General features: G+C 45.4%; 1 protein-coding gene across 1 annotated transcript; it reads right to left on the minus strand.

The window, feature by feature from the left end:
* Positions 1–34,868: 34,868 nt before the first annotated feature.
* Positions 34,869–121,191, minus strand: LOC143775026 (zinc metalloproteinase-disintegrin-like MTP4). Its single transcript, XM_077262841.1, has 25 exons — positions 121,113–121,191; positions 104,686–104,768; positions 99,987–100,063; positions 99,378–99,456; positions 98,708–98,784; positions 97,443–97,623; positions 96,345–96,407; positions 96,166–96,237; positions 94,615–94,784; positions 94,115–94,199; positions 84,341–84,468; positions 80,543–80,720; positions 77,473–77,562; positions 75,199–75,394; positions 74,915–74,975; positions 74,686–74,833; positions 68,363–68,443; positions 66,586–66,661; positions 65,096–65,201; positions 64,409–64,505; positions 64,000–64,056; positions 53,305–53,364; positions 51,935–51,997; positions 50,176–50,238; positions 34,869–35,112 (listed from the first exon to the last, which is right to left on the minus strand). The coding sequence occupies exons 1-25, from the start codon at positions 121,162–121,164 to the stop codon at positions 35,086–35,088; spliced, it is 2,370 nt and encodes a 789-aa protein (XP_077118956.1). The 5' UTR covers positions 121,165–121,191; the 3' UTR covers positions 34,869–35,085.
* Positions 121,192–121,896: the final 705 nt, after the last annotated feature.

Consider the following 121,896-nt stretch of genomic DNA (forward strand, 5'->3'; position numbering starts at 1 on the left):
AAACATTGGGTTTCGTTGTCGGGGTCGACGAAAAGCGCGGCTTTGTTTTGTTTTTTAAAGGGAGCTGGTTGGTGGAGGAGTGGCCTCGTGTTTGGTTCGAACATGGTTTAACGGCAAATCTGATTTTGCGTCATATATTTCCTACAGTGATGGCGTTGTCTTTATGGGGGGAGAAGGTTAAAGACAAAAAGATTTGCTTTCCATGTGTACACGCGGAAGTAGTGACAACCTTACATACTTTATCGGCACCGTCGTCAGCGTTAGTGAAAGTCCTGCAACACTTGGGTTTAAAATTTAATCTGTGGATTGTGTCTGAGATGAAGTTACCATCGTTTTTTCCTATTGCTGATGCTCTTTTTTGATTGCAGTGGGAGCGATTTCAGGAATTGGTACCACGAGCGGAGGCATCGGGCTTGGTGTGTCCAGCGGAGTTGTGGAACCTGCCTTGCGGGCTGTGAGGGATTTGTTCTCCAGATCGCTGTCTAATGAATCATGGCTGCAATATGGTCCGGCTTGGAGTTTGTGGGAAACATGGAGGGCTTCTTTAAGAGATGGAATGGATGATGAGTTTGGTTTATTGCTGGTATTAGGACATTATTGGGAGTTAGGTTGGTCGGTTGCGAAGATTAATAAGTTTTTACCGGGCTTGTCTTTTGGCTTCAAGGTCAGAGGTCTTAAGGATGAAACAAAATCATTCTTAGTACGTCAATCGGTAAGGGGTTGGAAAAAAGGGTGGAAGGCAGCTGATGGTAGACGTCCCGTGTCTTTTGAGGTATTGTTGACTATTGGGGGGAAGCTACCGGGGGTGTGTTTTTCTGATTGGGAAGTTGATTTATTTAAAGCGGCTTTTACATTGGCCTTTTTCGGAGCTTGTCTACTGGGTGAACTGATTAGCCCCTCTATGTGCAAGTAGAGCGGTTTGTTAAGGGAAAATGTGGATGTTTATGAGGACAGGGTGGTGGTATTCATTCGTTCTTCCAAGATGGATGTGTTTGGGAAGGGTTGCAAATTGGTATTATTTCGGCTGGAGGCCTCTCCGTTATGCCCGGTGACTTGCGTTAGAACTTTCATGAGCAGGGGTGGAATTTTGAATGAACCGTTATTGGTTCACACAGATGGCTCTTTCTTGCCGCGTTTTCAGTTGCTCACAGTATTTAGATGTTGTTTGGAGGCGGGGGGAATTTCGGCGAAGGATTACAAAGGACACTCTTTCCGGTTTGGGCAGCAATGGAAGCAGCACGATTGGGCTTGGGAGATGAGATGGTGAAGAGGATTGGGCATTGGGAATCGGCAAGGTTTCAGTCATACATACGTACCAATTTGTTGTAATATTTAGTAGCCTGGATTAGGTGGTTGTTTTTTCGATTAAAATAAATGGGTATTGTCGTTTTTCTTTTTCTTCTATTTCAGAGGATGGTCGGAGACTCGTTTGGATAATGGGGCATTCGTTCGTGTTCTGGGCTGAGTTGAGGGCGGCGGGCCACCTGGATGGGCGGCAGCTAGGTTTTTCACGGGAGTCGGTAACTATACATTGGATGGGTAAAAGGGGTATGGTCTGGAAGCAATGGTTACCTGAATTTCATCGCTTTGTTCGCTGGGACCGCGCGCCGGACGTGGTGGTTATACATCTGGGGGGGAATGACTTGGATGAAAGGCCTTGCAGAGAATTGATAAAAGACATTAAATTTGACATGTTGAGGTTATGGGCCATGTTTCCGAAGGTCTTGGTGGTCTGGTCCGTTATTATTCCCCGTAAGGCTTGGAGAGGCGCCCGGTCTGTTGATGGGATTAATAGGGCTAGGATTAAGGTTAAAAGAGCGGTATCTCGTTTCATGGCGCAGAATGGTGCGGTGGTAGTAAGACATGGGGATTTGGAGTCAGGTGAAGGAGGATTTTGGAGAACGGATGGCGTTCACTTAAATGCGGTGGGCATGGATATGTAGTGTCTGGCTATTCGCGACGGCGTAGAAACTGGCCTTAAAGTATGGGAGGACATAAATGTTTAAGGTGTCAGAACATTCATGTTGGTGGTGTGGGGGAGGGTCCTCGAAGTTGGTGGAATGTGGAAATGGCAGATTGGTGGTGGTGGGGGGGATCTTGAAAGGTCCTGGACTCCCTCTGGGGGAATTTAATTGGACGGAGTTTGTTTGGATAATCCCGTGGAGTAGAAACCTAAGGGACTCGTGGACGGGTCTTTTGGTTTGGCCAGGTTAGTCATTATCTGCCTCTGAGCTGGTGCATAGCGGCTGGGGGTAAGACTTAACCAGAAAGGCCAAAAAGTTGGGATTTGGATATTTGAGGCTTACATTGTTGGGGCTTTGAGGACCACCCCCCTTCCCTCAGGAGGTTATTGTTTTGATATGTTTTGTGTTAAATGTTAATAAAGGCCACTGTGGCCATTTAAATCCAATATGTCTAATGTGTTTATTGGGGGGGATTTGGTTTAGTGTTTAGGGATTGGACTTTCTAGTGCCTCTTTAACCCCTTTCTGACCTCAGACGGGATAGTACGTCCGAGGTCAGATGCCCCGCTTTGATGCGGGCTCTGGCGGTGAGCCCGCATCAAAGCCGGGACATGTCAGCTGTTTTGAACAGCTGACATGTGCCCGTAATAGGCGCGGGCAGAATCGCGATCTGCCCGCGCCTATTAACTAGTTAAATGCCGCTGTCAAACACAGACAGCGGCATTTAACCGGCGCTTCCAGCCGGGCGGCCGGAAATGAGCGCATCGCCGACCCCCATCACTTGATCGGAGGTCGGCGATGCTTCTACATTGTAACCATAGAGGTCCTTGAGACCTCTATGGTTACTGATCCCGGATAGCTGTGAGCGCCACCCTGTGGTCGGCGCTCACAGCACACCTGCACGTCACCGCTGTGCTCTGCTTTTACTTTCCGGCCGGCAGTCAGTCAGTGCGGGAAGCAGACGGCTAGGGACCTGACGGACACCGGAATGTGAGTATGTACGGTTTTTTTTTTTTTACATTTACGATGGTAACCAGGGTAAACATCGGGTTACTAAGCGCGGCCCTGCGCTTAGTTACCCGATGTTTACCCTGGTTACAAGCGAACGCATCGCTGGATCGGTGTCACACACACCGATCCAGCGATGACAGCGGGAGATCCAGCGACGAAATAAAGTTCCAAACGATCTGCTACGATGTACGATTCTCAGCGGGGTCCCTGATCGCTGCTGCGTGTCAGACACAGCGATATCGTATGGATATCGTTGGAACGTCACGGATCGTACCGTCGTAGCGACAAAAGTGCCACTGTGAGACGGTACCCTAAGACTTAACCAGAGGGGCCAAAAAGTTGGGATTTGGATATTTGAGGCTTACATTGTTGGGGCTTCGAGGACCACCCCCTTCCCTCGGGAGTTTATTGTTTTGATATGTTTTGCATTAAATGTTAATAAAGGCCGCTGTGGCCATTTAAATCCAATATGTTTAATGTGTTTATTGGGGGGGATTTGGTTTAGTCAGTGTTTAGGGATTGGACTTTTTAGTGCCTCGTTAAGGAGTGGAGGAGCAACGGGTTGTTAGTGAAGCTCACCTGAGTCACGTATAACCTTATGTCATGGTTATTCCAAAAAATATTGATTTCTGAACTCTTCCCGAGTTAAAACATTAGTATTGTTGTTTCTAAATGATTATGAACATGTTTTGTGCAAGCAATGCATTTTTTTGTTATTTTGACCATTTCTCATGTTCAGAAAATAAATACAAAAAGTATTGCTTGGAACTTCGGAGAGATATTCTCAGTAGTTTATAAAATAAAAGAACAATTGACATTTTACTCAAAAATATACCTTATATAAAGAGAAAAATCAGACAAACTGAACATTGTGCATTGGACTCTTAATTTTTGCCAGATGTATGTGTATGTATACTGTGTAAATATATATATATATATATACACTCACCGGCCACTTTATTAGGTACACCATGCTAGTAACGGGTTGGACCCCCTTTTGCCTTCAGAACTGCCTCAATTCTTCATGGCATAGATTCAACAAGGTGCTGGAAGCATTCCTCAGAGATTTTGGTCCATATTGACATGATGGCATCACACAGTTGCCGCAGATTTGTCGGCTGCACATCCCAAAGATGCTCCATACAAGGCAGGATGGATCCATGCTTTCATGTTGTTTACGCCAAATTCTGACCCTACCATCCGAATGTCGCAGCAGAAATCGAGACTCATCAGACCAAGCAACGTTTTTCCAATCTTCTACTGTCCAATTTCGATGAGCTTGTACAAATTGTAGCCTCAGTTTCCTGTTCTTAGCTGAAAGGAGTGGTACCCGGTGTGGTCTTCTGCTGCTGTAGCCCATCTGCCTCAAAGTTCGACGCACTGTGCGTTCAGAGATGCTCTTAGGCCTACCTTGGTTGTAACGGGTGGCGATTTGAGTCACTGTTGCCTTTCTATCAGCTCGAACCAGTCTGCCCATTCTCCTCTGACCTCTGGCATCAACAAGGCATTTCCGCCCACAGAACTGCCGCTCACTGGATTTTTTTTCTTTTTCGGACCATTCTCTGTAAACCCTAGAGATGGTTGTGCGTGAAAATCCCAGTAGATCAGCAGTTTCTGAAATACTCAGACCAGCCCTTCTGGCACCAACAACCATGCCACGTTCAAAGGCACTCAAATCACCTTTCTTCCCCATACTGATGCTCGGTTTGAACTGCAGGAGATTGTCTTGACCATGTCTACATGCCTAAATGCACTGAGTTGCCGCCATGTGATTGGCTGATTAGAAATTAAGTGTTAACAAGAAGTTGGACAGGTGTACCTAATAAAGTGGCCGGTGAGTGTGTATATATATATATATATATATATATATATATATATATGTGGAGTGGAGGGATTGGGAGGCAGAAGAGGTGTTGGGTGGAGAAGAGGGTTGTGCTTGGGGCATGATGGGTGTGGAAGGAGACTGGTGGTAGTGGGCAGGGAGTACAGGTTGGGCAGGGAGTGGAGGCGCAGGTAATTAATATATTTATATTGCATGACCCTGGCTGAAATCCAAAAAAAAGTGTTAGACATTTTTGTAAACATTTTTTATTAAATGGAGTACCGTAAGTAATATTTACCTTTGGCTCACCATTGTTGACCGGAGGAACGACAGGGCGCTTGCATACTTATACTTGCTCCTGCGTCCTCCCCATCCACTCGAGGCCCGCATCTCCTTGTTAGGGTACGTGTCCACGTTCAGGATTGCATCAGGATTTGGTCAGGATTTTTCATCAGTTTTTGTAAGCCAAAACCAGGAGTGGAACAATTAGAGGAAAAGTATAACAGAAACATATGCTCCACTTCTGTATTTATCACCCACTCCTGGTTTTGGCTTACAAATACTGATGAAAAATCCTGACCAAATCCTGATGCAATCCTGAACGTGGACACATACCCTTAAACTCCTTGTTTAAGCGAACCCTGATTGACCGCAACCACTTGACAACTCTTTCGCCTGAAAAGTGCAAGCACAAATTGGTTAGTATACAGCACTTTACATCCAGCAACATAACTGAACTGTGTATACTTACGCGCTTGATTCTGGGCCTGAACATCGAGATCCTCCCAGTTGTCTACAAGCTGTTGGCATACATCCTCCCAGAGCTGACGGGTAACACCAAGATCTGCGTGGCTGCGGTCACCCATGTTCCACAGGGGCTCCCGCTCTCGGATCAGATCGATGAGGAGGTCGATATTTAGCCCGGCCTCCTCACCGTCTGAGTCAGGAGCACGCTGTGAAACCTGTTAAAAAAGACAAAAAACAAAGACATGAGACTCAAAACAACAACATACAGTGGAATAAAAAAAAGTTAATTACTCAACAGCGACCGCCTTGACGCTCACGCCGACGACCCTGGGAGGCACTTTGAGGACCTCTAGACTGAGCCCCAGAATCTGAAGACTAAAAAAAAAAAATTATGTGTTTGGATGTAGGCTTATGTATTGTATGTACGGTGATGTCTGTAATGATCTGTTTTTGTGTTGTGTGTACTGTGATGTCTGTGATGATGTGGTTCTGTGATGCATGTAAGAAACTTACCAATTGCGAGCCCACTCCGGGTATTTCTCCAGCCCGTCCGTCTCCTTCTGGAAGCACCTCTGATGCTTCAGCTTCCTGTTACAAAAAAATGGTATTATAGATAAAATATATATATATATATATATATATATATTATATATATATTACGTGAACATCACCAAAAAGAAAAAAAAAATACATTTATTTACCTCACAGCGCTGACGACGCAGGGGAGGGCTCCCAGAAGAAGACGACATAGCTTGCTACAGCTGGTTGCTGCCTGGCTGTGGCTGTAATTGGCTGGCTGGCTGTGGTTGTAGCTGGCTAGCTGTGGCTCGCCGGCGGCAGGTTCAGCTCTGGTTGGCGGCAGGTTCAGCTCTGGTTGGCGGCAGGTTCAGCTCTGGTTGGCGGCAGGTTCAGCTCTGGTTGGCGGCAGGTTCAGCTCTGGTTGGCGGCAGGTTCAGCTCTGGTTGGCGGCAGGTTCAGCTCTGGTTGGCGGCAGGTTCAGCTCTGGTTGGCGGCAGGTTCAGCTCTGGTTGGCAACTCTGTGTCTTGCTGGCTAGTAAATGGTAAATGGCATGCTTTATATCTGTTTCCTAACTAGGGGCTGGCCAATTGTATCCGAGCATGCTCAGTTTTAAAAAAATGGAATCCGGCGCTGGAATCCGTCATTTGATCCGGCACCCATAGGCTTCCATTCCAGCAAAAAGCCAAAAAACAAATTTTCGCAATCAGGGGCTAATACAAGTCAATGAGAAAAAAATGGATCCGGTTGCATCTTTCGCCGGATCTGTTTTTTTCAAAATGAGCAGGATTTAGCCTGACGGCGAAAACCTGATGTGTGAAAGTAGCCTTAGTGATGCATATCTAGCAATTCTCTGCTGAGCTCTGTATAACTCCGCCCACATCGCTGATTGGCAGCTTTTTTTGCACAAGCAGAAAGCTGCCAATCAGTGCTGGGGTGGGGTTGGACTACATGACAGCAGGTTTACTAGTCCTCTAGTGACAATATCCTGCTGATAAAGCACTGATTTAATCAAAACTACAGCAAGAACTCCAGTAATTGACACATTGCTGGAATCAGGTTCTCTGTCTCTATATCATACTACTCTCAGATTAAGTAGCAAAATCCTGGTGACAGATTCACTTTTAGTCCCAGCATGCACCCTCATGCCCATCATATATGGACTGTAACTGAGGCAGCAGCCCCTGATATAGAGGATGTAATTGGTGGGTATTATTGGCGATAATCATGTTTATACTTGTAGGATATGCATGGCTCAATCATGATGTATAAGCACTGTGTGCTCTTCATGTGCCACTGCTCACCCTTCAGAATCTAAAATCATGTTGAACACTCAGTAAATAGTAATTTGTAAGGATTCCTCTGGAGGGCAGTAGACTCCTATGCCAAGAAAGCTGATAGGCCTAAGCTAATTTCATAGTGTTCATAGATGACTGCAAAAAAGAACCTACTCACCTGCAGAATGAGCTCATATCAGACGCTCTAAACTTCTATTTCTGTTCTGTAGAGGAATTCAACAATTGTATTTTCTTTAAAGAGGTCCGATCACTGGAATTCTTCAACCTTGACAGTGTCCCTGTGCTTCTCTCCCTTGTTCCCCAGTGTGTGTTGGTGTGTGCAACTGTATGTTGCCAGGTCCCCCATCCGTAGTCTGTTAGGTTATTCCCTTATCCTGTGCCCTGAACCCGTATTCCTGGTCCTAGTGTGGCCAGTGCCTGAACTTCGTCTCCCTGTCCGTGTGCGGCAATTGTCAGTACCAGTATCCGTAGACACTCTGCGTAAAACCGGCTAGGCCCAGAGCTGCTACAAGATTTCGCCCATTATCGCACACCACCAGGCTGGGCTTGAGGTTCAGCAGCACCAACCAGTCATCTGTCTGCTCTTTAATCCCCATCCACAGCTCATGTGGGATTTTTCCCACAAACAAATGAATTACAGAACAGCCTGCTGTCATTTTGCCCCTGGCTGTGCTGAAATTAGTGGTGCAGTTGTTACACTGATCAGATGAGGAGACGCTGGCAGAAGTGGAGTAGGAGGAGGAGGCAATATGGACAGATAAGCATCCAGCAATCCTCGGTGGTGGTAGGACATGAACCAAAATAATTTCTGCCTCAGGCCCAGCCACCATAACATATACCCAGTGGGAACTTAGAGAGATATAATGTAACACCCCAGGTAACCGGTTGTTACAGTGATGTTGCCTTTCCTTCGGGGAGGGTAATATCAAACTTGGAAGCAAGGAGGATTTCCTTTACCAGGTAACGTACCTACATGCAACACATTCTGAATCCAGGCCAGAAGGGGTAGCTCTGAATCCGGATTCAGGGGAGCTTCCCCAGCTTTAAGTATTCTGGTCTGGAGGAGAAGTTAGTTAGTTGGTCCAGAGAGACCAAGGCAGACAGTTCAGTGTGGAGAGACAGTGGAAGAGTGAGGAGTGAGAGCAGAGAGTGGGGCTGTGCAGCCACGTGTGAGCTGCAGCTCCAGGAAAGGAAGATAACCTGAAGGGTTGGAATGTAGTGAGCATCTGAGAAACGAAGCACAGGAGCAGGAAAGGGCTTAGAGGGGTACTGTGACTGGACACCCTCTGGCCGAAGCGCAGAAACCGGGCACCGGGAGCCAGAGGCTGTGTTGTACTCCAGGTCACACGGCAGAACCATAGGGTAAGGGACTTTATGTAATTTACCCGCACCCACACCTGAAGGTGCAGCAGTACACAAAGAGCCCAGGTCATGATAGAGACCCTATAAAAAGGCTCACACTGCCCACCATACAGGCAACTGTCCCAGGACAGGAGAGAGAGGACTTTGTCAGCAAGCCACAGGCCGCAAGGACCTCGCATACGAGCGCGAGTAGGAAGGCTTACGGATCTCACCTGGGAGAGGGATCCACCTTTGACTCCAGGCCGGCCGGACCTATCACCACCTGTTGCTGGTACCCTGGACTGTGGCCTGATTCAACCAGTAAACCAGGTAAAGACGTTACAACCCTGTGTCCACCATTTATTTGCTGCCATACACCATCCCTGTCCAGCACACCGGGAGCCCTGGGGACCCCGCTTCACATGTGGGAAGCATCACTATCTTTGCTGCAGTAACATCACCCCAGAGGACCCCTTTAAGCAGCATCGGTCCCCTCTGACCGAGAACCACAGGTGGCGTCACGAACACAAACTTTATTAAAACCCTTAAAAGACCTTCCCCTTTTACTTGAGCGCCCAGGGCCACGGATCGGGTCGCAGCCACCGTGACTTCCCCTTTAATTGTGACCGGACCTGGTACCGAGTACCCCACTGCCCTGTTGGGCGACTCAATAGCATCCCTGCCCGTGCTTACTGGTCCATGTATCTGGTTATGTGGAGCTTTACATTGATGGCGCTGCACAGTGCACACCTGATTTTGTCCACAACATGTTCATGCAGAACAGGGATGCCCGTCTGGAAAAGTGGTGGCTGGGAACCACGTATTGTGGTTCCGTGATCCCAATGTATTGTTAGCCTATTAGAAATCAGTTATGAGGTCATATGTAGAATATGGGATCCATTGTTTGGGAGATGTACAGCTGAATGCTTCAATGGGATGATGTGGAGATGCTCGGTGACATTGCTCAGGAGCTTGGTGGCCCTCTTGCTCAGGAAGGGGAGAAAGAGGCCGAGACCACAGCAGAAGAGAACAGGAGGAGGCTCAGATCTCTCCTGGTTTTCAGGTGTGTACTCTACTGTAGTTCGTGCTTTATATTCAGGTGCCTCACCCTGCAGGCGGTGCACAGGTTAAGAGCATGCAAACCACCTGTGTATTGTCAGGGAGCTCCTTTGAGCTGCCTTTCGTGTGCTCAGTTCGTCAGTGCAGTGGCCAGCAGCAGCCGACGTACTGGCTAGGGGATGACTGCTGTGCTCTTGTACCCTGTTCCTTCTTTTGCTGTGCAGCTGGGGCAGCGTGAACACCACCTCTTCCTCCAAACTGCCCACATCACTCATATGGCCTTGACTCCATGTGGGGTCTAGGATCTCATCATCCCCAATCGCACATCTTTTCCCGTAACTCTGCTGACCTAATAATCTACTTCTGTCCTTGCTACTCCTCCGCTTCTTCCTTCTGCAAATTCCTTCATTTCCTCCCAATTCCACAACGTCTATAATCTACTTCACTAATATATCTCTGAACTAATCTCTCGTTATCTACCACCACCTAATCTCTGGTTCTCCCAAGACCTCCTTCTCTTGTCCACAAAAGTACGTTCCTCATCCAGTCGCCTGCAAGAGTTCTCACAATTATCCCCCATCCTGTAGAATTCAGTAGCCCAACATGTTCAATTTATCCCCTACATCCAGAACTTTCAAGTGGAATTTGAAAACCCATCTCTTCAGAACAGATTATAGAGTGCCCCCAAAGGGCCGTGGGGTACCCGGGCCAGGTCAGACAGTTCTTAAAGGGGATGTGGTCACGGCAACAGTGACCCGGTCCATGGCTCTGGGCGTCCAATAAAAGGAGTTAGAAAGTTTATGGGATAAGTGTTTGTGACACCACCTGTGGTATTCGGCAAATGTGAGATGTTAGCCGACGCTGCTTGAAGAGACCGCTGGGGCTGATGGTGATGCAGCAGAGTTGGTACAGCTCTCCACAGGCAGAGCTTTAGTCCCAGGGCACTTTGGTTGTATTATGGTGGTGATGGGAGTTGTGGTGATTGTAGTGCAGAGTGGATGGCGTAGTGAATAAGTGTGAGGACACAGCGGAGTGCAGTTTTCAATGCTTTAGTCACAGTTCTTAGTTGCCCCAGCCGGGGTGTTGTGTCCTCCAGGTTTGTGGTCCTGCCAGCTCTCAAGCAATTTGGATGCACTTTCCCGAACCCTCTTTCTATGTTCCTTTCTCTGGCCGTCTCTATGCCCTGGCTTCGCCTCTCCTGCCCTGCGCCTGCCACACAGTGTCCCAAGCCAGCAGCTTCGGATCTTGTCGGGCAGTGTGCACTAAATCCCCCTGTATCCTATATGGCTGCCTTTTCAACGAATGTGTGCAGATGTGGCTGTGCTTCTTACAAAAGCCACAGCCTCCGATTAGCTAGCTGAGTCCTTAGTTTCTCCACTAGAATGGAGCCGGTCCCCTTGCCTGCGACCTAGTGCCTCCACCTGACTCTGGTCAGCGTAAATACGAGCCCCACGGGTGGACTTCTCACTACCCGTTCCTCTAGGACCCCTTCTGGGTGCTTCCTTCAATCTCTCTCACTTCTCTCTTCAGGTTGTCAGGAGCTGAAGACCCTCACATCTGCTCAGCTCCACTTCTCTCACAATCTAATTTTTCCTCCTAATTAGCTCTTCCCCTACTCTACCTACCCCACCCACTCCTCCAACACCCTTTCATATCCAGCCTGGGATGAGGCCATCCTCCCTTAGGGTACGCCCAGGTGCCCTGACTGAAGTGTCTAGTGTTGGATGCAGGTGTTAGGGTTCTGTGCCTTGTCCCCTCCTTACCTGAGAGTGGAATACCACACCTCTGGGTGAGGTGCAGTACTCTGTGGTAACTGGACCCTCAGGGGCGCCACATACCCCCACCCCCCTTGGGCTGGAACAGAGCAAACAGATGTTACAGGAAAACATGCAAACATTTTTCTGCATATGCATTTTAACAGGTGAAACAGGTAAAAACTTTCTTCCCTTTATGGGAGGCACTTCAAACTTGAACGTTGCATAACAATTATAACATATAACATTACCCTTAATATAACATTCTCAATAAGACATAACGTTACTCTCCTTCTCAATTAAATTATCTTTTACGGTAAACATTTTCAACTGTTTTTTTTTAAATCAGATTTTTATTAACATTATTCAAATTGACAACTACACACAATTGTGTCAGCAAAGGAGAATAGACATGTTTACAAACATTCTGAAACAAACCCCCAGTTCCTCACCCTGCCTCCCTCCTCCCTTAAAGCCTTTATAAACAAGAATAGGACAATAGCATACATTGCTTACATAATAAAACAACATCCCACTGGAATCAGTTCCTCTCCATCCAAGGTTTCCAAAGTGTTTCAAAAGTTTTCATACTTTTCCTTTTTTCATAAATACCCTTTTCCATATTAATAACCATATCAGACTGTCTATAAAATTCCTGCAGAGTTGGCGGTACCTCACTCAACCAGTGCCTGGCAATTAGCTTTCGCGCAACATACAATAATCTAGCTATGGCCACTTCATGATGATTTGGAACTCGGATCTCTTCCACATATCCCAAAATAAATATCAAAGGATTGCTTGCGATTGTACAGCCATACGATTTCCCAATTGCTTCTCCCACCTCCAACCAATATGAATTCAATCTCGTACATTGCCATAACATGTGTAGAATCCCTGCCCCGTCGGACTGGCACCTAGGACACTCGGAAGTCTGTCTCAGCCCTGCCTTATATAGCCTTGTAACGGGGTCTACCGTGCTGGAGTACCTCTTTCAGTACCACCCCATGTTTCAGGAGGTCCACTCTGCTTTGGCTGGAGTCTGAATGAAGTACGCTGGCTGGAATTGCTTGGTTACATGGGCGCATATAAAAGATCACTGCTTCTCCACGTATTTCCAGTGTGACACTTTACTCACAGGACACAGAATATATCACACAGATACAGAGGGCAGGCCAATTGAAAAGCGGCAGGCCAGACACACATTACAATAGCCGCAGGTGGCCGGAGCCTGCCGATATTTACTGTGGGAATTACAAAGGTGGGGGAGGTCAGAAGGGGGATATCTTATCCCCTCTGCCCAGGGGCGCAGCCTGTGGGCTGATGCATTAGGGACATGCATCTCACATGGAACCTATTATACATACATATACTGTATTTTCTGGTGTATAAGACGACTGGGCGTATAAGACGACCCCCAACTTTTCCATATAAAATATGGAATTTGGGATATGCCCGCTGTATAAGACTGGGGTCATCTTATACGCCCAGTCATCTTATACAGCGTGTGGTTCCCAGGGTCTGAAGAAGAGGAGACTCTCCTTCAGGCCCTGGGATCCATATTCATGTTAAAAATAAAGAAAAAAATAAAAAATATGTATATACTCACCCCTCCGAGAAGCCTGGCTCTCACCGGTGTAAGCGTCTGCCTCCGTTCCTAAGAATTGCAGAGCATGAAGGACCCTCGATGACGTCACGGTCAGGTGACTGGCCTGTGATTGGTCCGTGACCGCTCATGTGACCAGTCACCTGACCGTGACGTCATCGAAGGTCCTTCACGCTCTGCAATTCTTAGGAACGGAGGCAGACGCTTACACCAGTGAGAGCCAGGCTTCTCGGAGGGGTGAGTATATCCATATTTTTTATTTTTTTCTTTATTTTTAACATGAATATGGATCCCAGGGCCTGAAGGAGAGTCTCCTCTTCTTCAGACCCTGGGAACATCCAGGATCGCTCCCTGCACACGCCGTACCCGGCGTATAAGACGACCCCCGACTTTTGGGACAATTTTTAGGGGTTAAAAAGTCATCTTATACGCCGGAAAATACGGTAACTGCACAACATATTCTGGGTGCTGGGGGGTTCCGTAACACGGCTCCCCTTTTCAGCGATGCGATCGGCATACACAGTCTGATCCTTAAAGGGAAGGTGCCGCATTTTATTTTTTGTATTAAAAATGATTGTTTATATAAACAATTATTTTTAATACAAATTTACATTTTTTAACTTTAGCATTTTTTTTATTATTAATTTTTTTTTCAGCCACTGGGCGCCGCCATTTTGCTTTGCAGGAGTGTAAGTGTTGCGGCACGACACTTACACTCTGCAAATATGGCAGCCCTGAGCATAGACATCTGCGGTCGACTGCCGACCGTATAGTTTTCATTGTGCTGCTCCCTGCTGTGATCTGGCCACGCCCCCTGAGCCGTCCACACCACAGCAGAGGCAGGAGATCAGCGCCATCTTCCTGGAGCTCACAGTGCATCTGTGAGCTGCAGTTTCCCAGTATAATCGCAGGAAACCTGCGGTTATAGGAGGAGGAGAAGGAGGAGACCAAGGACAGGAGGGAGAAAGGACTCAGCAGCTGAGCAGTGAAGTAAGTATCAGTGGGGGAGGGGGAGAGGCAATCTAATCCTATCCTTTGTGGTGCTGACTCTGAGCAGTTATCTCCTCCCATGTGTGTTAGAGTACTGTCACACAGTGCAATTTTGATCGCTAGGACGGTACGATTCGTGACGTTCTAGCGATATCGTTACGATATCGCAGTGTCTGACACGCAGCAGCGATCAGGGACCCTGCTGAGAATCGTACGTCGTAGCAGATCGTTTGAAACTTTCTTTCGTCGCTGGATCTCCCGCTGTCATCGCTGGATCGTTGTGTGTGACAGCGATCCAGCGATGCGTTCGCTGGTAACCAGGGTAAACATCGGGTAACTAAGCGCAGGGCCGCGCTTAGTAACCCGATGTTTACCGTGGTTACCAGCGTAAAAGTAAAAAAAAACAAACCGTACATGCTCACCATCTGACGTCCGTCAGGTCCCTTGCCGTCCGCTTCCCGCTCTGACTGTCTGCCGGCCGGAAAGTGAGAGCAGATCACAGCGGTGACGTCACCGCTGCACTCTGCTCTCACTGTACGGCCGGATCTCAGTCAGAGCGGGAAGCGGACGGCAAGGGACCTGACGGACGTCAGATGGTGAGTATGTACGGTTTGTTTTTTTTTACTTTTACGCTGGTAACCACGGTAAACATCGGGTTACTAAGCGCGGCCCTGCGCTTAGTAACCCGATGTTTACCCTGGTTACCCGGGGACTTCGGCATCGCTCCAGCGCCGTGATTGCAACGTGTGACCGCAGTCTACGACGCTGGAGCGATAATCATACGACGCTGCGACGTCACGAATCGTGCCGTCGTAGCGATCAAAATGGTACTGTGTGACAGTACCCTTACTGTGCTGACTGTGTATCTAATCCTCTCCTGTGTGATACTGTCTGCTGAGCCATGTATCTAATCCTATCCTGTGTGATACTTTCCTGAGACGTGTATCTAATCCTCTCCTGTGTGATACTTTGCTGAGCTGTATATCTAATCCTCTCCTGTGTGATACTGTCTGCTGACTGTGTATCTAATCCTCTCCTGTGTGATACTGTCTGCTGAGCCATGTATCTAATCCTATCCTGTGTGATACTTTGCTGAGACGTGTATCTAATCCTCTCCTGTGTGATACTTTGCTGAGCTGTATATCTAATCCTCTCCTGTGTTATACTGTCTGCTGAGTTGTGTATCTAATCCTCTCCTGTGTGATACTGTCTGCTGAGCCATGTATCTAATCCTCTCCTGTGTGATACTTTGCTGAGACGTGTATCTAATCCTCTCCTGTGTGATACTTTGCTGAGCTGTATATCTAATCCTCTCCTGTGTGATACTGTCTGCTGAGTTGTGTATCTAATCCTATCCTGTGTGATACTAACTGAGCTGTGTAGCTAATCATCCTGTGTGATACTTTGCTGAGCTGTGTATCTAATCCTTTCCTGTGTGATACTTTGCTGAGCTGTGTATCTACTCCTCTCCTGTGTGATACTGTCTGCTGAGCCATGCATCTAATCCTATCCTGTGTGATACTGAGCTGTGTATCTAATCCTCTCCTGTGTGATACTTTGCTGAGCTGTGTATCTAATCCTCTCCTGTGTGATACTTTGCCGAGCCGTGTATCTACTCCTCTCCTGTGTGATAGTCTGCTGAGCCATGCATCTAATCCTATCCTGTGTGATACTGACTGAGCTGTGTATCTAATCCTATCCTGTGTGATACTGTCTGCTGAGCCGTGTATCTAATCCTATCCTGTGTGATACTATCTGCTGAGCCATGTACCTAATCCTCCCCTGTGTGATACTGTACTGAGATGTGTATCTAATCCTGTCCTGTGTGATACTGTCTGCTGAGCCATGTATCTAATCCTACACTGTGTGATACTGTGCTGTGACGTGTATCTAATCCTCTCCTGTGTGGTACTGTCTGCTGAGCCATGCATCTAATCCTATCCTGTGTGATACTAACTGAGCTGTGTATCTAATCCTCTCCTGTGTGATACTTTGCTGAGCTGTGTATCTAATCCTCTCCTGTGTGATACTTTGCTGAGCCGTGTATCTACTCCTCTCCTGTGTGATAGTCTGCTGAGCCATGCATCTAATCCTATCCTGTGTGATACTGACTGAGCTGTGTATCTAATCCTATCCTGTTTGATACTGTCTGCTGAGCTGTGTATCTAATCCTATCCTGTGTGATACTGTCTGCTGAGCCGTGTATCTAATCCTACCCTGTGTGATACTATGCTGAGATGTGTATCTAATCCACTCCTGTGGGATACTGTGTGCTGAGCCGTGTATCTAATCCTATTCTGTGTGTTACTGTGCTGAGATGTGTATCTAATCCTCCCCTGTGTGATATGGACTGCTGAGCTGTGTATCTAATGCTATCCTTTGTGATACTGACGGCTGAGCCATGTATCTAATCCTATCCTGTATGATACTGACTGAGCTGTGTATCTAATACTGTCCTGTGTGATACTGACTGCTGAGCTGTGTATCTAATCCTCTCCCCCGTTATGTGTGATCTATATGGCGGTATTATGTGTGATCTATATGGCGGTATTATGTGAGAACACTGGCCGTATTATGTGAGATCTATATGGCGGTATTATGTGTGCTCTATATGGCGGTATTATGTGTGCTCTATATGGCGGTATTATGTGTGCTCTATATAGCGGTATTATGTGAGAACACTGGCGGTATTATGTGAGATCTATATGGTGGTATTATGTGTGCTCTATATGGCGGTATTATGTGAGATCTATATGTCGGTATTATGTGAGAACACTATGGCGTCGTTATTTGCGATCTATATGATGGTATTATGTGAGAACTATAGGACATTATTATGTGTGCTCTACATGGTGGTATTGTGTGCTCTATATGGTGGTATGAGTGATCTATATGGCGATATGTGTGATATATATGGCGGTATTATGTGAGATCTACACTCACCGGCCACTTTATTAGGTACACCATGCTAGTAACGGGTTGGACCCCCTTTTGCCTTCAGAACTGCCTCAATTCTTCGTGGCATAGATTCAACAAGGTGCTGGAAGCATTCCTCAGAGATTTTGGTCCATATTGACATGATGGCATCACACAGTTGCTGCAGATTTGTCGGCTGCACATCCCAAAGATGCTCCATACAAGGCAGGATGGATCCATGCTTTCATGTTGTTTACGCCAAATTCTGACCCTACCATCCGAATGTCGCAGCAGAAATCGAGACTCATCAGACCAAGCAACGTTTTTCCAATCTTCTACTGTCCAATTTCGATGAGCTTGTACAAATTGTAGCCTCAGTTTCCTGTTCTTAGCTGAAAGGAGTGGTACCCGGTGTGGTCTTCTGCTGCTGTAGCCCATCTGCCTCAAAGTTTGACGCACTGTGCGTTCAGAGATGCTCTTAGGCCTACCTTGGTTGTAACGGGTGGCGATTTGAGTCACTGTTGCCTTTCTATCAGCTCGAACCAGTCTGCCCATTCTCCTCTGACCTCTGGCATCAACAAGGCATTTCCGCCCACAGAACTGCCGCTCACTGGATTTTTTTTCTTTTTCGGACCATTCTCTGTAAACCCTAGAGATGGTTGTGCGTGAAAATCCCAGTAGATCAGCAGTTTCTGAAATACTCAGACCAGCCCTTCTGGCACCAACAACCATGCCACGTTCAAAGGCACTCAAATCACCTTTCTTCCCCATACTGATGCTCGGTTTGAACTGCAGGAGATTGTCTTGACCATATCTACATGCCTAAATGCACTGAGTTGCCGCCATGTGATTGGCTGATTAGAAATTAAGTGTTAACAAGAAGTTGGACAGGTGTACCTAATAAAGTGGCCGGTGAGTGTATATGTTGGTATTATGTGAGAACACTATGGCGTCATTATTTGCTATCTGTATGATGGTATTATGTGAGAACTATAGGACAGTTATGTGTGATATATATGGCGGTATTATGTGAGAACACTATGGCAGTATTATCTTCATAAAGGGGACCCATTCTAGGGTTGTTCTGGCTGAGCACCTGCACATGGGTCTGGGGTAATAGAGGGGGCAGCATGACCTCCAGTTAGGTGCAGTCAGGGCTGTGAGGCAGCTGAAGAGAAGGGTCTCATTTTTATCGTTACTGTATGGCTACATTTCCCCCCCCAGCGTCACCCCGTACTTCGCCTGTCGCCTTGCTTTCACACATCGCCAGGACAGGATGGAGAAGACAGGATCTGAGGCGGGGAATGGGGGTCTGCATGCAAAGTCTGGATCAGAACAGGCCATCAATCCACAGAAATGTTTCCTGGATCTCTGTGGAGCAGACGGTCCATCCATGTGTATAAAAGACAGCGCTCTATGTACAATCCCTGGCTGCTCCACGCACTGAACATGGTGCCCCCCATAGACCAGCACACTGCTCTCCTGAAATACTCTGTGCTGCTGTCACCCTGCTCCCTCCACCATATATCTCCCAGAATCCTTGCTGCCTGCCATCCTCAGTGACTGTCTACTTGTCAGTATAACTCTGCAGTCACCAACAAAATGGCTGCACACTGTGTTCCTGAATCCTCTTATCCCTTAGCAAACACCTAGAAGGGGAGGAGAGGAGACATCACACACGTCAGCAGACTCTGCCATAATTACTGCAGTGCAGTAATGTGAGCTAGTTGTACACTAGGTTTTTGTCAAATTTCAGCAGCTGCTCCCCCTAGTTTTTAAAAGTGGAAATGCCACACCTTTTAAAATTATTTTTCATATTTTACTAAATTATAAACAAATGATAATATTTTTTAAGAAAATTTAAACATTAATTCCTTACATTTTTTCAATCGCTGGAAAAAATTTTTTTTATGGCACCTTCCCTTTAACGGATCGGTTTGGGGATGACCGAAGTTTATGGGGTTGGTGCAAGTTCCGTTTGTCGACTTAGTCCATTGGCGTTACCATTTTGTTTGCCGGGTCTGTAGTGGATGGTGAAGTCCAGAGGTTGTAGGGCTAAACTCCACCGCAGTAATCTGGCGTTGTCTCCGGAGACCCAATTAAGCCAGACTAGGGGATTATGGTCCGTTAAGAGGGAAAACTGTCATCCATACAAATATGGTTGCAACTTTTTGAGTGCCCATACTACTGCCAGGCACTCCTTCTCGATGGCCGCATAGCTCACTTCACGGGGCAGTAGTTTCCGACTCAGGTAAGCTACCGGGTGTTCTTGGCCGTCCGCCCGACTTGGCTCAGTACTGCCCCCAATCCAAACATAGAAGCGTCTGTGTGAACAAGGAAACGTTTAGCTGAATTGGGTGCGGCCAATACAGGGGTATTGGTGAGGGTGTCCTTTAGCTGGCGGAAGGCTTCCTCACACTCTGGGGTCCAGGTTACCTGGCGGGGTTGGTTCTTACGGGTCAGATCAGTGAGGGGCTTGGCTACGCTGCTGTAATTGGGAACGAATTTCCTGTAATACCCCGCTGTCCCTAGAAACACCATGACCTGGGTTTTAGTGCGTGGGGTGGGCCATTTGGCTATGGCCTCAATCTTGGCTGGTTCTGGTCGCTCTTTCCCACTTCCCACCCAATGCCCTAAATACTGAACCTCTGCTTTGCCCACGTGACACTTGTTTGGGTTCAGGGTGATTCCGGCCTTGTGGATCCTGTCCAATACTGTCTCTAGGTGATTTAGATGCTCTTCCCATGTCGCGCTGTAGATGGCAATGTCATCCAGGTAGGCACAAGCATAGTCCTGGAGACCATCCAGAAGCCGGTCAGCCAGCCTCTGGAAGGTCGCCGGGGCATTCTTTATACCGAAAGGCATAACTCGAAACTGGAATAAGCCGAACGGGGTGACAAATGCCGACTTGGGAATAGCGTCAGGACTAAGGGGAATCTGCCAGTAGCCTTTGCATAGATCGATGGTGGTCAAATACTTTGCCCCTGCCAGCCGGTCTAACAACTCATCCACACATGGGATACGCATCCGTCACCGTTTTCTCATTGAGCCTGCGATAGTCTACACAAAACCGTGTAGTCCCATCCTTCTTGGGCACTAACACTACGGGGGATGCCCAGGGACTATCTGACTCTTCAATGACCCCTAAACGCAACATCTCTTGTCGCATCCCTTCTCGTACAGATAAAGGGACGCTGAAGGGGGATTTTCGCAGGGGCGGCTGATCCTGGGTCTCAACCTTGTGTTGTGCCAGGTGAGTGTACCCCGGTCTCCCCGAAAACATCCTCTGTCGCTGCCTCAACAACGCCTCCGCCTGCTGTCTCTCCCGGGGACCTAGGTCTTCACCCAATTGTACCTGGTCCCATGTTCTAGACTGAGTCCTTTCCCCTAAGACATCAGGCAAGGGAAATCCGGCTAAATCCTCTGCCTCAGGTGCACAGATGGCCACTACCTCTTCAGGGCGCTACCGGTAGGGCTTCAGCATATTCACATGGAACATGCGGATAACCTTGGGGTCGTCACAATCGGCTACATTATAGGTGGTGTCGGCTATTTTCCCCACTACCTGGAAGGCCCCTGCCATGCAGCTTGGAACTTGTTCTGCCTAGTGGGCTCTAACACCAGGACCTTCTGTCCTATTTCCAAGGTGCGTTCTCTGGCCCGCCGATTGTACCATACGCGCTGGCGCTGCTGGGCCACCTGCATTTTCCCACATACAGCTTGGGTCAGCTCCTGTAGGCGGTCCCGGAATTCCAGCACATAGGGTACAATAGGTACCCCTTCTATGATGCCCTCCCCTTCCCAGTGTTCTAGCACTAAGTCTAGGGGTCCTCTTACCCGCCTCCCGTATACCAGTTCGAACGGGGAGAACCCCGTGGATTCTTGGGGCACCTCCCGATAGGCAAACAGGAGGTGTGGCAAGAATTTCTCCCAGTCCCTGTAGGTCCTGGTAAAAGTCCCAATGAGTTGTTTTAACGTCCCGTTAAAGCGTTCACACAACCCATTGGTTTTCGGGTGGTACGGGGCGCTTCTAATGGACTTTACGCCACACAGCTTCCACAGTTGGTTGGTCACCTCTGCTGTAAACTGGGTACCCTGGTCCGAGATAATCTCCTGGGGAAATCCAACCCGTGAGAAAACCTGGAGCAGGGCAGCTGCCACCGTCTCTGCCAGTATGTTAGGTAATGCAACCGCCTCTGGATACCGTGTGGCATAATCTACCACTGTCAATATATACCTTTTCCCTGACGGACTGGATTTGGCTAACAGCCCTATCAGATCGACCGCTACTCGGCTAAATGGTTCCTCCACAATGGGGAGGGGGCGTAATTTGGCTTTGTATCGATCTCTCCTCTTGCCAATGCGCTGGCAACTGTCACAGGTCTGGCAGTACTGACGAACATCATAGGTTACCCCCGGCCAAAAGAAGTTTTGTGTCAGACGATGCCTGGTGCGACTGACGCCGAAGTGCCCGGCCAAGGGTATGTCATGAGAGATTCCCAGTAACTCCTGCCTATACTTCTTGGGAACTACCAGCTGTCGTTTTATAGTGGGGCTCGTCCCTGTGTGGTGCTGCTCTGTGATCCGGTAGAGGAGTCCCTGCTTCCATACAAACTGTTCCCCTTCCAGTACTCCTCTCCCCTCCTGTGCCTTCCCACGATATCCCTCCAATGAAGGATCCTCAAGTAACTCCCTCTTAAATTCAGCTGGGGTGGCCCAAGAAATGTGTCTGGCTTTGGGAATACGTGTAGGGCTGGGATGTCTTACCTGGGCCTCCTCTGAGTGTGATTCTGCCTCCGCAGCTCGAGCTTGTCTCCGGGTGGTCACAGGATATGTCTCAGCCAGAGGGGCAACCGAGAAGGCAGACAACATAGGCCCCAAGTCATTTCCCAGCAAGACGTCTGCAGGCAAATCCTCCATCAAGCCGACCTCAACAAGGCCATCCCCGACTCCCCAGTTCAGGTGAATCCTGGCAGTGGGCAGTCGATGTATGGCTCCCCCTGCTACACGGACTGCCACTGTCCGGTCCGTCTTCTCTTGGTCCCGGACGAGATGAGGCTTCACAAGGGTCAAAGTTGCCCCGGAATCTTTTAGCCCCTGCATACGTTTCCCATTAACAAACACGACCTGTCGATGCTGTTGTCGATTATCTGCCCGGGCTGCCTGCACGGGGTCTACTTATGCAGCACTTCCTCCATCTCTTCCACCCCCTGGTTAGTCGTAGCCCCCAATGCCGGGTCAGCTTTGCCTTGGTAGCAGTGTACAGCGGCCCGGCTGAAGGTAGCTGTTCCCGCCTTTGGCCACTGGGTATGCTGAGTCCGGTTGGGACATTGTCTTTGCAGGTGGCCCAGCTGATGGCAGGTGTGGCATCGTGCCCCAGGGGGACTGTGGTAGGCCGGGTTTTTAGCTGGTCCCCCTACAATCTTCTGTGGTTTGGGGGCCTCCATGTCCATGGGCGGACCCCTAGTGACCATCCTTGATCCGGACAACTGAGGCCTCCTGGCATCATGATGTTCATGCGCTGGCGTGTACTCCGGAGGACAGAGAATGAACTTCAATCCAATATTGCGGCCAGCATGCAGCCAGCGGGTAAGGAAAGGGTGAATCAAACACCCGAAAACCCCGCCCATATGACCCAAAACTGGTCCCGCCAAATTCAGGTGACAGGTTCCCTTTAAGCCTGCAGTCCTTCTGCTGAGAGAAGTTCCTTCACCAGCAGATTGGGTATCTTCTGCCAGAAATAGTCCTCCCAGCTGAGGGTCTCTAGGTATCCTCCCATTCTGAGACTCCCCAGGGAACCCCATCAGCTCTGTCCCCGAGTGTTCCCAGAGGAAAACCACCTGTTCGCCGTGCACCTCCCGAGATATGCTGTCAGGCTGCAGCGGAGTTGGCTGCTGATCCACCACCCCGCAGGTCTGGTCCCAGGGGATGTTTCTGCACACCCGTCCGGGTGCAGGGGATTGGCGGGGATAGTAGGGGCCCCACAAGGGTTTCGTCGGTCACCGGAGCAGGGTTAATCACAGTACCTGCGTTGGATGCTTCACCCGTGCCGGATTTCTGATTCTCCTCCTCTGTTGCTGGCTGCGTGTCCATCCTCCGTCCGGACATTTTTCCCAGCATGGCCTCCGCTGTCAGCTGCATCTTTAGGAGCTGGCAGCTCAGCTCCTCCACCAACTCGTTTCCGAGGAACTCCGGATCCACCGCAGGCAGCTGGTCTTCCTCTATCCGACCACTGCTCTCCATGGTGTCCTCTGGGTACTTTGCCGCCATGCCTCCTGCATGCTTTTCACTCGTGTTACTTCTCCACCTCCTCCTTTGTGGGCGGTTCTTCCTTCTCCTGCCATACCAGGCCAGGAGGCGGATCTTCCTCCCTGATGGACAAGTTCCTTGCATTGAAGTCTTAAAAGTGGGTGGGTCTGGCTTTTGCGCCATTTCTTGGGCTCTGCCCAAAGCAGCACAACTCCTCTGCTCCTCACCCGCCACGTGGCACAACAATGGCAGGTAAACAGTTCAATAAAGTCTATGGCGCACAGGACCCAGTTTGCTGGGTCGGTCCATCCTGTTCGTGACGCCAAGTTGGAGCGCCCCCAAGGGCCGTGGGGTACCCGAGCCGGGTCGGACAGTTCTTAAAGGGGATATGGTCACGGCAGCAGTGACCCGGTCCACGGCCCTGGGCGTCCAATAACAGGTGTTATAAAGTTTATGGGATGAGTGTTCGTGACGCCACCTGTGGTATTCGGCAAATGTGAGATGTTAGCCGACGCTGCTTGAAGAGACCGATGGGGCTGATGGTGATGCAGCAGAGTTGGTACAGCTCTCCACAGGCAGAGCTTTAGTCCCAGGGCACTTTAGTTGTATTATGGTGGTGATGGGAGTTGTGGTGATTGTAGTGCAGAGTGGATGGCGCAGTAAAGGTACCTTCACACTAAGCGACGCTGCAGCGATACAGACAACGATGCCGATCGCTGCAGCGTCGCTGTGTGGTCGCTGGAGAGCTGTCACACAGACAGCTCTCCAGCGACCAACGATGCCGAGGTCCCCGGGTAACCAGGGTAAACATCGGGTTGCTAAGCGCAGGGCCGCGCTTAGTAACCCGATGTTTACCCTGGTTACCAGTGTAAAATGTAAAAAAACAAACACTACATACTCACCTTCGCGTCCCCCGGCGTCCGCTTCCTTCACTGACTGAGTGCCGGCCCTAACAGCAGAGTGGTGACGTCACCGCTGTGCTGTGCTTTCACTTTACGGCCGGCGCTCAGTCAGTGCAGGAAGCGGACGCCGGGGGACGCGAAGGTGAGTATGTACTGTTTGTTTTTTTACATTTTACACTGGTAACCAGGGTAAACATCGGGTTACTAAGCGCGGCCCTGCGCTTAGTAACCCAATATTTACCCTGGTTACCATTGTAAAACATCGCTGGTATCGCTGCTTTTGCTGTCAAACACAACGATACACGGCGATCTGACGACCAAATAAAGTTCTGAACTTTAACCAACGACCAGCGATATCACAGCAGGATCCTGATCGCTGCTGCGTGTCAAACACAACGATATCGCTAGCCAGGACGCTGCAACGTCACGGATCGCTAGCGATATCGTTTAGTGTGAAGGTACCTTAAATAAGTGTGAGGACACAGCGGAGTGCAGTTTCCAAAGCTTTACTCACAGTTCTTAGTTGCCCCAGCCGGGGTGCTGTGTCCTCCAGGTTTGTGGTCCAGCCAGCTCTCAAGCAATTTGGGTACACTTTCCAGAACCCTCTTTCTATGTTCCGATCTCTGGCCGTCTCTCTGCGCTGGCTTAGCCTCTCCTGCCCTGCGCCTGCCACACAGTGTCCCAAGCCAGCAGCCTCGGATATTGTCGGGCGGTGTGCACTAAATCCCCTTGGATCCTATATGGCTGCCTTTTCAGCGAATGTGGGCAGATGTGGCTGTGCTTCTTACAAAAGCCACAGCCTCCAATTAGCTAGCTGAGTCCTTAGTTTCCAGGGTCCTGGTTGTCACAGTGGCATTGCTTTCCTCATGGGGAGAGTGATGTTACACTTGGAAGCGATGAAGGATTCCTTTTATCAGGTAATCACAATGCACAAAACATGTTCACACTCCAGGCCAGAAGGGGGGGGGGGGGGGGGGGGTCTGATCCAGCTTATGTGTGGCTCCCCTAAGTATAGATTCTGGTTTGGAGGGAAAGTTAGACAGTTAGGGCCAGACAGTAGACTGGAACAGTCTGAGGCAGAAGGACGTGTGAGGGGCCGTGCAGCCAGAGTGCTGCAGCTCCTGGATAGTGATATACAGAAGGAAAGAACATCGTTTTGTGAGCTTGCAAGATAGAGAAGCACAGGCAAGTAACAACAAGGGAGGACAGCTGCAACTGGGCTACCTCCCTGGCAGAGCACAGATACCGGTAGTCAGAAGACCGAGGTTGTGCCGGACTCTAAGTGGCACAGCAGAAACCGGCAGGACAGCAGACTACACATAACCTGTCTGCCATAACACCCAGGAGACACAGTGGCGCATAGAGTCCGGATCGTGATAGAGACCCAATAAAAAGACTCGAGCCACCTGTCATACAGGTTTGTGTCCCACTTCTATGAAGGACAGAGAGAACTGTGAGGACCTTGCCAGAAGCCATAGGCAGTAAGGGACTACAACATCACCGCGTTAAAGGAAGGCTTTCATCTCCACCTGGTAAAGGGGACTCTGAATTTGCTTCCAAGCTGGCCGGACCCTGCCTGTACCTATGATCTGGTGCCCTGGACTGTGGCTGCCTGAAGAATACAGTAAACCAGGTAAAGAGACAGTGTGACGCCCCAGGGTCCTGGTCGACACGGTGACATTGCTTTCCTCACGGGGAGAGTGATGTTACACTTGGAAGCGATGAAGGATATCTCTTCAGGTAATCACAATGCACACAACATGTTCACACTCCAGGCCACAAGGGGGAGCTGTTGATCCTCTTCCTAGGTGACTCCCCTATATATATTGTGGTTTGGAGGGAAAGTCAGTCAGTTCCTGTGAGAGAGAGAGAGGAGAGGGCAGACCGACATAGAATGTCATGAGGTCTGAAGGGGCCCTGTAGTCTGAAGAACTACAACCCCTGGAGAAAGAGACATACAGAAGGAAAGAACATCATTCAGTGAGCGTGCAGGAGAGCGAAGCACAGGAGAGTTATATCAGGGGAGACCAGCTGCCTCCTGCTGAAGCGCAAATAACCGGTAGCTGGAATACCAAGGTTGTAAGGGGCTCTAAGACTTACAGCAGAGACCGGCAGGACAGCTGAACTGCAAGTTACCTCCCTGACGACTGGTCCTGGGGCTCCTACTTAAGCCACTAGCATAGGTGATACAATTGAACCCCAGTCTCACGCGGTAGGAAAGTACTAAATAAGCATGGTAATTTGCTTGTTGGAGCGTGTTAAAAACCATGTGAGGAAAAGTGATGCCGTACCTTAAAGTGCTGACAAACAGTGCAGACAAACTAGACTGATACTGACACCTGTTCTGTGACCACCTACCTAACTGTGGGGGTTGGCGCCCTACTGTGCAGCGGAAGTGGCGCCCCCACTCGACGACGGCTCTCCCTAGCAATAGCCCTAGAACCTCTAGATGTGACTAGTGGTGGTGGAGCCTAATCATATGATAAAATGCAAATAAATATAATTCCAGATAATAACTTAAATATAATAAATGGAGCAATACCACACCACCACAATCTAGCCACAAGGCTTAATTGATATATGCAAAAAAAGGGGGCCACATCAATTATAATAAATGAAGCTAGGATGGTTTAAAGGTTATAATGCAGTATAAATAAAACTGCACACCCAGGATATAATACCAAAGAACAGTGTCAGTTAAAGTCAAATAATACTCATCATAAATGGATGATGTTTTTGAGGACCCATGCCTCACGCCTGGTGCGAATCAGTCTTTAAAAGCACAGTTCGGTGACCTATATGGTGACTACAAAGCACACATTAAATCTTGGTGGGAAATTAAGGCCTTAGAGAACTATATTAAAAACAGGGTGATCCCCAGAGGCCTCAGAATCAACTTAAATCCCTCACCTAGGGCTGCTTCCACAGACTTATTGACTAAGTGGGTGAAAGAATCCATAGATTCCTCTATAAGGTTTATGCAGCTGCTCCTCGAGGAGGAGAAGAAATTATTTGAAGCTTCATCAAAACAGCTGAATAAGTCTATAGAACAAATTCTAAAATTAAAGGCAGACCCGGACTTTAATAGACGGGAGGGCCTGTTGCAAACATCAGTGGAAAAATATCAATCTTATTTAAAAGAAAGGAAGCAGTCACAATTTCAGAGGGATCTGAAGGCCTTTGAGGAGAATCAGGCTTATTCCTTTCATCAAAACAATATCTCTGATATATCTTCCTCAGATATTGAAACATCTGATACGGAAAGATCTCAGCCATCCTCAAATTTTCCCTCAAGAGAAGGGAAACGCTACAGATCAGGATGGCGAAACAGAGGAAGGCAGCACACCAGGGGTTTTTTCAGAGGAGGTCAGAACCAACAGGGAGCAGGGGTATCTACGAGTGGAAGAAATGCTTCATATCCACAACCATCCCCCTCCTCCTCATCTTCATCTTCTTTTTTAGAGAGGGACATCAGAACAGGGTACCATTTGAGACCCAAAGTGTTCTGAATCATGGCCGAATTGTCAATCTGGCAGATATCCCTCTCACACGGGAAGAGTATTGTGTCCTGGGGAAGGGTTTGAATTTTGTCCCTACAAATAAATTTGACAGCTTTGGCTGGACTAAGGACATCCATTTATTTTGTAGAAAATTACGATGGAGAAAATTCTTCACACATAATGACAAAATGGAGTGTGAAAGATTGGGCATAAATGAGGACGAGGTTGAGGGGTTTAGAGCACTGGTGGGTCTCCTGGAAGAGAATGATTCATCAAGTGCAGGGGCCCCATATACCAGTTTGAGAAATAAAAGTACAAAAATGCCCCCTCAAGGTGATATCACAAGTGTGGACATTTTCCTCAGTCTTGTCGAGAGAGATCTAAGAAAAATCCCGTCAGGGCCCACTGACTCTAATCTGACAATGGCAGAACAGGAGTCGTTGGGCCAACTTATCAAAAAGAAGGGTCTGGTTATCAAGCCCTCCGATAAGGGGGGGAATCTGGTAATTATGACTGAAGCTAAGTATATTGATATGTGTCATACAATTTTGAAAGATCGGGACACTTATGAGATCTTCTCTAATGACCCTTCGGCCAATTATAAAGAGGAGCTGAAATGCCTTCTTGAGACAGCACTGGTAGAGAAACTTATCTGTAAAAGTGAATTTGATTTTCTATTACCATCATATCCAATGCTGGCTACCTTTTACACCTTGCCAAAGGTGCATAAGGGTTTAGATCCCCTAAGAGGGCGCCCAATAGTCTCGGGGTCTGATTCGTTAACTCAAAACTGTGGCGTTTACATCGATGAGATACTCCGTCCTTTTGTGTTATCCCTTCCCTCATATATTAGGGACACCTCTGATCTTCTCCTCAAGTTGGAGGGCATCCATGTCATGGAGGGTTCCTTCTTGGCCTCCATCGATGTAGAGAGCCTTTATAGCAACATACCACATAATTTGGGTATAGGCGCGGTAGAACATTATCTGAAATCAAGAGCTGTTCAATGTAGACAACATAGCCTATTCGTGTTGGGTCTTTTACAATTTATTCTGACAAGAAATTTTTTTACTTTCGACAGGAAGTACTTCCACCAGCTCAGGGGCACCGCGATGGGCAGCCCTTGTGCCCCATCGTACGCCAATCTGTTCCTGGGCTGGTGGGAGGAAACCGTAGTCTTTACCGATGATACAAAATGGTGGCATGAACACGTCAATGTCTGGTATAGATATATCGACGACGTGTTCGTCATTTGGCATGGGACACAACAGGAATTTATGGTTTTCATGAGAGAGCTCAATATAAATGAAGTAGGGATGAAGTTCACCTATGAGCTGAATGAGACCACTTTAGCTTTCCTGGATGTTCAAATCACTAAACTGGCCAATGGATCATTAAAATCAAAAATTTTTCGTAAACCCACAAGCACGAATAGTTTATTAAGATGGGAAAGTCACCACCCGAAGGCTCTAAAAAGTGGTATCCCAAAAGGCCAGTTCCTGAGGCTAAGGAGGAACTGCTCTGACATGGATGCCTTTCATAAACAAGCAGTGGACATGAAAAATAGGTTCACTGAAAGGGGTTACCCTAGGGGTATTATTGAAAAAGCCTATAATCATGCCTTGACACAAGAAAGGAATTCTCTCTTGCAGACGCAAACTCGGAACCATGGCAAAAGCTCTACTCCAACCAGGACCAGAATTATTGGGACCTATGACTGTCAAAACAGTAGGGTAATAAAAATTCTTTCCAGACATTGGGATGTACTAACAGCGGATCCAGATTTGGCTGACATAGTGGGCCCTCGACCACAGATAACATATAGAAGAGGTCGCTCACTTAGAGACAATCTGGTACATAGTCATTTTAAAAGGTCATCCCCTACAGGTACCTGGTTGGATCGTAAGATGTGTGGCTTTTTTAGATGCGGAGGTTGTGTAAACTGTAAATATATGCAGCCATGTAGATCAATCAAGAGCGCATTCAATGGTAGAGAATTCTTCTTGCGTGATTTTTCTAACTGCAAAACCAGTGGTGTGGTCTATGTGGCCACGTGTAGCTGCCCCAAAAATTACGTAGGGAAAACTAGAAGAGAGATGAGGAGGAGGGTTGGGGAACATATTGGTGATATCAAACACAAACGTGATACCCCTGTTGCTAGACATGTAAATGAGATACACGGAGGTAATCTAAGTGATATCTCATTCAGTATTTTGGATACGTTCACCCCTAACATTAGGGGCGGGGATTTTGACAGGTTATTATTACAGAAGGAGTGTGCCTGGATTTACCGCTTTAATTGTATCACCCCAAGGGGTTTGAACGAAAATACATCTTATGCCTGTTTTCTTTAGACAAAACATCTAACAGACCTCCTCCCCTCTTCTTTTCTTTTGTGTGTGTATATGGGTATATACGTAAATGAATTTATATGCCTCTGTATATAATGACTGAGTGCCTGAGGCCTGTTTGGGTTACCTCCCCAATAATTGTTGGGGGACTGTCCCTTATATCTATACAATCAGACTGCTGTGCCTTTTCCTTTATCCCATTCAACATGGGATTCACAAATTATTGTGTTATATCGAGCGGATTTGATTATCTATCAAGGCCTTTTCTGTTTCTTGAACACTCATCTTCTTTGGCAAAACTGCCATTTATTGATTGTACATGATTAAAATATGACATCTCCCTCCCCCTTCTCTTTACATACTTGCAGGGTCCAGAATGCTAATATATATCTGATGTGGTATTTATAGATGTGTATATTATAATATATTATATGGGCAAAAAAGACTGCGGCAACATGCATCTAGCATTATAGGATGCATAAAATCCACCTCTGGCGTGTTTGATAGTTTGGGGCATGCGCAGTAAATATGTCCAGCTAAGTAACAGAACCACTGACCGGGGTCATCTGCGGTCATATGCGGCTGGCACTTTAGGGTGTGCAAAATTAAGCGTCCGCTAGATGGTGTCTCTGTTAAGCTGGGGACATTCTCAGTTAAAACGCCCATTGAGGTAATAGATCCAGCGTGCATGAAGAATCTGTATTGTCTGAGACTTCAAGAAAATGGCCGCCAGGGTATTTCCGGTCTTGCGCGGTGATCCGGATGAGGCAGATCTCAGGGAAATAGTTCTAAACAGCTGGCCCGGACATGCGCAGTGTCATCCACACACGATCCGGCGTTCCACGTGGGTTATGGACGCCGGGATCGATTACTAACAGAGCGGTGTGTAGACTTATCACATTACCGGTAGTGTAAGCCTGGCGAGCTACCATATATCTTTGAGAAGAAGGTTTAAATGAATGGGAGAGAAGAATGGGCAGCAATAGACCTGCGGTTATTAAGGTATGGCTGCCTGATTGGCAGGGCCAAGATTATCTATATATACTAGTGATTTGGGTGTTCACCATGCAGCATCATTTATCCGGGCCTCCTGATGATCCAGTTGGTGAAACGCGTGAGGCATGGGTCCTCAAAAACATCATCCATTTATGATGAGTATTATTTGACTTTAACTGACACTGTTCTTTGGTATTATATCCTGGGTGTGCAGTTTTATTTATACTGCATTATAACCTTTAAACCATCCTAGCTTCATTTATTATAATTGATGTGGCCCCCTTTTTTTGCATATATCAATTAAGCCTTGTGGCTAGATTGTGGTGGTGTGGTATTGCTCCATTTATTATATTTAAGTTATTATCTGGAATTATATTTATTTGCATTTTATCATATGATTAGGCTCCACCACCACTAGTCACATCTAGAGGTTCTAGGGCTATTGCTAGGGAGAGCCGTCGTCGAGTGGGGGCGCCACTTCCGCTGCACAGTAGGGCGCCAACCCCCACAGTTAGGTAGGTGGTCACAGAACAGGTGTCAGTATCAGTCTAGTTTGTCTGCACTGTTTGTCAGCACTTTAAGGTACGGCATCACTTTTCCTCACATGGTTTTTAACACGCTCCAACAAGCAAATTACCATGCTTATTTAGTACTTTCCTACCGCGTGAGACTGGGGTTCAATTGTATCACCTATGCTAGTGGCTTAAGTAGGAGCCCCAGGACCAGTCGTCGAGGAGCGGGGGCGCCTCTCTCGTTATCTGATTAGGGTGCCAACCTCCGCTGCATAGGCAGGGTAAGTTAGTGATCACAGCGTGAGGGTCAGTTACAGTGTGCACGGTTGTGTGTATTATTTGTTGTATGGTTAAAGGTTTTAATATATGCTGAATAAAAATTTAAGATTTTATCTAATATCATTCTAGTGCCATAAGGTTTTTGTTAGTCCTTGAATATTCTGACCTTATTTGTTTAATTAAGTTTCTTTGAGTTTGAAGTTACCTCCCTGCCTCAATACCCAGGAGGCACAGTAATGCATAGAGTCTGGGTCATGATAGAGATCCTGTAAAAAGGCTCGGGTCACCTGTCATACGGGTTTGTGTCCTATCCTATATGGAGGACAGAGAAGAAGTGTGAGGACCTTATCAGAAGCCATAGGCAGTAAGGGACTACAACACCACCACGCTCGAAGAAGGCTTTTAACTCCACCTGGTAAAGGGGAACTCTGGATTCGCTTCCAAGCCAGCAGGCCCCTGCCTGTCCTGTGATCTGGTGCCCTGGACTGTGGCTGCCTGAAGTCTTCAGTTAACCAGGTAAAGAGACTGCAAACCTGTGTCCTTGTTCTTTACTGCACTACTCACCATCTTCCATCTACACACCAGGAGCCCTGGGGATACACTTCACCTGTTGGAAGTTATACCATCTAGCTGCCATAACATCACCCCAGAGGAGCACTTAAAGCAGCGTCGGTCCTCACTGACCGAATACCACAGGTGGCGTCATGAACACAAACTTTATTCAATTTCCCTTTTACATGGGCGCCTGGGGCCACGGACTGGGTCGCCACCGTGACTTCCCCCTGTGAACACTGGACCCGATACCGGGTACCCCAAGGCCCTGGCAGGGGACTTAACTGCACACTTGTGTCGTCCGTTCTTTACTGCACCTCTCACCATCCTCATCTATACACCAGGAGCCCTGGGGACATACTTCACCTGTGGGAAGTTATACCATCTCAGCAGTCTTAACATCACCCCAGTGGACCCCTTTAAGCAGCGTTGGTCTCCACTGACTGACTACCACAGGTGGCGTCATGAAAACAAACTTTATCCAAAATCCCTTTAAAGACATTCCCTTTAGCATGGGCTCCCAGGGCCATGGACCGGGTCGCCGCTACCGTGACATCCACCTTTGAGTTTCGGACCCAGTACCGAGTACCTCATGGCCCTGGCGGGCGATTCACCTACTTGCCTCATAGGGTGAGTTGGATGACAGATGCCTATGGGCCACAGGTGCAAAATCTGCGCTTTTAGCAGGGGATCAGGTGGAAAACAAAGTAAAGGAACTAAGGGCCCTTTTGGCCATTCAATCTTAAACCACCTCTACTTGTTCTAGCCTCACCATTCATCCAACGGTACTTGGGCCTATGAAATTACACAGACCCTCCTGTCGCCTGTGTGCACCAGAGGAATGTGTTTCATTTGGGTGCGTAGCAGGCACAGATCGACCACATCCTCTCTGTCCCTGCAGCAGCTTCACCATCACCACCAGCAGCAACATGGCCATGTCCCCTATTTGATGCTCTCCTCATTCTATTCACCCCCAAAAAGTGCTGATTATTACACAGGCTGTACACAACGAGAGTGACCAGCAGATTATTTCACTACCTGTTTTCAGAGTACCCCCTCCCCTTCAAAACCCCCCCAAAAAAGTGTCGGCTACTTCCTCCTCCTATGCCTCTTCCACCTGCACCTCAACTTCCTCCTTCACTTGGACCTCCTGGTTCTAGGTTATTTATTTTTTTAATTCTATGTTCTATTAAGTCAGTTCCCTAACAAAAACAACCTCCCACCAACACCAAACAGTGTTGGATACCTCCTCCCTCTTCCACCTCCTCGAACTCCATAGTCATTTTCTGCAAGACCCCCCATACTGTTTGCCACATACAGATACTGTCCCTTTGGCTGTCAGAACGTGCCATCTCATTGGCCCAGACAGCTTCTGTCAGGAGAGTCAGCTGCTATTGCAGCTACTGCTCCTGTTGTTGCAACTGCTGTTGAAACTGTTGGTGCTGCTGCTGCTGTAATTGCGGCTGCTGCAGTTGGACCAAATGTTTAGCAAGCTGTTCACTGCTTTCAGACTGTGTTTGCAATGCTGTAGCTGCCTTTAGCCAGGACATTCAGTCTTCACACTGCAATCACCTGTGCTCTTTAAGACTTCATGGCTGCATCCAAAACACCAATTGTAGGGATTCATGCTCAGCAGTAGCTAGTGTTCACACAGGCAAAGTGGTTTACTACAAACGTGCAGTTTTGTTGCGTTCATATAACTCCAAGGGATTCAAAAGAAAACAGCCTATTCTGGGCACAAAGGTATAACGGCAAACAAACAGTTCTTTCATCAGGCTCCTATATGTCAGATTAGTCCTCTCCCTCTCAGCTTCTAGCAAAGACCGCCAACACCAGAGGTCTTTTCTTCCTCCCAGATAGAGATCATATTGGCTGGTCCCTCAGTAGCTCAAACACATTCAATTCTGCTCAACATCTCACTGCAGACTGCTACAAAATGAACACCGGATCTGGCTCTAGATATAGCTATAAATAGCAAAAGACTGACCGTCACTTCCAAACAGAACACTGGTCTGAATATATGCCTACTAAGATAAGCTATCTCCATACATAACTAACAAAGTTGCACTCTGTATTTTTTTAAGCTAAAGCATGTAAACATGAAATTTATGAAATTTGAATTGCATTACTGCTCTAGAAAATAGGAAAAGACGAAGATTCTTAGCACATAATTTGGCCAATTCATGTATGCCCAGCAGCCAACGACAAGGTGATCTTCACAGCATCACAAAATATTAGAGTTGGAAGGGACCTCCAGGGTCTTCGTGTCCAATCCCCTGCTCAATGCAGAATTCACTAAACCATCTCGGACAGATGTCGTCTGACCAGTCTCTGTTTGAAGACTTCCATTGAAGGAGAACTCACCCCCTTTTGTGGCAGCCTGTTCCACCCTCACTGTCAAAAAGCTTTTTGTAACATCTGTATCTTCTCCCTTTGTTTCATTCCATTGCTTCTAGTGTTTCCATGTGCAAATGAGAATAAGGATGATCCCTCTACACACATACAAGCGGTCTGCTACAATATTATTTATTAATAAATATATTACAAGTAAATGGTGGTGACAATAGTGATATAATCCCAGAATACAGATCTATAAATAATAACGAGAACGAAGCATATCGTACATGTGCATCAGGATATTAGTAACCCTTCTCTGCAGTAGAGGACTCAGAATTGTATAAAAAATGGTTGTCGCCAATGTCTTCCATCTAGGAGCGGCAGTGTTATCTTCTGTAGTTGGGTTTTCCAGCCTGAAATAGAATCAGTAAAGTCGCGTCATTTGTGGGGATTATGTGACAGTCAAATAATTGAACATAAAATGATAAGATTTAATCTATGTGATAGTTATCCATCAATCCAATATCTATATATTTAAGTATTTGTCTATCTAATTTCTCTCTAACTAGCTACCTATCAAAAAAGAACACAGCAGCATCCGTATGCGCAAAGATTTATGCAAACATTGAATATATGACATTTGGACTCCATTACTGATACATATATATACTGTATATACTCTAGTATAAGCCGACCCGAGTATAAGCCGACCCCCCCTAATTTTGCCACAAAAAACTGGGAAAACTTAATGACTCGAGTATAAGCCTAAGGTGGATAATGCAGCAGCTACCGGTAAATGTCAAAAGTAAAAATAGATACCAATAAAAGTAAAATTAATTGAGACATCAGTAGGTTAAGTGTTTTTGAATATCCATATTGAATCAGGAGCCCCATATAATGCTCCATGCAGTTTATGATGGCCCCATAAGATGTTCCATATTAAAATATGCCCCATATAATCCTGCATAAAGGTTAACCCCTTCCCGACCCATGACGCCACGTAGGCGTCATGAAAACCCGTGCCAATCCGACCCATGACGCCTATGTGGCGTCATGGAATGATCGCGTCGCTGCAGAGCGGGTGAAAGGGTTAACTCCGATTTCACCCGTTCTGCAGGGACAGGGGGAGTGGTACTTCAGCCCAGGGGGGGTGGCTTCACCCCCCCGTGGCTACGATCGCTCTGATTGGCTGTTGAAAGTGAAACTGCCAATCAGAGCGATTTGTAATATTTCACCTAAAAAACTGGTGAAATATTACAATCCAGCCATGGCCGATGCTGCAATATCATCGGCCATGGCTGGAAATACTGAAGTGACCCCCCCCCCACCCCACCGATCGCCCCCCCAAGCCACCGATCTGTCCCGTAGTCCCCTCCGTCCTGTGCTCCGCTCCCCCGTAATCCTGTCCGCTCCCCCCGTGCTCCTATGTCACCCCCCCGTGCTCTGACGCCCCCCCCCGTGCCCCGATCTCCCCCCCCTTATACTTACCGAGGCTCCCGGTGCCCGTCCGCCTCCTCCATGGGCGCCGCCATCTTCCAAAATGGCGGGCGCATGCTCAGTGCGCCCGCCGAATCTGCCGGCCGGCAGATTCATTACAAAGTACATTTTGATCGCTGTGGTAGGTTCTATCACAGCGATCAAAATAAAAAAAATAATAAATAAAACCCCCCCTTTATCACCCCCATAGGTAGGGACAATAATAAAATAAAGAAAATATTTTTTTTTCTTTTTCCACTAGGGTTAGGGTTAGAACTAGGGTTAGAACTAGGGGTAGGGTTAGGGTTAGGGGTAGGGTGTCATGGTTCCCAATGGCAAGGGAACGTAAAAAACACATAAGTAACGAACGAGCTCTCGGGTGATGGAAACTCGAGTTGACCGTGAGCTAAATCTACCACACAACTAACAGTAGCCAGGGAGCATACCTACGGCTTCCTATATGCCACGCGCCAGCCGGAGGACTAACTACGCCTGGTAGAGGAAGAAACAGACCTGGCTTACCTCTAGGGAAATACCCCAAAAGATGATAGCAGCCCCCCACATGTAATAACGGTGAATTAAGAGGAAAAGACATACACAGTATGAAAGGAGATTTAGCAAAGAGAGGTCCACTTTCTAGATAGCAGAAGGATACAAAAGAGGACTTCACGGTCAACTGAAAACCCTTTCAAAAAACCATCCTGAAATTACTTTAAGACTCCTGTGTCAACTCATGACACAGGAGTGGCAATTTCAGCCCGCAAGAGCTTCCAGCTACAGAGAATCACAAAAACTGCAAACTGGACAAAAGGTACAAAACAAAAGGACAAAGTCCACTTAGCTGATCAGCAGACTGGTAGCAGGAACATGCAACCGAAGGCTCTGGTTACAATGATGACCGGCAAGGAAATGACTGGAGAGCAAGGCTAAATAGGAAACTCCCAAACACTGATGGAAGCAGGTGAACAGAAGAAGCAAAGTGCAAACAAGTCACCAGTACCACCAGCAACCACCAGGGGAGCCCAAAAAGCGGATACACAACAGTACCCTCCCCTTAAGGAGGGGGCACCGAACCCTCACAAGAACCGCCAGGGCGATCTGGATGAGCCCTATGAAAGGCACGAACCAAATCCGAGGCATGAACATCCGAGGCAGTCACCCAAGAATTATCTTCCTGACCATAGCCTTTCCATTTAACCAGATATTGAAGTCTCCGTCTGGAAATACGGGAGTCCAAGATCTTCTCCACGACGTACTCCAATTCACCCTCCACCAGCACAGGAGCAGGAGGTTCAGTAGAAGGAACCACCGGTACCTCATATCTCCGCAACAACGACCGATGGAACACATTATGGATAGCGAAAGATGCCGGGAGGTCCAAACGAAAGGAAACAGGGTTAAGAATCTCCAAAATCCTATAAGGACCGATGAACCGAGGCTTAAATTTGGGAGAAGGAACCCTCATAGGGACAAAACGGGAAGACAACCACACCAAGTCCCCAACGTGAAGGTGGGGACCAACACGACGACGACGGTTAGCAAACTGCTGAGTCCTCTCCTGGGACAATTACAAATTATCCACCACTTGTCCCCAAATCCGATGCAACCGATCCACCACCGCATCCACTCCAGGACAATCCGAAGATTCAACCTGACCAGATGAAAAACGCGGATGAAACCCTGAATTGCAAAAGAAAGGAGAAACCAAAGTGGCAGAACTAGCCCGATTATTAAGAGCAAACTCCGCCAACGGCAGAAAGGCAACCCAATCATCCTGATCCGCAGACACAAAACACCTCAAATAAGTCTCCAAAGTTTGATTAGTTCGCTCCGTCTGGCCATTGGTCTGAGGATGGAATGCAGACGAAAAGGACAAATCAATGCCCAACCTGGCACAGACTGCCCGCCAAAATCTAGACACGAACTGGGTACCCCTGTCAGAAACGATGTTTTCCGGAATACCATGCAAGCGAACCACATTTTGAAAAAACAGAGGGACCAACTCAGATGAGGAAGGCAACTTAGGCAATGGCACCAAATGAACCATTTTAGAAAAACGGTCACACACCACCCAGATGACAGACATCTTCTGAGAAACAGGGAGATCCGAGATAAAGTCCATAGAGATGTGCGTCCAAGGCCTCTTCGGAATAGGCAAGGGCAACAACAACCCACTAGCCCTAGAACAACAAGGCTTGGCCCGAGCACACACATCGCAAGACTGCACAAAAACACGCACATCTCGAGACAGGGAAGGCCACCAGAAGGATCTAGCCACCAAATCTCTGGTGCCAAAAATTCCCGGATGACCTGCCAGAGTAGAAGAATGAACTTCCGAGATGACTCTAGTGGTCCATTCGTCAGGAACAAACAGTCTACCAGACAGACAACGATCAGGTCTATCCGCCTGAATTTCTTGCAAAGCACGTCGCAAATCTGGAGAGACAGCAGACAAAACCACTCCATCCTTAAGGACACCAGCAGGTTCAGAATTCCCAGGAGAGTCAGGCTCAAAACTCCTAGAAAGAGCATCTGCCTTCACATTCCTAGAACCCGGTAAGTACGAGACCACAAAATTAAACCGGGAAAAGAACAACGACCAACGTGCCTGTCTAGGATTCAGGCGCCTGGCAGACTCCAAATAAATTAAATTCTTGTGATCAGTCAAAACTACCACCTGATGTCTGGCACCCTCAAGCCAATGACGCCACTCCTCAAATGCCCACTTCATGGCCAAAAGCTCCCGATTACCAACATCATAGTTTCGCTCGGCGGCCGAAAATTTTCGCGAAAAGAACGCACAAGGTCTCATCACTGAGCAGTCGGAACTTTTCTGCGACAAAACCGCCCCCGCTCCGATCTCGGAAGCATCGACCTCAACCTGAAAGGGAAGAGAAACATCAGGCTGGCGCAACACAGGGGCAGACAAAAAGCGGCGCTTAAGCTCCCGAAAGGCCTCCACGGCAGCAGGGGACCAATTGGCAACATCAGCACCCTTTTTAGTCAAATCCGTCAGAGGTTTAGCAACGCCAGAAAAACCAGCTATAAATCGACGATAAAAATTAGCAAAGCCCAAGAATTTCTGGAGACTCTTCAGAGAAGTAGGCTGCGTCCAGTCGTAAATAGCCCGAACCTTGACAGGGTCCATCTCAATAGAAGAAGGGGAAAAAATGTACCCCAAAAAGGAAATTTTTTGAACCCCAAAAACACACTTTGAACCCTTTACACACAAAGAATTCTCCCGCAAAACCTGAAAAACCCTCCTGACCTGCTGAACATGAGACTCCCAGTCATCAGAAAAAATCAAAATATCATCCAAGTACACAATCATAAATTTATCCAAATATTCACGGAAAATATCATGCATTAAGGACTGAAAGACAGAAGGTGCATTAGAAAGGCCGAAAGGCATTACCAAATACTCAAAATGGCCCTCAGGCGTATTAAATGCGGTCTTCCACTCATCCCCCTGCTTAATTCGCACCAAATTATACGCCCCACGAAGATCAATCTTAGAGAACCACTTAGCCCCCCTTATGCGAGCAAACAAATCAGTCAGCAAAGGCAACGGATACTGATATTTGACTGTAATTTTATTCAGGAGACGATAATCAATACAAGGCCTCAGAGAGCCATCCTTTTTAGAGACAAAGAAAAAACCGGCTCCTAAAGGTGATGAAGAAGGACGAATATGTCCCTTTTCCAGGGACTCCTTAATATACTCGCGCATAGCAGCATGTTCAGGTACAGATAGGTTAAACAAACGACCCTTTGGAAATTTACTGCCAGGAATCAGATCTATGGCGCAATCACAATCCCTGTGAGGAGGGAGTGAACCAATCTTAGGCTCTTCAAAAATATCACGATAATCAGACAAAAATGCCGGAATCTCAGATGGAATAGATGACGAAATGGACACCATAGGAGTGTCCCCATGAGCCCCCCGACATCCCCAGCTTAACACAGACATAGCCTTCCAGTCAATGACTGGGTTATGAGACTGTAACCATGGTAATCCAAGCACCAAAACATCATGTAAATTGTACAACACAAGGAAGCAAATCACCTCCTGATGGTCTGGAGTCATACGCATAGTCACTTGCGTCCAGAACTGTGGTTTATTACAAGCCAAAGGTGTAGAATCAATACCCTTCAGAGGTATAGGGACTTCCAGAGGCTCTAAATCAAACCCACAGCGCCTGGCAAAGGACCAGTCCATAAGACTCAGAGCGGCGCCCGAGTCCACATAGGCATCCACGGTAATAACTGATAATGAACAAATCAAGGTTACAGACAAAATAAATTTGGACTGTAAAGTGCCAATTGAAATGGACTTGTCAACCTTCCTAGTACGCTTAGAGCATGCCGATATAACATGAGCAGAATCACCACAATAGAAGCATAACCCATTTTTACGCCTATAATTCTGCCGCTCGCTTCTGGACATAACTCTGTCACATTGCATTTTCTCTGGCGTCTCTTCAGAAGATACCGCCAAATGGTGCACGGGTTTGCGCTCCCGCAAACGCCGATCAATCTGAATTGCCATTGTCATGGACTCATTCAGACCTGTAGGCGCAGGGAACCCGACCATAACATCTTTAACGGCATCAGAAAGGCCCTCTCTGAATTTTGCCGCTAAGGCGCACTCATTCCACTGAGTAAGCACAGACCACCTACGAAATTTTTGGCAGTATATCTCCGCTTCATCTTGCCCTTGAGATAGGGCTATCAAAGCTTTTTCAGCTTGAATCTCCAAATTAGGTTCCTCATAAAGCAACCCTAAAGCCAGGAAAAACGCATCCACATTGAGCAACGCAGGATCCCCTGGTGCCAATGAAAATGCCCAATTTTGAGGGTCACCTCGCAGCAAAGAGATTACAATCTTAACCTGCTGGACAGGATCTCCTGAGGAGTGAGGTCTGAGAGAAAGGAATAATTTACAATTATATTTGAAATTCAAAAACCGAGATCTATCTCCGGAAAACACCTCTGGTGTAGGGATTTTAGGTTCAGAAATAGGAGCATGTATAACAAAATCTTGTAAATTTTGAACCTTCGTAGCAAGATTATTTAAACCTGCAGCCAAACTCTGGACATCCATGTTAAACAGCTAAGGTCAGAGCCATTCAAGGGTTAAGAGGAGGTAAGAAGCAGCTAGACAGCAATTAAGGGCTAGGCAGCAAAACTCTGAGGGAAAGAAAAAAAAAAAAAATTTCCCTTCAACACTTCTTTTTCTCCTGCTTCAGCCCAAACAATTAACACTTTGTTGGCCGGTCATACTGTCATGGTTCCCAATGGCAAGGGAACGTAAAAAACACGTAAGTAACGAACGAGCTCTCGGGTGATGGAAACTCGAGTTGACCGTGAGCTAAATCTACCACACAACTAACAGTAGCCAGGGAGCATACCTACGGCTTCCTATATGCCACGCGCCAGCCGGAGGACTAACTACGCCTGGTAGAGGAAGAAACAGACCTGGCTTACCTCTAGGGAAATACCCCAAAAGATGATAGCAGCCCCCCACATGTAATAACGGTGAATTAAGAGGAAAAGACATACACAGTATGAAAGGAGATTTAGCAAAGAGAGGTCCACTTTCTAGATAGCAGAAGGATACAAAAGAGGACTTCACGGTCAACTGAAAACCCTTTCAAAAAACCATCCTGAAATTACTTTAAGACTCCTGTGTCAACTCATGACACAGGAGTGGCAATTTCAGCCCGCAAGAGCTTCCAGCTACAGAGAATCTCAAAAACTGCAAACTGGACAAAAGGTACAAAACAAAAGGACAAAGTCCACTTAGCTGATCAGCAGACTGGTAGCAGGAACATGCAACCGAAGGCTCTGGTTACAATGATGACCGGCAAGGAAATGACTGGAGAGCAAGGCTAAATAGGAAACTCCCAAACACTGATGGAAGCAGGTGAACAGAAGAAGCAAAGTGCAAACAAGTCACCAGTACCACCAGCAACCACCAGGGGAGCCCAAAAAGCGGATACACAACAGTAGGGTTAGGGTTACGGGTAGGGTTAGGGTTAGGGGTAGGGCTAGGGTTATGGCATGTGCACACAGTGCGGATTTGGCTGCGGATCCGCAGCGGATTGGCCGCGGATCCGCAGCGGATTGGCCGCGGATCCGCAGCGGATTGGCCGCTGCGAATTCGTAGCAGTTTTCCATCAGGTTTACAGTACCATGTACACCTATGGAAAACCAAATCCGCTGTGCCCATGGTGCGGAAAATTCCGTGCAGAAACGCTGCGTTGTATTTTCCGCAGCATGTCAATTCTTTGTGCGGATTCCGCAGCGTTTTACACCTGTTCCTCAATAGGAATCCGCAGGTGAAATCCGCACAAAAAAACACTGGAAATCTGCTGTAAATCCGCAGGTAAAACGCAATGCCTTTTACCTGCAGATTTTTCAAAAATCGTGCGGAAAAATCTCACACGAATCCGCAACGTGGGCACATAGCCTTAGGGTTAGGGTTGGAATTAGGGTTACGGGTGTGTTGTGGTTAGGGTTGTGGTTAGGGGTGTGTTGGGGTTAGGGTTGTGATTAGGGTTATGGCTACAGTTGGGATTAGGATTAGGGGTGTGTTGGGGTTAGTGTTGAAGTTAGAATTGAGGGGTTTCCACTGTTTAGGCACATCAGGGGTCTCCAAACGCAACATGGCGCCACCATTGATTCCAGCCAATCTTGCGTTCAAAAAGTCAAATGGTGCTCCCTCCCTTCCAAGCCCCGACGTGCGCCCAAACAGTGGTTTACCCCCACATTTGGGGTACCAGCGTACTCAGGACAAACTGGGCAACAACTGTTGGGGTCCAATTTCTCCTGTTACCCTTGCAAAAATAAAAAATTACTTGCTAAAACATAATTTTTGAGGAAAGAACAATTATTTTTTATTTTCACGGCTCTGCGTTATAAACTTCTGTGAAGCACTTGGGGGTTGAAAGTGCTCACCACACATCTAGATAAGTTCCTTCGGGGGTCTAGTTTCCAAAATGGGGTCACTTGTGGGGGGTTTCTACTGTTTAGGCACATCAGGGGCTCTGCAAATGCAATGTGACGCCCGCAGACCATTCCATCAAAGTCTGCATTTCAAATGTCACTACTTCCCTTCCGAGCCCTGACGTGTGCCCAAACAGTGGTTTACCCCCACATATGGGGTACCAGCACACTCACAACAAACTGGGCAACAAATATTGGGGCCCAATTTCTCCTGTTACCCTTGTGAAAATAAAAAATTGCTTGCTAAAACATCTTTTTTGAGGAAAGAAAAATGATTTTTTATTTTCACGGCTCTGCGTTGTAAACTTCTGTGAAGCACCTGGGGGTTGAACGTGCTCATCACACATCTAGATAAGTTGCTTGGGGGGGTCTAGTTTCCAAAATGGGGTCACTTGTGGGGTGTTTCTACTGTTTAGGCACATCAGGGGCTCTGCAAATGCAATGTGACGCCCGCAGACCATTCCATCAAAGTCTGCATTTCAAATGTCACTACTTCCCTTCCGAGCCCTGACGTGTGCCCAAACAGTGGTTTACCCCCACATATGGGGTACCAGCACACTCACAACAAACTGGGCAACAAATATTGGGGCCCAATTTCTCCTGTTACCGTTGTGAAAATAAAAAATTTCTTGCTAAAACATCTATTTTGAGGAAAGAAAAATGATTTTTTATTTTCACGGCTCTGCGTTGTAAACTTCTGTGAAGCACTTGGGGGTTGAACGTGCTCACCACACATCTAGATAAGTTCCGTGGGGGGTCTAGTTTCCAAAATGGGGTCACTTGTGGGGGGTTTCTACTGTTTAGGCATATCAGGGGCTCTGCAAACGTAACATGATGCCCGCAGACCATTCCATCAAAGTCTGCATTCCAAAACGTCACTACTTCCCTTCCGAGCCCCGGCATGTGCCCAAACAGTGGTTTACCCCCATATATGGGGTATCAGCATACTCAGGAGAAACTGGACAACAACTTTTGGGTCCAATTTCTCCTGTTACTCTTGCAAAAATAAAAAATTCTGGGCTAAAAAAATATTTTTGAGGAAAGGAAACACATTTATTATTTTCACGGCTCTGCGTTATAAACTTCTGTGAAGCACTTGGGGGTTCAAAGTGCTCACCACACATCTAGATAAGTTCCCTTGGGGGTCTAGCTTCCAAAATGGAGTCAGTTGTGGGGAGTTCCTACTGTTTAGGCATATCAGGGGCTCTGCATAAGCAACCTGACGCCCGCAGAGCATTCCATCAAAGTCTGCATTTCAAAACGTCACTACTTCCCTTCCGAACCCCGACGTGTGCCAAAACAGTGGTTTACCCCCACATATGGGGTATCAGCGTACTCAGGAGAAACTGGACAACAACTTTTGGGGTCCAATTTCTCCTGTTACCCTTGGGAAAATAAAAAATTGTGGGCTAAAAAATCATTTTTGAGAAAAGAAAAATTATTTTTTATTTTCATGGCTCTGCGTTATAAACTTCTGTGAAGCACTTGGGGGTTCAAAGTGCTCACCACACATCTAGGTTAGTTCCTTGGGAGGTCTAGTTTCCAAAATGGGGTCACTTGTGTGGGAGCTCCAATGTTTAGGCACACAGGGGCTCTCCAAATGCGACATGGTGTCCGCTAATGATTGGAGCTAATTTTCCATTCAAAAAGCCAAATGGCGTGCCTTCCCTTCCGAGCCCTGCCGTGCGCCCAAACAGTGGTTTACCCCTACATATGGGGTATTATCGCACTCAGGACAAACTGGACAACAACATTTGGGGTCCAATTTCTCCTATTACCCTTGGGAAAATAAAAAATTCTGGGCTAAAAATCATTTTTGAGGAAAGAAAAATTATTTTTTATTTTCACGGCTCTGCGTTATAAACTTCTGTGAAGCACCTGGGGGTTATAAGTGCTCACTATGCATCTAGATAAGTTCCTTGGGGGGTCTAGTTTCCAAAATGGGGTCACTTGTAGGGGATCTCCAATGTTTAGGCACACAGGGGCTCTCCAAACGCAACATGGTGTCCGCTAACGATTGGAGCTAATTTTCCATTCAAAAAGTCAAATGGCACGCCTCCCCTTCCGAGCCTTGCCGTGCACCCAAACAGTGGTTTACCCCCACATATGAGGTATCGGCGTACTCAGGAGAAATTGCCCAACAAATTTTAGGATCCATTTTATCCTGTTGCCCATGTGAAAATGAAAGAATTGAGGCTAAAAGGAATTTTGTGTGAAAAAAAAGTACTTTTTCATTTTTGCGGATCAATTTGTGAAGCACCTGGGGGTTTAAAGTGCTCACTATGCCTCTAGATAAGTTCCTTGGGGGGTCTAGTTTCCAAAATGGGGTCACTTGTGGAGGAGCTCCAATGTTTAGGCACACAGGGGCATTCCAAAAGCGACATGGTGTCCGCTAACGATGGAGATAATTTTCCATTCAAAAAGTCAAATGGCGCTCCTTCCCTTCCAAGCCTTACCATGTGCCCAAACAGTGGTTTACCCCCACATGTGAGGTATCGGTGTACTCAGGAGAAATTGCCCAACAAAATTTAGGATCCATTTTATCCTGTTGCCCATGTGAAAATGAAAAAATTGAGGCTAAAATAATTTTTTTGGGGGAAAAAAAGTACTTTTTCATTTTTACGGATCAATTTGTGAAGCACCTGGGGGTTTAAAGTGCTCACTATGCTTCTAGATAAGTTCCTTGGGGGGTCTAGTTTCCAAAATGGGGTCACTTGTGGGGGAGCTCCAATGTTTAGGCACACGGGGGCTCTCCAAACGTGACATGGTGTCCGCTAAAGAGTGGAGCCAATTTTTCATTCAAAAAGTCAAATGGCGCTCCTTCCCTTCCAAGCCCTGCCGTGCGCCCAAACAGTGGTTTACCCCCACATATGAGGTATCAGCGTACTCAGGACAAATTGGACAACAACATCCGTGGTCCAGTTTCTCCTTTTACCCTTGGGAAAATAAAAAAATTGTTGCTAAAAGATCATTTTTGTGACTAAAAAGTTAAATGTTCATTTTTTACTTCCATGTTGCTTCTGCTGCTGTGAAACACCTGAAGGGTTAATAAACTTCTTGAATGTGGTTTTGAGCACCTTGAGGGGTGCAGTTTTTAGAATGGTGTCACTTTTGGGTATTTTCAGCCATATAGAACCCTCAAAATGACTTCAAATGTGAGGTGGTCCCTAAAAAAAATGGTTTTGTAAATTTTGTTGTAAAAATGAGAAATCACTGGTCAAATTTTAACCCTTATAACTTCCTAGCAAAAAAAAAATTTGTTTCCAAAATTGTGCTGATGTAAAGTAGACATGTGGGAAACGTTATTTATTAACTATTTTGTGTCACATAACTCTCTGGTTTAACAGAATAAAAATTCAAAATGTGAAAATTGCGAAATTTTCAAAATTTTCGCCAAATTTTCGTTTTTTTCACAAATAAACTCAGAAATTATCGACCTAAATTTACCACTAACATGAAGCCCAATATGTCACGAAAAAAACAATCTCAGAATCGCTAGGATCCGTTGAAGCGTTCCTGAGTTATTACCTCATAAAGGGACACTGGTCAGAATTGCAAAAAACGGCAAGGTCATTAAGGCCAAAATAGGCTGGGTCATGAAGGGGTTAATAAAGGCCCCATAAGATGCTCCATAGACACATTTGCCCAATATAATGCTGCACAAATGCTGATTATGGCCCCATAAGATGCTCTATAAAGATATTTGCCCCATATAGTGCTGCACAAACCTTGATTATGGCCCTATAAGATGCTCCATACAGACACTTGCCCCATATACTGTAGTGCTCTACAAACGTTAATTATGGCCCCATACAGACACTTGCCCCATATAGTGCTGCACAAACGTTATGGCCCCCATATAGTGCTGCACAAACATTATGGCCCCATATAGTGCTGCACAAACATTATGGCCCCATATAGTGCTGCACAAACATTATGGCCCCATATAGTGCTGCACAAACGTTATGGCCCCATATATTGCTGCACAAACGTTATGGCCCCATATAGTGCTGCACAAACATTATAGCCCCATATAGTGCTGCACAAACTTTATGGCCCCATATAGTGGTGCACAAACATTATGGCCCCCATATAGTGCTGCACAAACTTTATGGCCCTATATAGTGCTGCACAAACGTTATGGCCCCATATAGCGCTGCACAAACTTTATGGCCCCATATAGTGCTGCACAAACTTTATGGCCCCATATAGTGCTGCACAAACGTTATTGCCCCATATATTGCTGCACAAACTTTATGGACCCATATAGTGCTGCACAAACATTATAGCCCCATATAGTGCTGCAAAACTTTATGGCCCCATATAGTGCTGCACAAACTTTATGGCCCCATATAGTGCTGCACAAACGTTATGGCCCCATATAGTGCTGCACAAACTTTATGGCCCCATATAGTGCTGCACAAACGTTATGGCCCCATATAGTGCTGCACAAACATTATGGCCCCATATAGTGCTGCACAAACATTATGGCCCCATATAGTGTTGCACAAACGTTATGGCCCCATATAGTGCTGCACAAACATTATGGCCCCATATAGTGCTGCAAAACTTTATGGCCCCATATAGTGCTGCACAAACTTTATGGCCCCATATAGTGCTGCACAAACGTTATGGCCCCATATAGCGCTGCACAAACGTTATGGCCCCATATAGCGGTGCACAAACATTATGGCCCCCATATAGCGCTGCACAAACGTTATGGCCCCATATAGTGCTGCACAAACGTTATGGCCCCATATAGTGCTGCACAAACGTTATGGCCCCATAGATGCCCCATACAGATATTTGCCCCATTTGCTGCGATAAAAAAAAAAATCACATACTCACCTCTCCGTCGGTCAGGCCCCCGGCACTTTCAATAGTCACCCGCACCTCGTTCCGGCGCCACTCCATGTTCAGTACCGACGTTCAGCAGAGGGCGCACACTAACTACGTCACCGCGCCCTCTGAGCTGAGCGTCACTGCTGAAGACAGATCGGCGCCCGGAACGAGGAAAGGTGACTATCGCGCAGCGCTGCGCTCCCCGTATACTCACCTGGTCCTGGCGCTGTGCACTCCCTGCTTCCCCGGCGCCTCAGCTTCTTACTGTACTGAGCGGTCACTGTTACCGCTCAATACAGTAATGAATATGCGGCTCCACCCCTATGGGAGGTGGAGCCGCATATTCATTTACTGTAATGAGCGGTACCATCTGACCGCTCAGTACAGGAAGAAGCTGAAGCTGCTGCTGCCGGCGCCGGGGAAGCCAGGGACCTGCAGGGACCGCGCCTGGACTAGGTGAGTATTCTTAGACAGCCCCCGCTCCCCCTCCCCTGCCGACCCCTGGGTATGACTCTAGTATAAGCAGAGAGGGGGACTTTCAGCCCAAAAAAGTGGGCTGAAAATCTCGGCTTATACTCGAGTATATACGGTACTTATAAAAAACGAAGGCTATTACAAATTGAACAATTCCTGAGAGCCTACAAGACAAGGCGTACCATTCTTTGATGGGAACCTAAACTTAATATTTATCAAACATGACTCTCCCGGGCTAAAAGTCTAAAAATTTAAAAAAGAGATAGGATCCAGATGTAATTAAAAACATCCAAAGATGGATGGGAAGACCTCAGCCAAATATAGAGGAAGTCACCACTTCTAACAAAATGCTACGAAAAAAATCTCCCAACACAATAAAGCATGTGTGAACAGGTGCAAGCTGCTATGACTGCATACTACACAAACAAAAGCATACAGCAGCACTCTGTGAGCTCTAAGGCCGGTTTCACACTTGCGTATGGAGCAAGCTGCGGAGGGCTGCGGACTTCCTCCGTGAAGCCCCGCCCTCCGCCGCTAGCTCCGCCTACTTCTGCATGCGGCCGGCATGCGGCCTGTGTACCTATATTTAACATTATGCAGAAGTAGGCGGAGCTAGCGGCGGAGGTGCGGCGGGGGCGGGGCTTCACGGAGGAAGTCCGCAGCCCGCCGCAGATCAGGTAAACGCTAGTGTGAAACTAGCCTTAGATGTATGCAAATCATCTATCTATACATCCAATATCTATCTATTCTGTCCCCGGGGCCTGTGGCTGCAAATATGGCTCTGTGAGATGCTGGATCCCTTCACCTTACTTACAATTGGCGACGGTCGCAGATAGCTTAACTCAGCTGTAGGCACACATGTTATGAAGAATTCGGAAGAGACTTTGATTTCTTTAAGAATTCTTGTTGAATGCATACAAACAGCAGCAGGTAGAAAAGACTTTCTTCAGACAAGTAGAAAGCACATGTGCCTCTAATGAAGCCAAGATGGAGACTGAGAGGGAGAAGGAGAAGGAAGTGACATGACAACCAGCAGAGGGAGACAGGGAGACAGAAGGGACAAACTTCATGGAAAGGGAGGATTTAAGCTATGCAAAACACAGGAACACATAGCAACAATAAACAATATGAGAACTGCAATACAACATGTAACATGTACAGGACAGACTGTAAAATGTCTCATTCATGGGACATAATACTATCTATTATTGTCTTTATCTACTTACAAAAAAACATAAAATGTAAGCAGCATGCACATGGGAAATAAACTATCGTTTGTTCCTTTGCATCTGAATCATCTGGAGTGCAGCCCACATTTTATGTTTCTTTTTACATTCTGTGAGTTCATTAGGTTGGACTTGCACCATATTCTACATTGCACTTGTATCGGTTTTTCAGTTTTTTTTTCTATCCAATATTTATTTATATATTTATTTGTTTCTATCCCTCTATTTAATATCAATTAATTTATTTGATATCTATTAATCCATCCCATGTCTCTCTAATCATTTACTTATTTATCAATGTCTATCTATACATCTAATATTGATGAAATGTCTGTTTAATTCTTGATTATTAGCCATTATTAATTGTAATCTAAGTCATATTAATAATCATATAATCTAGATTATATCATTTCAGAAAGTAAAGCATGTCAGTACAAGGGTGCACTGTACCTGTGGTGGTACTGGGGGATACATTGGTCTATAAGGAGGAGTAGCAACTGGCTGTGGTATTGCCTAAAATAAAACAAAAACACAATAAAAATCAGAGCAGGGGTAATGTTGGCAGCCTTCCCGAGTTGCTCTTCTAACCAAATAAGTCTATGTCTATCTATAGTACCATACCAATGTGTTGTTTTTTTGTTTTTTTTTTGCATTTATCTCATATCTACACTCCTCAACACTAAAATTGCAACACCAAGAAGAAAAGTCGTAGAATTACAGAAATCACAGGATGCATAGACCGATTAAAGAGGTTGTCCCCACTGCTTTTACATTGTAGTGGCCGCCGCAGGGTACTAAACATCCTCTTCTTATATAAATCAATAGTGCAGTATATAGCCCCGGCCACTACAAGCTGACGACTAGCAAATAAGTACTTCTGGCCTGGTTATAGCAGCTGACCAGCAGGGTTACCAGATGCCAGACCCCGGCCGATCACACATTGATAACATATCCTGGGGATAGGCCATCAATGTAAAAGTAGTGGACAACCTCTTTAATGATTTATAAATGATGAAAAAAAAAAGTTTTCAAAACATGTTAATTTATTCAGTATGGAGTATGAGCGCCAGGCACAGAAATCCCAGCACTTACGTCCTTGGCTACTATCAATGAGGTTATTAATGGTTGTTTGAGGAATGTTCTGCCGCAACTTGAATGCATTTGGGCAAATCATCAAGATCTGTTGCTGGCAGCTGTCTTTGCAATTGCCTAACAATGTTGTTAGTCTACGTTCACATTAGCGTTGTGCGCCGCAGCGTCGGGCGCTGCAGCGTCGCCGCATGCGTCATGCGCCCCTATATTTAACATGGGGACGCATGGACATGCGTTGTGTTGCGTTTTGTGACACATGCGTCTTTTTGGGCGCACGCGTCAGGGCGCAGAGGACGCAGCAAGTTGCATTTTTTTTGCGTCCAAAATCATGCAAAAAAAGGACGCATGCCTCACAAAACAATGCGTTTTGCATGCGTTGTGCGTTGCGTCGCCGATGCGTCGCCGACGCAACACACAACAACGCAAATGTGAACGTAGCCTTAGAAATGTGCTCGATGGGAGACAAGTCTGGAGACTCTGCAGGCCATCGTACCATGTTTACGCCATGCAAGCTGCTCACAATAGTAGGAGCAACATGTGGCCTGGCGTTGTCATTTTGAAAAATGACTTCTGTGGCCCTTTGATTTACATGATACATTGTATGGCCATGTAACCCATGTAATGCCAAGGTGTTAGTGTACCTGGAATAAAGGCCAGAGGGATCCGGATACTGTACATTATGCCAACCCATATTATGCCATCCTACCCGGTAGTGAGGCCGGTGTGACGTTCCTTCATAAAAGCCTCTTCATGAGTTGACCATGTGGTTTCCAGAGGAAAACTGGTGATTATTGCGTCTAAGACCAAAGCAGGACTAATCGCTTCTGTACGTGGTTCTCATATACGCCATACTGAATAAAATAAGATGGTTTAAACTATTTTGCTTCCATTTTTTCATCATTTGTTTCCATTAACATGTCTATCCAACTGATAATTTTCATAATTCCACAACTTTTCCTTCCTGGTGATACAATTTCAATGTAGAATGTATTTACTGATAATTATTACGGTACCCATTATTTTTTTGCAATGTAAATAGTATTAATAATCATATAATATGTACATTATATCTTTTCAGAAAAGTGAAGCATGTCAGTAAGTGAGTGTAGACTGTTACCTGTGGTGGTCTTGGGGGATACATTGGTCGTTGAGGAGCGGCAGCAGCTGGCGGTGGAAATGCCTAAAATGAAACAAAAACACATCTCTAGCTCATCATGACAATGTCATAGTTGAGGGGCACACATTGTTTTTTAGGCATTCCAAGTTTTGCATGTGTTTTTTATTTTCTTCTCCAACTCCTCATACCTGTTTAAAAATGAACATAGCGCCCCCCGACTGTAGATTTGTAAATTGTAAAGCAATTCTGTTCATAGTTGACAATGATGGTAAAATATAACTATACTATAACTCCCAACTATAGCAGATTAATTGGGACATTCGCAGATTTTGAAGCTCTACTGCTGTCACGGGAGGCCGATGTCATACCCCTGTGTATACTGCATCGATGTCCTCAGGGGGCAGATACAGATACATACAATGGTGGAACAGGGAGAGGTCAGCTGTCTGCTCCTCCATCATTCACCCTCTGCGCCAGTCTGAGACTTGGTTCCACAGTCGATAGATTGTGCCTGCTATTCCAAGCACTTACCATGTGTTTGTGGGTGAAAGATTGTGGGGGCATTATAATAGGTGTCAGTGTGGCACCTTGGGATACAGTACTGTCAAGGCCCCATAATATGTTGATGGGCACCTTGGGGCTGGTACCATGTCTGTGGGAGAGATATGTGAAGTATCATACTGTTGGGGAATGTACTGTGAGGGCATCCTACTGTATGTGTGGGGGTATTATAATATGCGTTGGCACCATACTGTGTGTGGGTATGACTTGTTGGGGCATAATAATGTGTGGGGGAACTGTGGGGGCAACTGTGTGGATGAAAGCACTTTGAGGACATCATACCGTGTGTGAGGAGGCAATGGGGGGTATTATACTATGCGGGAAAGCACCGTGAGAGCATCATATTGTGTTTGGGGGCATCATCATTTATGTTTGCATCATATGTTTGTTGAGGGCGCTGTGGGGCATAAGGTGGTGACATTTTTGTGGACTAATGCCCTGTGGGGGAATTTTTGGAGGCATCATACTGTGTGAAGGGGCATTCTGGGGGTCATCGTACTGAATGGGAGCACAAAGATTGGGCAAGGTTAGGGGTCTGGTTTAGCATAAAAAATATACTGCTGCACTAGTTGCACAAAATGTCCCTTTTTACTCTATCCCAAAGGCGCGCAAAACTTGACAATAAACCATTGCTGTATGTGTGTAGATTTTAGCATGTAGAAATGTAGGTGCTCCCACAATATCTGCCCCAAATATCTCTTATCAGTCTATATCAGCGGTAAATGCTAAATAAGTTCAGTTCAAGTTCTGAGTCAGCAATCTCCAATATGCTGTAAGCTGTGGGTGTATATTTCCTGCCTTCTACTTACATGCTGGAACTGAGGTTTGTGAGCCTGGGCAGGGGGGTGAGGCGCTGCCGCATGTGACATCTGTGTGGACATAAAATAGTAAAGCAGTAAGGTATCAGTTTGTATTACGAATTATGTATATTTCTGTATGTAGTAATGTCATTAGAATCCCACAATATTAGCAAAAGGTCAGACAGAGAATATCACACTGCGACCCTATACAAAGGGAATATAATGTCCACATAAATAGTGTCATAAAACACTGCATAACAAACAGGCAATCCCCACGTGTTCAGGCTGTCTAACAGCCGCAAATCATGCAGCCAGATGCACGGATTACACTAAAGCATGATCAGATAAGACGTTATCCGAGCACGTTCACTCATCACTAAAGTATCACATAACATCTAGATAATAAATACTATCCCTCCATTAATTATGCTTTTCGCTGTCCCCCCCTCCTTCACTATGCCCTGTACTGTCCCCCTTTGTAATGTGCCCTGTGCGATCACTTCTGGTACTATGACCTCTATTGTCACTTCCAACACTATACCGTACATTGTCCCTCTCTACACTTTGTCCTGCACTATCCTTTTTTGTACCAAAGCCTTGGCTGTCCCTAGATGCACCATGCCTTGTGTTTTCCCTTCCTGCACTGTGCCCTGAGCAGTCCCTCCTTATTTAGATTGTGAGCCCTCGCGGGCAGGGTCCTCTCTCTCACTGTACCAGTCGTGACTTGTATCGTTTAAGATTATTGTACTTATTTTTATTATGTATACCCCTCCTCACATGTAAAGCGCCATAGAATAAATGGCGCTATAATAAATAATAATAATACTATACCCTACTCTATCCCTCTGCACAGTATGCTGTGCTATCTTTCCCTGCACTATGCCTTACAAAAGGGATGAGCAATTAATTTTCTCGAGGAGCCACATGAGAGATCTTGACTGCTATGGAGGGTCGAACCAATAGGATGAAATAAATGCTGCTCAATATTAAAATTAACATATTAATTATGTTATATTAATATTAATTGTGCAGCACCCCAGAGTCCTGGTTGTTGCAGTGCTGTGGCTCCGCCACTACGGGGAGCTATGGTGCGTCTGATTGCACTAGGGAGTTTCTCTGATCAGGTACACTCACACCAGACTTCACACTCCGGCCACCAGGGGGGGTGGTCCTATCTAGTAGGCCACTCCTCACAACTCTGGTAAAACTGGGGGTTGGACAGGAAGACAGGGAGAAGTAGCTGGGAAGAGCTAGTGAGAGGACCTGTCAGGGATGGGATCCTGGCAGACTCCTCAGAGCAGAACTAACCAGTAAACAACGGGAATACAGAAAAGGAGAAATACCAGAAGGGGTCTTGCTGTTAGACCGAGGCAACCTCCTTCTGAGGCGCAAACAGTCGGTGGCCGGAACGCCGAGCAAGTAAGAGACTTTAAGTACATTGCAAACCACGGCAGGGCAGCTAACTACAGGTTGGCTGTCTCACTTAACACCTAAGCAGACAACGGAGGCAGCTGTGGGAGAGGGGCGACTCTAGGGTCCCGGAAGAACTCCAGGCCTACCCCGTCATACGGGTGCGTCCTACCATATCAACTGGAGGACGGAGAAGGAACAGTAGAGACAGAAAGAAACAGTTGTGAGGACTATCCCGGGAGCTCAGCAGGGAAGAACTACAACACACAGCGCTAGAAGGTAGATACTGATTCCCACCTGTAAAGAGAGCTCCTGATGTGTCGTTGGACCGGCCGGTCTCTGAAAACCCAGTTAACAGCGCTCTGGACTGAGGTCTCCCACATCTTCAGTAAAGAGGTAAAGAGACTGCAACCTGGTGTCCTCGTTATTTACCGCGACCTGCACCCCACAACTGCACCGCTATACCACCGTTAACAGCACCCATTTGCAACGGACGTCCCCCACTGACAGACAGGGCCACGGACCGGGTCTAGCCACCGTGACAACCCCAGGACTGAGATCCCAGAGGCCCGGCTCCGGGTACCCCTCGGCCCTGCGGCGGTGTGGGGGCGCTCCGCAACTTGGCGTCACGAACAGGATCTGCTTAAGCCTGAAGAATCAGGTCATGTGTGCCTAGAGACTGTGATTTGTCGTGCTTGAACTGTACTTTATTGAGAGAACTGTGTGCTACTGCTTGCCGCGGAAAGTTACCGCCAAAATTCGCCATTGCCGCGCGCGGAGGGAGGAGCCTTAGCTACGTGGGCGGGATCGGCCAAAAGAAGCGCGGAACGGAAAGCGCGGTGAGACGCCAATCCCGGAAGAGGAACTCCGACCTCCAGCAGGTTAGTGGGAGGAAGGGACGGCCATGTCCGAGTCGGGAGGAGAGGAGGTGGCGGTCGCAGCCGCGGACGCAGGGGCAGCTCCGGTCCCCGCAGCGGGCGAAGCCGCGGCCCTAATACCGCCACTGGCTGCCGCAGAGCCCGCTGCCCCCATCAGCCAGTCGGACACCGCCGCTAACGCAAAAGCCATAATGCCCTTCTCCATGCCCTACCTGCCCGGAGCGACCTGGCTCCCACGATACTCTGGGGAGGCGCATACATTCACTGACTTTAAAGAAGGGCTCTGCAGCCTACTCGAGTTCTATCCCCTAACCGAGCCTCAGAAGGTCCATATGATAACCGGTCAACTCTTTGGGGCGGCTCTGAGAGAAGTGAAATCCTGGCCCGCTGAGGATAAAGGAACTGCACAACAGATTTTTGCCAAGCTTAAAGCCACCTTTGATACTCGCACTGCCACAGAGATTAAACTGACTTTCTATGGATGCAAACAGAGGTCGCAGGATAGCTTACGGGACTATGCCCTTAATCTCCAGGAAGCGATGCGGGCCATTAAGCAGAGTGACCCCGGCAGCATGCAGGATGAGGATAAAATCCTGAAGGAGCGGTTCATCGAGGGGCTCCTGTGCAGTCACCAGCGGGGCCAATTGCACTTCCTGGCCATGCAAAATCCAGACTTGACTTTTGCGCAGTTTAAAGATAAAGCTATCCAGGCATTGCAGGAGCGGCAGCCCAGCCGCGCAGTGCCACCCAGGCGCCCCGCTCTCACCTACCACCAGGAGGTGGCATTGGATACCCCAGTTGCCGCGGAGGCCGACGCCCAGAGCTTCGAGGACGACTCCCCTGCAGGACTCCGTCTCCAGATGCAAGAGCTAACCAAGAGCGTTGCTGCCCTGGCCCGAACGGTGCAGTCCCTACAGGAGGCCCCCAAAGAGAAGATCCAGTTGGCTTCCAGCCCGGAGGATGTCCCTTGGATGCGACGGAGGAGGACTCCGCCGACCAGGAGCCGGCCCGACGATCGCTTCCACCAGGATGGACGACCCATCTGCCGCCGCTGTCATCAGGTGGGCCATCTTGCAAGGTACTGTCCTTTAAACGAGCAACCCCTGGGGCAAAGAGCCAACCCCCAGGAGTAGGACGGTCAGGCCCGCAGCATTGGAGAACCAAGTATATTGGAGGACGACCAGTTCTCCCTGTAGTGATTGATGGAATCCCCTTGAATGCTTTGCTGGACACCGGTTCTCAGGTGACGACTATACCTTACGTGCTCTACAAACGGTATTGGGAGGACGCTGATATTACTCGTGGCCCTGACGATGATTTCACCATAATCGCCAGTAATGGTCAGCCGTTGCCACAAGTGGGGTATAAGGAGGTCACCATCAAAGTGGGGCGGGTGGAATTGAAAGCCCAAGGGATTGTGATTGTAGATATTGATCGTCGAGAATGTAATCCCATGATGACTCTTGGTACTAATGTTATAGAAAATTGTCTTGCAGAAGTGATTGTTTTGTTGCAACAGGTGGCAGAAAACGCTGGCCACAGTGAGCAACGTGCCCTGCAGAAGGAAATCAGAGCTCTGATGCAGAGACAGCAGGTAGAGCTGACTGGTGGTGAGATTGGTCGTGTCACTGTAAGTGATTCAAACCCCATCGCGATACCTCCCAAGAGTGAAATGTTAATATGGTGTCGAGCAGCCATAGGCCTCAGGGGTAAGGACTACCAGGCCTTGGTGGAACCTGTATATTCAGACAATAGGCCTACTGTTCTGACAGCCCGGGGGGTGGTTGATGTCCGACAGGGGAGAGTGCCCGTACGTGTCCTCAATTGTGGGGAGGAAGAGGTCCACCTAACCAAGTATACCACGCTCGCCAAATTGTTCACTGTCAATAATAGTGTAATACAGACACCTGAACCCTTGGTCCCGTCAAACGTGGCGGAGAACAAAGGTTCTGCAGAGCACTCGAAAGACTGGTGTCGGGAACTGCATGTGGGCACTGACTCCACCCCGTCTCATCAAATACAGGGGGCTTACAGGGTGGTACACGAGTACGAGCAGGTATTCAGCAAACACCCCTCAGATTTTGGGCAGGTGAAAGGGATCCAACATCACATCCCCACGGGAGATCATCGACCCATAAAAGAGAGATATCGCCCTGTACCCCCAGCTCATTACCAGTGTGCCAAGGACATGTTGCGGGAAATGAAGGAGGCTGGGGTGGTGAGAGACAGCTGTAGCCCCTGGGCAGCTCCGTTAGTCCTCGTTAAAAAGAAAGATGGTACAATGAGGATGTGTGTTGATTACAGGCAGTTGAATCGCATTACACATAAGGACGCATACCCACTGCCCAGGATAGAGGAATCTCTGGCTGCTTTAAAATCTGCTAACTACTTCTCTACCTTAGATCTCACCAGTGGGTACTGGCAGGTTCCTGTAGCGGAGGCGGACAAGGAGAAGACGGCCTTCACGACACCAATGGGTCTCTGCGAGTTCAACTACATGCCCTTCGGACTGTGCAATGCTCCAGGAACGTTCCAGAGGATGATGGAGTGCTGCCTAGGACACATGAACTTTGAAACTGTGCTGCTGTATTTGGATGATGTCATTGTCTTCTCTAAGACCTACGAAGACCATCTGAAGCACCTGGCCGAGGTGTTCGAAGCCCTGTCCAAATTCGGCTTAAAGGTGAAACCGTCCAAGTGTCATCTGCTCAAACCTAAAGTGCAGTACCTGGGCCATGTGGTGAGCGCTGAAGGAGTGGCCCCAGACCCCGACAAGGTCACAGTGATCAAGGACTGGCCAAAGCCTAGTGACCTCCACGAAGTCCGGCAGTTCCTCGGGTTGGTAGGTTACTATCGGAGATTCATTAAGGATTTCACCAAGAAGGCCGCACCCTTGCAAAATCTGCTGGTGGGCCAACCAAAGAAGACCAAGGGGAGGAAAACCCCCTTTGATTGGAACGAAGAGCTGGAGGAATCCTTCACCTGTTTGAAGTCGGCACTGACGGGAGAAGAGATACTGGCTTACCCCGAATACGATCAACCGTTTGTGCTGTACACAGATGCCAGTAATGTGGGATTAGGAGCCGTTCTGTCCCAGGTTCAGAACGGCAAAGAAAGGGTGATCGCTTACGCCAGCAGGAAACTCCGTCCCACGGAAAGGAACCCTGACAACTATAGTTCCTTTAAGCTGGAATTCCTGGCCCTCGTCTGGGCAGTGACAGAGAGGTTTAAGCACTACCTGGCCTCCGCGAAATTCACCGTCTTCACGGACAACAATCCGCTAACGCATCTGGGTACTGCCAAACTCGGGGCTTTGGAACAGCGGTGGATGGCCCGGCTGTCCAACTATGATTTCACCATCAAATATCGGGCAGGACACCAGAATGCCAATGCCGATGCTCTGTCCCGAATGCCCAATCTACCAGAAGTGGGAGAAGACCCGGAGGCACTTGAAGAGGTGGAGCTGCCTGCCTTCCATCGCCCCAAAGCCACTCAGAACTCTCACCATGTGAAGAACAGGCACAAGAACCAACCGGATGCCACGCTGAATCCCCTGCCCCACCACGGATGGGCAGAAACCCAGGATAGTGACCCCGCGGTCCGTCAGGTGAAGGAACTCTTGACGCAGGCTGGGTTGCACCCTGGCCCAGATGATCCACAAGAAACTCAACAGCTGTGGAAGGGGAGAAGCAAACTGTTTATCCATGATGGCAAGTTGTGCAGGAGGAGCATCGACCCACGTACTCATGAATTGGTGTGGCAGATAGTGGTGCCAAGGCGAGATGCGCCCATGGTTCTGGGAGCCTACCATGATGGAGCCGGACACTTCGGATGGAGGAAGCTGGAGAAGCTGCTCCGAGGGAGGTTCTATTGGATTGGCATGAAGAGAACCATTGAGAAGTGGTGTCGAGAGTGTGGTCCGTGTAGTCTGCGAAGGAAGGACCGTGACAGTCAACGGGCTCCCCTGCGGCCCATCATCACCAAACGGCCGCTCGAACTGGTCGCGCTGGATCATGTGAAGCTGACGCCTAGCCGGTCGGGCTATATCTACGCCCTTACCATCGTGGACCACTACTCCAGGTTTTTGGTGGTTGTGCCTGTCAAGGATCTAACAGCTAGGACTGCCGCCAGGGCCTTCCAGCAGCACTTTTGTAGACCCCATGGCTACCCAGAGAAAGTACTGACCGATCAGGGGCCTGCATTCGAAGCGGAAGTGTTCCAAGAATTCTGCCAGTTGTACGGGTGTAAGAAGATCAGAACTACACCGTACCACCCCCAAACCAACGGGATGTGCGAGAAGATGAACCAGGTAGTAATCGATTTATTGAAGACCTTGCCTGTGGAGGAACGGAACCTGTGGCCGACAAAGTTGCCTGACTTGGTGGATATGTACAACCACATCCCAGTAAGTTCCACCAACTGTACTCCAGCGTACCTGATGCGAGGAAGGTCTAGTCGGTTACCCGTTGATCTGGACATGGGGGTCCTAGTACCCGAAGATACCTCGCCGGAGGCAGATTGGGATACAGAAAGGCAGCGAAGATACCGCGAAGTACAGGAGTGTGTGGAGAGAAGTCTCGCCCAGGCTAGGCAGAAACAAGAAAGGGACTACAATCAACACGCTCCTGCGATTCCCCTGTCACCTGGTGAGCAAGTGCTTAAACGAAAGAGGAGGTTACACAAGCTTGATGACCAATGGGAAGCGGAACCGTATACCATCTTGCCATCCGACTTCGACAACACTAAGGTCTGTCTCATCAGCAAGGACAGAGGGGAGACCTCGACAGCGGTATCCAGGGATCACCTTAAGGTCTGCCCCGATAAGTTGAAAGAGAGGGGCACGGCCCCAGAAATCTCCCCGCCGGTGGAAAAGGAGAAGATGTTCCATACTGTCCTTGGTGACTTTCCCCAGTCCTGGACTCAGATAAATCAGGCCATCGCGGTACCTGTTCTAACGTTTCCACAGCCGGACCCACCAGAAACAATGGTGGTACCAGATCATCCGGTCCCGCAACCTCAACAAGCCTTGCCTGAAGAAGCCATGCCAACCGTTGAACCGGCAAATCCTCCCTCTGCTATCAGTGAGCCTGCCGTACCCACTGTTGATAGCAGCAGCTCTGAGAGCCTCAACCTGCCAGTGCTACCCAGACTCACTAGAAGTGTAGTTAGAAAACAGCGCACTACACCAGCGGTAGCAAGCATAGCGGGCCCTGTTAGACCAATAGCAACCCCTGCGCTGCGAAGGTCCACACGCAGCACTCAAAATCAAACTCCCCTCCGCTACAAAACTTGGAGGTATTGATAGGGCTGCTATGTAATTGAAAATGTTTGTATGCATATCCTTTTGTTACAGGTTTTTAAATGGACACTAGAGTAATGGACGGTGAATTGCTCAAAAACTTCCACAAGGGGGGCCCCTTTGTTTACCCGGGGTCCCCGCTGTTTCAACCACTGAACTGAGAGTCATAAACTGTGCATGACCAAACTTTCGCAACGTTCAAGAATCCTCACCTCCCGTAAAGGGAAGCTCTGTTATGTTCAATTGTTATGCTATTTCAAAAATTTGTGTGTTTTCTGTTAACATGTATTATTGTTCTTGTTTTCCCAGTCCCGGAGTACTGGATTTAACCGGGGGGGAGTGCAGCACCCCAGAGTCCTGGTTGTTGCAGTGCTGTGGCTCCGCCACTACGGGGAGCTATGGTGCGTCTGATTGCACTAGGGAGTTTCTCTGATCAGGTACACTCACACCACACTTCACACTCCGGCCACCAGGGGGGGTGGTCCTATCTAGTAGGCCACTCCTCACAACTCTGGTAAAACTGGGGGTTGGACAGGAAGACAGGGAGAAGTAGCTGGGAAGAGCTAGTGAGAGGACCTGTCAGGGATGGGATCCTGGCAGACTCCTCAGAGCAGAACTAACCAGTAAACAACGGGAATACAGAAAAGGAGAAATACCAGAAGGGGTCTTGCTGTTAGACCGAGGCAACCTCCTTCTGAGGCGCAAACAGTCGGTGGCCGGAACGCCGAGCAAGTAAGAGACTTTAAGTACATTGCAAACCACGGCAGGGCAGCTAACTACAGGTTGGCTGTCTCACTTAACACCTAAGCAGACAACGGAGGCAGCTGTGGGAGAGGGGCGACTCTAGGGTCCCGGAAGAACTCCAGGCCTACCCCGTCATACGGGTGCGTCCTACCATATCAACTGGAGGACGGAGAAGGAACAGTAGAGACAGAAAGAAACAGTTGTGAGGACTATCCCGGGAGCTCAGCAGGAAGAACTACAACACACAGCGCTAGAAGGTAGATACTGATTCCCACCTGTAAAGAGAGCTCCTGATGTGTCGTTGGACCGGCCGGTCTCTGAAAACCCAGTTAACAGCGCTCTGGACTGAGGTCTCCCACATCTTCAGTAAAGAGGTAAAGAGACTGCAACCTGGTGTCCTCGTTATTTACCGCGACCTGCACCCCACAACTGCACCGCTATACCACCGTTAACAGCACCTATTTGCAACGGACGTCCCCCACTGACAGACAGGGCCACGGACCGGGTCTAGCCACCGTGACAACCCCAGGACTGAGATCCCAGAGGCCCGGCTCCGGGTACCCCTCGGCCCTGCGGCGGTGTGGGGGCGCTCCGCAACTGTATCACTTAATATTGAGCAGAGTATGCTGACATCCCCCTATATAACGAATGAGTCCACACACATCCCTATTCCTGCACTATGTCCCGTGCCATCCCTCCCTGCACTATGCCCTGTGCTGCTCCTACGTGCACTATGCCCTGTGCCGTTCCTTCCTGCACTGTGTCCTGTGCTGTTCCTCCCTGCACTCTGCCCTGTGCTGTCCTTCCTGCACTATGCCCTGTGCTGTTCCTCCCTGCACTGTGTCCTGTGCTGTTCCTCCCTGCACTCTGTCCTGTGCTGTCCTTCCTGCACTATGCCCTGTGCTGTCCCTCCCTGCACTATGCCCTGTGCCGTTCCTCCCTGCACTGTGTCCTGTGCTGTTCCTCCCTGCACTCTGCCCTGTGCTGTCCTTCCTGCACTATGCCCTTTGCTGTTCCTCCCTGCACTATGCCCTGTGCCGTTCCTCCATGCACTGCGTCCTGTGCTGTTTCTCCCTGCACTATGTCCTGTGCTGTCCTTCCTGCACTATGTCCTGTGCTGTCCCTCCCTGCACTGTGCCCTGTGCCGTTCCTCCCTGCACTATGCCCTGTGCTGTCCTTCCTGCACTGCCCTGTGCTGTCCCTCCCTGCACTATGTCCTGTGCTGTCCCTCCCTGCACTGTGCCCTGTGCTGTCCCTCCCTGCACTATGCCCTGTGCTGTCCCTCCCTGCACTATGTCTTGTGCTTTCCCTCCCTGCACTATGCCCTGTGCTGTCCCTCCCTGCACGTCGTGCTGTGCTGTCCCTCCCTGCACTATGCCCTGTGCTGTCCCTCCCTGCACTATGGCCTGCGCTGTCCCTCCCTGCATTATGTCTTGTTCTGTCCTTCCCTGCACTATGTCTTGTGCTGTCCTTCCCTGCACTTTGTCCTGTGCTGTCCTTCCCTGCACTATGTCCTGTGCTGTCCCTCCCTGCATTATGTCCTGTGCTGTCCCTCCCTGCACTATGCCCTGTGCTGTCCTTCCCTGCACTATGCCCTGTGCTGTCCCTCCCTGCACTATGCCCTGTGCTGTCCTTCCCTGCACTATGCCCTGTGCTGTCCTTCCCTGCACTATGCCCTGTGCTGTCCCTCCCTGCACTATGCCCTGTGCTGTCCTTCCCTGCACTATGCCCTGTGCTGTCCCTCCCTGCACTATGCTCTGTGCTGTCCCTCCCTGCACTGTGCCCTGTGCTGTCCCTCCCTGCACTATGCCCTGTGCTGTCCTTCCCTGCACTATGCCCTGTGCTGTCCTTCCCTGCACTATGCCCTGTGCTGTCCCTCCCTGCACTATGCCCTGTGCTGTTCCTCCCTGCACTTTGCCCTGTGCTGTCCCTCCCTGCACTATGCCCTGTGCTGTCTCTCCCTGCACGTCGTCCTGTGCTGTCCCTCCCTGCACTCTGCCCTGTGCTGTCCCTCCCTGCACTATGCCCTGTGCTGTCCCTCCCTGCACTATGCCCTGTGCTGTCCCTCCCTGCACTATGCCCTGTGCTGTCCCTCCCTGCACTGTGTAGAGTTTTTCTTCCTTACACTATCCCATGCTCTGTCCCTCCTTGTTCTATCTCCTGCGCTTTCCGTCCCTTCACTATGTCCTGCAGTGCTCCTTGCGCTATGACCCAGTGCACATATGGTTGAGATTATCTTTCTTGATTTATAGGATATTTCAGCAATGGAGTTTTCCAGTAGCTAAACTCTAACCTTCGATACAATACATAGATGTTTCTAAAATGAATATTCTATATATCACTGCAGAAAAGTAAGGAGATTAATAATGATACCTGAGGCTTCTGAGACTGAGGTGCCTGTGGTGGATACATTGGTCTTCCAGGATATTGCTGCAAATGTAGAAAATGCAATGTCACGTTATATAAGAACTTGTATTAAACAGAGAGATAAGAGAATTCCATCTAGTGGAAACCTTGTATTACAATACAATGCCAGGATGGATTGAGAGGCGTGAGCTGTTTACCACTATAGTGATGTTAAACTATCTCTGGGACAATAAATTGCATTCAGGAACTTTATTTTTTAAAGGTCCTGTATGTCCTCTAACAGTAACAGTTCAGTACTAACCGGATGGCCAATTGGCCTCTTAGAGATTGGCTTATTTCACTGAAAAAGTACCAAGACTACGTTAAAAAGGTGCTAATAGGAAACAATCAAATATGATATAGTTGATCATCTTACTTTTGGGTTGTGAGGATAGGAATCTGGTTGCCGAGCAGTCCGATTTTGGATTCCGAAGGTGGGGTTGGTCACACCTGAGTTGGCTCCAGCAGACCTCCTGAGAATAGAGAGGAGTGAGATGTGTCATGGTCAATAACTACACAGTCCTTTCCAGATCAGGTTATCTTGCTGTCCCCAATTGTTCTATGCACAATTAGAAGATGCATTTGCGATACAGGCAAAATCTAGAGTCCTCTTTACCTTCTACCAACCACGCAGTGATATCACAAGAACATCCATTGACCATCTAAGGGGTCTCTTGGCTCAGAGAGGTGAACCATTTGCACATAGGGATATGTTTTAACCACTCTAACTACTGAGGAGATCTTGGGGGGTCATGCCCAATAAAGCATTTCTTCTAGAACATAATTTAAGGGAAAGGATCCTAATGACAGAAACTAGATGCAGTGGAACCTATAAACAGAGAGAATTGCACATATTGACATCGTGTTAAGCTTTTTTTTTTAATTGAAATCCAATGATATATCCCAGAAGTAGTTAGGAAGCCAGACGAATGGCCCACAACTGGTGCCAATAGCTAATATATTATGGACGTGTCTCTATATTATGGGTCAGATCTTATTTAGATTATTTCGATCCCTCAAATTCTCATTTTTTTTCCCTTTTACCCCTAATGCAGCTTCATACCTCTGCGTCCTCCTCTTACATCTCTTGTAACCCACAAGAACCACAACAACCAACACGAGGACCACAATAGCGATGATGACACCAAGGGCAATGTAGCCGGCATTGCCTAATTGGAAAGTGGGAAAACAGAGTTAAGAAATGGATAATATAAAAATTTCTATTTTAATACTCAATAATCTGCAACCCAATATAAAGGGAACCTAACAGGATATTCATATTGTCCAAACCTCCGAACCACGGGCTGCATCAACCAGAGAACAGCTCCATTATTGCTGCTGTATGAAATAGAAATCACAATAACCCTAGTGTGCGGATGGTTAATAAATCTATAGTCAATCACTGTTTCAGAAGAAAACATACTTTGAAAGGCCGGTTGCGGACTAAGCATCTTGGACGACTTAGTCTATTAAAGGGAACCTGTCACCTGAATTTGGCGGGACCAGTTTTGGGTCATATGGGCGGGGTTTTCGGGTGTTTGATTCACCCTTTCCTTACCCGCTGGCTGCATGCTGGCTGCAATATTGGATTGAAGTTCATTCTCTGCCCTCCGGAGTACACGCCAGCGCAAGGCAATATTACCTTGCGCAGGCGTGTACTCCAGAGGACAGAGAATGAACTTCAATCCAATATTGCGGCCAGCATGCAGCCAGCGGGTAAGGAAAGGGTGAATCAAACACCCGAAAACCCCGCCCCTATGACCCAAAACTGGTCCCGCCAAATTCAGGTGACAGGTTCCCTTTAAATGCAAGGCAACTTTTCCCGGTTCCAATCCCCTAGACCAACAGGTGTGTACCTATATATGTGTGTGTGTATAAGGAGAGACCTGTCAATCATAGGGTCCGGGCCAGGAAGAAGCCTTGAACTTGAGAGAACCAGCGTTTTTTGCACCATCTTTGTTGTCGATGACTTTGCATCTTTCAAAGCCTGAGGAGGCTAAAAGAATCTGAAAAGCCTGAACATACTGTATGTACTGCAATATAAAAATGACTTACTGATAATATGTTCCTTCTTTTTGGCTTTTATTGAATGCTTTTTACGGCGGTCTCAGATTGGACCCTCTTGAAAAAGACTTCATGTGCACAAATTCTTAGACTGGTCATCTATACCTGGCCGAAATTCCGCAGTATTTAAGAGTAAAGCATACAGGGCTGCAATAATAGAGCAGAGTCTGATTCATGCTGCCTGATCCACGGGCAGCATGTATCAGGCCGGGGCTGTATGAGCTCAGCCCGGTATGTGTGACTCTGAAATGCTGCGGCGTTTCAGAGAAAAACATTCTTTAAAAGCCGCTGGAGCCCAAGTCGCATGCTTGGTCTAGTCTCCAGCTTATCTCGGCCCCTCCAGCTATTAAAGTATGTTTTTCTCTGAGACATCACAGAACAAGGGGCCCATATACTGTTCCCCCCATCAGCACAGGGACCCCCTGCTTTCTATGTTCGCCTCTGCCCACAATTCTCCACTTTATGTATAGTTATCAATTGTGTACTGACCATTGTCAGCTCTGGTGTCACAATTAGGGGGTACCCAGCCTTCTTTACAATAACATTTCATGTTCTGGTCACAAACCTGTAAGAGAAGGAAAGTAGGAAATTTCTAATTTTATCGAGATCGGGAATATGCCAGCACCAAGCAAATATTATTATTATTATTTATTTATATAGCAGCATTGATTACATGGTGCTGTACATGAGAAGGGGTTACATACAGATTACATATATCACTTACAGTAAACAAAACTAACAATGACAGACTGATACAGAGGGGCGAGGACCCTGCCCTTGCGGGCTTACATTCTGCAGGATGGTGGGGAAGGAGACAATAGGTTGAGGGTCCGTTAGTGGTGAGGAGGTAGCGGGGTCAGTGCAGGCTGTAGGCTTTCCTGAAGAGGTGGGTTTTCAGGTTCCATCTGAAGGATCCGAATGTGGTTGATAGTCGGACGTGTTGGGGCAAAGAATTCCAGAGGATGGGGGATATTCGGGAGAAGTCTTGGAGGCAGCTGGGTGAGGAGCGAATAAGTGTGGAGGAGAGAAGGATTTCTTGGGAGGACCGGAGATTACGTGAGGGAAGATATCGGGAGATTAGTTCAGAGATATATGGAGGAGACAGGTTATGGATGGCTTTGTAGATCAGTATTAGTAATCTGAACTGGATACGCTGAGGGAATGGGAGCCAGTGAAGAGATTTGCAGAGGGGGAAGCGGAGGAGTAGCGAGGAGAGAGATGAATTAGTCGGGCAGCAGAGTTAAGGATGGACTGGAGAGGTGCAAGGGTGTTAGCAGGGAGGCCACAGAAAAGGATGTTGCAGTAGTCGAGGCGGGAGATGATGAGGGCATGCACAAGCATTTTAGTAGATTGAGGGTTGAGGAAAGGACGGATTCTGGAAATATTTTTGAGCTGGAGGCGACAGGAGATGGAAAGAGCTTGGATGTGCGGTTTGAAGGACAGGGGAGGGTCAAGAGTTACTTCGAGTCAGCGGATTTCCGGTATGGGGGAGAGCATGATGTTGTTAATTGTGATAGATAGGTCAGATAAGGAAGATCTGTGAGATGAAGGAAAGATGATGAGTTCAGATTTGTCCACATCGAGTTTGAGGAAGCGAGAGGAGAAGAAGAAAGAGGAGCCCCAAACATGGGCAGATACCATGGACCACTGGGCTCTTCTATGATGTACACAGGTGGCCCGCTGGTGCTCTCTTACCTAAGGCACCACAATCATTGCAGTCATCATATTATACATACTGTGTACTTACAATTGCTCATTTTGTCTTTCTACCCAGATGATTCTTTTCTCTGCTCTGTGTAGAAACAGGAAGTCTCCTGCATTTATCATTCCCCTCTTCACCTCTTGACCCAACTGCTCTGCTCCTCCCCTTGCTAGGGACTTTTGCAGTGATTTATGACTCATGCAGGGAAAACTGACCTCCTGTTTCTACATAGAGCTTAGAAGGATTCAGCTAGTCGAATATAGACCTAACAGAAAAGAGAAGAATTAACTGGGTAGAAAGGCAAAATGAGCAATTGTAAGTACACAGTGTAATATAATATGATGACTGCAATATATTAAGAGGATAAAAACTTTGATCAGAGGAAGAGGAGGAGGAGGAGTGCTTCTTTATGGATTATGAGATAACCAGACAAATGGTGGCAAAATCAAAAACAAAGCTGATAATACTATCAATGTTTTATAATTTATATTACGGTGATGAGTTCTGTTCCTACACAACTGGGTTAGGTTGAAATAAGAACAAGTGGGTGGAACTAGAACTCACTGAATTTTTACCGCACCCGGCATCGCATTCTGCAGCCTTCAAGGATGGTGGTATCTCAGAGCATCTCTCATTTATACATACCTGGAAAAATGACAAATTATTCAGTGTTGAAGGAGAAAAAAAATCATCTGAACAAACAAAAGGACTTGTTATTTCTATACAAAGAAATCATCCGAACAAACAAAAGGACTTGTTATTTCTATACATTTTACCTGTATATCTACATGGGATCTCAAGTACTTGATGCAGGGATACACATCAAATATTTGTGTTTCTGTACCTTAAAGGAGTCCTCCGAGAAATGTGATAAAATAAAGACATAAAATAAATAAGAAACATTTAAATATTGAACATTTTCCTAAATACCATTATTTAGCAAAAAGGTATACTTTCTCTACTGCACTCTGTCGGGATTCAAAGATGGCAGCTGCCATCACTCACACCCTGCCCTAGATTTCAGGATGGGCTGCATGAAGCACAACACAGAGGACCCGTCAGGGCAGCGTGCGGTCAGGCATCGTGAATGCTCAGTCCTCTGTTCACTGAAACTGACAGAACATGGAGGAGTGGAGGCCGTCCTGAAATCTAGGATGGGGTGTGATTGATGGGAGTTGCCATCTTTGAATCCTGACAGAGTGCAGTAGATAAAGCATACCGTTATGCTAAATGAAGGTATTTAGAAAATTGTTTGAATAGTTACATAGATTGATAAAAAGACCTCGGTCCATCAAATTCAACCTTTGTCCACCAATTGTTCTTTTGTCACTAAATAAAATTAACTATAACCACACAATGTTATGTGTATTGAGGAAATCATCCAGCCCTATAATAAAACCTGTTCTAGTGTCTGCCATTACTACCTCTTGTCTAGTCTGACTGCTCTAACTGTAAAGAACCCTGTCCTATTTAGCTGTCGGAATCGCCTTTCTTCCACCCGTAATGAGCGCTCCCTGGTCCTTAGTATGGTCCTTGGAAGGAATAAGTCATGTGCCAGTCGTTTGTACTGACCACACAAATATACATTTCTCAGAGAACCCCTTTAAAGAGGTTGTCCACTACTTAGGCAATTCCTGAATAAGGAGTCTCCCATGTAAAATCATAACACTTATACTCACCTACGGTGCAGGCGTCATTCCACTGAGCCCCAGGAGAGTAGGCGCTGACATAGCAGGAATGGCGCACACACCGAAGGTGAGTATAGCTGTTATTATTTTACATGGGGGAACAATGGTGATTGAGAAGGTGCTGTCCGAGTAGTGGACAATCCCTTTAAGGGGCTATTCTCAAGTTGTCTGTTGAGTAGCTCTGAGAAACGCAATCCCCTTGCAGTTTTATTACTTCCAGGTTTCGAGCAAGGTGGGCACTCCACCTTGAGAGACAGCTCTAGTGAATAATAATACTGTGGTTTGCTCTGGAGTTTACACTGTTATCCCTGTATTCACACATAGAAATAACAAGGCATTTGGAAAGCACAAAGCTGAGGACAGGGAGAGCAGAGAGCTGTGAGTAGCAGACCAGCTGTGTAGTATATAAATCAATTGGCTGGAGACAGCTGACTGGGATGTTAAGAGTTAACCCCTCTCCTGGAATGTAGCTACTGTGCACTCTTGATGAGGTCGATTTCACACGTCAGTGGCTCCGGTACGTGTGGTGACAGTTTCCTCAGATACCGGAGACACTGACTCACGTAGACACATTAAAATAAATGTGTGTCTACACGTCAGCGTGTTTTCACGGACCGTTTGCAAAACATGGAGACATGTCCGCTTTTCTCCGGCAGCACGGTCCGCAAAGCATCCCACACACGTGCACACGGAGAACAGTGTGCACTCTCCTCCGTTTGCACGTACCGCCGCAGGAGAAACAGCGCTACAGTTAAGCGCTGTCCCCTGCGTGTGGTGCTGAAGCCGGCATTCATCCTTTCTGTCTTGCTCTGCTGAAAGCAACGCTTGCAGGACAGAAGGGATGAAAGATCAAGTTTTTTTTTGTTAAAAATAAAGTTTGGGGTCACCTCCCGCCTCCCACCCCCGTGCGCCCGCCCGCTTGCAGAAGAAATACTCACCCAGCTCCCACAATGCCTCCTCTCAGCGCCGGCAGCTTGTCCTGTGTGAGCGGTCACGTGGTACTGCTCATTACAGTGATGAATATGCGGCTCCACCTCCGGTGCGCATAGTCCAGGGGCAGTTATACTGTTGGTGCAGCTTCTGCAGTGGGCCCAAGAGGTAAGAGGGACCCCTTTTACCCTCAAAGTAGGTGGAATTGTACATTATTCTGAGCTATTGGATGTAATGGGGCCCATATACTGATCTTGCACAGGGGCCCTCTTCTGTCCGTGTCTGCCAGTGGCATAGGCTGTCATTATTCTTGGCAGCACAAGTCACGTTAACACAGAACAATTGTCTGCCCACTGAGAATATGTGCAAAATATAATTTCACCTGGCGAACAAGCATTTGGCTTACTTTTCGGGTGACCGGCTACCTGTTTAGACTGCACGATTATTGTTATTGTTCAAGATAGTCGTGCAGTGTAAATGGACCTTAAAGGGAACCTGCCAGCAAGATTGTGCACGGTAACCTAAAGACAGTGTCAGGTCGGTGCCGTTATACTGATTACAATGATACCTTGGTTGACAAAAATCCGTCTTGTGGTTGTTGTCTGATCTTTATTTTCAGTTTTGAGTTAATGAAATGCCCGTGAACGGGGGCGGCCTGTGGGGGTCTTCATGTGGTGCTCTGATTAGGTGTTCACCAGTATGGCTTCTGTCCGGTCACTGATCCCTCACTGACCTGCCCCCTGTTTTGCATAATGAATATTATACAGTGATCCCTTGCTGATTTTGTAAGTTTGCCCACTGACAAAGATGTGAACAGTCTATAATTTTAGGGGAAGGTTAATTTTAACATTAAGAGATAGAATATAGATTTAGTTTCACGCTTACCCCACAATGGGCCATTTTTAACATTCTAGATGAAGCACATCGCAAACTGCCCAGACACATCAAAGCAACACTCATGATATGGGCTTCCGCAACCAGGAAAAGCATATTGCATCAGTGGTTGAATCCAACAATTCCATCACTCTCTCTTATCCGCACCAAGATTCAGTTCATATTTAGAATGGAGTGGATGGACACACTAACCAATAAGGAAAAGATGTCAGGTAGATTCCTATCTACATGGTCTACCTTCATTCCGTCTCTTCCTCTAGAGACTAGGGAAAAATTGAGAGCGCAATTTGAAAACACCCAATGGTACTTATTACAGCGGATAGGTGGTAATACACCAATTCCATAGCTCATTTCGATGGTGGTGCACATGCAGAGAAAAGATTTTGGGATGGGGAGGGCATGGGGTGGGATATGGGTTATAAAACCATCTTGATATTACTGTTTGTTTGCTTTGTAAAAGATTAAAATCTAATAAACAGATAAAAAAAAAAAAAAAAAGATAGAATATCAAAAATAAAATCCAGAAAAACACATTGTATCAATTATATAAATTTATTTGCGTTTTGCAGTGAGAAATAAGTATCTGATCCCCTACCAACCATTAAGAGTTCTGGCTCCTACAGACCAGTAAGGCTATGTGCACACATCAGGATTTCTTGCAGAAATTTCCTGAACAAAACCAGACATTTTCTGCAAGAAATCCGCATGCATTTTTCTCTCGTTTTTTTCGCATTTTTTTGTGCTTTTTTCCGGGGGTTCTGGGATGCAATAATTATTGTGGGAAATCCGCAAAAAATCCGCAAAATTAATGAACATGCTGCGTTTTTTTCCGCAATGCGTTTTTTTCCCGAAAAAAAAGCAACATATGCACAAAAATTGCGGAATGCATTATAAATGATGGGATGTATATGTATTTTTTATTTTTTATAGCGAAAAACGCAGAAAATCCTGAACGTGTGCACACAGCCTTTGATGCTCCTAATCAACTCATTACCTGCATTAAAGACAGCTGTCTAATGCTACGTTCACATTTGCGTTGTGCGCCGCAGCGTCGGCGCCGCAGCGCACAACGCAAACAAAAACGCCGCAAAACGCATGCACAACGCTGCGTTTTGCGCCGCATGCGTCCTTTTTTTAATTGATTTTGGACGCAGCAAAAATGCAACTTGCTGCGTCCTCTGCGCCCGGACGCGGGCGCCGCAGCGACGCATGCGGCGCAAAATGCAAGTGCGACGCATGTCCATGCGCCCCCATGTTAAATATAGGGGCGCATCACGCATGCGGCGCCCGCCGCTGCGGCGCCCGCCGCTAATGTGAACGTAGGGTAACATAGTCACCTTTATAAAAGACTCCTGTCCACAGACTCAATTAAACAGTCAGACTCTAACCTCTACAACATGGGCAAGACCAAAGAGCTGATAAGGATGTCAGGGACAAGATCATAGACATGCGCAAAGCTGGAATGGGCTACAAAAGCATAAGTAAGACGCTGGGTGAGAAGGAGACAACTGTTGGTGCAATAGTAAGAAAATGGAAGCAATACAAAATGACTGTCAATCGACATCACTCTGCGGCACCATGCAAAATCTCACCTCGTGGGGTATCCTTGATCATGGGGAAGGTGAGAGATCAGCCTAAAACTACACAGAGGGAACTTGTTAATGATCTCAAGGCAGCTGGGACCACAGTCGCCAAGAAAACCATTACACCGTAGAGGTTTAAAATCCTGAAGTGCCCACAAGGTCCCTCTGCTCAAGAAGGCACATGTGCAGGCCCGTCTGAAGTTTGCCAAAGAACACCTGGAGGATTCTGTGAGTGATTGGGAGAAGGTGTTGGTATCAGATGAGACAAAAATTGAGCTCTTTGGCATTAACTCAACCTGCCATATTTGAAGGAAAAGAAATGCTGCCTATGACCCAAAGAACACCGTCCCCACTGTCAAGCATGGAGGTGGAAACATTATGTTTTGGGGGTGTTTCTCTGATAAGGGCACAGGACTACTTCACAGCATCAATGGAAGAATGTATGGTGCCATGTATTGTAAAATCCTGAGTGACAACCTCCTTCCCTCCGCCAGGACATTAAAAATGAGTCATAGCTTGGTCTTCCAGCAAGACAATGACCCGAAACATACAGCCAATACAACAAAGGAGTGGCTAAAAAATAAGCACATTAAGGTCATAGAGTGGCCTAGCCAGCCTCCAGACCTTAATCCTATAGAAAACTTATGGAGGGAGTTGAAGCTCCGAGTTGCCAAGCCACAGCCTCAAAATCTTAATGATTTAGAGATGATCTGCAAAGAGGAGTGGACCAAAATTCCTCCTCACATGTGCAAAAACCTCATAATTAACTACAAAAAAATCTGACTGCTGTGCTTGCCAACAAGGGTTTTGCCACCAAGTATTAAGTCTTGTTTGCCAGAGGGATCAAATACTTATTTCTCACTGCAAAATGCAAATACATTTATAATTTGTACAATATGATTTTCTGGATTTTATTTTTGATATTCTGTCTCTCAATGTTAAAATTAACCTACCCTTAAAATTATAGACTGTTCATGTCTTTGTCAGTGAGCAAACTTACAAAATCAGCAAGGGATCAAATACTTATTTCCCCCACTGAATATATTGGAGAAAAAGCACCTTCTTAAGGCAGGTGGCGGTGCCTGCCTGCAGCATGATCGCATCTATAATGTGTATTTAATTCTTTTCTTTGATGGTATCCATAAATTCATAAAAAAAAAATCAGTTTGAAAAAGGCGCTGGATGCCTGCGTAGTAGCAGCTATCGGATCGCTGATAGCTGTTGTTGCGCAGGCGCGGCCGGTGCCATTTTCAAACTTTTTTTTTATTTTATTGAATTTATGTATACCATCAAAGAAAGGAATGAAATACACATTATAGATGCGATCATGCTGCAGGCAGGCACCGCCGCCCCGGAGCACGAGCATATCATTAACTGAAAACTGAAAATAAAGATTAAACAACAACCATCGACCAAGGTGTCATTGTAATCAGTATAACGGCGCCAACCTGACACTGTATGTAGGTTACTGAGCACAATCTTGCTTGCAGGTTCCCTTTAACATGTGGCTGTGCTATAATAAATAGGACAAAGTTTTAATACTTTGCACAGCTGCTATGAAAATACAGCATTGTGTAGGAGAAGCTGATTTGTGAGGGTTCCAAGAGTCAGGACCCGACTATTATTATTGGTGCGGTATCCCAAAAATAAGCCATCAACATTAAAAACTTGGATGATCCCTTTACCAAAGTATCTAAGCAGGAACCTTGGATGTATGTATTACAAATGGATCCCAGTGCTGACCACATTCCCATATTTCATAGCTTTGGGTATGGGAACCTAGAACACATACTTTATTATCGTCACATTTTGTTCCGATCTCCACGAATACTTCCGGCCTCAGAGTTTTACATCCTGAATAACTGCAGTAACCAGTTCTAACGATAGGTTGACTGTAACCTCCAGAACAGAGGAGAACTCCACATTGCGGTCTCCTGGAACTGTAGAGGTAGAAGAGATCAGACATGATAAAGCCTACATCAAGACTCATCACGTCCTTAGAATCCGCAGATAATACCTACCTCAGTCGATTACAGGCATTTTCGATAGTTCGATAGCAGGAATTTTCTGCGGCCTTGGACCCTAGTATAGACAAAAGTTTTAAAGATTTCTAAAAGGCAAAATGAAAAAAATTGAGGAAATGTGACAAAAACACAGACATCCAGTATTTATCTACACCCTCATAACCTAATGTGTAGGAACCACAGGACACATAGAAAAAAAATTCTTGCCCCACTTCCCGTTGGGAATATGTACTATCCTCTACAAATCCGGGGGACTGACGGTTGTGAGGCCGCTGCTTTACCTGCTCCCCAGTAGGTTTCACACTGCCTCCTTAGGGTGGGGCATTTCCCATTGTAGCAATAACCCTCGTTATCATCGCACGGAGATCCATTGATTCGCCAGCGATCGGAGGGACACGTGGCAGATTGCCCATCACACATATCGGTCAAATCACAGTCACCATTCGACGGTCTGCACACAGTACCCGCTGACTTCAGCTGTAAGAAGAAAAATAAATAATAATTTAGAAAAAAATATTATAATATTCTTGCACACATGATGTGGAGGTGCAAAGCTATTTTATCGTTTTGGCAGGAGGTAATGTTATTATTGTCCTCTCTGGTTTACTTCCCCATTCCCTTGGATCCATTAATTTGTATAGTTGGTGTTCTGGAATAAGGAACATGGAGACATTACAACATTTTCCTGTGGGAAGCCCTTTTTTTGACAAGGAAGCTACTGGCCTTGCGTTAGATGGGTGGCTCCATGTGGCCAGTGATGTAAGCAAAACTGCCATGTGTACAATCATGTGACCAATGACATAATAGTCAGATAGTCAGTGATGCCTACGGTGGAGAGAGATCTCCTCCCTCCTTTTTTTATGTGCATGCTATTGGTCGATGGGCAGGCCAACGATGGATGGCGTCTGACATCACTTCCATCATCCAGATGATGTCCTTCATCCGTCACATGTATAATAGCTTATTCACATTACCAACAGTCTCTGAATGGTTACCATGACATGTAAAATGTAAACAGCCTGGATATGCAGTTCACCATCACCCCTTGATGAAGCTAGGTGCAAAACGCGCGTCGGGTGCTGTTCTATCATTGACTGGTGAGACCTCCCTAATACATGAAAATGAAGGTATCCAGCTCAGGAAATAAAATAAAAAGTCTTTATTTGGACAAATTTAAAAAGTAAGCTGCTTGACAAACCAGTGCATACAGGGGGAAGGAATGTCTTTAATAACTGGACGCGTTTCGAACACGTGTAGTGTTCTTAGTCCTCTCTAATGCCACTGTGCATGTATAATATTTACATCCCCCACTTATGGTACTTATATCTTTTTCACTTCATGATATCTTACCTCCATTCACCGAGCTATTTACATCTCATGCTATTTATTATACACTGGTATGTGTCTGTAATATTGGGATTACATTTTATGTATTACACTGTTGTGTGTACTTCTGATTTTGCTTATTATTGTATTTATTTGCCCTCAAGCCTGTACCATGCTATATCTACTATTTCTATACTCATCAGCTTTGATTATCTTGTATCTTACATTTGTTAATTCATTTTCAATAAAAATTCAACTTTTATCTGTATTTCCCTGCGCCCTGCACTTATTCTTTATAGGTTTTTCTTTTTTTTTTGGGTTGATACATATACTCTAATGACAATATTTCTGCCTTTATATTCATAAGGGTTCTGGGAAAAAACAATATGCAAAAGAAACCTCCACAAACTTTGTAATATTTTGTTAATGTTTCATATTTCATTGTATGCAAGTTTGGCAATAGGAGCAAAGTAACACCATGCTATTTTTGATTATATGCAACAATGTGAACCCGTTATATAATAATCTGTTAATAAAACAAATAAATAAAAAGATTATTCTAATATTCACACCACATTTGATGGTTTCTTTTCTCCATTGTAATTGACAACCAAAATTTAAAGAAGAAATGTTTAGTAAATGATGCGTGTCCCTATTATTAAGTTGCCTCATAATCTGTCAATCAAACATGTGATACTACATCTCTCTTGTAGAGGCCGCTGCAGAGAAAGTTGAACCCTCAGCGATCAACGGGTTGCAGATTCTATTAAAAAAAGTGATTGTTTTTGGGAGACAACACTTTAAAGGGAAGCTTTCATTAAGTATTTGCTACCTCATCTGGTAGTATCAAGGGGTAGAGACCCCAAATCCAACGATATATCACTTACTGGGCTGTTTGCTGCGATTTTGACTGCCCACATCACTGACTGGCAGCTTTCTGTGTACACTGTGCATAGGCAGAAAGCTGCCAATCAGTGTTTGTGGCGGGATTGGACTACATGGCAACAGCTTTACTAGTCCTCTAGTGATAATCATAAAACAGTAATTTAATGACAACTACACTAAGTAACTCAGTAAATGACACTTCATTGGAATCAGGGTCTCTGTATCTATATTATGCTGCTCTCAGATTAATTTTCACACAAGAGAAAAATCCTAATTATATGTGGGATGCAGACCTAAATGGAGGTAATGCAATGAATATTAAATACCTCTGATATATAACTCACCTGACAGTTTGAGCAGCATTCACCTTCTGAACATTGAGCTCTTTCTTTCAGTTTGCATGTGGCGGCATTACAGCACTTGTCAGTACATTCCTGCAATGTCGAGTGGGTAGATGGTTAGCACTGTGCCCAAAATATCTACTGAATATAGGTCTCACAGCTAACAGCCATGTGGTTCATGCAGTTCCCTCCACGGTTACAACTCTGTCACAGATGACACCGGAGACATCACTCAGATCTCATGGCTGCCACTAGTTTGTCAATGGAACGCAATCCCGTTGCCACCAACCATTAGGACAATTACGCAATTTGCTGATGAGTGATGCACAAGAACCTCACATTCCAAAGCTTGGAATATGTATATATACACACGTACGGTAGGTGCGAGCTCTGCAAGTACAAAAGAACTGCTAGCTACCACCACCATTTATACAGGCCGATTGGACACCCATTACAGGTAGCATATTGGCTCAGGGGTGCGGTTTACAGAGCAAAAGGAACAGAGCTATTTATTTAACACAGAAGGATAAGATATATACAATTGCATAAAATAAAAAGGAATAACGAAAAGGAATTCCTAAACCTGGTCACAAAAATGGCTCAGAGCTTAACGGAGGGAAGAACTCCAATTGGGAAAATGGACAGAACCACAGTGAACTGTGTCTTCCAAGGACTGACAAATGAGCCAGACCCAAATACTGCTTTTTATTAGCTCAAAATTAGGCTTACACACCTCCCCTCAATGAGCTCATGTGCGAGTAGATTCTGGCATGTGCTGGGTCTGATAGAATTTTATTAGATCCCCAACTTACAGGATATCTTCGCCCCTGAAGGTTCCAGGCGGTAGATATTGACATCATGTTTGTTATCATGATTTTACATGGAGATCAAACATGGTCTGGTTAGCATCATCTATCAGATCGTTATTTCGTTAATGGGTTTCTAGTGACCCCACAGTTATATGAGTGAATGCATCACGTCCATCACCTCACAACGATGCTGAGCCAAAAAATCTGCATCCCATAAATATCGGACTGCTACAAAACCTGATGTTCCTATCTGGACTCTGGAGATGGGCTGTTTATCTTCAATTGTTCAGTTTTCCATAGAAGAGAACAAGAGTTAAATCTGAAGGTGTTAGATTATCCACTTCTCTACCACCTGACTATACAAATCCCAGTCTGGGTGGCTGTTTCCCACAATAGACCTCTGTGGTAACTACCTGGTCACTGCAGGAGGTCTCTGCTTCAAGGCGAGGTTGAAGCTCTTCCTTTGTTTCTAATTTACTAATTTCCCTTGTTATAATGTATTTCTTTTTCCCTTCCCTAAATGTTCAAATTGAGTTTGAAATATCAGCTCTTTCTCCCTTCTGGAGATGTCTTATGGATTTTAATATTTCTCTATGACAATAGGTATGAGATGACCATGACTTTAAAAAGAATCTGCCATGACATACACGGAGTTCATTCAGTAGAAAGCATGGTAGAGAGAAAGACATGCTGAGCAGAATTATATATCGGTTTGTTGGAAAAGATTCAGTATAACTTGTATTTTTTTCATTGAAATCCCTGGTGTTTGTATTTATGAGTCCAGTGGGTGGTCCTACTTCTGATTGACAGCTATCTCTGCATTCATGGTCATAGACTGTTAATCACTAGTAGAACCGCCCACTGGACTCATTCATGGGAATCTGTCAGGAGATATTTTAATCTGATCAATTCCTCCTGCTGTATAACATGAGGCCTGCAGATCAGAGACCATTTTCAACCTGACAGGTTCCATTTAAATGATGACAGGAAATAAACCTAGTCATATGATTGATAGACCTTCAAACATTCCTCATACATAGTGCACACATTACCTTAAAAACGACCATATTCAGTCCTTCAGTAAAACTGTCATTTTTTTTTTACAAACTACTGAAATACCAGCCGACACCCCCGCATGGTTCCCCTCCTTCCATCATGCAGGAACGCCTGCTTCCTCACCGCCCCGACCGCAGCAGCGCCCTCATGAGCCTCTCCCTCCTCTGTGAATGCCACACTGTCTCCCGGCGGCGCGCCTAGTGCACGCATGCACGCACTCCCCTGCTCTGAAAAGGGGCAGCGCGCACATAGTAAATGCCCCCAGCTAACAGCAGTTAAATTGATCACCTGCATGATGTCTCCCAGCCAATAGCAGTGAGGCATCTTGTATAAAAGGCACCCTCCCCAATAGGGAGCTGCCTGAGTAACCCCTATAGTTAGTCTTATTGGTATTGGTGTGTGCAACCCAGGTCCCTCGTCTCTAGTCTGTTAAAGTTATACCCGTATTCTGTTTGTCTGTGTTCCTGTGACCGCTTTGGCGGTATCCTAATGATGAAACCGCGTCTGTGGTGCCTATACCAGTCTCTTGGTCCCGATGCGGTCAGTCCTATGTCCGTTGTCCTGAATTAGAGGAGTTGTCCAGGACTAATTTTTTTTTTTACTATGGGCCCAGGTAGGTAGATGCTAACAGAGGCAACTACCTGCCTGTTCTACCTGGTGTCACATCAATGGAGTCACCAATCGCTCCTGCTAGAGATTCATCTACTACACATAAACAGAGCAGCTCTTCCTCTTCTGGGCTGCTCTGTTGACAGGACGTGATGTGAATTTCAAGGTCATGCTGATTGACAGCCAGATTCATGCAGTTAGGAAGCAGGGAGCTGGGTGTCAATCACCATGACATCGGAGGTCACACAGCTTTGACAGAGCAGAGCAGAAGAGAAGTAGCTGCTTTGTCGACGTGACATCAACGAAAGCTGGAAGAGCGGTTTGTGACTTCTCTGCGCCGACACAGATCCGCACTGGGCATGATGGAGAGGTAGGTAGTAACTACCTGCCTGTTAGTTGTTTGGCCAAAAGTAAAAAATCTAAAATAAAATAGTCCCGGATAATCGCTTTAACTTCAGACAATCACTATGTTTTCCCCCACTAATAATAAGGCTATGCTTTGGTACCTAATTCCCTATTCAAATTGATGTGAAACTAAGTCACATGGTCAAACTTAGAATCAGGGGCGTAGAAAAAGGGACTTAACGATGAACTCATACCTCCACAGAGCCGCAGTCACATTCTTCACCTTTTTCTGTGAATTTATTGCCGCACACTGGTGTAGAGAGGATGTCGTCCTTGCTTGGCTTGTCCTTCATACATACAGGCATGTGATTCAGGATAAATTTCTGATATTCTTGTTGGCTGCAGGAGCTGAAGGTCCTCGGGGTATCATAACTGTATGGAGGGGGCGCAGTTATAGAGGGGAGATGTTTACCACCCACAGGTGACTATATACTTTGTGGAGCCCCGGGCACTCCCCGCAGGGCACACTCAGTACAGTAAATAGTCACGCCAGGTAGTGGGACAGTGACAAATGTCAAAGAATCAGGTAGTTAATTAATGAATAAATGATTTATCCGTCAAAATACCACACCATGGCAATAGAGGTATGAAAAGCAGTCAATATCAATTCATTATCAAATATATATATACAAAATACATTTTTAGACAGACAAAAGTGAATGAGGCTCTTCCCCCTTATTGCAGCACGCGGCAGTTTATCTTTTGGTCTCCAGCATGTCCCAAGGTATTTATATTGCACTATTTAGTGCCTTAACATGCACCTTATAGGTATCTGGGTGGTTGACCAAGTTTATTTATGCTCTTAATTGTTATATCTATCAGATTTTTCCTGTAGGAAGCCTGTCTAAATTTTTGATCTACCAGTATTGTGGGTCCACCATACTTCTATATATAGGGATATATTTTAATCTCCTATATGACATTTTCCCACTACAATTTTTGAGCATATGCCGCTCTCTGAGACTGCAATAGGGTTTGTTTGGATTTTTTTGTGTTCCTTTTTCAGTATTTTTTTCATCTTGTGATACTGATCTCTTTAGCTGCTATCCCCCATTCACTTTTGTCTGTCCAAAAATGTATTTTGTATATATATATTTGATAATAAATTGATATTGACTGCTTTTCATACCTCTATTGCCATGGTGTGGTATTTTGACTGATAAATCATTTATTCATTAATTAACTACCTGATTCTTTGACATTTGTCACTGTCCCACTACCTGGCGTGACTATTTATAGGTTTTCTGTGCTTTGACCTAGAGGTATGCCCTCTGTTCATTGAGAGGGCATTTTTTTGTTTAGGTGTTTTCACACTCAGTACAGTGTTAGGATGGTGGTTGTTAAAAAAAAAATATCTCCATTCTCAAGAACAGAGGAATTTTTAATGATATAGTTTATTGGTAGTTGCCAAGTTTACCGTCCACCTCTACATTCTAGCAGCGGTGGCCGGTTTCTTAGGTGAGGAGCTCAGAGCTTGCAAGTTGTTTGTTATATAAAGCTTGCAAGCACTGGATCCTGCCAGCGTCAGCGCCCCTGCACTTCGCTCATGCTACAGAGGCAAAGTTCCCTGTGTTTGCAGCATGGGAGAGCGTACAGCTCGGGTCAACTCTCAGCTATGGTGCTGGTCCGAAAGGTCCATCATCAGAAAGCCGGGAGGCTGAGGCGAGATGCACTTCTGAATAGAGAACATTATTCAACCCCTTTAAGATATAATAAGTTGTTTGTTAATTATCTAATTACAATTAGACCCTTGCTGCAAGTGATTGATTCCACATTTAAAGGGAACCTGTCACTAAATTTTTCTACCCCATCTGTGAGCAGCATAATGTAGAGCAGTGTTCCCCAACTCCGGTCCTCAAGAGCCACCAACAGGTCATGTTTTCATTATTTCCTTAGTATTGCACAGATAATAATTGCATCACCTGCACAGACAATAATTCCATCACCTGTGCAACACAAAGGAAATCCTGAAAGCATGACTTGTTGGTGGGTCTTGAGGACCGGACTTGGGGAACACTGATGTAGAGGCAGAGACCCTGATTACAGCAATGTATCACTTACTGGAGAGCTTGGTGCAGTTGTAATAAAATCACAGTTTTATCTGCTGCAGATCTCGGAATGCTGAGCTCTGTATAACCCCGCCCACACCGCTGATTGGCAGCTTTCTGTGTTCACTGTGCATAGGCAGAAATCTGCCAATCAGTGGTAGGGGTGGGGTTATACTGAGCTCACGACTGTGAAGGATTACATGGCAGCAGGTTTACTAGTGGTGCAGTGATAACATCCTGCTGATAAAACTGATTTTACCAAAACTACAGAAAGCATCCCAGTAAATGATACATCACTGGAATCAGGATCTACATAATGCTCCTCTCAGATGCTATGCTGAAATGTTAGGGTCCTGTTGAATTAGAGGACCATTATTTTTCCAGTGCCGCGTACCACTAGAGGATAGTCTGGTACTCAAATTGGCAAGTCTAAGCAGAGTCCTCAAACACTATCCTCATATACATCTGCTGCTCTTCCCATTCCCATCTCTTCATGAAAGGGCTGACTCTTATTTTTGTATACAGTGTGCTGTCTAGCTATCGTCTTCTGAGTTTGTAACTATTACAAGGACTTAGGTATAATATTTTGTTTCCTTTAATATGATGTGTAGTGTTTGTTAGCGTGTGTTGTAACTTAAACTCCCATCATGCCTCTCTCGCTCTGTAATTCCTCCTATCTTCTTTCTTCTGGTCAGTGCCATCTTGGCAGAAGCATGCATCGGAGCTGGAGAGAGGATTCTCCTGCTACCTCTATACTCCAACCTCCATCTCCTACCTCATCCCCATCCCTTTATCTTCCCTAGACATCTCAGCCTCATCATTTCTCAAGGTTCTGTCAGTAAACTACCTAAGGGTACCGTCACACAGTGCAATTTCGATCGCTACGACGGTACGATCCGTGACGTTGTAGCGATATCGTTACGATATCGCAGTGTCTGACACGCAGCAGCGATCAGGGATCCTGCTGAGAATCGTACGTCGTAGCAGATCGTTTGAAACTTTCTTTCGTCGCTGGATCTCCCGCTGTCATCGCTGGATCATTGTGTGTGACAGCGATCCAGCGATGCGTTCGCTGGTAACCAGGGTAAACATCGGGCTACTAAGCGCAGGGCCGCGCTTAGTAACCCGATGTTTACCGTGGTTACCAGCGTAAAAGTAAAAAAAAACAAACCGTACATACTCACCATCTGATGTCCGTCAGGTCCCTTGCCGTCCGCTTCCCGCTCTGACTGTCTGCCGGCCGGAAAGTGAGAGCAGATCACAGCGGTGACGTCACTGCTGTGCTGTGCTCTCACTGTACGGCGGCACTCAGTCACAGCGGGAAGCAGATGGCAAGGGACCTGACGGACATCAGATGGTGAGTATGTACGGTTTTTTTTTTTTACTTTTACGCTGGTAACCACGGTAAACATCGGGTTACTAACATGCGCTTAGTAACCCGATGTTTACCCTGGTTACCCGGGGACTTCGGCATCGCTCCAGCGCCGTGATTGCAAAGTGTGACCGCAGTCTACGACGCTGGAGCGATAATCATTCGACGCTGCGATGTCACGGATCGTGCCGTCGTAGCGATTAAAATGGCACTGTGTGACGGTACCCTAAAAGTTTGTCCACTGAGCTTTTTCCTGGATCATCCACCTACAGCTGGTCAGGTTAGGGAGGAGAGGATAGCGAGTAACCTATCTACCATTGCTTGTACAGAGATCCGTAGTCACATCCTTCAGACACATCTCATTTACGTACAATGCCGGCAGAAAATATAGAACTTCCTTTCTGTCCCCCCTTGTTTTTGTCATTCTCCTCCCAACACCATCCCTCACCTTTACAAGCTCTTCCAGCAATCTTAGAATCTATCCTCCCTGATTTCTTAGTAATCAATTTTGAAAACAATCAATAAATGTATATGAAATAAAGGCATCCATTTATTCGTTTCCATTCTCCCACCTTAGAGACGGAGCCATGATACAAGATGAGGCTTCACAGTAGCATCCATCATCATGAGGCATTCCCAAATTGTGCCCCAGTTCATGAGCAAGAGTAGCAGCAACCGGAATATAGTCAACACTGTGGTCCTGAGAATGTAATATGAAAAATGATTGATCTTCACATTTACTAAAACATTGCTTAGCCATAATTAATTAGAGTAAATGGTGTTATTTTAGTAGTGAGTATTGCAGTCGTTACCACCGGACACCAAAAAATAGCATTGTACAACACAGATATCACTTTGACCTCCCATTATACAAAGAAGAAAAAAAACCTTCAAACACCACTGGACACCAGGGAACATAATATTCCCTTGAACTCAGTGGCAGGAGAGATAACTCCATTGGACACCCAGGACATAGCTATTGGATGGGACTTTTTTCTTTTACAAAATATGGAAACTTCAATATATCATATACATATTTTGAGACCTTTTTGTTGTTCTAATTGTAATAGTTTTATATATAAGTAGTGTCAAAATCACTAAATTATATATATATATCTCTAATTGTAATAGTTTTATATATATAAGTAGTGTCTAATTCACTATTTAAATTATATATATATATATATATATATATATATATACGGTATATATATATATATACAGTTGAAACCAAAAGTTTACATACGCTATATAAAAAGACACATATGCATATTTTTTTCAAAATCCGACATGAAATCAGAATATTTGCCAAATGCCAGAATAATGAGAGGGAGAGAATGTTTTAAGCCATTTTTATTACTTACTGCAAAGTCAAAAGTTTACATACACTGAGATTACCTATGCCTTTAAACAATTCTGGACAGCCCATATGATGATGACATGTGTTTGGAAGCTTCTGTTTTTGGCAACATCTGAGTTAACCCCTTCATGACCCAGCCTATTTTGGCCTTAATGACCTTGCCGTTTTTTGAAATTCTGACCAGTGTCCCTTTATGAGGTAATAACTCAGGAACGCTTCAACGGATCCTAGCGATTCTGAGATTGTTTTTTTGTGACATATTGGGCTTCATGTTAGTGGTAAATTTAGGTCGATAATTTCTGAGTTTATTTGTGAAAAAAACGGAAATTTGGCAAAAAATTTGAAAATTTCGCAATTTTCACATTTTGAATTTTTATTCTGTTAAACCAGAGAGTTATGTGACACAAAATAGTTAATAAATAACGTTTCCCACATGTCTACTTTACATCAGCACAATTTTGGAAACAATTTTTTTTTTTGCTAGGAAGTTATAAGGGTTAAAATTTGACCAGTGATTTCTCATTTTTACAACAAAATTTACAAAACCATTTTTTTTAGGGACCACCTCACATTTGAAGTCATTTTGAGGGTTCTATATGGCTGAAAATACCCAAAAGTGACACCATTCTAAAAACTGCACCCCTCAAGGTGCTCAAAACCACATTCAAGAAGTTTATTAACCCTTCAGGTGTTTCACAGCAGCAGAAGCAACATGGAAGTAAAAAATGAACATTTAACTTTTTAGTCACAAAAATGATCTTTTAGCAACAATTTTTTTATTTTCCCAGCGGTAAAAGGAGAAACTGGACCACGGACGTTGTTGTCCAATTTGTCCTGAGTACGCTGATACCTCATATGTGGGGGTAAACCACTGTTTGGGCGCACGGCAGGGCTCGGAAGGGAAGGAGCGCCATTTGACTTTTTGAATGAAAAATTGGCTCCAATCTTTAGCGGACACCATGTCGCGTTTGGAGAGCCCCCGTGTGCCTAAACATTGGAGCTCCCCCACAAGTGACCCCATTTTGGAAACTAGACCCCCCAAGGAACTTATCTAGAAGCATAGTGAGCACTTTAAACCCCCAGGTGCTTCACAAATTGATCCGTAAAAATGAAAAAGTACTTTTTTTTCACAAAAAAATTATTTTAGCCTCAATTTTTTCATTTTCACATGGGCAACAGGATAAAATGGATCCTAAATTTTGTTGGGCAATTTCTCCTGAGTACACCAATACCTCACATGTGGGGGTAAACCACTGTTTGGGCACATGGTAAGGCTCGGAAGGGAAGGAGCGCCATTTGACTTTTTGAATGAAAAATTATCTCCATCGTTAGCGGACACCATGTCGCGTTTGGAAAGCCCCTGTGTGCCTAAACATTGGAGCTCCTCCACAAGTGACCCAATTTTGGAAACTAGACCCCCCAAGGAACTCATCTAGAGGCATAGTGAGCACTTTAAACCCCCAGGTGCTTCACAAATTGATCCGCAAAAATGAAAAAGTACTTTTTTTTCACACAAAATTTCTTTTAGCCTCAATTCTTTCATTTTCACATGGGCAACAGGATAAAATGGATCCTAAAATTTGTTGGGCAATTTCTCCTGAGTATGCCGATACCTCATATGTGGGGGTAAACCACTGTTTGGGTGCACGGCAAGGCTCGGAAGGGGAGGCGTGCCATTTGACTTTTTGAATGGAAAATTAGCTCCAATCGTTAGCGGACACCATGTCGCGTTTGGAGAGCCCCTGTGTGCCTAAACATTGGAGCTCCCCTACAAGTGACCCCATTTTGGAAACTAGACCCCCCAAGGAACTTATCTAGATGCATAGTGAGCACTTATAACCCCCAGGTGCTTCACAGAAGTTTATAACGCAGAGCCGTGAAAATAAAAAAATAATTTTTCTTTCCTCAAAAATGATTTGTAGCCCAGAATTTTTTATTTTCCCAAGGGTAATAGGAGAAATTGGACCCCAAATTTTGTTGTCCAGTTTGTCCTGAGTACGGTGATACCCCATATGTGGGGGTAAACCACTGTTTGGGCGCACGGCAGGGCTCGGAAGGGAAGGCACGCCATTTGGCTTTTTGAATGGAAAATTAGCTCCAATCATTAGCGGACACCATGTCGCGTTTGGAGAGCCCCTGTGTGCCTAAACATTGGAGCTCCCGCACAAGTGACCCCATTTTGGAAACTAGACCTCCCAAGGAACTAATCTAGATGTGTGGTGAGCACTTTGAACCCCCAAGTGCTTCACAGAAGTTTATAACGCAGAGCCGTGAAAATAAAAAATGTGTTTCCTTTCCTCAAAAATATTTTTTAGCCCAGAATTTTTTTATTTTTGCAAGAGTAACAGGAGAAATTGGACCCCAAAAGTTGTTGTCCAGTTTCTCCTGAGTACGCTGATACCCCATATGTGGGGGTAAACCACTGTTTGGGCACATGCCGGGGCTAAAAAGGGAAGTAGTGACGTTTTGGAATGCAGACTTTGATGGAATGGTCTGCGGGCATCATGTTACGTTTGCAGAGCCCCTGATATGCCTAAACAGTAGAAACCCCCCACAAGTGACCCCATTTTGGAAACTAGACCCCCCAAGGAACTTATCTAGATGTGTGGTGAGCACGTTCAACCCCCAAGTGCTTCACAGAAGTTTACAACGCAGAGCCGTGAAAATAAAAAATCATTTTTCTTTCCTCAAAAAAGATGTTTTAGCAAGCAATTTTTTATTTTCACAAGGGTAACAGGAGAATTTGGACCCCAATATTTGTTGCCCAGTTTGTTGTGAGTATGCTGACTCCCCATATGTGGGGGTAAACCACTGTTTGGGCGCACGTCAGGGCTCGGAAGGGAAGTAGTGACATTTGAAATGCAGACTTTGATGGAATGGTCTGCGGGCGTCACATTGCATTTGCAGAGCCCCTGATGTGCCTAAACAGTAGAAACACCCCACAAGTGACCCCATTTTGGAAACTAGACCCCCGAAGGAACTTATCTAGATGTGTGGTGAGCACTTTCAACCCCCAAGTGCTTCACAGAAGTTTATAACGCAGAGCCGTGAAAATAAAAAATAATTGTTCTTTCCTCAAAAATTATGTTTTAGCAAGTAATTTTTTATTTTTGCAAGGGTAACAGGAGAAATTGGACCCCAACAGTTGTTGCCCAGTTTGTCCTGAGTACGCTGGTACCCCAAATGTGGGGGTAAACCACTGTTTGGGCGCACGTCGGGGCTTGGAAGGGAGGGAGCACCATTTGACTTTTTGAATGCAAGATTGGCTGGAATCAATGGTGGCGCCATGTTGCGTTTGGAGACCCCTGATGTGCCTAAACAGTGGAAACCCCTCAATTCTAACTTCAACACTAACCCCAACACACCCCTAATCCTAATCCCAACTGTAGCCATAACCCTAATCACAACCCTAACCCCAACACACCCCTAACCACAACCCTAACCGCAACACACCCGTAACCCTAATTCCAACCCTAATCCTAACCCTAATCCCAACCGTAGCCCTAATCCCAACCCTAACCACAACTGTAACCCCAACACACCCCTAACCCTATCCGTAACCCTAACCACAAGCCTAATCTTAACCCTATTTCAAACCCTAGCCCTAATTCCAACCCTAACTCTAATTCCAACCCTAACCCTAAGGCTATGTGCCCACGTTGCGGATTCGTGTGAGATTTTTCCGCACGATTTTTGAAAAATCTGCAGGTAAAAGGCACTGCGTTTTACCTGCGGATTTACAGCAGATTTCCAGTGTTTTTTTGTGCGGATTTCACCTGCGGATTCCTATTGAGGAACAGGTGTAAAACGCTGCGGAATCCGCACAAAGAATTGACATGCTGCGGAAAATACAACGCAGCGTTTCTGCACGGAATTTTCCGTACCATGGGCACAGCGGATTTGGTTTTCCTTAGGTGTACATGGTACTGTAAACCTGATGGAAAACTGCTTCGAATTCGCAGCGGCCAATCCGCTGCGGATCCGCGGCCAATCCGCTGCGGATCCGCGGCCAATCCGCTGCGGATCCGCGGCCAATCCGCTGCGGATCCGCGGCCAATCCGCTGCGGATCCGCGGCCAATCCGCTGCGGATCCGCGGTCAATCCAATCAAAACCCTAACCCTAGTGGAAAAAAAAAAAAAAAAAATTCTTTATTTTATTATTGTCCCTATGGGGGTGATAAAGGGGGGGGGGGTTATTTATTATTTTTTTTATTTTGATCGCTGTGATAGAACCTACCACAGCGATCAAAATGTACCTGTAAGGAATCTGCCGACTGGCAGATTCGGCGGGCGCACTGAGCATGCGCCCGCCATTTTCCAAGATGGCGGCGCCCAGCGAGGAGACGGCCGGACACCGGGAGGATCGGTAAGTATGAAGGGGTGGTGGGGGGGTGGATCGGAGCACGGGGGGGGGGGGAACGGAGCACAGGGGGGGTGGGTCTGAGCAAGGAGGGAGCGGACAGGAGGACGGGGGAGCCGGCAGGCGGACGGAGGGGACCGGACCCCATAACGGAGGACAGGGGGGGGCGATCGGTGGGCGTGGGGGGGGGCACTTCAGTATTTCCAGCCATGGCCGATGATATTGCAGCATCGGCCATGGCTGGATTGTAATATTTCACCAGTTTTTTAGGTGAAATATTACAAATCGCTCTGATTGGCAGTTTCACTTTCAACAGCCAATCAGAGCGATCGTAGCCACGGGGGGGTGAAGCCACCCCCCCTGGGCTGAAGTACCACTCCCCCTCTCCCTGCAGATCGGGTAAAATAGGAGTTAACCCCTTCACCCGATCTGCAGGGACGCGATCCCTCCATGACGCCACATAGGCGTCATGGGTCGGATTGGCACGGGTTTTCATGACGCCTACGTGGCGTCATGGGTCGGGAAGGGGTTAATTAGAGATACACCTTTTTGTAGCATTATGTGAAAGTCTCAAGATCATCCAATATAACAGGAAGATAATTGTGGACTTGCACAAGTCTGGCCTATCCTTGGGTACAATTTCAAGATACCTGAAGGTGCCTCGTTCAGGCTGGTTTCACACTTGCATTTTGATCTGCAGCGTTTTAGCGCTAAAAAACGCATGCGTTTTTTTCCTATACTTAACATTAAAAACGCATGCGTTTTTTGACGCGTGCGTTCATTTGCAGAAATGCAACATGTAGTAATTTCTAGCGGCGTTTTTTTTGCCGCAAAAAAACGCACGCGTTTATTCGCGGCAAAAAAATGCATTGTTGTCTATGTAAACGCATGCGTTTTTAAGGTTTTTAAGCACATGCGTTTGCTTGCGTTAAAAACGCATGCTTTTTTTAGAAAAACACAAGAAAACACAAGAAAAAACAAGAAAACCCTAACCCTAACCCTAAACACAAGAAAACCCTAACCCTAACCCTAAGAAGTGTGTGACAGCTGCCAATCATCAAAATCAACTAGAAAACCCACTAAAAACAGAAATAGCTAGGGTTAGGGTTAGGATCCCTAGTAACCCTAGGGATCCTAACCCTAACCCTACCCCTAACCCTACCCCTAACCCTAGGGATCCTAACCCTAACCCTAACCCTAGGGATCCTAACCCTAACCCTAACCCTAGGGATCCTAACCCTAACCCTTAGGGTTAGGGTTACGATCCTAACCCTTAGGGTTAGGGTTAGGGTTAGGATCCCTAGGGTTAGGGTTAGGGTTAGGATCCCTAGGGTTAGGGTTAGGGTTAGGATCCCTAGGGTTAGGGTTAGGGGTAGGGTTAGGATCCCTAGGGTTACTAGGGATCCTAACCCTAACCCTAACCCTAGCTATTTCTGTTTTTAGTGGGTTTTCTAGTTGATTTTGATGATTGGCAGCTGTCACACACTTCTCAGCATGCGTTTAAAAAACGCGAATGCAGGAAAAAACGCATGTAAATGCCGCAAAACGCCGCGGTTTTTTTCTGCATGCAAAAACGCATGCGTCTAAAAAACGCGGCGTTTTGCCGCATTTACATGCGTTTTTTCACTACATGCTTTTTTTTTTTAAAACGCTGCAGATCAAAACGCAAGTGTGAAACCAGCCTCATCTGTACAAACAATTGTATGCAAGTATAAACAAGATGGGAATGTCCAGCCATCATACTGCTCAGGAAGGAGATGGGTTCTGTGTCCCAGAGATGAACATGCTTTGGTCCGACATGTGGATATCAACCCAAGGACAAAAGCAAAAGACCTTGTGAAGATGTGTCAATATCCACAGTGAAACGAGTACTGTATCAACATGGGCTGAAAGGCCGCTCTACCAGGAAGAAACCATTACTCCAAAAGAAACAGAAAAATGCCTTAATTTTTGGAGACATATCCTGTGGTCTGATGAAACTAAAAGTGAACTTTTGGGGCATAATGATCATCGTTACATTTGGAGGAAAAAGGGAGAAGCTTGGAAGCCTAAGAACACCATCCCAACTGTGAAACATGGGGGTGGCAGCATCATGTTGTGTGGTTGTTCTGCTGCAGGAGGGAATGGTGCCAGTCACAAAATAGATGGCATCATGAGAAAAGAAGATTACATGGCAATACTGAAGCAACATCTCAAGACATCAGCCAGGAAGTTAAAGCTTGGGCGGAAATAGGTCTTCCAAATGGACAATGCCCCGAAACATACTGCCAAATGGTAACAAAGGGGCTTAAAGAGAACAAAGTCAATGTTTTGGAGCGGCCATTACAAAGCCCTGATCTCTTTTGACTTAGCAGTAAGTAATAAAAATGCCTTAAAACATTCTCTCTCTCTCATTATTCTGGCATTTGGCAAAATATTAATAATTATGGTATTTCTAACTGACCTAAAATGGGAAAGGTTTATTCTAATTTCAAGTCAGATATTGAGAAAAACATTCATATGTGTCTTTTTATATAGTGTTTTATATACTGTATGTAAGCTTCTGGTTTCAACTGTATATATACTGTATGTAATTTAAAGAGTGAATTTGACAGCACATTTGGCTGACTGACAGAATCTACTGTACATGATGGCTTAATTTTCTGTGCCTTTCCCAAAGTGTGCTTGGTCACCCCATGTGTGGGTGTAGATCTTTACAGATTATTGTATTTACCTTTTACAGTTACATTTGTGAAGGACAAGATGCTATTTTTAATGCCATCATTTTGGAATATGTCATTTGTTGATTCATTTTTACAATTATTTTGTTGGGCTAAGAGAAAGTGTAAAACAACTATTGCTATTTTTGCTGTTTTTTTTTTTTCCATGGATGGCACAGATGCCGAATAACTTTATTCAACTGATTATTATGATTATGATGAATGATTTAAAAAGTACATTAAATAATTAGATAATATTGAAAAAAAGAATTAGTCTTTGTAAGATTTTTTACCTCCCTAACCTGCGCACGGTACTTATAGGCTGACAGAGGGAGCCCCTTTCATCTGTTAAACATGTTAAAGGGAGCCTGTCACCATGAAAGTGCAGTCCAGTCTGCATGCATCATATTATTGTAGCTTGATATAAAGTTTTAAAGGGAACCTGTCACCTGAATTTGGCGGGTCCTTTTTTGAGTCATATGGGCGGTGTTTTCAGGTCTTTTATTAACCCCTTTTTTTCCCGCTGGCCGCACGCTGGTCTTGATGCTGATTCCCTTTCCTGCCTAGTTAACGCGTGCGCAAAGCAATCTTGCCTTGCGCACGTGCAGTATGCTTTGCCCAACTGCGGGCAAAGCCGAGAACCATTAGTGCGCATGCGCCGGCGCACTATGTCCCGGAACACAGCGAAAAACTTCCGGGACATAGTGTGCCGGCGCATGCACACTAATGGTTTTCAGCTTTGCCCGCAGTTGGGCAAAGCATACTGCGCGTGCGCAAGGCAAGATTGCTTTGCGCACACGTTAACTAGGGAGGAAAGCGAATCAACATCAAGTCAATTTCGCGACCAGCGTGCGGCCAGTGGGAAAAAAAGGGGTTAATAAAAGACCCAAAAACACCGCCCATATGACCCAAAAAAGGACCCGCCAAATTCAGGTGACAGGTTCCCTTTAAGAGAAAAGATTCAGTATAACCTGTGCTTTAATCATTTAATCCTCTACTCATTCTGAGACTTTCAGTCCAGTGGGCGGCCCTGTCAGTGACTGACAGCTACCTCTGCATGCACACTTATGCAAAGAAAGCTGTCAGTCACTGATCAGACCACCCACTGGACCAAAACCTCAACATCTTACAGAGCCCTGTCTAAATTGAGAAGAAGTTGAGCATGCGCACATCCACTCCATTTATTATCTTTGGGACAAAAGTCGAGCGCTGTACTCGACTATCTCCAGCAGTCCATTTTGCAAAGAATGAAGCAGAGGTGTGCTTGCATGACATCCAATCCAGTCAAAAGGGGCTCTGCAGAGATCCATTCTTGGGATCACTGGGGGACATAGCCGTTAGACTCCTAGCAATCAGAAAATTAAAGCCTATCCTATCGGAAACCCTTTTAAAAAAATGTATTACCAAATTCTCATTTAAAGGGAATCTGTCACCAGGGTTTTTTTACCTCATCTGAAAGCAGTATAATGTAGGAAATAAGACCCTGAATCCATTAATGTATCACTTAGTTTCCTGGGTGCAGCAGTTCTTCTGACACAATCAGAGTTTTTAGATGTACAGTAGCTATGCAGCAGAGCTGAGAAAGCTGCCCCCACCCACACCAGGCTATGTATATACATTGTTTATAAACAGTGAGCTGCTTATCCCAGGAGGGGGCGTGGTCGGACTAGATATCGTGCACTTCTGAAGCTGCTGTAGTCCGGGCAATGATAATCATCAGGTGATAAAACCTTCACTGTAAGTAAACAGCAGCAAACAGCTTGATAAATGACATATCATCACACATCACTGAAATTTGTGCTTTAACCCCCTACCTCATGCTGTCCTCAGATTACACAGCAAAAACCTACTGACAGATTCCCTTTAAATGCATTCTGGCTGTATATAGGGGATCTAAAGTGTAGGAATAATATACGTCGTGTCCTACCTGAACAATACCTGCAGAATTGGCATTATTGCAGAGTGTGCCGATCCACGCAAGTCCCACAGTGGCACCATCAAAATCGATGTTCCTGAGGGAACAAATTAACAGATGTTACAAATGACTAAAAAAAGAACAACAAAAAAGGGACAACTTGGGGTCTAAAAAACAATTTACAACACACAATCTATAAATAATATTAAAGAAACAGGCTAATCATGCACAAACAAGCTACGAGCACGCCCAAGATACTCGGAGAACACCCGAGCATGCTCGGAAATCTCGAGTAACGAACACACTCGCTCATCACTAGTTGTAACTCAAATTTATGTATGATATAGCCAAGACGATTGTCTAAAAAATGATGGTAGTTTCACCTTCAAAGCAGCAGTGGATAATGAGATATGGAGCCTGAAAGTCCAAAGGTCAAAGCATGCCTGATACATGCTGCCCGTGCCACATATCTTTCTCACGTATTATTTAGATAATTTTTGGCAAAAACTTACGTTAGGAGCTGAGCATTGTCGTTTGGTTTTCCAGGCAATAACTGCGTTTGCCTCCACTCAGAGAAGCGATTCAGAGTGGTGCCGGAGGAGGAGACCACCTCAAACTTATCTCCAGTGTTCCAAATTTCCAATCCAATTAAGGCCACAAAAACATTTAGGGGTTTATACGCCTATTAATTAAAAGTACATGTTGAACAGACACATGAATGTCTTTTTAAATGCAACCATCTACTTAAAAAAAAAAATATGTTTAAGATATTATCATCCATTTGCATCATTAAAAAAAAGTATGTGAATAAAGGACCTGATTCATTATTGCACCTGTGTCTGTAACGTGTCTACTTTTTGATGTTTTTCACCTGTTTTCCATTTATGCCTAAGGCTTCTTTCACACTAGCGTCGGGCTCGGCCCGTTGCTGTGCGTCGGGCCGAGGTTCCCGACGCTAGCGTTGTCTCCGCCGCACAACGGGGGCAGCGGATGCATTTTTCCAGCGCATCCGCTGCCCCATTGTGAGGTGCGGGGAGGTGGGGGCGGAGTTCCGGCCGCGCATGCGCGGTCGGAAAAAGCGGACCGTCGTGAGCAAAAAACGTTACATGTAGCGTTTTTTGCTCCCGACGGTCCGCCACTGCACGACGCATCCGTCGCACGACGGGTGCGACGTGTGGCAATCCGTCACAATGCGTCGCTTAATATTAATCAATGGCAAAAAAACGCATTGTGATGGTATGCAGTTAACGCTAGTGTGAAAGCAGCCTAATTTGTCTTTTATTTTCCGTTTTTTTAATTAAAGTCTACTTTAGATGTGTACAATTGTTTTACTTCTCCAATGTGGGTGAACTTTCAAGTTTCCAAGTATTTTTGGCTGATTCAACATTTGCGATATTTATAAAAATTGCAAAATATGTTAGAAATGTACTCCAGCCCCACTTTCTGGAGTGAATTTATGGACACCAGATATTTTGGCATAAATTTAAAAAAAAAAACTAAAGACAATTTTTTACTTTAGACAAAATTCATAAACCGCATGCCTCATTTTGAAGAATTCGGCTTAAACTACGGCAACAGATTCCATGAGACAATAATAAAAGAAAAATGACTAAAAAATAGAAAATGATTGATCGAGGCAATAGTTTTTCCTTAAATATTTTTGAACGACAGGTTGTGCTTTTAGGGGAGGTTCAAGTTGGTGTAGAAAATGTTAAATGTATGGCAAACATATTCCTCCATGCATACTTTTCCATTGAGTTCAAAAAGGAAAAAAAATGCCATATATATGAAGTATGTATTTTTTTAAGGACACGGCCGTGTCCTATGTGGACCCCCAGTGAATATATATCTATCATCTATTCTGTGCACTGGAAAAGTCATGAGTGTATTTAGTGGGAAAACCTTTTTAACTTTTGCTTTAACTACCCTTCTATAGAACTGCTATACAAATAACCTTCTATAGAACTGCTATACAAATAAAGAAAAAATGCAATTTTGGGTGGTCGCCTCACCGAAGTTTATACCTAGAGATGTATTTACGGTATATTACGGCATGAACTCACCTGGTTGACAAAATTAATAATCCCAAATATTCTCTGCTTCACTTCATCTGCTCTGCGGTTAAATCTAATGTACTGAACGTAAGAAGATAATTAATAACGTGCGTCACAGAAGTCCCCCATGAGTATATGTAGAGTCTATAGCAGACTATATGTTACACGTGTACTATATATAATCTTACCATAGAATTATCTGCCACTATATACATTTGGATATACTTTCTTGCCTTTAGGAACTCTTGTTTCTGTGACGATAAAGCAAAGGAACTTCAAAGTCATATAATAGACGGAGTTATGCCATAACTAGACTTTCCTTCACCCGGGGCAAAGCTTAGGTTGGCTGCCATAACTCTAAATAAAAAAACACTGAGTAGCCGATTCATGAGGACTGTAGCTGTGGCAAGCCGGTCTTAATGAAGAATTTGCTGGAGTATGAAGCACCAAATCCAATAAGAGCCACACGCCAGCTAATGAATTTGGTGCACCGTCTCAATTTTGTGTTCCTCACCCAAAATGCTAGCGCAGTCAGGGACAGTAGTAGCATTTCTGGAGTAAGAAAAGCCGCCTTTTAATTAATTGGATGGGCGAGCATAGCCATGCCTTCTCCCAAGCTCTGCCTATTTAAGTGTAGTTCCTTCAATCTGGTGTGAAATTGTCAAAAGTCACAAGATTGTTGTGCACTTAAGCATTGCGCAAAAGTGCTCTGACTTTTTAAAACCTTTTACACCAGTTTTCTGGCTTTGATGAATTGACCCCTGAGTGCATTGTTGATGCTCCTCATTTGGCACCTATGACCCAGGACACACATCTTGGTAGACCGCCCTAGCTACACCCCTGTGTTACAAGGTAAATAAGAAATCACCAGTATTAGATTATAGCTGGTGGCCTTGTGACAGATTTTGCAGAAAGGCCAAGGAACCTCAAGTTAGACCGTCCTCTACCCATTATGGTTCCTTCAGTAGAAGCTAAATATGGAAGTTGCCTAGCCAAGAATTGGTCATTAATATCCTTTTTTGGCAAAGTTGACATAAATGGTTTACACAAGCAGAGAATCAGATGTGCAGGAATAAAAACTTGGAATGAATGGAGTTATGCTCTTTGAGAAATGCGAAAATGAAACAATGGAGTAGAGAGGTTGCGTTAAAAATATTTTTAGCAAATGGGATGAATGGCTTGGTATCCTAATTGGTACCAAAAGTAACAGGTGGAGTGCCCTGGGTGACCACATATGTTGTCCACCCTTATGGCCCAGGATAGATAGACAGACAGATGTTTCTCACCTCTTGATTGCTAGTTGAGAAGTCTATCTTGGTCATTATTGTCTCATTGATATTTTTGTCATCCACACCACAAGTTTTTGGGGTCTCCTGGGCTTGATACTCGTAAACAGCATGAGCCCCGGTTTTTGACATCTTCAGAGGCTGAATAAGAAATTTATTTTCTCGTGTTGTAATGATGCCACTAAAAGAAAATATTACAATAGTTTGGAAGCCATTTTTACCTCTCCAAAAATCAATTATATGACCCCTGATATTAAAAGAAATCTCCGCTTTGGAGAATCCCTTTTCTACAAGATAAATGCAGCATAATACGGTATCCATTCAAATCATAGGTCATCTGCAAAACAGGTCCAGAGCGAGAGGCACACTTTGTAACCTTTCTCTACTTTGGCCTAGAGATTAAGATTCTGAACTGGGGCTGGGTTGTCAACTTGACTTTTTATTTTTGCTGGACAGCTTGTAAAAAAAATCGTGGACAGACAATCTTTTATACAAAACACATTGGAAAACCATAATAAATCATTATGGTTATAATTAATACCTGTCTACAGAGCATTATTCTGATATGAAGACATCGGCTTCATTCACTGTGAAATGATTATAATTACTGTTAAAATAATCTGTATACGGTAACTTTCTTTAGCTTCAAGAAAATCATGGATGCCTTAAACTTTTTTTCAGGATGGGACAAAAAAGTTCCCTTTTTCTAAAGACTGTCCTGAAATTTCTGGACGGTTGACTACCCTGAACAGGGCTTCCCTATATTAAAATAAGGCCCCCTACACATTAGCCTAAAGAAAGCTGAGCCTGTCGCTATCATCGGAATGAGTCAGTCTAATGTCCTCCCGATTCTCACCTGACAGATGATGTTGCAGTGCATAATGGTCGGTAATATAAATTTTAATGTCATATGTGTTCCGCCAGGCTAAGAATTCCATGACAGGGTGAGTTTTCCAGATTTGACAATCCTTAGTCTTACCATGGACGATACCTGAGACCAGTGTTCCCCAACTCCGGTCATCAAGAGCCACCAACAGGTCATGTTTTGAGGATTTTCTTAGTATTGCACAGGTCATTGAATGCTTGCATGTCCAGGTGATGCAATTATCACCTGTGCAATACTAAGGAAATCCTGAAAACATGACCTGTTGGTGGCTCTTGAGGACCGGACTTGAGGAACACTGCCTTAGACTATTACTCTAGCAGCGATTGTGATTTTTAGACTTGCTGTAGAATATTGTACTGACCTATATATATTATCTCACCTTAATCCATGGCATGCGCTCAGGCTGACCTGGGAACCACTCTCATTCTTCACATATCCTTGATATAGACAGTGATCCTACAAGACGCGAATGCAGATAATTATAGAGAAAACTCGTGGTAAGCTGCGAACATCACCAAGATCAGATGATGATCTTATGTGTATGCCCTTCCCGATTTATGTCAGATGGGCTTGGATTTCAATATGCCCAATCTGTACATACACAAAATGTGCTCATAACTGTGGCCCCAATTCATTAAGATTGGTGTTTCGTACTCCAATCTTACTGAGGGGCGTGCAGGAATAAGATGCGCCAAATTCATTAAGAAGCATATGAAACTTTATGAATTTGGGACATCTAATCAGTGGCGTGCATCACCAGCTCAGTGACTGAAGTCACATTTTTGGCATAATACACGCCGCCACTTTCCATAAATTTGATGGGTGGGTGTAGCCACAACTTGTCCAATCTGGTTCCATCAAAGCTCTGCCCATTTTAGCAGAATTACATGAAAATGCCAAAAATCACAAACATTTTAAGGCTATCCAAACTGTTTTATACCATTTTTTTATCTTTCAGATTTTTGATAAAAGAATGGCCCAAACATGAGGAAGCTTGTTTTAAAAGGGTATAGTTTCTGAGACCCTCCTACTGATATGTAAGACCTTACCTTAATCTTAGGACTGGTCGTAACTGGGGAACCATCTTCCAGGTAATGAGTCTCTGTGTAATTTTCAGATATTAGGTCTCTGTGAGAACGGGAAATATATCGGTAAATATTGCACAGTAATGAGACAGTGATCAATTATAAAGGGTCACCTAGACATATTATGTTCTTCACTGCATACAATGGGCTGCATTTTGGAGGGTGAAGGGTAGTTAGAGATAACAAAGAACCGGGAGCCAATGCACAATATGTAGTATTGACCATTGCCTACCTCCATTCACCCCCTATAGCTGCGCCTCTGGAAAGATAATTTGTATCATAGAACTGTAAATGTCGAAATTCGAACAATAAATTTAGAATTAGATGTCTCAAATTTATTACAGTGGCTAATGCTGGAGGATAAATTTGGCACTTCTTTAAATCATTTTATACTAACTTTTTACTTACTTTTGATCATTTTTTGGCTGTAAAATTTTAGTTCAATTTTACAAAACTTAAGCCACACAATTTTTCAGCTAATTCACACCCATGTTGCAACAAGACTTGAAAAGGTGGCTCCCTACATGTGAATATTGGCTACACACGAATTGTGGACATACAACGGACACTCACTCAGTTTTTTCTAGATGAAGAACCATTGGTTTTCCAGTCACTTCTAGCCTGTATTGAACTAGGTCTGGATATTCACTCTGGTAGGAAAAAAAAAGGGAACATTCCAGTACTTACTATAAATGGCCATGGTGGTAGGTAAATTGTTGAAGAAAACAATAAGGAGAACCCCTGTCAGCTGATTCATGCATGAAACATATTTTGGCTCCATGATTGCAGTCAAGTATTTTTTTCTCTGAAATGCTCTGCAGAGTGACTCTGAATAAAGCGGAGGACAAGGAGGTGCACTCAGCTCCATTGATTCTCTATGGACAGCCGGAGATAGCGGAGTACACCGTTTGGATATCTCTGGCAGTCCAATAGAGAATGAATGGAGCAAAGGTGCGAATACTCATTGTCTGCTCCATTCAAAACCAATATGCAGAACCCCCGTTTTTCCAACTGGCTAGGGTCCCCGTGGGTTTGGACCCAATGGATAGAGAATAACTTGTAAACTTGGTAAAAACCCTGTAATACTGTGTGATGCATTTGTGATACACAGCACTGACTTGATGGGTCCTCTATAATAAGAGTCGCTATCTGAGCCACTTAGGGTACTAAACAGGACCAGTCTCCCCAATTTTTGCCTCTTATTACCCTCCCACTCTTTTACCTCCTCCTCTCTCTTTTCTATCTTCTTGTCTTTCTAGCTCCGGCCTTTTTTCTTGCCTGTCCCTTTCTATGCATGCTGTGAGGTTTTCTTGGTTTGCAAAGGTTCACGATTTAGATGGACCCTGGCCATTAGCGGGTGGGATAAGTAGCACGATGGTTCCTTATGTGCAGCTGTGGCCACAGAAACCTTTGTTTTTTAAGATTTCACTTCTGAGTTATTGTACAGATTAAATTCAAGACAGTAGAAAAACGTTATGGGAAATGGCTACAGGTTACATCTTTTTGTTAGATTAACCTCTTCACCTACCGGACATATTAAACATATTGTCATTGATTATACACAGCATTACATCATATTTTATCTGTGTGTTTTAAAAATAATAATAATAATATGATGTAACACATCATTTAGAATAAAGAAAAAAGGTATCAAAAAACGCACAGGACACGTTTATCATTGATATTTTTGGTACAAAAAAAAAGGCAAAAAAGAACGGGATGATGCAACCGTAGAGGATGATGTATTTGCAATAATAAAAACCCCAAAAGAGCAAGAAAAGTAATGCAATTTTCTTATTAAATGTGTTTATTAATTTATTCATAATGACATTTCCTTTAATTATTTTTTTTTCTATTCCTAGAGAACCCATTTAGGTAAAAGGTGCAAAGCCATTGACTTTATAGGGAAGCTGCCAGCTAATTCACACAGCCCAATCTGCGGGCAGCATGAATCAGAGCCCGGCTGTATGATTCCAGCCAGATATTATTGTTCTCTGAGATGCTTCAGTGTTTCAGTGAAAATGCAGGTAGAGAATCCGGCCATAGGCGGCACCGGACTTGTTTGGTCTCTGGCCATGGTCCCCAGCCGCATCTTCTGGCTATGTCTTATCTGAAATAGGGGAGCTTTAGTGTTTTTGGTTCATTTTTTTGTTAGAAAGATTTATATCCTTTGCGCTGCCATCAGAGTAAAGGAATAAAGTTTGCTCTACGCATAACAGAACAGTAAGGCTGCCGTCACACTAGCAGTATTTGATCAGTATTTTACATCAGTATCTGTAAGCCAAAATCAGGAGTGGAACAAATAGAGGAAAAGTATAATAGAAACATATGCACCACTTCTGTATTTATCACCCACTCCTGGTTTTGGCTTACAAATACTGATACACACCAAAAGAAAATGCTAAACGGCACTAATAATTATAATATCAATAGAAATAAAAATTATTATTATTATTACTGCGGGGAACTGTGGGGCCATCATTCTGTACTGGCAGTTGTGGGGTTTATCATACTGTGTAGTGACCTGTGGGGACATCATGCTGTCTGGGGGGAGCTTTTGATCAAGGTACAATAGCTGAGTAACAGGACCAGTATGATTTATTGCTTTTCATAAATGTTATAAAAAGCAGTAACTTATATGGTTTTAAATAGCTATTACAGGTAAGAATATATTACAATAAACTCACAATCAATTCTTCTCAATATTAAGCAATAACATTTAATATTAATGTAAAATCTTAATATTGAGTAGAATTAATTTCAGCCTAATTTTTTGGCCCTTCACAACAATCATGATCTCTCAGAAAAATTAATTGTCCATCCCTATGGTAAGATGATAAGCTTTCCCTGGTAGTAGCTTTATAAATATTAGAATATTATATTAATGGGATTTAGAGCTCTGAAATAGAAAAAAAAGTTTGTGAAATTAATCAGAAAAATATTTTGGACACTCATAGGAGTGTTAGCACATGGATTTTCTGGAAAGGTATAGCAAAATATTCCTACAGTAGAAATGATCTCCTTATAAAAAGCCCTCCTCAGCCTTCTAAGTAATGTTTAGTTTTACTGCCCACAGTTGTACTACTCGACTCTGGAATTAATAAACTGCCATCTGGCTGGAAATATTTGGACTGGTTTAATACGACTGACATAATAAAAGCGAATAACATTAATAGTGGACACAAAGAGCTCCATGCAAAGACACTTTTCTTCAGTAACTTCCCTATTAATTTACTTGCAAAATATTACCACACGAAAGAACACAAAGTATGTGAAGATAAACATCACCAAAAAGGATGTTTCAAAATTAACCACACAAGAGTCACGAATACGGAACAAACCACAGCTATTGAAATATCCTGTGAATACAAGTTACCATAGGCAAAGTGTGAGTCAATCTGTGCAGTGTATATAGATATGGCATACTGTATACACTCATCAACGCTGAAATTGCAATACCAGGAAGGAAAAATTGTATAATTATGTAAATCACAGGATAGACATGTTAATCATATGCAAGTGAGGAAAAAATGGAAATGATTTAAAAACATTTATTCAGCATTGACTATGAACACCTCAAAAGACCGTCATTCAAGCTGGAAATTGAACCTCAGGCCTAGTCTCAAATCTCTGGAAGAATACGACAGGTTTTGTTCAAGAATTTCCCTGCATTTACTGCCATCCATCTTCCTTCAATCCTGATCAGCTTCCCAGTCTCTGATAATGAAAAGCATCCCTTCATGATGATGATGCCATCACCATGCTTCACTGTGGGTATAGTGTTCAAGGGGTGCTGGGTTGTGATGGATTCTCTATACACCTACACTTTGATTTATCAAAGTATTTAGGACAGAAAACTGTCATAAGACTATTTGAAAAGTTGAAAAATGTAAGTGCAATGTGTAGTTGCACAAGAAATGTGCAACTTTTGGTGTTTTCAAGCAAATTTTGGACACCAATTTCAAAATGGGCAAAGCTATGGAAGGATAAGTCAGGGCGGAACAGTGCTTGGCTATCCAGGCCCTCAAATAGACTGGAGTATAGCATGCCAGTATTAATGAATCAGGATACTAGTGTTTTCCTTTGATGATCAAAAAGTTCAGTTTTAGTGTCATCTGAGTAGAGAAACTTCTTCCACCTTTTTGAGGAGTCTGACCCATGCTGTTTGGCCAACTCCAAATCTATTTTCTTATGGCTTTCTTTACAACACCACTCCAGTGTCTTTTTCATTTCAGTGGTGCTACTAATGTAAGTAATTTGCCCCTAGTAATATACTTACCAGCTGCTGTCTTCAGCTGTCTTCAGCTCTTCCCAGTGCCACTCCGGTCAAACTCTGCCATCTTGTGACCACAGCTTCTGACTTACCGTAAGTCACAACTAATGGGCATAAGCTCTAAATGTAAGTCTGAGAGCCTCATTCTGGGTCTCATCGACTTACATTGAGTTGTGACTTCATGATCGGTCAGCAAACACTTGCGCGACTCAGCAGGTCACAACCTGCAGAAGATGATAGGAGTGGTGCCAATAAAAGATCAAGACGGCAGCTGGTAAGTATACAACTAGGGGAAGAGAACTTAGTGTGCACACATCCCAAAAGCTCAGCAAAAAGACTAAGTCCCGGATTAATCAAGATGCTCCTGATTCATGATGATCTGTACGCCTCTTCATAATCTGTAGGGTATGACGAGTGACGTACGCCTCCACGGCCATTTTAGTGGAGTTGGGAGAAACTGGTGTGAAGATGCCAAAAGTTGCAAGATTTTTGCACAACTCCATGTTGCGTCAAAATTTAGCGACTTTTCAAAGCTTGTACCCAACTTTTTGAACTTAAATGCTTTGATACATCTGGGCCTCAGTGTGCATACACCCTTAATAGTTTCATAGCAAAGGGAGTGAATATATATTATGTGCTCACAACCGCTAAGTTTTTAGTTCTTTAATTTTTAAATAAGATTTTTTTTCAGTCCATTGCAACAACTAGGAGTACAGAAAATCTCAACTTAAAATCCATTTTATTCCCGGTTGTAACTAATGCAACTAAACAGGGAAAACATCAGGAATACCATTGTACAGTACTGCAGATAGATCAAAGTAGCAGGTGATGTGCCCTTTGTGACCACATAAGTTCTACTTCCCTACAGCCCATGATAGATAGATAGATAGATAAATAGATAGATAGATAGATAGATAGATAGATAGATAGATAGATAGATAGATAGATAGATAGATAGATAGATAGATAGATAGATATTAGATACAATATTCACTGTACCTGTGTGTCTCTCTTGTAATGTGCGTGTAGTTTCCGAGGGAAGACCACCTCATATTTCTGCCCCTCTGGTATTTCATGAAAGCCTGCAAGAAATGACCATGGAATTATTGATATCATTGGATCAGAATATAAACAGATTTTATGGTTTTAGGTAACTAACATGTAATAATTTTTCTTTTACTTCATCACCATTTTCAAGACCTCTGCTTGTCGTCAGTGTATAATTCTCATTTTTAGCAATGGGACAAAAAATCTTCAAGTTTCAGCCAATCAGTAAATAAAACATTATCATGGTATAACGACATGTTATGCACCAATCTTATAATTTCCAAGATCTTCACTTTTTGATAGGAAAAAAACACAACTATGGTGTTAATGAAAGAAAACAATATTCTTTACATGTAGTGCTAAGGATACAGCGCGAAAAAGTGTAGAGCCGCACAAAGATCATAGTATGGCATCGTGGATTTGCATCTATTGGTCATCAATGTGGTGGCATTGCGACTGGGGTCCAGCTGGGATTCACATGGTGACAACTTTACTTACTTAGACTTAATGTATGTTTGTAGGCATTTTTTGGCAGGGTAGGGAGAAGACGTAGCTTTACAAGTCACTTGACAGCCAGTCACAAACAATGACTGAAATATTTTGGGCTGCTGGACTTGTCTGAGAATTGTTGTGTGTTCTTTAAAAGTTTATTTTTTTCATGTTGTTTGGCTTTACGTTGCTCCCCATGTATTGGTGCACCTTTATCCCTGGCATTATAAAGATGTACATGGCGATGCTACTAGACCCGGCTGCCACTGTCAATAAGCAAAAGGAAGCCCAGCTTCATTGTGACCAGCTTGCAGAAAGAGGTGCTGACGTCAGACATGTTGGTGGTGAAGTTTGTGGTGCAGACATTGCGTTAAGTTAGTTTTTGAGAGAGGCCATTTGAAGTTTTAAGTAAAAGAGTTTGGTGCAAGCAATGGAGCCTGCTGAGATTGGGTAATTACTTAGGCTTGCGCACAGCCATAATGTCATATGAGGGTGCGTTGTAGGCAGAATTATGAAGAATCAGAGATGGTGGTCCAGTGGAGCTACTGTAAAACTGTTGGCCAGAATTGATTCACAGTTGAGACTCTGTAGTCCAAAGTGCACCAATTGTCGCTGGGAAAGTTGATGGTCCTATAGATTGTAAGCTTGCGAGCAGGGCCCTCACTCCTATTGGTATCTATTTTGAACTGTGATTTTTGTTATGCTGTAATGTCTATTGTCTGTACAAATCCCCTCTATAATTTGTTAAGCGCTGCGGTATATGTTGGCGCTATATAAATAAAACTATTATTATGGCACAGAGTCATTCCTGGGTCAGAGTGAGCAGCAGAAATGCAAGCCCAGAATTAGAAAGTGATCATCGGATAGTGAGAGCCTGGTTGATCTGAGGGCTATCGAGAGGACTGTCCATTCACATCTAGTGCATATAAGCTGGTGTGGTCAATAGGAACAGTGACAAGCCAATTGGGTTCTTGGACAATAAGCCAAATGGTAAAGATGGATCCCTGTAATGTAAACTTGACTGCATGTGAAGCTACTGCAGTTATGGTACTTGCAAAGGATGACACCGGAGAGATCGCGCAGAATCCTACTGCAGCCACCACATGTGATGAACCCGCACCTCCCCATCCCGCATGACGTCACTGTTACGTTGGAGGGATCACGCAGTACAGTCTCTTCACTTGCACTAACGTGACGTTCCGCACACCATGGAGACATATAAGGTCAGCTTGGCACAGTTTTATACAGACACCTCCTGTCTACAAGGGCCCAGTGAGGCACAGGAAGTGAGAGGATGTGGCCCACACAGTCGTTGATGTTGCACCACACTCGCTCACAACCCTGACAGGCTAAGGAGCCCCTTTCACTAGCACCAGTGAAATAGAGCGCTGCCAGCTCAGTACGACTGCCATCAGATCCTCATTAGAGCATGGAAAATTAAAACCGAGAACAGGGACATATGGATTTGTGAATCGAGATAAATGAACAGCCCAAGGTTAAATTACATATTTTTTTCGCCTTAAGGGCACACTAGACAATACACTATATACACATTGGTTATACATATACAATGGTCAGATATGCAAATACCGGTGGTAGTACAAAAGTATAAGCAGATGATACAAAAGTCAGTTACCGGCATGATGTTCAGCCATTGGATGCTGGCAACCACATGGGATGTGTGGGGGCCAGCCATTTCCAGTTTCTTCCAATATGCAGCATGGCGTGACTTCCCTTGGCAAAGAATGAATGCCCACATCGTCGCACGTGCACTTAACCCCTTGGTTAATAACTCCCTTCCCCACTCCCAGGATGGTCCTAGTCTCCCTCCCACTTGGTCTGGAAGCTGAGACTCCAAAATCTATGATGTATCATAACTTCTCTATAGAAGGTCAAAGGGCAGCAATTTTGGTGCCATAGGATCTGGCCGTTTATCCATTACACTTGTAGCCCAAACAAGACTTCTCCCTACCCCTAGGGAGTTAGATCGGGTTGAGACCTCGGCGGGCGTTTGTGTTATGTTGGGCTGGTGGTTAGGAGCACTAGAAATGACCAGATGAGCAAACTAGCAATACAGGACGAGCTCTGGGAAGTGGGAGTTCTGCTGACCGCAACCCCTAATCCTATCACAACAACTAGAAATAGCCGTGGAGCGTTCCTGACTCTGCCTAGAAGCCTCTTCACAGCCTAAGAGCTAACTACCCCTAAAGATAGAAAATACAGCCTACCTTGCCTCAGAGAAATTCCCCAAAGAAATAGGCAGCCCCCACATATATTTACTGTGAGTTAAGATGGAAGTCACAAACACAGAAATGAAATAGGTTTCAGCATAGGAGGCCAGACTTACTAAACAGACTGAGGATAGAAAAGGTATCTTTGCGGTCAGCATAAAAAACGAACAAAAAACCACGCAGAGTGTGCAAAAGAAACCACCGCACCGACTCATGGCGCGGTGGTGCCACTCTGCATCCCAGAGCTTCCAGCTAACAAGATAAAATCATAATAGCAAGCTGGACAAAAACACAGTAGTAACAAATAAGCTAGCAGGGACTTAGCTTTTGCTGAAGTAGACAGGTCATCTGAAAGATCCAAGAGAACTGAACCAGTACTAGGACATTGACAGCTGGCATCAAGTAACGATCTGAGTGGAGTTAAATAGAGCAGCCAGCCAAGACCTGAACGAGATCAGCTGGAGAAGGAATCTCAGAACCAGCAGCTCCACTCACAGCCACCAGAGGGAGTCCATGAACAGAACTCGCCGAAGTACCATTCATAACCACAGGAGGGAGCTCGAGAACAGAATTCACAACACGTTTGGTCCATACCGGAGATCTCGAAAATGTAACCATTATAAAGCTAGGACATAGAATAAGTCCATAACTCCATAACGCTTTATGAAACTATGACTCCCATCCATTGGGGGAATTCTTCCATCAGTTAATTAGCTTTACACTCTCAATAGGGATCCATCCTGGCAGGAATAGTTTGGCCCCTTTAGAGGGGGCTAGGGGTCAGCATTTTCCAGTGTTCCCCCGCGTGCCTTTCTGCAACCTCCACTCGTCGGGATAACCCGTCGGCATTACCATGGTCACAGCATTTCTTGTGGTGAATGGTTAAGGAGCACTGCTGTAGCGCAAGGCTCCAGTGTAGCAATCTCACGTTCATTCCAGATACAGTGTGTAACCACCTGAGGGGGGTGTGGTCCTTTTACACAGTGAACTGACGTCCGTACAAGTAGGGCTGCAGACGCTGCAGGTCCCACACAATTGCCAGTCATTCCTTTTCCATCGTGGAGTAAGCCACCTCCCTTAGCAGTAGATTCCGGATCAGGTAAAAACAGGATTTTCTTGGCCTGTAGAGTCGACCTGGCTGAGCACAGCACTACGGTCAAAGTCACTGGTGTCAGTCTGTACTACAAACGGCCATGTGAAGTCAGTGGCTTGTAGTACCAGGAAGCTGGAAAGGGCAGTCTTCAGCGCCCGGAAAGCCTTCTCACAGTCATTTGTCCAATCGACTGCAGAGGGCAGCTTCTTCTTGGTAAGGTCTGTCAGAGGCTTTGCCAGACTACTATAATAGGTGACGAACCTCCTATAGAACCTGATGGTGCCCAGGAAGGACATCACCTGTTTCATGGTGCTGGGAGTGGACCAGGATGCGATGGTATCCACCTTCCCAGGCTCCAGCTTCAGAGCCCCCCTGCCTACCCGATGTCCCAGGTAGTGGACCTCACTCATGCTCAGCTGACACATTTGTGGCTTAATGGTCAAGTCTGCCCAGTGGATCTACCCGAGCACCTGCGCCAGATACTCTAGATGATCTTCCCAGATGGAATTTGAGGATGGCAATGTTGTCCAGGTATGGGGTCGCACACCCTTCAAGTCCCTTGAGCAGCTCATTGACCATCCGTTGAAAAGTGGCAGGGACATTCTTTGTGCCGAATGGCATCACTGTGGACTCCTACAGTCTGAATGGTGTGATAAAAGCAAAGTGTTCCTGCGAATCACGGGTCAGGGGAATCTGCCAATATCCCCGATTGAGATCCATTATGGTCAGGTACTTTACTCTGGCCAACTTATTGAGCAAGTCATCGATGCATAGCATGGGGTACGCATCAGTGACCATGACAGCATTGAGTCCCCTGAAGTCCACACAGAACAGGGTTGTCCGGTCCTTCTTTATGACGTGGACTATTGGCGAGACAATCGCTGCTTGATGTTTGGATGACCCCCAGCTTCAGCATCTCATCAATCTCCTGATGCATGTGTTGCTCACTTCCAGGGAGACCTGATATGCTGAATGCCAGATTGGGGGGTGATCCCTGGTGTTCACATGATGGAAGGCTGACTCTGTCTTTATGGGCTTGTTGCTGAACAAATCATGGCAGGGGTGTAGAGTTACTCACAGCTGCTGGTAGCAGACCTCACTATCCCCGATGGTCCCACCCACCCTAGCCTGGGTGAGCATATCCGGGAGGGTCTCCGCCTCACCGTCTTCTGACAGGTTGCATATGGTTACATGATGTGCCTTCGTCATGTTCACATGCAAGGCCTTCCACCTTCCCCGGGTGTGGACAAGGATGACCAGGTATTTTACGTAATTGAGCCGCTGGTGCATGAGGTACGGGCCTTCCCAGGCTGTCTGAAGCTTGTTCTGGGGTATAGGCACCAGTACCCACACCTTTCAACCCACCTGATAGGTCCTTTGCCAAGCATTTTGGTGGTACCTTCGCTTCTGGTCGGCCTGGGCTTGCATCATATTATTGTGCACTAGCTACGCCAAGGCCTGCATCTTGTCTTGAAAGCACAAAAAATACTCGAAGACCAACACTCCAGAGGTGGCAAAGTCGAATTCCCATGCCTCTTTCACCAGAGCCAGGAACCCTTGCACACATCGCCTGTACAGGAGCTCTCAAGGGGGAGAACCCCATAGAGGCCTGTGGAACATTGGTAGGCAAATAGCAGGTGAGGGAGGTAAGGCTCCCAGTCGCGCCTGTGGGAGTCGACCAACATCTTAAGCATCTGCTTCAGGGTGCCATTGAACTGTTCACACAGGCCATTAGTCTGTGGGTTGTACGGGCTGGTCACCAGACCTGTATCTTCTTACAGAGGGACTCCATCAGTCGGGCAATCTCATTCACAAAATTGACAGCCCAAATCCATAAGGAGGCTTAGCTGTCACGGTGTTGTTGAACATGATACCACACTATGTTAATCTGATTTGTATCATTTTCAACTGCTAACGTGTTATCATTTTCATAAGGGGAACTGAAGAAAGGTGGAAACCACATCTGCTGTGAAATGGAGACCTTTTTTGGATTCTTGGTATCAGTTGAATCAAGTGAAACAGTTTTTTGCATAGAGCCCTCGTGTCAAATACAAAAGAGCAAATGATAAAAATAGTTCAAAACAAAAAACAGTGTGAGAGAGAAATACAAAAACCTAAAGCTTGCTGTGACACTGGTATTGGCACGTATGGAAACACATTTTGACTCGCCTGTGGTAAATCACAAATGAGAATCACCTGAGATTAATTGTAAATGAATGATAACTTCAGTGTTTTAAAAAGCCACATGGTGCTGGAGACAAAGGAGCAGCCTAAGGACATCAGAACTGCTATCAAACACAAGACTTCCAAAGGCTATAAGGCCATCTCCAAAGATCTTGGTATCCCTTTTTCAAAAGTGTGCAATGTTATTAAGACGTTTGCCAAGCTTGGAGCCATCAAGAACCTCCCTAGGGGAAAGAGGAAAATTGACAAGAGATGTCTTTGAAAGCTGGTGCAAATAGTGGAAAAAAAACACCACATCAAACATCCAAAGACCTGAAGGCCAACTTGGAACAGTCTGGGGTCATGGTTTCAACAAGAAATCATACGTCGCACACTAAACCAAGCAGAGCCGAGACAAAACCAAGCAGAGACATCTTTACATCTCTTACAGTACAAAAAGCTTCCCAAAATTTAGATACAAATTGTGTAATTGCGCATTGCGATCATAGTCTGTGGCCTGAAATGTCACAAAATTAAATTCACCTTGCCTTAAAAATCGTGTAGCTTATGCCAGAAATGTAATCTAGTCCCCGACTGGAGAACACTTTTACAGTGATTCATTGCAGCTGAATGACGCCCTAAATTTATTAAGAGGTACATTTTACATCATCTGACCCTTCATTAATGCTAGTGTGCAAAACAATGGTGAATTCTCTGATGGGCCTCTGAATGTGGAGGGACCACCCATGCACAGCATGCTATTTTCAACACATGACCATTATTTTCCAAAAGTAAACTAACCGCTCTCCGACATTTGACGGAATAATAAGTCAAATGTCGGGTTCCAGTATATGGAGCAGGCTCATAAGCTGAGCCTGCACCATAACAGAAATATACTGGATGTGTTGCACAGCTGGTATCTTCCTGTATCAGCAGCATCTAAAGCATGCTCCGATCACTGATATTTAACTATTTATATACCCGTTAGTCACTGATAGTGGTATTTAAATAGTGATATTGCCAGTGAGCATGCACCACCTCCAATGGCGCCCACCTCGATGACATCTCAGTGGACCAATGGTCTCTGATGTCAGTCATAAGGTACTTCAGAAAGCCCCTTGCTGACATCTTTGTCCTTCTGTGAAGCCCTGCCTCTGGCTGGAGTCACACTTGCGAGTGCAATGAGAGAAACTCGCACAAGTCTCTCTCATCAATACCCGGCACTGCCGCCAGCACTTGGGACCGGAGCGTTCAACTGCATAGAAATACATGCAGCCACACACTCCGGTCCTAAGTGCCGGCGGCAGTGCCGGGTATTGATGAGAGAGACTCATGCGAGTTTCTCGCATTCCACTCGCAAGTGTAACCCCGGCCTATGGCTGGACTTCATAGGAGAGCAGGGTCATTTTACTATATACCGCAGTTGTATTGCAGTATATAGAACAAGCAATCAATTTGCCTAAGGGAAAGTAAAAATAAAGTGAAAGATAGAAGAAAAAGTTTATAAAATATTCATTAAATTGTTTTGACTCCCATTTAATAATATATCCGCATATTTCGTATTGTCACCTCTGATCTATCAAAATATAAAATTAATTTGACCACACGATCACAATAAACACTCTAAAGAGAAAAAAAATAAAAATGACAGAATTGTGTTTTTTTAGTCACTTCTCCTCCCTAAAAATATGTAAGAAAAAGAGATTGAAAAGTTGTACGTACCCCAAAATATTAGCTTTCCACGCAATAAACAAGCCCCATACTACTCCATTGATGGAAACATAAAAAAGTTAACTGCTCTAAGAAATTGACAATAAAAACTAATATTTTTTTCATTTTCTAAACTTCTATTTTTTTCACCACTTAGATAAAAAAAAGATACATGTTCGATATCACCGGAATCATAAAGACCTGTAGAATCATATTGACGGGTAATTTTTCCTGCAGAATAAACACTGTACAAATATGCACCCCCCAAAAAAAAAAAAAAAATCAATAAAATAGCAGAATCACAATTGTTTAACCATTTTAATACACTTGGAATTTTCCATTTTCCAGCAAATTGTATTTGAAAGTGAATATGTAGTGAAAACTACATATCTTTCTTAGAAAAAAAATGCTGTTGTACGTCTATGTTGGAGGAGAAATCTAAACATTATGGCTCTTGAAAGAGGAAATAGAAAAAGTGGAAGCACATTAAAAATTAAAAATTTGCCAGATTATGAAAGGGTTAAAACAAGGATGAGGGTTTTATCCTTCATCTTGAAATGTTGTCTGTAATATTGCTCATATTACATAGATATTTACAAACGCCTTAAAGTTGGGTATCAGCTGTATAATACAGCCGACACCTGCAAGTGGTAGCACAGACAAAGCACATGTGCCCGCACCATCACAGCATGTTCTCCTTAATCTGGCTCTGTTTTTCTTCTGCTTCCATTCCTGAGATATGGCGCCCTTTTACCTGTATGTTAATCTAATGTTGTTAGCCAAGGAGGCGTGATCATCAGCTCTTTCCTGTGGGTATCTTCATGATGATTATACCCAGTTGGCTAACAAGATTATATTTATATATAAGGAAGAGGGGGGGCATCATTCAAGAACATAGAGGACGTGAGATTCAGCATATCAAGGTTTACTACAATAGCCTATCATTATCAAATAGCAGCTTTTCCAAGACTGCTCAGTAATAAAGTCCATTGATGTGTCATAGAACTTTCAAAAATAGGGAGAGGCAGGAGTTTTCTAGATGTTTAATGCAGGGCAATTTAGTAAGGGCAAATATAACAAGCTAACACATGAGTTTTCGTGTCACACAGATTACTGTAGATGACAGCCACCAATAGTTAGGTCAAATAGACCTATAGATACTGGATGTCCCATCAAGAGTGAATTATGCATCTTTTGAAGGACTTTGGAGGATCATATAATTCCCTCATAGGAACAATTTGAGAAGCAAAATGTTTGGCACCTTATAAAGAACCTGGAAAGCCTGGACTGGAGATATGGTAGCAACCACTCCCACCCAAGCTCTTCTGGTTGATTCCTAAAACCCGGACCCAAAATCTGGTCCTATGAAAAAAAAAACCCTTTCAGCAACCTGTTGTTGCTGGGGCATTCTCCGGGACTTACATCACCGAGGCTAAGCACCTCGATGACACATACCACCCATCCAGGACTTTACCTCCTGCTTTCATATTATTTTTATTTCCTGGTCTAATAGTTACAATGAAATTAAACCTGAGAAAGAACAATGTTCATCTTGTTGTGTAGGATGGAGCCTTTTAACTGATTCTAAAGTTGTAAAATCTCTGTAATAGGTTAGTACCATTATTGGTGTGATGCCAGTTTACATGAGTTCCACTTCTGTAGAAGAAGGCACCTCATTTGTAGCAAAAGTTACCAAAGAAGTTACATTTCCTGATGGCCAAGGACAGGGTGGACTCTAAGGAGCTTTGTGGAGGGTGGTGTACCATCAACTCCTTAATGACATCAAACCTAAGCAAAACCGACAATTGAGCACTCCACTAAGAGTCAACCATCCAATGCCTGAATTCTTTGTAGTACTCTTCTGCATTACATCTACCTTGACTTAACACAACCTTGCTGCCCACCCTAGCAATCCAACCATGTTCATCATATAGGAGGCCAATAACTGCATAAAAGGAGCCAACACAAAATGGTAAAGGGGAATCTGAAGACAGGGAGAATACCCACAATTAACTAGCCCCATAAGACCGAGAAATTATTAGTCTAAATCTTTGATATTTTTTTACATTCTACAGGTAGAAACAACTCAGTAGAGGTTTATACAGATTATGCTAAAAAAGGGAACCTCATTTTAATTATTTCACAAATCAATAGAGCACATGAAAATAAGCAACTTTGTAAAATATCTTATCAGACAAATCTGTTTTTTTTTTCTCTTCCTGGACTGATCTCTCACTCTCTATCATGGGTAAAATCAGTATTCAGGGAAGACAGATTTACCCATTACTGTGATAGGAGATGACAGTGGTTTCTTTTAAAATTCTATGAAAAGGGAAAGAGCTACAGGCAGACACAGACATTCAGCTGCAAGTTCTGACACCTCAATTACACTGTACTGTCATCTCATATCTCTATAACATGGTGTGGGGCCAGTAGCCATGGGCGAGGCACTCATCTGTGGTGCACCAGCATGATACATGAAAGTGGAGGTCCTGGCTGGGTGTGTGGACTATGAGAGCCTTATGCCCATGCAGGCGACATGTAACCAATGTTACTGGTTTGCCATGACCAGATAGTTCACAGTTCAGTGAGGGAGACCACCATTCAAAAACAAACTCTTTACTGGACGGCAACTTGAAAAGAGTTACCGTATATACTCGAGTATAAGCCGAGATTTTCAGCCCAAATTTTTGGGCTGAAAGTGCCCCCTCGGCTTATACTCGAGTCATGATCGGTGGTGGGGTCGGCGGGTGAGCACTGTCATATACTTACCTAGTCCCGGCGATCCTGGCGCCCCCCCCTGCACGTCACACTGTCTTCGGTGCCGCAGCCTCTTCCCCTGAGCGGTCACGTGGGACCGCTCATTAGAGAAATGAATAGGCTGCTCCACCCCCCATAGGGGCGGAGCCGCATATTCATTTCTCTAATGAAGCGGTGCCGGTGACCGCTGATAGAGAAAGAGGCTGCGGCACCGAAGACAGGCAGGGGGAAGGAGCGGGACGCCGGGAGCAGGTAAGTATCGCATAGTCACCTGTCCGCGTTCCACAAGCCGGGCGTCGCGTCATCTTCCCGGCGTCTCTCTGCACTGACTGTTCAGGCAGAGGGCGCGATGACGCATATAGTGTGCGCGCCGCCCTCTGCCTGATCAGTCAGTGCGGAGAGACGCCGGGAAGATGGCGCCGAGGAGCTGCAAGCAAGACAGGTGAGTATGTGTTTTATTTTGTTTATTGCAGCAGCACAGATTTATGTGGAGCATCTATGGGGCAATGGTGCAGAGCACTATATGGCACAGCTATGGGGCAATGGTGCAGAGCACTATATGGCAGAGCTATGGGGCAATGGTGCAGAGCACTATATGGCACAGCTATGGGGCAACGGTGCAGAGCACTATATGGCACAGCTATGGGGCAATGGTGCAGAGCACTATATGGCAGAGCTATGGGGCAATGGTGCAGAGCACTATATGGCACAGCTATGGGGCAACGGTGCAGAGCACTATATGGCACAGCTATGGGGCAACGGTGCAGAGCACTATATGGCACAGCTATGGGGCAACGGTGCAGAGCACTATATGGCAGAGCTATGGGGCTACAGTGCAGAGCACTATATGGCAGAGCTATGGGGCTACAGTGCAGAGCACTATATGGCAGAGCTATGGGGCTACAGTGCAGAGCACTATATGGCAGAGCTATGGGGCAACAGTGCAGAGCACTATATGGCAGAGCTATGGGGCTACAGTGCAGAGCACTATATGGCAGAGCTATGGGGCAACGGTGCAGAGCACTATATGGCACAGCTATGGGGCAATGGTGCAGAGCACTATATGGCAGAGCTATGGGGCAATGGTGCAGAGCACTATATGGCACAGCTATGGGGCAACGGTGCAGAGCACTATATGGCACAGCTATGGGGCAATGGTGCAGAGCACTATATGGCAGAGCTATGGGGCAATGGTGCAGAGCACTATATGGCAGAGCTATGGGGCAACAGTGCAGAGCACTATATGGCACAGCTATGGGGCAATGGTGCAGAGCACTATATGGCAGAGCTATGGGGCAATGGTGCAGAGCACTATATGGCACAGCTATGGGGCAACGGTGCAGAGCACTATATGGCACAGCTATGGGGCAATGGTGCAGAGCACTATATGGCAGAGCTATGGGGCAATGGTGCAGAGCACTATATGGCAGAGCTATGGGGCAATAATGGACGGTGCAGAGCACTATATGGCACAGCTATGGGGCAATGGTGCAGAGCACTATATGGCACAGCTATGGGGCAACGGTGCAGAGCATTATATATATGGCACAGCTATCTATGGGGCAACGGTGCAGAGCATTGTATATATGGCACAGCTTTATGTGGAGTATCTATGGGGCCATAATGAACGGTGCAAAGCATTATATGTGGCACAGCTTTATGTGGAGCATCTATGGGGCCATAATCAATGGTATGGAGTATCTATTTCTAATTTTGAAATTCACCGGTACCTGCTGCATTTTCCACCCTAGGCTTATACTCGAGTCAATAAGTTTTCCCAGTTTTTTGTGGCAAAATTAGGGGGGTCGGCTTATACTCGGGTCGGCTTATACTCGAGTATATACGGTATATATAAGAGATAGCGGGTACATTGTATTATTAAAGTTTCCTTTACAACTTGGAGCATTTTCTACACAGTTTCCTTTCTCCGTAGTTTACTCCAGAGCTCTCTATGTCCACCCAACTTTAACATAACAGTCCTGATCAGCAAGTGTCATCTACTTGTTCTCCAGCTTTTCATCCTCGTTTACCCTCAGCTTGCCAGTATGGCTGGTAAAGCTGACGCTCTGGAGCTAGCGTCCAGGACTCTCTACTCGTCCCACATACTCAGTCCTGTTAAGGCCTATTACCTTCCAGCTTTATAAGCCCAAGGTGTTGTGGCTAGGCGTCTTCCCCTAGGACCCTTTTCCGGAGGGTCGCTGTCACTGTCATGTCTCACGACTTGGGAAATCATTCAATGTTTGCATTGCTTGTGTTCTATCCTTTCTAGGCAGAAGTTTGCTTTTCCCTGTATTTGTCCCAACTCTCTCACTGTAGTCCTGTGATGTATGTTTGTTCACGCCCTTATTCTCCATTTTGTCATCATTCCTCCATCTGTATGCATCCTACTACATGTCCTCTGTTGAATATTCCTTTTTACCTGCTACTTTCATCATAATACAAGAATTTCAGTTAAAGCAATCCTCTTTTCCTGGAGTCTTCTTACAAGAGAACGTGGCTGAGTTAAGCTGTCTGATTAACCCCTTACTGACCTCGGACGTACTATACCGTCCGAGGTCACCTCCCCTGCTTTGATGCAGGGCTCCGCGGTGAGCCCGCATCAAAGCCGGGACATGTCAGCTGTTTTGAACAGCTGACATGTGCCCGCAATAGGCGCGGGCAGAATCGCGATCTGCCCGCGCCTATTAACTAGTTAAATGCCGCTGTCAATCGCAGACAGCGGCATTTAACTACCGCATCCGGCCGGGCGGCCGGATATGACGTCATCGCCGACCCCCGTCACATGATCGGGGGTCGGCGATGCTTCTGAATGGTAACCATAGAGGTCCTTGAGACCTCTATGGTTACTGATCGCCGGTGGCTGTGAGCGCCACCCTGTGGTCGGCGCTCACAGCACACCTGCAATTCTCCTACATAACAGCGATCTGATGATCGCTGTTATGTAGCAGAGCCGATCGGGCTGTGCCTGCTTCTAGCCTCCCATGGAGGCTATAGAAGCATGGCAAAAGTGAAAAAAAAAAGTTTTTAAAAATGTGAAAAAAAAAAAAAAAACATAAAAGTTTAAATCACCCCCCTTTCGCCCCAATCAAAATAAATCAATAAAAAAAAAATCAAACCTACACATATTTGGTATCGCCGCGTTCAGAATCGCCCGATCTATCAATAAAAAAAAAGCATTAACCTGATCGCTAAATGGCGTAATGAGAAAAAAATTGAAACGCCAGAAATACGTTTTTTTGGTCGCCGCGACATTGCATTAAAATGTAATAACGGGCGATCAAAAGAACGTATCTGCACCAAAATGCTATAATTAAAAACGCCAGCTCGGCACGCAAAAAATAAGCCCTCACCTGACCCCAGATCACGAAAAATGGAGACGCTACGAGTATCGGAAAATGGCGCAATTTTTTTTTTTTTTTTTGCAAAGTTTGGAAATTTTTTTCACCACTTAGGTAAAACATAACCTAGACATGTGAGGTGTCTATGAACTCGTAATGACCTGGAGAATCATAATGGCAGGTCAGTTTTAGCATTTAGTGAACCTAGCAAAATAGGCAAGCAAAAAACAAGTGTGGGATTGCACTTTTTTTGCAATTTCACTGCACTTGGAATTTTTTTCCCGTTTTCTAGTACACGACATGGTAAAACCAATGATGTCGTTCAAAAGTACAACTCGTCCCGCAAAAAATAAGCCCTCACATGGCCAAATTGACGGAAAAATAAAAAAGTTATGGCTCTGTGAAGGAGGGGAGCGAAAAACGAAAACGGAAAAACGAAAAATCCCAAGGTCATGAAGGGGTTAATCGGTATGAACGTGAGTACAGGTCAATACGGAAGCGCCCAAAAGAAAAGGTCTATCCAGGCACCACTGCGTTCTACATACCCATTAGTCAGAATAGTCACGACTCAGCCATTGAGTGACCTGGACCAGGAGCTCCTTCCCTGTCCAACACTAGGGGAAGCCCAAGCTCACCCTATTCCCCGGGATACTTCTGAAAGTGAAGATGCCGGGGCCGCCACCCATGCCTTATCTCTTGAATCAGCCCTCTTTCTGTTCTCTTCCTCCACCTAGTACACCAAACCGTCCTATAAGGCAACACGAACAAGGGGTAACAAAAAATACCAAGCATACAATTATTCACTCACATATAATAGAGGAATGCACCGAGGAGTGGAGGACGGGATAAAACCAAAGTTAGAAGAGTTAAGGGAATTATCACACTTACAAACCCACGCAACAGTCTCAGAAAATTCATCCAAACAACTTCCCATATAAACACCTCTCCTCCAAACCATGCAACATAAGTTATCTCTGACATGGGCTTGATTCAGGACCCAGATTATAAAGGGGATAGGAGTGTCTAACAAGCTCAACTTAGAGCTCAGATTCCCAGAACTCCCAACATGGCCGATTAACCCCTGTTTTGCCAAAAGAAATTAACACTATTTAAAAAGTAGGTCAGGTGCTTCTTTTCAGCACAGGAGTAGGAGCTATCTGACGCTGCATTCTTCTGGCTCCTCTCTGTTGCGGTAACTCCGAGACATTTGCTCTGTCTCTAAGTCACTTGTAATCTCTTCGGTCTCCTCTCACTTAGGGTCACCCCAGAATAGGGGAATGTTCATCTTGGACCGTTTAACCCACTCGGAATGCACTCCAGGCCCTATCTGATTCTCTGATAGGAAATTGTCACTTTCCCTGCAGCTTGCCCCTGCCACTCTGGGCTAGTCCCAGACATTAACCCTAACTGTTCCTATGGTCAAACTACACATATTATTAATGCATTACACTATTCACATTATACAACAAAGTTCACATTATATCACAATAACGTGATTAGCGTCTTTAGAGAAAGGAATGCGACAGCAGCAGTCCACCGCCTTACATCTTAATAATATAACAATTTGTATTCACTGAAGACAGATTTTATCTGTGAATTGAGAATTTTTACAATGAAACATCAGTCCAGGTGGATAAAGGAGCAGATTTCTCTGAAAAGATATAGTACAAAGTTTCTTATTTTCACGAGCACTATTGATTTCTGAAAAAAATAAAATGAAGGTTCCTTTTTTAAACCTAAAGATGTTGAAAGATCACTGGCCAGTTAGGCTGTACTCACCCACTTCAGGAGGCCCAGCGCTGCTTTTTTCCTACTATCCCAGTGAGAGGCTGAAGAGGTTACGTCACATCTACAGTGCATGTGGCCCTTTGCAGCCAAACACTAGCCCAGCAGTGATGCCCATCTATGGTGTACATATAGCTGCACATATAGGCAGAATGTTCAGTGTATGCCTCAGTGGTAAGTGAGACAACGAGTCATGAGACAATGACTTATACTCCGAACCTCAGTGCTAAAGACTTTTCCTCCCTTTTCTATGAAAAAAGTGAACGGCCATTTCCGTAGCACTGAGATTTTTCCGATATATCAGACAGTTAAAAGTTAAAATCATGAAATGAAAAGCACAAATATAAATGTGATCGCCCAGGAAATGCACAGGGCCGCAAGCATTTATATTGCTGGTCCTCTAACACGGGGCAGCGGGACGGTAACCTCCTCCCCTCTTAGACCACAGAGTCTGGTTCCAACTACAAGCGTTGCTTCCTCTACATTTACACCTGTGGACACTTCTGAAAAGGTACAGTAGGTACCAGTGGAAAATCTGGACATAACGTGAAATATTACCTAGATTTGGTAAGAAGAAAAGAACAAAACTCAAACACAGTCACTCCTAGAAATAAACTGAAACCAGTCATCTTGATGGTATCGTGAAAAAAGGAAGGTACCAACCTGAGCACTCGCTTCTATAATCGCAAAACCAGAAGACTAAACAACTTCCTTTTCCAAAAAAAATGAATCATAAAAATCAAAACTGAACACCTAGTGTACAAATCTTATGAACCTTGATAGGACACTTGTTTTCTTGTAAGGACTTACCGTGACTCTGACTGATCAGCAGCACAAGCACGGCCAGTGCCGCTCCCAACATTGTTTCTATGCTGTCGGGTTTCGCGGCTCAGAGGAACTAATGGCAGAGGAAGTGTGGGCAAGTCTTTAAATTCTGCATGTACAAGTGGATTTCTCAATAATGCTGTGTCTATTGAGATCGCGTGAAACTTACTTCCCAAATACCATATTTGGAGTGTTGTCAATTGTGATTGTTATCTCCTTTGCTCCTATAGATAGTAATCTTTGGGACAATTTTCTATGGAGGTGTATATGACATAACCACAGACATCCTTATTTTTATAGACTTGAAAAGAAATATAGCAGCAGTTGATAATGAAGAAACATGCTTATTATATTCAAACATAGACAAACTGCGTCGGGAAAACACCTCTCACGTCGGCCAATGCCGTTTCGCGTAAACACGCTTCTTCAAGGCCCCCAAAGGGACAAGTTGTTTTTTTGGCGAACTGTGAATCATAAAATGTTCAAATTTGCGTGAAACTGTGAATTTCAGTATCAATCCACTCTTCTCTACTCCTGGGACAAAAGTTGGTGTGATTTCTGTAAACTTCACCCAAAATTGGACCTTTTGGGGTGGATCTGGAGGGCTGGTGTATTCCAAGAGGGGCTTGGATTGAACATCCCCAAAAATGTTGTCGACAGGGGGGCCCACAACAATTATGTGCTGTCTACAATGCTGTTGTTTCTTGTGGCCCACATTAGGGACCAGGGTGTAACTGCTACCACTGCATCCCCTATAGCTACAGTTCTC

Source organism: Ranitomeya variabilis, chromosome 5 (genome assembly GCF_051348905.1).
Source record: "Ranitomeya variabilis isolate aRanVar5 chromosome 5, aRanVar5.hap1, whole genome shotgun sequence".
Classification (NCBI taxonomy): Eukaryota; Metazoa; Chordata; class Amphibia; order Anura; family Dendrobatidae; genus Ranitomeya; species Ranitomeya variabilis.

What these genes read in the sequence shown, in the direction of transcription:
- LOC143775026 (XM_077262841.1), bottom strand. Translation starts at nt 121,164, where the DNA reads ATGTTGGGAGCGGCACTGGCCGTGCTTGTGCTGCTGATCAGTCAGAGT. An exon ending in AGCGCATGCCATGGATTAAG is followed by an intron (nt 97,624 to 98,707) that starts GTGAGATAATAT and finishes ATTTTCTTTTAG; the next exon opens with TGGCATCATTACAACACGAG. An exon ending in TGAAACCTACTGGGGAGCAG is followed by an intron (nt 74,976 to 75,198) that starts GTAAAGCAGCGG and finishes TGTCTATACTAG; the next exon opens with GGTCCAAGGCCGCAGAAAAT.